At 41.5% G+C, this 144,179-nt stretch overlaps 1 protein-coding gene across 1 annotated transcript; it reads right to left on the bottom strand.

Annotated features, from left to right (window-relative positions):
* Positions 1 to 28,067: 28,067 nt before the first annotated feature.
* Positions 28,068 to 128,009, bottom strand: SLC1A3 (solute carrier family 1 member 3). Its single transcript, XM_003407993.4, has 10 exons — positions 127,907 to 128,009; positions 125,864 to 126,139; positions 95,887 to 96,024; positions 50,045 to 50,249; positions 47,259 to 47,301; positions 41,882 to 42,174; positions 37,182 to 37,415; positions 36,240 to 36,434; positions 32,946 to 33,080; positions 28,068 to 30,344 (listed from the first exon to the last, which is right to left on the bottom strand). The coding sequence occupies exons 2-10, from the start codon at positions 126,042 to 126,044 to the stop codon at positions 30,140 to 30,142; spliced, it is 1,629 nt and encodes a 542-aa protein (XP_003408041.1). The 5' UTR covers positions 126,045 to 126,139; positions 127,907 to 128,009; the 3' UTR covers positions 28,068 to 30,139.
* Positions 128,010 to 144,179: the final 16,170 nt, after the last annotated feature.

The raw sequence follows: 144,179 nt of genomic DNA, 5'->3' as shown, positions 1-144,179 counted from the left end.
AGTACTTGGAAAATAAGGCCTTGGTGATAGATATGATGCCAGAGATCACATGATAGAATTTTGCATGACCAATAACTTCCTCATTGCAAATACCTTATTTTCACCAGCATAAATGGTGACTATATATGTGGACCTCACCAGATGGAATACACAGCAATCAAATCAACTATATCTGTGGAAAGAGATGATGGAGAAACTCAATATCATCAGTCAGAACAAGGCTGGGGCTGACTGTGGAACAGACCATCAGTTGCTCATATGCAAGTTCGGGTTGAAACTGAGGAGAACTGGAACAAGTCCATGAAAGCCAAAGTATGACCTCAAGTATATCCCACCTGAATTTAGAGACCATCTCAAGAATAGATTTGATGAGTTGAATAGTAATGACCAGATGAGTTGTGGAATGACATCAAGGACATCATGCATGAAGAAAGCAAGAGGTCATTGAAAAGGCAGGAAAGAAAGACCAAAATGGATGTCAGAAGAGACTCTAAAACAGTCTTGAATGTTGAGTAGCTAAAGCAAAAAGAAGAAATGATGAAGTAAAAGAGCTGAACAGAAGATTCCGAAGGGTGGCTCGAGAAGACAAAGTAAAGTATTATAATGACTTGTGCAAAGACCTGGAGATAGAAGACCAAAAGAGAAGAACACACTTAGCATTTCTCAGGCTGAAAGAACTGAAGAAAAAATTCAAAACTTGAGATGCAGTATTGAAGGATTCTATGGGGAAAATATTAAATGCTGCGGGAAGCATCAAAAGCAGATGGAAGGAATACACAGAGTCACTATACCAAAAAGAATTGGTCAGTGTTCAACCATTTCAGGAGGTAGCATATGATCAGGAACCAATGGTACTAAAGGAAGAAGTCCAAGCTACACTAAGGCATTGGTGAAAAACAAGGCTGTAGGAATTGACAGAATACTAACTGAGATGTTTCAACAAACACATGCAGCACTGGAAGTACTCGCTCATCTATGTCAAGAAATTTGGAAGACAGCTACCTGGCCAACTGGCTGGAAGAGATCTGTATTTATGCCTATTAGCAAGAAAGGTGGTCCAACTGAATGCAGAAATTATCAAACAATATCATTAATATCACACCCAAGTAAAAGTTTGCTGAAGATCATTCAACAGTGGCTGCAGCAGTGTATCAACAGGCAACTTCCAGAAATTCAAGCTGGATTCAGAAGACAACATGGAATCAGGGACATCATTGCTGATGTCAAATGGATCCTGGCTGAAAGCAGAGAATTCCAGAAAGATGTTTGCCTGTGTTTTATTGACTATGCAAAGGCATTCGACTGTGTGGATCATAAAAAATTATGGATAATATTACAAACGATGGGAATTCCAGAACACTTAATTGTGCACATGAAAAACCTGTGCATAGATCAAGAGGCAGTTATTCAAACAGAACAAGGGGATACTGTGTGTTTTAAATTCAGAAAAGGTGTGTGTCAGGGTTGTATCCTTTCACCACACTTATTCAATTTGTATTCTGAGTAAATATTCTGAGAAGCTGGATTATATGAAGAAGAACATGGCATCAGGATTGGAGAAAGACTCCTTAACAACCTGCATTATGCAGATGACACAACTTTGCTTGGCGAAAGTGAAGAGGGCTTGAAGCACTTACTAAGGAAGGTCAAAGACCACAGCCTTCAGTATGAATTACACCTCAACATAAAGAAAACAAAAATCCTCACAACTGGACCAATAAGCAACATCATGATAAACAGAGAAAAAATTGAAGTTGCCAAGGATTTCATTTCACTTAGGTCCACAATCAACGCCCATAAAACAGCAGTAGAGAAAGCAAATGATGCATTGCATTAGGCAAATCTGCTGCAAAAGATCTCTTTAAAATGTCAAAAAGGAGAGAGATGTCACCTTGAAGACTAAGGTGTTCCTCATCCAAGCCATGGTATTCTCAATTGCCTCGTATGCATGGGAAAGCTGTACAATGAATAAGGAAGACTGAAGAAGAATTGAGGGGTGAAGAACATTGAACATACCGTGGACTGCCAAAAGAACAAACAAATCTGTCTTGGGAGAAATACAACCAGAATGCTCCTTAGAAGCAAGGGTGGTGAGACCAAGTCTCACATACTTTGGACATGTTGTCAGGAGAGACCATTCCCTGGAGAAGGACATCATGCTTGATAAAGTAGAGGGTCAGCGAAAAATGAAGACCCTCAAGGAGGTGGATTGACACAGTTAGTGCAACAACAGACTCAATTAGGACAACAATTATGAGGGCGACGCAGAACTGGGTAGTGTTTCATTCTGTTGTACATAGGGTCGCTGTGAGTTGGAACCGACTTGATGGCACCTAACAACAACAACAACATATGCCCAGAGTAGATCCCCAGTGTTTATTAGATGGATAAATCTAATGATCTGTTTTTACTTATAAAATCATGCAATATTTGATCCAGAAGGAAATTCACCATCCAAAAACATGGTACCAGCAGAAAATATAAATTGCTTCAGGGTAACACAGCAAATAGTTAACAGGGAAGGGGAGTGATGTAAGAGGGTGAAGAAAACGTCTGTGGTTTACTCTGTATATTTCCCTATTCTTCACATCTTTTATAAGGGAATGAAATTATGTATCACAATAGGCCCACTGTATCTGCAGGTTCCACATCCATGGATTCAACCAACCTCTGACTGAAAATATTCGGGGTGGTGGGGGGAAGTTGCGAAAAGCAAAATTTGCATTTGCTGCACACTGAGCACTCTGCTGAATCCATTCAAATGAAGTGATGTGTAGCATCCCCTGCTGTAGCCTTCTGCCATTTCACAGATCCTCAGTCTCCAGCACACATTGTTTGACCATTGTTCACCTGATATCTTGTCCTTATTCCCTAAACGATACAGTATAACAACTATTTACATAGTATTAGTTACGTTATAAGTAATCTGGAGAGGTTTTAAAGTATACGGGAGGATGTGCTAGGTTATATGCATATCCTACTCCATTTTATATAAGGAATTTGAACATCTGAGGATTTTGGTATTGGTGGGGGTTCTGGAACCAATCCCCCGAAGGGATGACTGTATTTTTAAAAACACATACAATGTAGACAAAATGATTTAATGTGTCTCTTTAAGGTAGTTTAGAACAAGAAATGGCTACAGATCCAGAAAGGGTTATTTTAGCATGTTTCCGGTATACAGGCTTGATTATTTGGATTGATCTGAAGAGTAAGGACCGGATTCTTCCATAACACAGCACTTAATGTCATGATATCATGATCAGACACCAAATATTGGATTTTAATGCACCATGTTAGTCTTACCTAGTATGGGTGTTTTGTTATAAAATACACATTTATTTCAGTTTCTAACACTAACACAAGCTCCTCCCTTCTTCCTTCCTTTCTTTCTGTCTTCCCTTCCATCCTTCTACAGCAAGTGCACAACTGTGTTAGATACTGTGTGGGATGTTCCCTGGGTGGCGCAAACAGTTAAGTGCTCAGCTGATAGCCAAAATGTCGGTGGTTCGAAAGACAGCCTTTGCAATTTACTTCCAAAAGGTCACAGCCTTGAAAACCTTATGGAGCAATTCTACTCTGCACACATGGGGTTGCCATGAGTTGGAATGGACTTAAAAGCATCTAACAACAACATACTCAGCTCCTATTTTCCAGAAACTTACATATTGGCTTGGGAGATAAGACACATGAAAAAAGACAACAGATGATCTGTTAAGAAGAGATAATGCCATACGACCAACAAAGAGGAGGCAGGGCCACGAAGACGGAATAGATAGATGCTTACAGCGAGCCCTCTTACAACAAAGACCTGAAAAAACAAGTGAAACGAGTGTATTTATGACAAGCTAGGAGCCCTGAACATCAAATGCAAGGTTAGAGAACGAACTGAGGGGCAGGGGGAGAAAGAGACAGTTCAGAGGTGGAGAGGATTTACCGGACCTGAATCTCTGGGAGCCCTCAAGCACCATTCCCAGAAGTGGCTGCGGCGGGCTGGTAGTAGCATTCAGCTGCTGTTTCTTCAGGGAGAAGCAGCCAGCCACAAAGCCTACTCATACCTCTGGAACCAGAAAAGAATGGCACACTTTTGGCAAAAGCTAAGTACTTGCATATATTTTACTGTGCCCCCAGCTCCCAAGCTGGCTTCAGTGGCTGTTGATTTCCCTGACCCTGAGATAGGCCCTGTTGAGCACCTAGAGCCATCCTCCAGGCCCTAGAGAAGGAATAAATTTGAAATTGGGGGAAAAGATTATTTGCCAGGTCCTCTAACCAGGGGAGCTCAGGACCGAAGCAGCACCTGTCCAGGCATAAATGGTCTGTGGACTTTGAGTACCTTTCCCCTCTGCATGGACATGTGTGGGCATATTTCAGGGGAATAGGCCCTTTTTGGCAGACTCCAACCATTTCAGCTGTGAAGTGGAGAGGTGGGTGTTTGATGTTTGACATTGCTTTGACTATTAAACAAGGTCCTCACCTACCCACTTCAGGGCCTAAGGACTGGTAGCTCCACTCAGGTCACCCAGCCACCTGCAACAAGTATGCAGGTATCACTGGTACCTCCCAGTCCTTACAACCAAAAACATGGGGTGACCATGGTCCATCTACGGAACTCACCCACCTGTACACTCTAGGGAAGAGGGACATGCTTTCCTCAGAGACACTTGGGGGATGATTCTCAGAGACCTGCCTTGTTCAGAGTGTGATCCCCTGTTGCAACCAGATACCAGTACCTACACCAATCACCCCTACCCCTCTAAGACTGTAGGACAGAGCCTGTACCACACACTTGATGATCAGCTGCCTGGACACCTGAGCTGGATTCATACAAGAAAAGTGAATGGACTCCTAGACGGATATACCTGATAACAGCTGTAGCCATCTGGGGACAGGAGTCAGAGCTCCAAAGGCAAAAATAATCAAGCTAACTCAACCAACCTATTTGGGCATATCAAAACAAAACAAAGCAAGAAGCTATGATACAGTAAGCAAACATAAGATAAACCAATACAATAACTTATAGATGGTTTGGAGACAACAGTCAACATGAAGTCACATAAAGAAACAGACCATGATCACCTCAACAAGCTCTCAAAACAAAGAATCAAGGGATCTTCTAGATGAAAATGCCTTCCTAGAATTACCAGAGGCAGAATACAAAAGATTAATACACAGAACCCTTCAAGACATCAGGAAGGAAATGAGGCAGTACACAAAAACAAGCCAAGGAACACACAGATAAAGCAGTTGAAGAAATTAAAAAGGTTATTCAGGAGCATAACGAAAAATTTAATAAGCTGGAAGAATCCACAGACAGACAGTAATCAGAAATTCAGAAGATTAACAATAAAATTATAGAAGTAGACAATTCAATAGAAAGTCAGAGGAGCAGAACTGAGCAAGTGGAAGGCAGAATTTATGAACTTGAAGATAAAGCACTTAGCACCAATATATTTCAAGAAAAATCAGATAAACGAATTTTAAAAAATGAAGAAACTTTAAGAATCATGTGGGACTCTATCAAGAGAAATAACCTGTGAGTGATTGGAGTGCCAGAACAGAGATGGATAACAGAAAATACAGAGAAAATTGTTGAAGATTTGTTGGCAGAAAACTTCCCTGATATCGTGAAAGATGAGAGGATGTCTATCCAAGATGCTCATCAGACTCCACGTAAAGTAGATTTTAAAAGAAAGTCACCAAGACATATTATAATCAAACTTGCCAAAACCAAAGAGAGAATTTTAAGAGCAGCTAGGGATAAGCAAAAAGTCACCTACAAAGGAGAGCCAGTAAGAATAAGCTCGGACTACTCGAGAGAAACCATGCAGGCAAGAAGGCAATGGGATGACTTATACAAAAAAATTGAAGGAAAAAAATTGCCAGCCAAGAATCATATATCCAGCAAAACTGTCTCTCAAATATGAAGGTGAAATTAGGACATTTCCAGATAAGCAGAAGCTTAGGGAATTCGTCAAAACCAAAACTACAAGAAATACTAAAGGGAGTTCTTTGGTTAGAAAATCAATAAGATCAGGTATCAAGATCCAAGACTAGAACACTGGGCAGAGCAATCAGATGTCAACCCAGAAAGGGAAATCACAAAAAATAAATCAAGATAAATGCTCAAAATAGGGAAACAGAGATGTTATTATGTAAAAGAAGACAACATTAAAATAATAAAGAGGGACTAAGAAATGTAGTCAGAGATCTTTCATATGGAGAGGAAGACAAGGCAATACAAAGAAAGAAAAGTTAGGTTTAAATTTAGAAAAATAGGGGTAAATAATAAGGTAATCACAAAGGAGACAAATTATCCTACACATCAAAATAAAATACAAGAAAAAAATAGAGACTTAGCAGAAACAAAATCAACAACAACGAATATGAGGAAAAGACTACATATAAAGATAACCTACTCAGCACATAAAATTAAGTGGGAAAAAGAAACTGTCAACAACACACAAAAAAAGACATCAAAATGATAACACTAAATTCATACGTATCCATAATTATGCTGAATGTGAATGGACTAAATGCACCAATGAAGAGACAGGGAGTAGCAAAATGGATTAAAAAACACGATCCGTCTATATGTTGCCTGCAAGAGACACACCTTAGACTTAGAGACACAAACAAACTAAAACTCAAAGGATGGAGAAAATATATCAAGCCATCAACAATCAAAAAAGAGCAGAAGTGGCAATATTAATTTCTGACAAAATAGACTGTAAAGTTAAATCCATCATAAAGGATAAGGAAGGACACTATATAATGATTAAAGGGACAATATATCAAGAAGATATAACCATATTAAATATTTATGCACCCAATGACATTGCTGCAAGATACATAAAACAAACTCTATCAGCATTGAAAAGTGAGATAGACGGCTCCGCAATAATAGTAGGGGACTTCAACACACCACTTTCAGTGAAGGCCAGGACATCCAGAAAGAAGCTCAATCAACCAACTCGACCTCATAGACATATACAGAACACTCCACCCAACAGCAGCCAGGTATACTTTCTTTTCTAGTGCACATTGAACATTCTCTAGAATAGACCACATATTAGGTCATAAAGGACGCCTTAGCAGAATCCAAAACATTGAAAAATTACAAAGCATAAGCCCAATATATATGTAATTAAGGTCTGAAAGAGGGGACCGATAAGAAGGTTGTGAGGTGCCACTACTGATGCAGATTACAATACAGCTGACTGTACACATGCAAATAAAACAGAACCCTATTTAACTCTCTTTTTTTTTTTTCTCATTGTTCTGACTCGTTACTTCAACATCGTCGTTCTCAAATCGTTGCTGGCACACTTTTTTCCTAGCGTTAGAATTGCAAATAGAGTCCTGCCAAGTGATTTTGCCAACAGTTCCCATTCTTTCTGCAAACAGTCGGGTGCTCAGGCTTAAGATGTAATGTGTCCACACTCACCTGTCATTTGGGAATGCTGCTGTTGGGATACAACATGTCCATGACCACATAGCCAGTAAGAGGCAGAGCCAGGAGTTTAATCAAGTCGTCTGCCCCCAGAACCTGCATGCTTAGCCAGTGCCTTTGGGAAAGGGAAGGGAAACTGACTTCTACTGAATATCTATGATGTGCCAGGCACTCCGTTAAGCACTTTCATATGCATTATTTCATTCAATCCTCATGACAATCCTCAGAAATAGCTATGATATCCTTAGTTTCTGTGAATGTGGAAAGAAATGAAAGCTCAGAGAGGTTAGGTAAGTTGCCCAAGGTCACACAGCTTGTAAGTAGTGGAGCTAGGATTTAAACCCAAGTGTCTCTGACTTCAAAGTATAGGTCCATCTCACCATTTCTGATAATATTGATAAGATCATTCAAAACATAGCAGTGGGAGATTAAAATGGTCCTTGGCAATTCAAACATTGGGAATCACAGGTCTACGCCCTCTGTTTACTGGCTTCATAGTGTTTTTGTGAGCATTACCACTTTGATATCTTCTCACCAATCCCTGTCATCTTCCTTCTTGAGTTCTCTCCTATCTCTTGGTCTTCTTTGCCTTTTACCCTTTAGCCACTTAAGAGTCTCGCCTTTTATCTCCATTAATAACTTCCCAAGTGCCTCTACAGCTCTCTCATACTGTGCTCCTTTTGGCACTATAACTTATATCAAAGTTGCTTTGTAATCTGCGTTTCTGTTTCTTTTGGTCTGCTCTGAATTTCATGAGAGAGAGAACCATGTTTTGTTTATTCATGTTGTTTCTCTCAGGCTGGCTACTGTGCTGAACATGAAGTAAAAAATAAACAATTATGCCTTGACTTGAATTCCCCTCTGGTTGTTCTTAAAAGTCACCTGAGATTTCCTCCCAGCTGTACTCCTTTTGTACCACCCCTTCCCCAGTCTCCACCCTTCACTACCAACCTACAGGGCCCCGAGCTCAGGTAACTCAGTGAATTAAGACTTTCAGCCATGACGGCAATGTTCTACATCTGCATTGTCCAACATGGTAGCTACTAGCCACGTGTGGCTACTGAGCACTTGAAATGTGGCTAGTGTGACTGAAGAATTGGATTTTAAATTTTAAGTAAAGTTAAATAATTAATTTAAATAATTTGTTTAAATGAATTGACTTAACTTATTAGCTATTTAACTTATTTTAAATGTAAATAGACACAACCATCTTGGACAGCATGGCTCTTGAGGAATACATAACAAGAAAATGCCCCCTGAAGTAATGACTTGGGGAGACATAATGACTAAAAATGAGAGGAAAGACATTGTGCTCATGGAAAACACTCTGTGCAAAACGGAACAAATGAGCTCCTCAATCTGAAGCCCAAATTAGAGAATAGACTTTTGCAAGAACTCTGTGGGAATATATTCTTGAGTTTACAGAAGTGAGGTCTGTTGGAAAGTTGTACAATTATTTCTAGGCAGCCTGCTGCCCACATCTGCTCTCACGTTGACTTGAGCAAGTCATTGTGCAATCAGTGCACTAATTGTGTAGACACAGCGTGTGGTTCATAGGGTGGCAGCTCCATTAAGGTAACATTCATGTCTATAGGGGAAGAGGGAGGAGATGCCTGAGTGCTCTCTTATTGAATTACCCTAAAAATCCCTTCAAAGACACTAAGATACTGGAAAAAATTCCTTTTTTTTCCCTCCTCTACATTTCTGCCAAATTTAATTTTCTTGTTTTCTTTTCCTGAAACTGTAGTAACTGTCAAGAATGCATTGCTGGGAGCCAAATTTGTCATTTCTTTCAGCAGTTGAAGAGCTTTGATTTTTCTTTTTAGGAGTAATGCACCTCCTCTCAGAGGACAGCTAAGTGAAAATGCACTCCCGAAACTAGATTTGCTCTGCATACTTCCTTCAATTTGTCAAAAAGACAAAAACTGGACCAGCCTCACTTTGTTGTAATGCCTGGAAATTACTTGCAATCATCTTCCACCTACTTTTCTTGTCTTTATTATCTAATATGTATAGCAGGAAAGAAGAAAATGAGCACATTTACAATGTCATGTTCTGCTTATATGTGTATTGTCAAAGCTAATTGTTTTAAGCAAGGTGTTTCTGTCTTTGACTAAAATGAGCAGTGCCTGTGAGTATCAAGGAAATGATGGTAGAGTTTCAAAAGTTGTTTTCATCACAGAGTCCTACACTTCACGTCTTCATGTGCTAACGCTGATAATCAATGCACAAGGGCTGGCTTAAGCAATGCTTAGCTTTCAAAACAGAAAGGTGAATGGCACGTTCATTAATGAAATTCCTTAATATTCCCCCTTGCTCTATCCAGTTAGAAAGAGAGATATTAGTTTGTTTGTTGTTTTGTTTTGTTTTTAAATCCCCGTTTGCAGAGAAGGAAACGAAGACCATCAATTAGCCAAGGGATTTTTACTTTCCCTACCCAACTGTGGAGTAGCCATGTTGAATATTGAACATAATTTCGATTTCTGCACCGTCTTCAAAACACATAAGGCATCTCTTCAGGGTAGCCATTTGCTCCCGACATAGACCTGATACCTGCTGCTTGTATATTCGACCTTAATAATGGATAATGAATAATCAGAAAGAGATTTTTATTGTCGTCACAAAGTAGGTCAAGTAGAGAAGGGTGAATACTACCTCCTCCTTGCCTGGCAATGTGGTCTACATTTCTGTCTTTTCCCTTCCAGATTTCTCCTTTCCTCCTTGCTGCTCAGCCTTATCATGGGCAGGTTTATCGTGACAATACTACTGTTGAGCAGCTTAAGTCCTATGTCACCCAAGACAGTCTCCTGGAACTCCTACTATGTACCAGCCCCTTTCCAGAGCTGATCTTTAATCCTCATGCCAACCTTGAGAGCAGGTGGCATTTCTATCCCACAGATGTGGAAACTGAGACATAGCAAGGTGCAGTGATGCCCATGACACAGAGGATAGAAGGTGACAGAGTTGAGCCAAGAAGTCATGTTTTTTTTGACTCTGAAGCACCAGCTGGGTTGCCCTCATATCAGAAAATAAAGTTCCCCTTCATGGAGAGAATCCCAGGTCTCATGTGGCTTCAAAATACTACCCCTTTAGGGAAGCAGAGCCCTAAGATGAAAAACACCCCTTGCAGGAGGAAATCTGGCCTAGGCTTATCCAGTAAGGGGAATTCAACATTGCTGCTCACATCCTAATCCTTGGAACCTGTGAATATGTTACATGGTAAAGGGATTTTACAGATACGATTAAGGATTTTAAGGAGATTATGTTGGATTAGCTGAGTAGGCCCTGTGGAATCACAAAGGTCTTTATAAAAGGGAAGCAGGAAGATCAGAATTAGTAGTACAAGTTGTGACAATGGAAGCAAGAGTGATGTGAGGAAAAGGCTGTGAGCCAAGGAATGTAGGTGCTCTCTAAACTGGCAAGAAAATAGATTTGCTCCTGAAGCTTTCAAAAGGAACGTAGCCCTACTAACACTTTGATTTTAGATTTCTGGCCTCCAGAACTGTAAGAGAATAAATCGTGCTGTTCTAAGCTGTCATGTATTGAATTGTGGCCCCCCAAAATATCTGTCAACTTAGCTGGGACATGATTCTTAGTATTGTGCGATTATCCAGTATTTTGTGTGATTTTCCTATATGCTGTAAATCCTATCACTATGATGAAATAAGACGGATTAGCAGCAGTTACACTGATGAGGTCTACATGATTAGGTAGTGTCTTAAGCCGATCTCTTTTGAGATATAAAAGAGAGAAGAGAGCAGAGAGACACAGGGACCTCATACCACAAAGAAAGAAGTGCCGGGAGCAGAGTGCATCCTTTGGACCTGAGGTTCCTGGGCTGAGATGCTCCCAGACCAAGGGAAGACTAATGACAAAGACCTTCCTCCAGAGCCGACAGGGAGAGAAAGCCTTCCCCTGGAGCTGGTGCCCTGAATTTGGACTTCTAGCCTACTGGACTGAGAAAGAATAAACTCTTTGGTAAAGCCATCCACTTGTGGTATTTCTGGTTATAGCAGCACTAGATAACTAAGACACAAGCCCCTAAATTTCTGGTAATCTGTTGCAGCAGTTAGAGGAAATGAAAACAGCTTATTAACAAAGCTGTCTGCTACCAAAAAGAAAACCACCTTCTAAGTGTTGAGTTAGCCTGTTATTGTGCCCATTTATTAGGGCTAATGACTACTGTACTTTTTTTTGCTCCATGTCCCAGAAGGGCCTCTTACATCAAAAGTGCAATGAAGTCTTTGATTCTTAAAATATTGTTGAATAAGTTTGTTTATGTGTACATATACATTAAAAGAAATTTTTTTTTGTAAGTATAATTGTGCATACAAATAGATACACACTCTACCAACTGGACTGCTGAAAGGTCCTGAAGGTAGAGCAAGAAGAAAATTGATCCCTGTGATTCCACAAATGAAAAATGGGTCTTGCACGGTATCATGTATCTTACACAACAGACAGAACACAATGCCAGGTGGGAAGGAGCTTACAGATGGCAGGTAACTGACAAAGGTCTTAGAGATGGAATATAAAAATGCCATAAACGCAGTGAATGCCTGATTCAGAGAAAGCATATTTCATCCAAATCAAAACCACATTTCCGCTACTGTGGTTCTCAGTCTGGGGAAGGTACTTCCCAGGGGACATTTAAAAAGGTATGAGGGCTATTTTTGGTAGTCACAGCAATGGAGATGGGAAGGTGGAAAATGGGGAGGAAAAGTGGGGGAAGTAGAAGAGTGGGGTGGGGTGGGGAACTACCAGCATTTGGTGTCTAGGGGCCAAGGATGCTGAAAGTCTGCAGCTCTCAGGAAATTCCACCTGACGAAGAACTGTCTCATAAAAATGCTAATAATGCCATACTGAGAAACACTGAAAGGGAAGCGCATCAAACAGATATTAATGCTGGCCATTTGGAATTCATTTTACAAAAAACCAAACCCAGTGCTGTCGAGTTGATTCTGACTCACAACGACACTATAGGACAGATTAGAACTGCCCCATAGAGTTTCCAAGGAGCGCCTGGTGGATTCGAACTGCCAACCCTTTGGTTAGCAGCCATAGCACTTAACCACTACTCCACCAGGGTTTCCTCATTTTACATATATGAATATATGTATTTAGAGTTGGTTCAGTGGCAGAATTCTTGCCTTCCATGTGGGAGACCTGCGTTAGATTTCTGGCCAAGGCACCTCATGAGCAGTCACCACCCATATGTCAGTGGAGGCTTGCGTGTTGCTGTGATGCTGAGAAAGTTTCAGCAGAGCTTCCAGACTAAGAGGCTGGCAATCTACTTCTGAAACTCAGTCAATGAAAACACAAAGGTGTGATCCACAGCTGATCACGGGCATGGTGCAGGGCTGGGCAGGGTTCTGTTCCATTGTGCGTGGGGTCACCATGAGTTGGGGCAACTCAATGGCAGCTAATAACAACAATATCTGTACTGCTGTTTACTCTGTGCTAGACACTGGGGATATAATGGTGAAAAATAAACACTTTTTGCCCACAAGAAGTGGGCAAAGAAGTTCAGTAGGAGACAGACCACATTCTTTCACAATAGCTGTAACACAAAGGCCAAGGGGAATGAAGGAGGATCCAGAAAAGTGTACAGAAGGACATGCTGCCTCCATTGAAGTCAGAGTCAGCAAAGAGAAGGTGGAAAGAATGGTTTAGGGGTATGGAGTTTGCCCAGACTGCTCACTTAAAAATTTTCTTCCATGACCTGTGATCTTGAGCAACTTATTTAAATTCATCCTAGTTCCTATTCCTCATCAGTAAAATGGGAGATGATAATAGTTTGTACTTCAGAGAGCTGACATGACTTGATTTTAACCATGTAAATCTCTTAGACCAATGCCTGGCAGACAGTTGCCTCTGTAAATATTAGCTATTATTTTAATGGAGTGAGTCAAACAATGACTGGAAAGAAGTAGAGATCTAGACTTTGAAGGACAGCTGGAACTTAAATAAAATGATGAAAAGGGGAAAGGAACTAATATTTTTTGAATAAGTGTTTAAAGCTTAACATCAAAGGAGTTGCTTTGAGGGTTAAATAAAATAACACCCACTGCTCATCATTGTCTCAGCTTTCAGTTGAGTCTAAATATTTTATCCAGGATCACATGAAAGGAGGTGGACCCTGGATATGTCTGACTCTAAATTCTTGTTCTTCCTTTCTGCCTCACTGAGTCCAGCTGCATAGAGAAGGGAGGTGGTCCAGGAGGGGTGTGGGAGACATGAGGAATCAATTTGGCTGGAGTCAAGGTCGGTACCTAGTTCCATGTTATCCTTAAGTTCAAGATACTGGCATGCTGGCATCTCGGTGACCACCAGATGTCAGTGCTAACAAGAAATTTTTCCTCCTGGTTCTGTTTCCAGGGCTAAGTGCCAGGGTGCACTTATTTCTTCATTTGGCAAGCAGCAGCAGTAGATAGAAGGAGCCCTGGTGGCACAATGGTTAAATGCTCGGCTGCTAACTGAAAGGTCAGTGGTTTGAACCCACCAGCCGCTCACTGGAGAAAAGACCGGGTGATCTGCTCCCATAAAGATTATGCCTAGAAAACCCTATGGGGTAGCTTCTACTCAGTCTTATAGGGTCACCATAAGTTGGAATCAACTAGCTGGCACACAACAACAACTGTTCAATAAGGCTCTCTCAGAGAAGTCGACCCTTGTCATAGAGCCCCGTGTCTAAATTCAGGAGAGTGTGGGATGATTTCAGAGAGCTCGGGCAGAAGAACATGTATCAGCAGAGACCAGAACAGAATTTGGAAAATTTGTGGTTGTAGAACTCTTGGCCCTTTGTTTAAGATACAAGTCGGAATCACTAATTCCTAAGGAACAATTTGTATTGGAAGATGAAAGTTCCTTCAGGGTTATCAGTAGTGGAAACTGAAAGGCAGTCTGAATCCTTGAAGTCCACAGAGTGAAAAAGTTATTGATTGGTTATTGGCTATTCTTCAGCAAGCTTGAAACCATAGCTTTAAACATTTTTAATCATAAAATATAATTTGCCCAGGGTGGGAGCTGTGATGTTAATTTTATGTGTCAACTTGGCGAGGCTATGTTGCTGAATCATTTAGTTAAAACACTAGTCTCATTGCTGTTATAGTTACATGTGATTAAATCAATTGGCCTCAAGGAAAGCAGATAACCTTCCATAATGTGGGTGGGCCTCAATCTATCAGCTGAAGGCCTTCAGAGCAAAAAGAGTTTCCCTAAGGTTGCATCCTGCCTCCAGACTATAAATAGACATCTTGTCAGAACACTGTCATTCTTCGTTTTCCTCATCACCTGACCTGCGTATCTTGGGATGCAAGCCTGCTGGAGTCTCCAGCTTGTCACCTGACATACACATTTGGGACTTGCCAGCCCCCACAATCATACGAGCCAATTTCTTAAAGTAAATTTCTCTATCACTGATTCTGTTTCTCTAGAGAACCCTAAGACTAGAGCCTACACACACGCACACACACACAAAATGTGATACATATAGTGCATTATTCCACGAAACTCTTTTTTATATTACTAGTATTTTTTATTGTACTTTAGATGAAGGTTTACAGAACGAACTACCTTCTCATTAAACAGTTAGTACACATATTATTTTACGACATTGGTTAATAACCCCACGGCATGTCAACACTCTCCTTCCTCTACCTTGGGTTCCCTATTACCAGCTTTCTTGTCCCCTCCACCTTCTAGTCCTTGCCCCTGGGCTGGTGTGCCCCTTTAGTCTCGTTTTGTTTTATGGGCCTGTCTAATCTTTGTCTGAAAGGTGGACCTCAAGAGTGACTTTATTACTGAGCTAAAAGGGTGTCTGGGGGCCATACTCTCTGGGTTTCTCCAGTCTCTGTCAGGCCAGTAAATCTGGTCTTTTTTTGTGAGTTAGAATTATGTTCTACATTTTTCTCCAGCTCTGTCTGGGACCCTCTAATGTGATCCCTGTCAGAGCAGTCGGTGGTGGTAGCCAGGCACCATCTAGTTGTACTGGACTCAGTCTGGTGTAGGCTGTGGTAGATGTGGTCCATCAGTCCTTTGGACTACTCTTTCCCTGTGTCTTTAGTTGCCTTCAATTTCCCTTGCTCCCAAGCGGGTGAGACCAGTGGCGTGTCATAGATGGCTGGTATTTCAGGAAACTTTTATTTCAAGTATGTCTGTGTGTGTGTTTTGGTTTGGAATTGATTTGATGGCACACAACAACAACAACAGCAACAAAACTAATTTAAAGGCCCACAGGTTGAAAAAACTGACTTTGGAGATTATTCCACAGCGTGTTTTAGATGAGCTCTTTGGTTTGCAATGCTTGACTAGAGCTAATTTACAGAGTTAGAACGGCCTATGGGGAAAAACACCTGCTTTGGATTTAGACCCGGAATGGAGTGAGAACTTTACCTTGAGTAAATTACTTATTAGCTGAATTTCGACTTCCTCATATGTGAAATAAATTGTAATAGTGTCTACTCACAGGGCTGTTGTGAGGTGCCTGGTATATAACAGGATTTCAATATATGTCTTCCCTTCTGTACTTGAAGGCTTTTATATTACATGTGTAAAAGAACTTTACAATTTAACAAAACAACGGCATTTCTGATGCAGAAGGGGGACTAAGCACTAAAACCAAACAAAAACAAAAAAGGAACACATGGCCGTCGAGTCAATTCCGACTCATAGTGACCCTATAGGACAGAGAAGAACTGCGCCAGAGGGTTTCCAAGGAACAGTGGGTGGATTCAAACTGCTGAACTTTTTGGTAAGCAGCTGAGTTCTTATCCACTGTGCCACCAGGGCTCCTAATCTTTAGGAGTAGAATCACCCTGATTGTGTAGTTTAGCCATAATCATGCCTAGAGGCAGATGCTGGACTAAGTATCTCTTAGAGTTTTGGGGAGAGGAAAACATCCAGTTTACAGTGATGTTCTTATTGGGATTCACTTGTCTGACACCCTTTTAGTACTCAAGTACTCATCACACGGATGTTATTACTTGTTTGATTGCTTTCCCTGCTAGGATCTGTGCTTGGCTGGTAAACAGTGGGTGCTCAAAATATTGTTGAATTAATGTATAATTATGAATGAATTTGGGACTGGTGGGTCAGGCATCCTATCTGGAAATTTCTGGCAGAAGAATCCTGTGAGGTGGTGAGGAAAGAGCTGGGAGGACTCATGTTTTCGTTTCCAAGGTAATAAATACTATCATTAGGAAACTGATTCACACAGAAAAGTCTTCATTTATGACCAAGCTGCTTAAACTATATAGGTATTTTCAGAGTTTTTGAGCGTGACTGCTGGCCAATCAGAAGTGACACAAAGAGCTACCATTTATTGATCGTGTGAGTGTATGTGCTGGGCCCTGAGCTAATTAATCAGTTGCCATCAAGTCAATTCTGACTCACGGCTGCCCCACGTGTGTCAGAGTAGAACTGTGCTCTATGAAGTTTTCAATGGTTGATTTTTTGGAAGTAGATTGCTAGGTGTTTCTTCCAAGGCACTTCTGGGTGGACTCATACTTCCAACCTGTCAGTTAGCAGCCAAGCTTGTTAGCCATTTGCATCAGCTAGGAATTCCCACTGACCTAATTATTACCTAATTAAATCCTCATAAAACCCCATGATCCCAATGGTGTTTCCCCAGAGGGGGAAACTTTAGGTTCAGAGAAGCCAAGTTATTGTTCAAGGACATACAGTGAATATATTAATTTCCAAGGACCATAGCAAAGTACCACAAATTGTTTGACTTATAAGAACATAAATTTTTTGTCTCACAGTTCTGGAGGTTAGTAGTCACAATTCAGGGTATCAGCAGGGCTATGCTCTCTCCAAAGACTCTAGAGGAAGACCCTTGTCTCTCTTAGCTTCTGGTAGCCCAGGAGTTCCTTGGCTTGTAGCTACAGCATAGCTCCGTCTCTACCTTTATGTTCACTCGGCCATCCTTCTTCTGTGTGTCTCTCCTTTTTTTTGAGAATACCACTCATATTGGTTTAGGACTCACCCTGCTCCAATTTGATCTGATGTTAATTGAACTGATAACATCTTCGAATACCTTATTTCCAAACAAGGTTGCATTCACAGGTACGAAGGTTAGGACTTCAACATATCTTTTGGGGGACAAAATTCAATCTATAAGAGTGAGAAAGTAAAGAGTGTCTGTTGGAACTAGGGTCTTCTGACTGTGAAGCCTATGCTCAGGCTTATCCAATCTGGGGTGACTCACTGTCTCATAGGCTCAAAGCTGGGACAAAGTGGGAACACTGATGTGCCTTTTGGAGTCTGCAACATGTGGACGAGGAAGGGTACGAGACATGTGTATGAGAAAGCTGTTTCCATTCTGCTTAGATCAGTCCCTTGATTTCTTCCAACAGGGAGCCCTAAAAGGAGACAGTATTGCCATCCTGGTCTCTGATTTCCACTTGGGCAGAAGTGAGGGGTAAATAGTGACATCTTTCCCATGTCAAGGTTTTCCTTGATCTTTTCTTAGAGAATGTCAGAAACACATTATTATTTTTAAAGCCCATTGTTATTTGAAGCCTATTCTCTATAAACTCTGGTGGTGTAGCAGTTAAGAGTTCAGCAGCTAACCAAAAGGTCGGCAGTTCGAATCCATCAGGCTCTCCTTGGAAACCCTATGGGGCAGTTCTACTCTGTCCTATAGGGTCACTATGAGTTGGCATCGACTTGAGGGCAATCGGTTTTTTTTTTTTTTTTTGGTTATTCTCTACTTTAGGAGGATTCTTACCTGAGGCAAAAATGGTGAGACTTGATCCAGGGTGTGATCCTGCTGAGCTAGAAACACGTGCATGGGTTCCTTTACAGCTTCTGAGCTTCACAACCTTTTCTCTCATGGGACACTAACATGCAGTGAAGAGGTCCAGGATGACCTGGCAGTGTGACCTGGGGCAAGTCACAACATCAAGGGAGGTAAAAGTGGAGGAAATTAAGGGAGAAAAAACCTTAGGCCAGTCATAAAAGCCCAAAGTAGTTTGAATTTCATAAATAAATAAACCTCAAAGGTGGAAATAAATAAGCACTTCTTTAGCAGGATTGGAAAATCAGTCTTTGAAAAGACACTAGAAAAATCAATGGAACGAAAGAAGACCACAGTGAAGATTTCCTTGTCACCATGACTCATTTTTTGATAGTAATAATAATACTATTGATACAACATTCTGGGGGAAAATTTGACATTATTTTCTCTTTTGCTTTTCTGATTATACTTTTTTCCCAAGCCAGCCAAGGACACTCATCTGTCTCAAGAAATTAGGATAGTTACAGCAGAAAGAAATCAATGGTATTCAGGTGCTGATCCTCAAAACAGGATCTTATTTCAAGGTATTAGACTTGAGAGTAGACACTGTGGAAAGAGAAGATTTTCTAAATGCCCTTATCTCTTTTGTTAGATTATCAAGCTTGGTGAACCAGACCACAGGGTTTTGCATGAGGGAGATCCATGCAGGGAGAGAAGTGAGTGGCAGGTAACCCATCCTTACAAGCCATGGGGTGGCTGGAAAAAGAAGGGAGGCCAAGAGCAAAGGTTTTGGCCCTCGGACAGGTGTTATGTAAGCTGAGGAGAAGCCTGTGGGCAGAGGGCTCTAACTCTTCTCCCTGATTGTCCTGGGCTGTCCTGAGCCAACATGGTCTGGTTTGCATAGATGAGCCTCCCTCTATCCCTGCACCATGGGTATTAGGTTGAGAAGCAGCAGATCTGATGGGAGCCCTGCCTAGTTGGGAGCAAGCTCTAGGGCTGAATGAAGAATATGGAGAGGATGGAAGGAAGATGAAAGACTAGGGGGATGCACAGAAAAATGCCAAGTACTTAAATAGAAAGTGGTCAAGTTACTCAACGGAGAGTATTTAAATCGACAAAGATTGGGATTACCAACCTGGAAGAAAACCAGATAATTTAGAAATACATTAAAACATCCCTTACCTCTCAAACCCCCAGTGGAATCCTATTACATCACAAAAAAAGACAGGCTCTTTACCATCTTAGTTATCTAGGGCTGCTATAACAGAAAAACCACAAGTGGGTGCCTTTAACAGAGAGAAATTTATTTCTTCATGGTAAAGTAAGCTGAAAGTCCAATTCAGGGTGTCAGCTCCAGGGGAAGGCTTTCTTTCTGTCAGCCTTCTCATCAATCTTCCCCTGGACTGGGAGCTTCTCCATGCAGGGAGCCCAGGTCCAAAGGATGTGGTCTGCTCCCAGCACTGCCTTCTTGGTGGTATGAGGTCCCCTGCCTCTCCGCTTGCTTCTCTCTTTTATATCACAACAGACTGCCTCAAGACACAATCCAATCTTGTAGACTGAGTTCTGCCTCACTAACACAACTGCCACTCATCCCTCCTCAGGATTTACAACACATAGGAAAATCACACAATACCGGGAATCATGGCCCAGCCAAATTGATACACACACTTTTTTGGGGACATAATTCAATCCATGACATTCACTGTGGTCTGCCAAGACCTTACCAGATAGCCCCTTAGCCCCTAAGTCCCTTGGCCCCTCTCTGGTTTCTGGCCTCCTTGATGTTTCTCCAATGAAGGGCACAAATGCTACCCAGGGTCTTTGCACTGGCATTTCCTTCTTCACTCTGAACCCACAGGCTTAGTCTCTCCCTCTATTTAGGATTCCCTTCATATAGCACCTCCTCAGAAAACTTCCCTGACCACCCTATTTGGGCGGTATCCTTTACCCCTCTCCAAGTCCTTATCCTGTTTTATTATTCTTTTTTTATTATGACAAACTTGGCCCTACATTATATGTTTATTTGTTTGTAGATCTACTTTCTAAAAACAAATTTTACTTTCTGTCTTTCTCACTAGAATGCAACTTTGTAAAGAGATGGACTTTTACTGTACTTAACTCTATCTGCATTGCCCATAACTATGCCTGGCACGTAGTAGGCATTCCATAAATATCTGTGAAATAAATGAAGGAAGGGACTTATTTTCTCTGCATGTTCAAGTGTTGCTGTTGTGTGCTGTCCAGTCGATTTTGACTCATGGGGAACCTGTAGGACAGAGTAGAACTGCCCCATAGGGTTTCCAAGGAGTGGCTGGTGGATTCAAACTGTTGACCTTTTGATTAGCTGCCAAGCTCTTAAGCAGTGTGCCACCAAGACTCCATTCAACTGTTAGTGTGAGCAAACTTATGATGCCATTATGATAACACCCCAAATAAGCATCATTTATTGAGCTTTTATATTTGCCAGTGACCTTACCCTTATTTCTGGATCCCTGGTGGTGCAGTGGTTAAGAGCTCAGGCTGCTAACCAAAGGGTCAGCAGTTTGAATCCACCAGCAGCATCTTGGGAACCCCATAGGGCAGTTCTACTCTGTTCCACAGGGTTGCTGTGAGTAGGAATTGACTGGATAGAAAGGTGTTTGTTTTTTTTGTTTTTACCCTGATTTCTGATTTGATCCTCAGCAATCCTAAAAAATAGAAATGATTATCATGTTAGAGATGAGGAAACTAAGTCATAGAGAGGCTGAGTAACTTGCCCAACGTCATACAGCCAATCTGCAGAGCCTGGGTGGAAACCCTGGTCTGCGAACTCCAAAGGTCCATTTAGAACCTAAACCAGTGTTTCTCAAACTTCAGAGTGCATCAGAATTCCCTGAAGGGCTTGTTAAAACAGTGTGCTGGACTCTACACTCAGAATTTCTAATTCGGTAGGTCTGGGTGGGACCTGAGATTTGCATTTCTAACAAGTTGCCAGGGGATCCTGATGCTGCTGGTTCAGGGTGTCACTGCTCTAGACACAGAATGCTTCAAGTCCCTTTTTCCTTCCAATTTTGAAACTATTTGCTGCCTCTATAGCTTCCTCTGAGTCCATCAGTAGTAAGTTTCCAGTTAAATGCTCCGTGTTCCCACGTGGCCTCCGCTGGGGTGCATCGGGCCACCTGGAGCCTAGAGAAAGACCTTTGCCACGGGGTGGCAGCAACACCCCAGGGTTTGGCTTCCTGCTTTGGACAACTCATTAGCACACCACGCCTTGGGTTCCCACGCGCTGGCCTGAGGGCTCTCCATTTCCCCTTGGCAGGGAAGAGGACGGCCAGAGAGGGCCTGACACAAGGGGGAGGTCGCTGGCACACAGAGGGGCAGTTTTGTTCTGTGGGAGACTCGAGAGGAAGCTGGGTGGTCTCCTCAGAGCATCGAATTGTGCCCTTCACAAAACCCCCACGCAGTGTGGGGCTGCTGGGAGAGCAGGCCTGACAAAAGGGTGTCAGAGGCAACTGGCAGAGACTGTGTTCCACCGCAGGCGGAGGCCTGGGCCCTTCAGTGAGGTGGCCTGGCGTATCTCATGCTGTCGGTTTCCAGGGGTGACGGCTTCCGCAAAGCCGCCCTCCCAGAAAATGTAGGTCTGTGGTCTCCTTGCGGAGTTTCGTCCTGCTCACAGCGGGCCCAGATAAGCCGGGACCCGTTCTCCACTCCCCGCAATGCAACCCCCACACCTCTTCCTCCTTCATTGAGCCAGTTTTGTTCCAAATTTCTTAAGAACTTTTCTAAGTGCCAGAACTGTGTTGAGAATTTTATATATATCGTCTATTTAATTCTCATTATACCCTCCTCGAGGAAGGCATTATATCCATTTACATGAGGAAATTAAGTTTCACTTATCATTTGCCAAGTTTATTTGACCATGAAATCCCAGTTTCATGCCCCCTTCTAATAGGTGGTAACCTGATATAAAAATTGGTTTGGAGATTGTAAGGAGCCCTGGTGTCACAGTGGTAAAGCACTCAGCTGCTAACTGAAAGGTTGGCAGTTCAAACCTTCCAGCTGCTCCATGGGAGAAAGCTGTGGCAGTCTGCTTCTGGGAAGATTACAGCCTTGGAAACCCTATGGGGCAGTTCTACTGTGTCCTATAGCGTTGCCATGAGTCAGAATTTACTTGCAGGCAGTAGGTACAGCTTGGTAGGGGATTGTGGGTTCAGTCCAATCCCCACAAGTACAGATAAGGACATTGAGTTCCAGGGAGGCTGAATGATTAAGCAAAAGTACCACAGTGCAGGACCGTGGTGGTTTAGTGGTAGAATGCTCACCTTCCACGCAGGAGACCTGAGTTCCTGGACAATGTACCTCATGCACAACCACCACCCACCTGTCAGTAGAGGGCTGCCTGTTGTTATCACGCCAAATGGGTTTCAGTAGAGCTTCCAGACTAAGGACTAGGAAGAAAGGGCTTGGTGATCTTCTTCCAAAATTCAGCCAGTGAAAGCCCTATGGAGCACAGGGGTCCGATCCACAACTGATCATGGGAATGGTGTAGGACTGGGCAGTGTTTTGTTCAGTTGTGCATAGGGTTGCCATGAGTTGGGGCCAACTGGATGGCAGCTAACAACAACAACACATGGTAACCTGATATAAAAATTGGTTTGGAGAATATGGGTTTAACCCAACCCCACAAGTGCAGATGAGGACCGAGTTCCAGGGAGGTTGAATGATTAGACCAAGGCACAACAGTCAGTTAAGGCAAGACAAGGACTAGAACCCAGTGAAGCCACATAAGAACTACTATTACCATTAAACCCATAGATTGTGTTCTTGGGTTTAGCAAGACAGATCAAGGACCCTGATGAAACTGCTCAAGAATTCAGGTATAATAGAGGGTGTTGGACGGAGACAGAGAAAAATGTAGAACAAAATTCTAACTCACACAAAAGACCAGGCCTACTGGCTTGATAGAGACTAGAGAAACCTTGAGAGTACCGCCCCCGGATGCCCTTTTTGCTCAGTAATTTAGTCACTCCTGAGGTTCACCCTTTAGCCAAAGATTAAACAGACCCATAAAACAAAAAGAGACTAAAGGGGCACACTAGCCCAGGGGCAAGGACTGGAAGGCAGGAGGGGTCAGGAAAGCTGGTAACAGGGAAGCCAACGTCAAGAAGGGAGAGTGTTGACACTTTGTGGGGTTGTTAACCAAAGTCATAAAACAGTATGTGTACTAACTGTTTAACGAAAAGCTAGTTTGTTCTGTAAACCTTTATCTAAAGTACAATTAAAAAAAAAAAAAGAATTCAGGTATAACAGGTGTGGTTGGATTCAACCCACCACTGTGTACAAGTTAGGGTTCAACCATCAATCTGAAGCTAAGTTCTACAGGTTTCAGGAAGCATGGAGCTATTTTTAGTCTAGCCACGTTAGTTTTCTGGACCCTGGTGGCTCAGAGTTCGGCTCTTAACCAAAAGGTCGGCAGTTTGAATCCACCAGCTGCGTCTTGGATACCCGATGGGGCAGTTCTACTCTGTCCTATAGGGTTGCTATGAGTGGGAACTGACTTGGTCGCAATGGGCATATTAGTTTTCTAATAACCACACTGACTTTCTTGAGTTTCTTTTCTACTTCTTTGGCTAAATGAAAGAATGCCTCCCTGAGGTAAGGTAGTGCCAAGGCAGTGAGAATTGGTGACAGTTTTCAGACTTGTGTTATTGACAAAAATCTTTGTGTGTTACATTCTCCCCAGGGCAAACCAGTCACCAGCTCATTGCACTGGGTTGTGCTGACTCCCGGAGGCTCTTTATTTTCTCCTGCAATAGCTATGCCTGGAAGCTCCTGGCTGGCTGCCTTGAGGACTTTTTACGATCCCCTGAACCTACAGAGTTGGAAAAGAAATCTGTAAGTTGTAATCTGACACCTCCTTCTAGAAGATTCACTGCGATCTTTAACATGGCCACTGATAGGCAATTGTTGGTAAAGAGTTTATAGTTTTAAGAGGCATATTTTGTCCCTCTTCCACAGTATCAATTGTACCCTGCTTTCCATATCCTTCAGCCTCGGCTTAAATAAGGGGCTTTTGTGAAAATGGTGTCCATGCATTGAGGCTAGAATTCGCTGAAGAGACTTTGAAAAATGCCTCATTCCCAATTTTATAGCAAGTGGAAAAGGATCAGTTTTGAATAGCACAATGTGAAAAAAATATGGATACTTTTCTAAAAAGGTATACCCCTAATGAAAAAAATGTGTAGTCCTCATTGGAAACCAATATGTGAATGCCAAAATTTTCAACTCTAATGGATTACAGAAAATATTTTATGTGTGTGTGTACGTGTGTATGTGTGTGTGGGGGGAGGTGGGAGTGAGAAGTCAGTGAGAGAAAGAAAGGAGAGAAAAAAACAGGGAAGAAAAGAAAAACAGATGTGAATCTTATATGTTTTAAGGATGGATAACTGAAATGCTGCTTAATTTGTCTAAGACAGTTCTGTGAGATCTTAAAGGTGATTGATCAAGATTTCTTAACTGTGGCCAAAGGATTTACAAGGACATAATGAGTGATAACATTCCCAGAACAAATAAACAGAAAATATTCCCAATCTGAACTACCTTTTTGAGGTATATTTTTGCCTGCAGGCAGACATTATAAATTAGAATGATTATTTTATAATGAGGGCCCTCCTCACACAAACTCTTTCACCTATAATACTCACTTCATAGAGGCAAGCATGAATTCTCTTGAGTTTTTCATTTTACTTGTGTGTAAGTTTAACAAATAAAAATACAGGATGCTCATACTCTATTTTGGAACATGTTGTTGTTAGTTGCTATCAAGTCGGCTCTAACTCATGGCAATCCCATATACAATGGTCCTGTTCTATCTTCATGATCGTTGACATGCTTCAGTTTATTGTTGTAGCTACCTATATATTTGGAGTGCCTTCCAACATAGGGGGCTCATTTTCCAGCACTATATCGGACAATAGTTAGTTGTGATCCATTGGGGTTTCATTGGCTAATTTTTAGAAGTAGATCCTCAGGCCTTTCTTCCTAGTCTGTCTTAGTCTGTAAGGTCCACTGAAACTTGTCACCATGGGTGGCCCTGGCAGCATTTGAAATACTGATGGTACAGCTTCCAGCATCATAGCAACATGCAAGTCACCAGAGTATGACAAACTGACAGGTGGTGGTGGTTTGGGACATACTCATACATTATTATTTAATATATTTGTACATTATTATTATTATTGGACATTATTTGTTATTTATCTGAAGTCCAAATTTAACTGAGTGTCCTGTATGTTATCTGGCAGCCCTACCCTATGTGTAGATACAGCAAATTGTGACTGTCTCAAAAGTGAAGGGTGAGATAGCACGAGGAGGGAAGACCTGCTAGAAATGTCATCATGCAGCCTTCTGAGTATACCTGCCTGCACTTGGCAAACATAAGCAATGGAATGGGAAGATGCAATTCCCCAGCAAGATGAGGAAAAAGTGGGAGGGCGGGGGGCTTGGAGGGGACAGAGGCAAGGCACAAAGGAGACAAAACATATTATTCAGAAGGAAGAGGCCCCTGGGAGACTCTATTGAAGAAGCCGAGTGACCTGTAGAACCTCTCCTTGGGGAAAAGTGGGTTACCGAAGGGATCAGTGAAATGGAGGCATTGAAGGATTTTAAACTACTCCATGGCTTTCAAGGAAGATGATCCTCCCTTTACACTGCAGATCTTGGAATTCAATACGCACTAGTCCAACTTCAAGAGGAAGTTCAGCTCCCCACTCTGGGGTTCCCCACTAAAGCAATCCCGGATGAGCTCTGGGCTCCCCCCTGGTGGCTCTGGTGGGTATTGCTCCCTCAGATCCACCTCAGGTATCTCAGCAACTTGGCTCACTTTCCGTCTTAGAAATGCTGGGCATCAGCTTCCTTCTCTCTTCCTTCCTTCATTTCTGTCTGTTTATTCATTCGGAGCCTGCCCTCCGCATGACACCTTCCAACTGCTCTGCTCCCCAGGACGAGGCCACACAGAGCTGGGCATTGTTGCCTCTGTTCTGGGACCACCCGGGTGGGAGAAAAGAGCGGCTGAGTGACAGCAGCCTCCGGTCAGTGCCCAGCTGGGCCGCGGCATGAAGGCGTGTGCTCCGACCCCCAGAAGGATCTTCTTCTCCGCTGACCTCCAGTGGGAAACAGACCCTTCCTCCAACCTTCTTCCTGACCCGTCCAATTAACAGCACTCCATTTTCAGTTTTCAGTGTGGTGTGTATGAATAAAGGCTTAGAAAAAAAAGGAGAACTTTACTGGGGAAGGGAATTTTTCAGCCTGGGCAAGGGAAGCCTGCTTGGGTTGGGGGCAGTGGTGGCCCAGGGATGAGGATGGGAAGGGGAGGGCATAAATCCCAACCTCAGAGGAGGGAATTAGAAAAAATTTAAGAATGTTTTGACTTATCAGGACTATTTAAAGATGTTAACTTGAAATATTTTATAGTTCCATTTGTGAGCAGACTTGTGGCTACTTCATGTAGGGCTTTATCCTCTAGTCACCCCTTCATCCAGTCACACCCTGACAGAACTGCCACTCCCCTAACTGTAATGGCGGCTCCATGGATTTCCAACAGCCTGGTGATGAGCTTCTCAAGTTTGCACTCTGGAGGGGACAAAATCCAGTTTAGGCTGCAGAAGGGAAGGAAACTGGTGACCGGAAGAGGAAGCATTTCCTAGCAGTGGATTGATCTTTCGTGGTACTTCCCTGAATGCTTCTCACTGTCCAGAAGGTCCCAGAGGTATGCAGATATTGGTCCTCTCAGGGTGGCCAGAGCTGGTTTGGTCCCTCAGGCCATGAGCAATTCTTTTCCCCATGTGGCCCCGAAGGAGAAATATGTATTCAAAAGTTAGGGTGCATTTATCAAGCACACCAATTTGTAAATTTTTTGGTCACAGGATCCTTTAGAGAATCTGCTGGACATTAAGGATTTCATTACCAGAAAAAGGTAAATGCACAAAACTTTTCCACAATTTCAAGGGCCTTAGGAACCCACTGAAGTCTTCATGTGGATGACCTAGGCATCCATGGACCGCACTTAGGAGCCTCTCCTGTAGGTGGATGCCACCTGCAGGTAGAGGATCAGATTAAAGGGTCTCTGGACACAACTTTAGAATGGTTAAGAGCTACAGCTGCTAACCAAAAGTCAGCAATTCAAATCTACCAGCCGTTCCTTGGAGACCCTATGGGGCAGTTCTACTCTGTCCTATCGGGTCGTTATGAGTCGGAATTGACTCAATGGCCAGGGTTGGGTTTCGGGCACAACTTCAACCTGGAGGTTCCATGATAATCTGCCACTGCCAATTCTTTATTTTTAAAAAAGTCATCACCCAGAAGTCTGAATGGAGCAGTGGCACTAGCACCATGGCCATTTCTGAAATATCCCTTGAGCTCTTATGCGGCTCTTTTCACAAATGGCAACAGTAATCATAGAGATAAATCTACCTAATTTAATGGTCAGGCTGGGATTTATATTTTTGGCAGAATCATTGGTGGCATTACACTTTTCTAATCCCAACATAGAAAATTATCAACATGATTGAATTTGTCTGAGAAATGTGAACCTGATGTGGACAAGTAAGTGCAGGTTGTTACAGCAAAGAGTTTCCTTCAACTATTTCCAGCTCTGTTCTAGGAGCTGAGCAGAGAGAGCCTACCCTTACTTCTGTTCTTGTGGCCAACTCCTCCTGCTGGGTCTAAGATTTTACCTTCTCCCTCTGCTTTGCCGTGTGGTATTCTTCCCCAGCATTGCCCTGAGCTTCATGGACAAAGAATTTACGTTCTTTTGAGGAGAAGATTAAGAACATACACAGATATAATGTAAAACTATTTCTTTTCTTTATTGAAAATACATCTACAAAGTAATGGTTCTCAGTCCACACTGGGTGCGTGTACATGCAGAGCCTGTGGTGGGCTGGTGAGAGGATCATACCTAGAGGACCTGGTTCCTTAAGAAATGGTTAGTATAAAAAAGGATCACGCTGTGTAACAGAATTAATTTGCCATGATTAATTTTGCTCTACTGGTGTCATAAAATGACAGTCACATACGTTAACTTTTGTAGTGCATTCCCCAAATAGAGCCTCAACGTTAAATGGTTACTCCACCACTGCCTAATGTTAACGTGTATACACACAAAATGCTTGGGATCTATATAGAAACATCTCTAATTGTATATCAGAGGAAGAATATCTAGATTTTCAGTCTGTTAGCATAATTAAGCCCATTCTTCACCATTTTTCGGTCAGATATTCAAATACAGCTGGTGTTGTCTAACAGCTCCCACTTGACCCCTTTGACTGGATATTCCTTAAAAAAAAAAAAAATTTTTTTTTTTTTTTTTTATTCCTTAGGGGGTAAAAATTAATCTCCTCTAAACCTGGGAGCTGCCTTGCCTGAAATTAATGCCCCTGCTGTTGTTTTTACTTGCAAGCTCATTGACAATGCCTTCATACCAATTCATCTTCTACCATTTCGCTCAGGGACACAAATGAAACACAACAAAACAACCCACTCCAGCTGAAGGTTTTGAATCATTTGGTAAGTGGAAATCCAACACAAAGAAATACCTTGTTTCTCTCATCTTACGAACTTTCGATGAAAGTAAAAAACATTTCCAAATAAGGGACCACCCAACCAGCTCATGGACCCCTGTGAAAGCACTCATTCAACTCCGTTAAAATATATAAGAAATGACCTCATGTTTTGATACACACACTTCCTTAGGGAATGATTTTGAACTGAAGAGAAAAAGTATTCCAGGTTAAAAAAAAGAAAATAACTTTTTAATTCTTTCCTAAAGACCTAGAATATTGGTGTTCTAAGATCCTCTCTTTATAATATCAACCATGCTCCATTTTTTCCTAGCTGGCTCTTTAGTGTTCCATGGTAAGACCATGAGCACCCTGCTAGTTGCTAGTCTTACATTTTCTTTTCTAAAAGTCTATTGTCAGTTGAGAAGTGGTGGGAGACCTCCTTCCCAGAGCAGTCCCTTCAGTTTAGGAAGAGTTGGAAAGAAGGGCATACTTCCCCAGTTCGGAAGAACTGGGCAGAGAGTTTCATGAATAATTCCACTCCCGGAATGGCCTCCTGCCTGCTGGCTTGCGTAACTGACATTTTGGACACGGGACCTGGTGAACCACATAGACCTCTCACCCCTAATTAGAAATGTTCACTCTCTACTAAATGTCCTTCCTGCATGTTCCGAGGAATGATACTTGGTCCTGGCTGTCCGGAGGGAAAATGAAGGGTGGCTTTTCATGATGTCACAGGGTGTTCAGGCTAAAAGAGACCATCAAGGCATCAAGGGAACTCATCCATTTTACAGACGTAGGTCCTAGAGATGAGAAGTGACTTACTGAAGGCCACACAGAAATTTCACTTTATGCCTCTTCTCATGCTGTGGTAGGTGTGCATGTATATTGTCCTGCTACTTATATAATAAGGACACAAGTCAGAAGAGAAAGGAAAAAAAAAAAAATCCCTTCTACGTCCAACTGATCACTGATTGTAGTTTATCACGTTATGTTTTAAGACTAAAACTGAATTGTGTCCTAAAGGATTTTTAAATTTTGAAGCTTGCTTCAGAAATATGTTTATGGCCTACTTTTTGTTTGACTCTTTAGCGTATAAAAAACATCACATTTACAGGACTGTGTGCCACGTCAGCTTGTAAGATCTGATCAAGAATATTTTTGATCTCGAGTATCTTATTAGGTAAGACTAACACGAAATGATTTAAGATTTTGAAGTGTGGGATAAAAGCCATACAATTTGGCTGCTGCAAAATTCTCCCTTCTTTTTGAAGTAATACTTCCAATACTGTTCAGAATAAGGGAAAGTGAGGCAAGGGGCTTACTGTAGAAAATGAGTTGTAATGGGATGGAAGCATTATAATGGTTTTCAAACACCCGGTGCTCAAGAAAGCATTTCTTTATGTTAGCCTACATCTTGGTTTCACTGTCCAAAGGCTTCTCATTTTCACTTTCTTGGGCAATCAGCTGATACGATTTCTTCATTTCATTCTCTTCAATCACTGAGTTACCCATTTCGACATCTCGGTTCTTCAGTTCATGTCGTGATAAGTGCTCAACAATTCCAGCTCCAAGGGAGTCACCGAGCACGTTGGTGGTAGTACGGAGGCGGTCCCTATGGGAAGGGCAGGAGGAAGGAAAGATAAGGCTCCCACCAGCATTATGTGATTTCAGCTTATGTTATGAGCTGGCTGGTTGAGTGTTTGGAAGCAGCTCTTAAAGTTCAATTTGGAGTAATCACCAACTGCATGATTACATAATGAACACATACCTTGATAATAAAACCAGCTGCCATGGAGTGGACTCTGTTTCATGGTGACCCTGTGTGTGTCAGAGTAGGACTGTGCTCCATAGGGTTTTCAATAGCTGATTTTTCGGAAGTAGATCACCAGGTCTTTCTTCCAAGGCATCTCTGGGTGGACTCGAACTGCCAACCTTTCGGTTAGCTTCCAACCGCATTAACAATTTGCCCCACCTAGGACCACCCTTAATAATAAAAAAATGAAACAAAACCTGTTGCCATCGAGTCAATTCCGACTCAGGGTGACTCTGGTTTGTGACTGGCTGCTAACCAAGAGGTTGCTGGTTCGAACCTACCCAGAGGCTCTGCGGAAGAAAGTCCTGGGGGTCTGCTTCCATAAAGATTACAGCCAAGAAACCCTACGGAGCAGGTCTACTCTTTAACACGCTGGGTTGCCCTTAATAAAAGCAGATATTAAATATCATAAGGATACATATATTTTTAACTTTCAGTTACTAGTCTGACTCTATTTAGAGTACCAACAGTAGGGAATGACCCTTCCCTTTCTTGATTCTCTCTCCCACAACTCGCCTTTCTTTATACCAGTGTTTCTCAAAGTGTGATCCAGAGACCCCTAAGGGTCCCTGAGATCCAAACTATTTTCATAATAATACTAAGATATTATTTGCCCCTTTCACTCTCATTTTCTCATGAATGTTTGGTGGAGTTTCGCAAAGACTACGTGTGTGATGTCACAAGGGACTGAATATAGAAGCAGCTAGGAGGCTCCAGCTATCTTGTATTGTCAGTGGACACTAGGAGATTTGCAAGAATTTTAAATGACGCCATTCTTTTCATTAAATTTTCGGTTCAGAAATGGTTATTTTTTGTAAAAATGTTATTTATGTTAACATGTAACAAATTTATTATTGTAATCTTTAAATGCATTTAAAAATGTAAAATTTCTCAGTGTTCTCTACTTTGGTAATTATTGATATATATATATATATATATATATATATCTCACATAAATACAAACTTTTTGGCTCCTCAATAATATTTAAGTGTGAAGGGGTCCTGAGATAAAAAACTTTGGGAATCATGGCTTTATACTAGAAAAGTGTTTACATGAGTTGAGTGTGGACTGTGGGCTGGACAGTGGGCTGGCTGCTTTCCATGGATCATCGCATTTAATCCCTACAGCACTACTAGGAGGTAGATGACACTACCATCCCCATTTTACAGAGCAGGAAACTAGGGCTGTTGGGAAAACTGCCCAGTGCCACACAGGGTCTAGATGCAAACACGGAACCAAGTGACTGGGAAGAGACTGTGGACCCCGTGGTCTCATCAACACCCCACCACCCCTCTCATTCAGGAACTCATTACTTAATAAGCAAGGTATGCATGGGCTTACTTGTGCTGATTTACTAATCTGTAGTGCACAGTTTCACCTGATGTGGTGAAAAACAGGTGAAATCGTGCACTACAGATAAGTAAGTCAGCACAAGTAAGCCCATGTGTACCTTGCCTGGAAACCCTGACGGTGTAGTGGTTAGGAGCTTCGGCTGCTAACCAAAATGTTGGCAGTAGGAATCCACCAGGCGCTCCGGAAACCCTATGGGGCAGTTCTATTCTGTCCTATAGAGTCACTATGATTCGGAATCAACTCGACGGCAACAGGTTTGGTTTTTTGGTTTGGTACCTTGCTTACTGGTTAATCACCCCTGCTCTCAGTCATTGTGCTCTGTGCACACATTCAGGCTCTCCGTGGTCATTAGCTCTAGTGAAGTGAACATATGTTGACTCCAGCACTGGCTATGTTCTAGGCATTTGCTTTGGAGAGCCAAGGAAGAATATTTTGGAAAGTGGAAGAAAGTGTGTGAGAGAGAGGAGGCAGAGGATGTCAACTAGAAGGACAGGGGTAGAGGGCAGAGGGATGGGTCCCAGACAGCAGGGTCTAATTCTCGGAACTTTCTCCAGAGCCCCAAACCGATTCCGCTTAATGACGCTAGCCCTTTTCCCACTGTCTGCACACTCCCACCTCTTCCTATTGGGGTCAGATGGAAACATCTTGCTGCATTATGAGAAGCACAAGGGGGAAGGGCCTGAACTGGCGTGTGAGGCCTGCCATTCCGTTCCAGACGCTGTGGGGACGTGTTGTGTGATCCAGAACCAGCCGTGCTGATTTATGTTGGCTTTGCAGTGGGTTTCCCAATTCCTGAACGGCTTTACGGAGTGGGAAGTGTAGCAGCCAGATGTGCCCTGTGGGCTGATAGGAAGTGAGTGCGCATGGTGACTGGGGGTCCGTCTCCAGATAAGGGCCAGGGAGCAGGAAATGAGGACAATTTAATGACAGCAAGCTGCCTCTCTTAGCCAAGCTCTGTTTGGCAGGCACCTCTGGCTGCCTGGTGCCCTAGAATGACAGAGGAGGCCCCGCGACAGCGTGTCAGGGTACAGTCTGTGTGTACTCACAGGAACCAGTCCACAGCAATGATGAGCGTGATGTCGTCGGTCGGCAGCCCCACAGATGTCAGCACGATGACCATGGTGACCAGGCCTGCCTGAGGAATCCCAGCAGCCCCAATACTGGCAGCTGTGGCTGTGATGCTGTTAAAGGAAGTCCCCAAACAGAAAACATTTTTACAAATCTTCCGAAGTAGACAGTATTCCCTGCAAAACACTCACCATGCCAAGAAGTGACTTGGCATTTGAACAGAAGAGGAGATGCTTTGGAAAAATTCAAATGAGATTGAAGAAAAAATCACTGAGCTAATGATCATACTAATATTTGTCAAGCACTTACTATGTGTCATCTGATACGCTAAGCATGGCTTGTCCCATTTGATCCTCACAACAACCACTATGAAGTCAGCTTTATTATTATAGCCATTTTTTTTTACATGAACAAATTGGTGGCTATATCATTTTTCACATATCTGAAAGTGTTTTGTAAAGTCTAAAATGCGATATAGTTACAATAACATGATTTATTTCTAATAGTTCACCTATCCAAGTGGAGGGTTGTAAAGATATTTGTATGATTAACATGGTCAGAAAAAACATCAAATTTATTAATTGAAAAGCAAAATGGTTTATGAACTAAGTTCTGCGGCATTACAAATATTTTTTACAGAGGCACTGTTGACTTGGTTTGCAAGGCACTTAACCTTCACTTTAGCTGAGTCTGGGATTCAGTTTGTTAAATACTTATTTCATAGGGCATTAGGAGAATGTGAAACTATTTTATAAATAGTAAAGCATTACACAAATATATAGTTTTATGAATAAAATAGTAAGTCTGTGGCAGTCTCCTTGTGGTTCTCCCATATTGCTCTTCTTCCCCAATACTAGAATCTATAGCTGTTGTACGCCCACCCAGGATGAAGACTACATTTCCCAGCCTCCCTTGGAGCTTAGACTAACTTCTGGCTAATGATAGGAGCCCTGGTGGTGCAATGGTTAGGTGCTCAGCTGCTAACCAGAAAGGTCAGCAGTTCGAACTCACCAGTGGCTCCGAGGGAGAAAAGACCTGGCGATCTGCTCCCATAAAGATTACAGCCTAGAAAACCCTCTGGGGCAGTTCTACACTGTCCCATAGGGTAGCTATGAGTTCTAATCAACTCGAGGGCACACAACAATGACAACAATGAGACATCAGTGGAAGTCACTGAACAACCTGCAGGCTGAGCCATTCCTTTTTCCTAGTAGTTACGATTTGGAGGTGGCAGTGAGCCATCCTTGACCACCCAGACGAGGATAATGCCCCAGGGGTGATGGGACCTTACACCATAGAATACCAACTAGCCTTGAGGGCTTTGTGGAGCAGAGCTGCTGCACATGAAAGAGAAATATGGAGTTAAAAATCTGTCACATGGACCTGAACCTTTTTCATTATTCAGGGCTTTTTAACCAGTGTGTCAAGGTATGCCCAAGAATAGGTGACAGGTGAGCTAAGATCCTGATCTCCCAGCCCCCAGTGTAGCTGGACAGGGCTTGGGGCTACCAGAACCCCCAGGCCAGTCACCTTGGCCATGATCAGCCTCATCTCTTTACCCCATACATCCTATAACCATCATCATTTTCCCATAATGATATATACAGAATGTACATAATATTGGCATGAAGATATAAGCCAAACGTGTAACATATTTCTAAACAACATATATAAACACAAAAAGGTGGGGGGATTGATAGAGGTTAAAAGAGACTAAAGAAGAGTCCCCAGGTGGTGCACATAGTTAAGGTTGCTAACTGGAAGGTTGGAAGTTTGAGTCCACACTGAGGTGCCTCAGAGGAGAGGCCTGGTGATGTTCCTGAAAACCAGCCACTGAAAACCCTATGAAGCACAGCTCTACTCTGACACATACGGGTCTCCATGAGTAGGAATTGGCTTGAGGGCAACTGATGGTTGGCTAAAAAAAAAAAATGCAAAGCATAAATCTGAATTTGATCTTGGTTGGCCTGGGAAGGGAGAAAAAAAAAACTATAAAAAACGCTTTTGGGATAATTGGAGAAATTGAATGTAGATTGGCTATTTGGGAAGTACTTTTAAGATTCTTACTAGTGAGGTTGTAGAGGAGAATAGTCTGAGGACATGCATGCTGAACTACGGACGGGTGACAACACACACGTGCACACACACAGAGAGAGAGAGGCAGAGGTATTGGAGAGAGAGGAGGAAAGGAGAAGCAAAAAAGGCAAAATGTTAGCAATTGCTGGATCTAGATGGGGGATGTCGTAATATTCATTTACAAACAAAAAGTTGTTGAACTAATAAAAAAAGATCTGATTTTTGATTTCTAAAATATATCAAAGTCTGGTCTAGATTGTGAGGCAGAAAGTCCTCCAGTTGCTTTTACCCTTATTGGCACATTGTATATATTGACTTTCAGTAAACAAAAAGGGGGGCTATATTCACATATGCACATGGTTGTGCAGGGGCTAGTTCTGGAAGGCTGGGAAAGAAACTGGCAAGGACCAGTGGCCACCTCAGGAGAAGGAAACTAAGAGAAGGGGGAAGGTGTGGGAAGAAAAATGATTTTTTGCTTGTTGCGAGCAGCTGAGTCAAGACACCTCAAATATAGTAATAAAAAATTCTCCACAGAAATCAAACTCTCATCCTACTTTGACCCCAGAAGAAGCCTTGTTACCTAAAAATTAACCCAAGAGAACAAGTTAATCCATTTTTTAAAGTGTAGTTTTATTTCCTAATATTATCAATAAAAGCTAACATACTTTAATACTTTTTTTAAAATGAAGTAATCTAACATGCAGCAGTGTGGACCTGGTTTCTTAAAGAGAATTATCCATACTCTATATTTTGCAGCTTTTAAAAAGAATGAGCCAGATATATTTGCAGATGGTATATTGATAAGCAAACCAATCAAGTGGCAAAGTGTATGACTCCATTAATTAAAAGAAAAAAAAAGGAGGGTATGCCTATGGATAGAAAAAATTCTTCACACACCAACCTTAACAGTGGTCACCTATGTGGAGATGGAGGTAGGAAGGGATGGGGCAGGCAAGTTTCACTTGTTACTTCATACACTTCTACATTATTAGAATTTTGTTTTTAATGAGTGTCTGTAATGATAAAAAAAAGACTAATAAAAATATCTAAACCATCAAAAACAAAAGTATTCCCCCAAACCCCAACCTCCGGTTTATGAGAGATTCCCTTCTCAGTTTCTTCACCAATCCCTGATCTCCAGTTTGTCTTTTAAAGTCGTTCTTAAGAAAATCTTGTGTAGAACTCTTTCTTCATACCTGATTGTAATAATCTGTCCAAAGTTCAGTTCGAAGTTGTTCACTTGGGCGATGAAAATGGCAGCCAAGGCCTCATAGAGGGCAGTGCCATCCATGTTAATGGTGGCCCCCACAGGGAGCACGAATCTGGTGACGCGTTTGTCCACACCAATGTTCTCCTCCAGGCACTTGAAGGTGATGGGTAGGGTGGCAGAACTGAGAACAGTGAAACAGGGAATGTCAGCTGACCTTCCTGGTAGTTCCAGCCCTGTCTGTGTGTTTGGTCTCTTGGACAGAGTTCCTTCCTCTCCCATGTCCTAAAGGGAACTGAGTCAGCACTTGGAGAAAGAGGGGAGCAGGGTTAGGAACAGTGTGTTCCCTTCATGGGGTCAACTGGCAGTTCTCCTTCTTTTGGGTTCCTCTGTAAGACATCACTTGTGATTGTCACCCATCACAATTGCCTGTGCCAAGTCACTGTGTCATTTCTCTCTCAGGCAAATGTAAACTGGAAGAGGGAGATTATAGTGGGCAGGAAAGATAGTTGATTTCCATTTTATCCCAAAAAAGTTTATATAGCTAGCCACTCCCCTGAATCCCAAGTAGGTCTGAACAGCACCACATGCCTGAAAGGTTAAAACCCAAGACAAAATGCTCCCCTCTGCCCCTCAACCTGGAGTCCCTCGGTGGTACAATCAGTTAACGGACTTGGCTGCTAACCGAAAGGTTGGTGGTTCAATCCACTCAGAGACTCTTCAGAAGAAAGGCCCGGAGATCTGCTTCTGAAAATCAGCCATTGAAAACCCTATGGAACATAGTTCTACTCTGACACACTGGGTCGCCATGAGTTGGCATTGACTTGACATCAGCTGGTTTTGTTTTTGGTAGCCCCAACCAGAAGGCTCTGATTCAAAGTAAATTCCAGATGAATTTTACTGCAAGAGTAAGTTACCTTTACATACATACCTTGAGGAGGTTCCCAGAGCTGTGATGAGTGCTTGTAGCAAGCCTCCGATAAAAACCCAAGGGTTTTTACGTGTTACCAAGAAGTAGAGAAGGGGCAGGACAATGACTGCGTGAATGAGTAAGCCGACGATGACTGTCACTGTGTACATGGCAAGCTGCCCCCCGATCACTCCCATGTCTTCCATCTCTACAATTTTCCCTGCAATCAGGAAGAGGATGCCAAGAGGGGCGTACCTGTATAGAAGCAAATGCATGGCACAATTGGAAATTGGATCTGCAAAAAGCTATTCCTACAAGTTATCGAATGATAAGAAAAGTGATAGTTGATTTCCAAACTTGTCTGACCAGGATACTACTGTTGTTGTTAGCTGCCCTCCTCTCGCACTCACGGGGGCCCCATGCACAATGGAATGTATTGCACCATCCTATGATTGGTTGCAGACTGGACCACTGTGATCCACAGGATTCTCGTTGGGAAGTAGATTCCCAGGCGTTTCTCCCCAGTGTGCCTTAATCTGGAAGCTCTGCTGAAGCCTGTTCAGGGTCCCAGCAACATACAAGCTCCACTGACGGATGAGTGGGGGTCGTACATGAGGTGCGTGGGCCAGGAATTGAACCTGGGTCTCCTGTATGGAAGGTGACAATTCTACCACTGAACCACCAATGCCTCTCCCCGACCACCAGAATATTATTAGGACTTCTAAAAATTGTGCATTTCTTTCTTTTTTTCAATATAAATTTCCGTTTGCTCACAGTTTTTCCAGGACATCGTGTTTTCTCCAAATTTGTGATAAAAGACAGATACACATACTTCTTTGTTCCTAGATAATGATCCTTTCGAAACACCTGGGTCACTTTTCTGGTCCTCAGATGCCACCCACTACCCCTGCCTCCTGCTCCCCTGCAAGTACCCTGAAATGCCGGAGCTCAGAGAACCAGCATCCCAATATTCAGAGAACCAGCATCCCAATATTCCGACTTTTAGAAGCATTTCTCACATCAGAGCCTGATTCCCAAATTAAAGCAAGATGCAAACAGTGCCATTTCAGTGTTTTAGATCTGCACTCAGCCCTGTTTTTCAAGGTCCACTTTTATTATTTTTTTCCATATCCACACACCACTTACAATGTCCAAAAAACTGAAACAAACCCACTGCCATCTAGTCTATTCTGACTCATAGCGACCCTAAAGGACAGAGTAGAACTGCACCATGGAGTTTCCAAGGAGGACCTGGCAGATTCAAACTGCCGACCTCTTGGTTAGCAGCCATAGCACTTAACCACTAAGCCACCAGGGTTTCCACTCACAATATAGCTTAATATTATTCAAATCAATTTTTGTACTTAAGTAAATCTGCTTTAAAAAGAGAAAATTTTACAGTACAGTGCAAATGGAAAGCTAACTTCACCTGCCATAAATAGCAAATGACCAGAGAATGAATTGAGCTATGAAAATTAATAATGTGCGTGTAAAAAAAAAATTTTTTTTTTTAATGTATTACCACAATCAGAGTTATAAGTGTTCTAATTAAGTTATTATTATTATTCACTGCTACTACCCCATGCAGACTCTGCCAAGAATGAGCAACTGAAATACAAAATGACTAGCACATATTGAAGTAGTCCTGTTTCCCTGGAGGACCCCCGCCCCACTCTCAACTCCCTTTGCCTGGTGTGTTCAGTAAACTACAACCAAACTCACTCTACCCAAAACAGTGAAGCCAATTGCTCTGAAGGAGAAGGGTCTGCTGGGAACACTGGAAGACTTAGTTTAAACTGAAAAATATGATGCTCCTTTTAAAAAGCCCCTTTACAACACAGGCCAGGAAATTACAGGAGTACCTGTTTTGAGAAATGTAATAACTCAATGTGGAATGTGCAGGCGAATGGACAGCTAGAAAAGCGAAATGTGAGGGTCATTCAGTGGCTTTGAATGGGCTTCTTTCATAACAGAGGTGAAAAGTGGAGACATTTTAATAAAATGAAGATAAATGTCCACTTTCAGCTCTGCCAGGATTTCAATGGCACCTTCCAATTGGGGACTCCTGTGGAGACCACATTCTGCTTGGTCTTTGTGCTCAAGTTCATATCCACCTTGTATAAACTTCTGAAAAATGGATTTCTCTGGGCTTTGGTGGCAATAAAGACAAAAGATATTTTTAATCATGTGGGTGAATGAGTGTTTTTCTTAGAAAATGGATGCCTTCCTGCCTCAGGTACCAAGGAAGAGTTTGGATTAAAAATAAAGGATAAAAGAAAAGCAGCCCCAACATGAGGCCTAAAGCCATCAAAGGGGACTCTCCCTGCTGGGGAGAATTTACTTTTCCAAGGCCCATGTTCCTTTTTGGATTTAGTCTTTTCCTTTGTCTCCTGGTCTCAACTTTATTAAAGGATGTTTTGTTATAAATCGTGGCTTGGCATTCTATCATACTTCCCATGAGTCCTTTGGGCATACAGCAGAACTGCCATTTGGCCATTTGTATTTCTTTCTAGGGCTGACATAGAATAAAAAAAAATTTTTTTTTTTTTTATAGGAGACCTCAATTTTTCTGAAGGCCTAGGGCCTCTGCGAGGCATTGGTTGTTCAGTGGTAGAATTCTCACCTTCCGCCCAGGAGACCCAGGTTTGTCCTGGCCAATGCACTTTGCGCACAGCCACCCATCTGTCACTGGAGGCTTCTGTGTTGCTATGATGCTGAACAAGTCTCAGTGGAGCTTCAAGATTAGGAAGAAAGGCCTGGTAATACACTTCTGAAAATCAGCCAATAAAACCTTATGGATCACAACAGTCTAGTTCATAACTGATCATGGGGATTGTTCAGGACCTGGCAGTATTTTGTTGTTGTTGTTGAAAATATACCCAGCAAAACATACACCAATTCAACAGTTTCTACATGTATAATTCAGTGACATTGATTACATTCTTTGAGTTGTACAATCATTCTCACCCTCCTTTTCTGAGTTGTTTCTCCTCCATTAACAAATTCACTGACCCCCTAAGGTTCCAGTCTAATCTCGTGAGTTGCTGTTGTCAGTTTAACAGCTAGTTCTTAAAAGAACATAATACTCAAGGCAGGCATTTTTTTTTTTTTAACCAGCTAAGCTAAACTATTATCTGGCTTTAAGAAGACTTCAGGGGATATTTTTGGTTTAACATTTAAAGGTTATCTCAGGGCAATAGTTTCAGGGGCTCATCTAGCTTCCATGGCTCCAGAAAGTCTGTAGTCCATGAGAATTTGAAATTCTGTTCTGCATTTTCACCCTTCTGATTAGGATTCTTCTATAGAATCTTTGATCAAAATGTTCAGTAATGGTAGCTAGGCACCATCCATTTCTTCTGGTCTCATGACAAAGAAGGTAGATGTTCATGGAGACCACACATTACAAGTCCTCCTCCTATTCCTGACTCTCCTTTTTTGTTGCTCCAGGTGAATACAGACCAATTGGTGTGCTTTGGATGGCCTCTTCTAGGCAACGTTTTATTTTAATGTGCTTAGGGTTACCATGAGTTAGTTGCTAACTCAATAGCAGCTAACAGTAGGGGCCTCTGCATTTGCTTTTCCCCAACTGTCTTGGAATAAGTACAGCCAGAATGCTTCTCAGAAGCCAGGGTGCCAAGACTTCATCTCACATACTTTGGACATATTATTAGGAGGGACCGGTCTCTGGAGAAGGACATCACACTCGGTAGAGGGTCAGTGAAAAAGAAGAAGACCCTCAATGAGATGGATTGGCACAGTGGCTACAACAATGGGCTCAAACATAGCAAGGACTGGGAGTGGGCAGTGTTTCATTCTGTTGTACACAGGGTCACTATAAGTTGGAACCAACTTGACAGCACCTAAGAACAACAACGCTGGGTTTTTTTGTTTTTTTTTTTTTAATAACAGCAACAACTGGTAATGCTTTTCTCCTGGTCTCCTGACTCAGTGGCCTTTCCACACCTTCCAAGGCAAATTTCATGCTTCCATCTCAGTCATTTTTTTTTACCACATCACCTGCTGTTTTATTTTTCTTTTTCATAGCACTTGTGCCTAATTTAAAGCATACGGTTGATTTATTTGTTTATTGTCTGTTTCTCTCCAAAGGAATGTAAGGTCCAGGACATCCTTGTATATTCTCTAGATTGCTAAATCCCCATGTGCCTGGCACTGTATGCTTGGCACATAGTAGACACTCAATAAATATTTATTGAATGAATAACTAAATAGATGTAAAATGGAAGAGTGAGGAATGGGATCCCATCAGCACTAGGGTAAAGGAGTTGATACCTTTCAAAAACAAGCCAGCAAACTTACTAAGGTAGGTTTGCAGAAGTTTTAAGACCTTTACAGGCCAAGAAACTGTTTATTGATTTCCTGTGCTTTCCAGAATAAGACCATTGCAGTTGGCCATCCTGCCCTTCAGCCTGGTGGCATCTTCCTCAATATAGAACACATGTGGATAGCAATAAACATCATGTATATACATAGCACACAGAGTTCCTGGGTGGTGCAAACTTTTAATGTGCTCAGCTGCTAACCAAAAAGTTGGAGATTTGAATCCTTTGGAAGAAAACTTGGTGATTTACTTCTGAAAAATCAGCCATTGAAAACTCTGTGGAGTATAGTTCTATTCTGACACACATGGGGTTGCCATGAGTCGGAGTCTACTCAACGGCAACTGGTTAACTGGTTTATATAGAGCAAATGGAAATACATACCACATTATCACTGCTACCAGTCTCATGATGGCTTCATTAAGAGAATCAAAGAAGTCTTTCAGGGCTTGCCCCTGCTCCTTCATGCTTCCAATCACAAAACCAAAGCACATGGAGAAGACAACCAGCCCCAGGGCGTTGACTCCATTCACAGATCCTGGAACTGGGACCAGCTCCTCTTTGATTCGTGTGAGCGTCTCCATGGCCTCTGACACGTTGTTTATCACAGCACCCACGAGCGTTTCATTGGACTGGATAGGCACTTTAAAGCTTCTCTTCTCATAGTTGGTTTTAAACTTAAAACGAAAAACCACAACAGGAATTAAAAGTGATTTTTATTTTTTGTACTCCCCTGTTGTCCAAATTTTCTACAATAATATATATTACTTTGTATTCAGAGAATAGTGTTATATAAAGCTTCTAAATCTATGTATCTATCTACCTACCTACCTATCTACATATCTATCTTGTTAGAAATCCCTACCACCTACTCAACCCAGACAGACACAAACACAGTCAAATACATATAACAGGAAAGAGATATCTGATTAGAGATGTTGAACTAAACGTACACATGTGCTTTTGCTTTCTTCTGAAGCCCCAAGAAATTACTATAATGTGATTAAAAAACAAAAACCATAAATCCAAACACTCACAATAGTCCCTTTTATTTCTTATGGGATCATACTGTGGGATCATGGAGAAGTCACTCACTATCCTTTTCCTCATATTTTGCAACTGGGAAACAGAGATAACTGTGCTGTTCAGGCTTACAGGATTATCGTGACGATCAAATTAAACAGGAATATATGAAAACATTTCGTAAACTTTAAAGCACTATGCTAACATTGGCTAGTGGTGCTCGATGACAAAGCCCGACAGGAACTAGATTTAGTTGAAGATTTCAGTGAAGATTAAAACTCCCAAAGAGTATTCAAGACATTCATGATATTATGTATTTTTTTAATTTTAATTTTATTGTGGTAAAAAACACGTAACAAAAAGTTTGCCACTTTAGCCATGTGAAGCGTGCAATTCAGCGACCTTAATTACTTTCACCGTGTTGTGCTGCCATCACCACTATCCATTTCCAAATGTTTTTCATCACCCCAAACAGAAACTTAGCACCTCTTCAGCAATACCCCCCATCCCCTCCTCCCCTCAGCCCCTGGGAACCACTAATAAACTCTGTCTCTATGCGTTTGCCTATTCTACATACATTATTTTATTTAATTGGGATCATACAATATTTGTCCCTTTGTGTCTGATTTATTTCATTCAGCATTATGTTTTCATTCATATCATAACATGTATCAGAATTTCATTTCTCCTTATGGTTGAATAATATTCCATTGTATGTATATATCACATTTTCTTTTATCCATTCATCTGCTGGTGGACACTGAGTCGTTTCCACCTTTTGACTATTGTGCATCGTGCTACAATGAACATTGTTGCACACCTATCTGTTTGAGTCCCTGCTTTCAAGTCTCTTGGGTATGTACCTAGGAGTGGAATGGCTGTTGGCGCAGTAGATAAGCACTTGGCTACTAACCAAAAGGTCAGCAGTTCAAACCCACCAGCTGCTCTGCGGAAGAAAGACATGTCAGTCTACTTCCATAAAGATTCACAACCTTGGAAACTCTAGGGGCAGTTCTACTCTGTCCTGTAGGGTCACTATGAGTCAGAATCAACTCAGTGGCAACGGATTTGGTTTTTAGTTTTTATGGTTATTCTATGTCTAACTTTTTGAGGAAACACCAAACTGTTTTCCATACTGTCTGTACCGTTCTACATTGCCACCAGCAATGGACAAGGGTTCCAATTTCTCCGTGTTCTCTCTAATGCTTGTTAGCTTCCCTTTTTTCTGATAATAGCCATCCTATCATTTTTAAGAATAGGTGCCTAATTAACATTTGATGGTGAAAACCCACTTTCCTAAGTCCATAGAGGCTTTTCTCTCCTTACTCATAAGATGGTCTTTCCCCCATCACTTCTGCATAGGTGCTCTAGACAGAAGATGTTCAGTTCACTAATGTGACCATATGAAACAGTTAAGTCCATCCCTCTATGATTTTAATTACAGCAGAAGAGTTCCTGGCTTTGATGGTGATAGTGGTAGAATATCAGAGAGAATAATAATGTATGAATGAATGTTGGCTGAATATAAGGTGACAGAGAAAAAATACATCTGTACATGAAATGCTGGATTATTTGTTTACTAATAGCAAGTGGGAGACTTTCTTGTCCATTGGGAAACAACTATTCCCAAACAAGGACACGGCCAGCTATCAATGCTATGGATACGCCCCTGAACAATCAGAGGTAATTTCAAGCAAACAAATTGGTCCCTGCCCGTCTCCTATTCCAGTCAACTCTCAAATTCCCTTCATTCCATTGTGGGGAGGGGAGGGGACGCTATGCATGTTATGGATTGTCCAGGGTGGATCTTCAGCCCTGATCAACGTTTCCTATGCTTCCAACTCTTATTTTTACTTAGACATAGTTGGTAGCTGTAGTGGGTTGAATTGTTTCGCCCTAAGAGATCTGTTCAAGTCCTAACAGTACCCAAGAATGTGACTTTATTTGGAAATAGGGTCTTCGCAGATGTAGTCAAGTTAAGATGAGGTCCTACTGGATTATGGTGAGCCCTAAATCCAATGATAGGCATCTTTATGTTGTTGTTGTGTGCTGCCAAGTTGGTTCCAACTCACAGGGATCCTATAGTACAGAGCAGAACTGCCCAATAGGTTTCCAAGGCTGTAATTCTTTATAGGAGCAGACTGACAGTTCTTTTCTCTCATGGATTCGAACCGCGGACCTTCTGGTTAACAGCCAAGTGCTTAACCATTTTACCACCAGGGCTCCTTAGGAGAGAAAGGAAAGGGAGATTTGGATACAGAGACACACACAGGGAAGAAGGCCAGGTGGAGACAGAGGCAGAGATTGGAGTGACACGGCCATAAACCAAGGATTGCCGGGAGCCACCAGAATCTAGCAAGAGGCAAGGATGGATTCTTCTCTAGAGCTTCCTTCAAGGGGAGGCATGGCCCTGCCTACAGTTTGATTTTGGACTTCCAACCCCCAGAAGTGTGAGAGAATGTCTGTTGTTTTAAGCCACCCATTGTGTGGTAATTTGATGTGCCAGAACTAGGAAACAAATAGAGTAGCCTACAGAGAAGTTGTAACCTCGTTTGCATTCTGATCTAAGCAAAAGAGATCTGGGAAGGGTACATTTGCTTTCCTTTCAAAATCCTGTAAACGCAATCCAAAGACATGAGTCAGCATTTTTCCCATGAGAAAGATCTGGGAATCAGCATTTTTGCTCTATCACCCAATGCCTCCTGACTCACTGGAATGGATCAGCCCCATGGTGCTGGGCTTGGCTAGTGGGATTGAAAGGGGTTTATTATTTATGGTCACAGATGTTTTTAAATTAAAAAGAGTCAGGTTTTTGGCTTCTTAAGCTTTTTTTTTTTTTTGGTAAACAAAAGCTACTCCTTGAATTTGTGGTTTATATGTGTAAAATCCCGCTCCCCATGAGGTCAGGGTTTTGTTTGCCTTGCAGACCCTGAGCACTGGGTTAGGGAGTTCCAATGGAGTGAAATGACACCATCTGGAGAAATACAGGAGTCCCTGAGTGGCACAACTGGTTAAGTGCTCTACTAATAACGGAAAGGTTGGTGGTTTGAATCCACCCAGAGACACCTCAGAAGAAAGCCCTGGTGATCTGATTCCAAAAGGTCGCAGCCCTATAAACCCTGTGGGGTACAGTTCTACTCGGCACACACGGGGTTTCCGTGAGTTGGAATCGACTTAGCAGCAACTTGCTTGGTTTATTGGTTTGGAGAAATGTTTGAAAACTCTAATTTTTTTTTCCCTTTTAGTACTTTGGGCAACAAAGCTTTTTCATTAAAGTGGCATTGGAAAAATTTTACTAATGTTATCCCTTAATAGTGAAATGTATTTGTATCCACAACCCAGACAGTCAAGAGTTGCTTGTCTATGGGGCTAAGCCTCCAGGCGTCTCACCACCCTGGATATATACCTTTCTAGGAAGCAGAATTAAAAAAAAAAAAAAACCCCGTTGCCAATGAGTTGATTCTGACTCTTAGTGACCCTATTGGACAGAATAGGACTACCCCATTCGAACTGCCGACATTTTGGTTAGCAGCTGTAGCTCTTCATCACTATGCCATCAGGGTTTCCAAGGAAGCAGAACGGAGTAGTAGAAAAAAAGATAGAATTTGGAGTCAACGCAATGGATTTGAATTCTGGGTCCTCCATTTACTACTTGTGAAATCTTGGGCCTGTTCCATAATCTGCCGGAGCTCTCAGATGAGTTGCCTTATCAGTGTGATACAGTTATACTCACCACATTTATATTTCTATACTCACCATGTTTATATTTATCATGTCAGATCATATAATATTAGTGCTGGACACATAGCAGGCATTCAATAAATGATGATGCCATTCCTTTCTGATGCAGCTCCCCCTTTTAGAATACATAGGAGTCCCTGGGCGGTAAAAACGGTTAACAAAAAATGCTTGGCTGCTAACCATAAAGTTAAAGGTTTGAGTCAACCCAGAGGTGCCTCAGATGAGAGGCCTGGTAACTCACTTCTGAAAAATCAGCCACTGAAAACCCATGGAGCACAGTTCTACTCTGACTCACCGTAAGTCGGAGTCGACTTGACAGCAAGTGGCTACTGGTTTTAGGATACTTAACACCTTTAGTTGTCTTTTAAATCAAACCCAGAAACCTGAAGAATCTTCCTAAAATTCTTTAAAGTAAGTTGTAAATTTATCTTACATTGGAATTTGCTTGCTGAGTGGGCTTTTGTGGGGGGACAACAGCATAGGAGGGGATGGAGGGAGGGGTCTCCTGATTACCCTTCTTAACAATAACAGACCCTAAGGGCTATTTGTATGCAAGACACACAATGTCGAGCAACTAACAAGCCCCCAGTACAAGGTAAGAAAGGAGACCTGGTGGTGTGCAGTGGTTAAGCACTCAGCTGCTAACCAAAAGGTGGCTGGTTTGAACCCACCAGCTGCTCAGTGGGAGAAAGATGTGGCAGTCTGCTTCCTCAGAGAAACAGAAAACCCTGTGAGGCAGTTCTACTCTGTCCTGTGGGGTCACTAGGAGTCAGAGTTGACTCGACGGTAATGGGTTTGGTTTTTTGGTTTTGGACAAGGAAAGAACCACTCTCTCCTCTCAAAATAACCCAGACAACCTTAGTGCTTTCCATCTGGTTGGCAAGAAGTGTTTCTTATTGCAAAGAAGGGGGAAGAAAAAGAGAGTCCTACCCTGTTTGGTGTGCTAAAGTTGCCAAAGAAGAATTTCAAGGTGAATTAGTGGCGATAGAGTATTTACCTGTTTAAAGCAGGCTTCCACCAGATTTGGAGGGAACATGTTCCTGCAAAGAAAGCAATAGGCACTTGAAAAATGTCCCAAATAATAAGTTTGCTCCTTAAACACCATTTCAATGTGTCTAAGGTAAAGACTGCACTGAGTCAATGAAATGGAAGGATTTTGGTAGATTTCATGACTTGAACTGGGACATACGGTCATCCCTAAGTGTGGCCCATATTTTTCAGGCAAGTCCCAAATTCAACTCATCTGTCCTCTTGTCAGATCATGTGATACTTGGTTCAGATATTATCTCATCAAAACTCTGCTCCTAGGGAGTATCAATGTGAGAACGGAAATGTCTTTCATCTTATGCATTCTGGTTAACTGAGATATTATTTAATTGTAGAAATTTTAGTATTTAATTTTCCATTTAGTAGGAACTGAGTGTTCTGAATCAAAATCATGGTTGAGTGTGGAATTTTGTTCTGTTCTGAATTCAAAGGCCTTCTGGGAAATGGGATATTGGCACTGAATTGTGGGAGCTTCTGAGACTGTCTGGTGACTCTTTGGGGTGATGGTGTACCATATTTGAATTTGAGGTCTATGTGGTACAGTTGGTCGCTTCCTCAGAGACTGTATCAGAGCAGTGTTTTAGTTCATTGAGGGGACAGGAGTAGAGGCACCTGCTGGTTGGTGAGTCTCTAACCAGCTGTGTGACCTTGGCCGTGTCACGGAAACCCTTTAGGTCTCAAATGACTCATCTGTTAGAGAGGAGACTGGATTAAACTATCATTAAGGCGCCATGATCGAAGATTGCAAGAGAAGAAAGTATGACCCAGGGCAGTTGAAGAGCCTAAGAGTCTATAAGCTGTGTGCTAGCAAAGTCATACTTGAAGGTTATAAACTATTGTGCCTTTCTTTCCACCACCTAGGCTACCCCGTTTCCTTTTGCTTTTCATCTATGCACTATGGGCTTGTTTCTGTAAAACTTGATAGAAACGTGCATTCAGGGGGTTCCAGGATAAATGCTGGAACCAAGGGGAATGGTGGGGAATACACTTGTCATTGGAGCAAGGTGGGGCAGAAACTCACATCCTCAAATGGGCCAACCAGCCTGGGGAAGAGCATTAATTCAAACTTCCCGAGGGTAAAGTTTATGAAAAAAAGACAAAAAGTTTTAATTAACTATATGAAGTAAATAAAAACATAGCTATTGGGTGACATTCTGGTATGGAATAATGCTATAGGGTGTCTTATTACCTTCTGATCATTGTGACTAACTCCTTAAAAGGGGCTTTCAAGAGGAGACGCTATGGGGCTGGGGTGTGCTTACATACAGATGCTGTGGCGTCTACAGTGGAAATTGAAAGTTGCTGCTGAAAAACCCTTCTGTTCCCCAAATCTCTCTTGAATCTGCCTGCCACAGACCCTTCCCTTGAGACACCATGTGCAATCAGGTCCCTAGGAGGAGTTTCCTTCAGTTGAAAGGGGAACCCTGTAGAGTAGGTTATAGTATCTAAAATTACTAGTTGTTTTGCAGGTAAATTGTAAAGAAGGAGAGGAAAGGACAGGCTCTGCGGAGCTACATGGTGGGGAACCCTAAGCAGGTGGGAAATCCAGAGGCCTGTGCTGGGATATCTTCTGTTTGCCGCTCTAGACCTGCCCTCCACCCTGCTCTCAGCCCTGGGATGCTGACCTCTGTGAGCTGTATGTAGTATGTTGATTCTCTTGCCTTTTGGCTCCTTGTTGGGGTTGTCTAGAGGGATGCACTGATAGATCACAGGTTAGGGGGAAAGAGAAGTTGATGCATATTTCTCCCAGTTTTCTCTTTGACAGGCTGTGACTTAGCAGCATCTCCCTTCCTCGAAGTTAGAGCTACAACTCCCACCCTGAGGCTCTCACCTCTGGTTACAGTCCTTCCTTGGCTCTGCTAATAGCTCCCTTCCTTTACCCCTTCAGTGCTAGGGATGGTAGCAAAATACTTGCTATTGCTGTTAGTGCCCTGGTGCCTCACTACATCTTGTACGTGCCCTTTACTCTGCTCCCACCTTTGCAAACCCTCTTCAATTATTCTTCTGAGTATGCAATCTGCTTCCTTCCAAGGCCCTGACTGATATAAGGGCAGCTGTAGAGAGAGAGCAAGCAGAAAGGTGCCAGGATCAAACTTTGGCTTACTTCACAGTTCTATGTAAGACTGACCCTATTACCAAGACTATTTCAAATACTAGATAGACTCACTTGTAATCAACGGATGGCTTATATGTAAACAATGCTAAGGAAGTTGTCCTTTCCCCTTTTATTATTGATTTGGCAAATCCCTTCTTCATAAATGTATCCAAGGAAAACCTTGGGACAGGTATGACCAGATGATCTCTAAGGTTTCTTCTGGATCTAAATTGTTGTGTATAATGGACGATGGTACAAATCACAGGTTTTAAATTAGAAGAGTCCAGTGAATAGGTCATACCTGAATAAAAATTAGCCTTGAGAAAAGTAGGTTAGGAATTATTAACATCCCAAGGTGAGCTGCAGAACTGAGAAGAGAACTGAGTGATCACATTCTGGATCTAAAAAACAGGAGTCTCAAAATCTGCATGCAGTCCTTGCTACACTTGTCTCTTTCACAAGAGATCAGAAAATAGATCCTTACACTTATTTCTGTTAGAAAGAAGTGAAGATGGGGCCTTCATTTCAAGCCTGGCAAGGCTGGTTCAGTCAGACACCTCTTCCAGGGTTTAATTAACTCCCCAAGATAAGGGGTTCAGTAATCAAAATATACCTAAAGGGTCTGGCTTGCAAGGACATACCTGATCAAGTCCAGGAAGGCGTCTGCAGCTGTCACTTGTACAATTTTGCCTTCTCTGTGCATGTTTTCCTTTGTGCCCTTCCCAGGATGGATGATGATAACAATGATTATGCCAATCACCACAGCAATGATGGTCGTAGTCATGTAATAGACTACAGCTCGCATTCCCATCTTCCCTGATGCCTTACTATCTAGGGCCGCCATTCCTGGTGAAGGCAAACAGAAGGAGATTTTCAGAAAGTCAGTCCAGGGAAATCTCCAGTGGAAGACAAAGGAATAACAGTTCCTTCTATACTCCTCTACCCTCATCTCACCCAGCAATGGGATTTGTACATGTTATGAGAACTTGGCTCCAGATTTAATTAGGGCATTGAAGAGAGTGAAGGGAAAAAGCCATAGAATGGCTTGGCATCACTTATGTCAGCAAATATGTGATCACCTCTTTTCTACTCAAAGAGTGGACTTCACATGGTCAAATAAAATCTGTTCGCTAAGGATTGGAAAGTACAAATCAAATTCTGTCCTGGGTTACTACCAGTAGTGTGTGTGTGTTCATGTAAAGATACACTTAAAAAAATACATGGCAAAATAACCTAAGCTTACTTCAAGTTCAAGCACTGAAGTGATTCAACAAATTAATTGCCATTAAATTCTTTTGAAAGGGTTCTTATCGTATATGTACTTGGGGGTCTTTTTTGACGTTTTTATGTAATTTAAGCCATTATTCCGATCACCTTCTGATCTATCTTCAATTTGCATTTAAAATAGACTTTGGGTTCTAAGGCCAAAGTCCTCAAAATAGCTTCTCTGCTGTTTTATTTCATCTCATCTAATCAAAATTTCTTAAAAAATTATTTTGGTGGGATCCTTCTCGTCCTCATACTGCCTTCCTCTACCTGGTCCTAGGTCTGGAAGGCACCATCCCATGTTAAACATCCCTCTTGCCCTCATTTTCAGGACACCTTCAAAGTCTACCTCAAGCAGGGTGTCATCCTAGGTAAGGAAGAAGACATGGATTTTATAGTTTCCCTAACACATCCTGATGCCTTCCGAGCTGAAAGACAGGAGGAAATGACATGAAATCTCCAAAAGAGCAAATTGTCTATCACAATATGGGCTCTTCTGGTCATTAGCTGTGTCCTCACTTTTCCTCACTCTTTTTCCCCCTCAATCCTACTGAACACTAAAATCCAATTATGTATAATCTAATCATAGTTAATTAGACTTTTTTTTTTTTTACTATTTGAAATCAAGTTTCTATAAATGTATTAAAAGATTATGCTGTAATTCAGTGATCGATACTAGGTTCAAATGGTGGTTGAATATTTAGGTAATTGCCCTGTTCACACAAATGTATCTAGAGTAAGTAAAGTTTTGAAAAAAATAGTCTCCATGATTGCCAGACAACTGGCTGGGTTTGCCCCCAAATCATGCAAAGCTATTAGCTTATGTAGGAATTAATGCTGTGACCGTCAATGTATAATTTCATTCGTATGTGAACCATATCATTCATAATTCTTATAATAAGCACTTCTCGAACATCTGATATGTTCCTATTTTTAACAACCTCGAAGGCAGGTTACAAAACAAGTAATGTAACCCTCCAAGGTCTTGGCTAACGAGTAGAATGGAAAGGGGACTAGAACCCAGATCTTATGCAGCTAAATTTAGCTTGCTTTCTGCCATTGAGAAAACCAAATTGCAGTTTCCACAAATTAGAAGGCCAGCTTTGGCTTTCATGCATTAACTAAACCTTTTTGTCCTTGCCCACTTGAAACCCAGTGCTAAATGCTATTACTGTGCCCCTCGTATCCATTTATTGGGATGGCGTCACTTCAACACTTCACCTACACTAAAAATGGGCTAACCCGTTCTCAGCCAGTCTCCCATTCCCCCCTTTCATTCTCAGGTCTGAATCACATCTCGTAATAGCTTGGCTTTCCCGTTTTCGAAATGATTTCTCTCAGAAGGGCCCAGTCTCTTTCCCATCATTGCCTGAGCTCGTCACCACTGAAGCCTGTAATTCTTCCGCTGCGGCTGCCGACCCGGGGAGTGGTGTGAGCACAATAGGCCGGATGTCTCTGCTAGGGGGTACCAGGCAGCAGTATTTTCTTCCTCCGGGATGCTTTCTCTCCCTCTTGCCTTCTATTCTGTAGTGCTGTGCCGTTCTCACGCCAACTCTTCTCTGACGCTCCTGCCCACTATTCCCGACCTATAGCTATTCAAAGAGAGCACTAAGTGGTCCAGGCAGCGCACTAGAAACCAAGTGGCAAACAAAGGGTAAGGCATTTATCTCCCCCCTGCTCCCACGGGGAGGGAAATGGAGAGAAAGTTATCCCAGTACCCACCCAACAGGGTATCAGCTCTAGGAAACAAAGTGTATAGTTGTTGCTATTTTTATAGTTTTAAAATGAAAGCCAGTATGGAAGTATTTTATCCATACTTTTTAATTCTGAAATAACTGAAGATTACCTTCAGAGCATTTTTAGCCATGCGTGGAGAACGAAAATCTATTCAATGAGAGGCTCACCATCCTCTGCGTATCAGCCCTTTCCTTTGAGAAGAGAACAAAGCAACAGCCACCATTGTTTCAGCCAAGGAAGGAGGTGGAGTGTCTTTATTAACCAATTTTCCACGTATGTCCTTCCCCTAAAGTGATCTCGTAGTCCCACATGGGGCTGCTTGCCTACCTCTGCCCCTGACACTCCAGTATCCTCATCCTCCCTCCTTCCAATGCCAATTACTTTCTTTTCTCAGATACAGTCCTGTGGAATGAAAAGAACCACTGGCCACAAGGCCACACACTATCATCAGGGGAATAGTATAGGTCAAAGGTGGACAACCTATTATACCCGGGGCTGGAAAGAGAATGGCCTTGGTTCTGGTGGGGATCCAGACAGTGGAGGAAGAACTCTGGAAGACAAATCCCTAGATCAGCGGGGTGCTGCTGTTCCTCTCCCTCACCCACACTCCATGACTTCCTCCTTTGCCCAACCTCATGAAATCCGAGAGAATAAACTTTACATCGGAGACGAAACACAAATGTCAGAGTGTCTGGGGCAAGGGTAAAGTACTAAATCATCTTGTAGAAAAGGGAGTTTTGGCAGGAACTGCTCTAAGTGTTTGAGAAGGGGGAAATTTGCACTGAGCCTTGTCACTTAAAAAATATGTGGAAGAAAAGGGCATTGGGACAATGGGGAGACAATGGGGAGATAGGAGTTCACTCGGGTGTGTGGGTAATGGTGAGAGTGTGTTAGAACAACCATGCATTCATCTCAATACATATTTGAGAAACACATTCCAGAGTAAGCAGTAAAGATAAGAATCTTGACTGGTGTGTTTTTCTTCATTTGATCTGGGCAGAACTAAGCCAGCCCATTCAAGACATTCTGACATCTCTAATATGAAGACAACCTGCCATCAGAAGCAAGACCCTCTTGAAATGCAAATAATTGCTATGCAAGCACTATGATGATGCCTCCAGTTCTGATGGCATCCTTTGTATATTTGCATACTTTGAGTTAACTTTTATACTGGTCCGTTGAATTTGCTCACCAAGTCCTACCTCTGGCCAATGACACATAGTCATTTAATTATATGATGACTTTATAATGTGGATATTGCTACCATTTTTATAGGTGAAGAAACAAGAGGCCCAGATAAGTTAAGTAGCTTGCCCAGTGTTGCACAGCTAATATATGGCACTGGCAGGAATTGAATTCACATCCTCAAGAGCAGCCCCTTTTCTACTATACTTCTCTTTACATGGACAACTAGGAGTCCTCCACATTTCATTTGCTTGTTATCCATACTGGCTTTCTGTAATTTTCTTGTATTTAAGGTCAATGTTGAGATGAGCCAGTGGCTTAAGGAAAACTCCGTGGAGGGATGAAATCGAAAAAAAGATCTGTCACATCCCTCAGTATTCCCTATTGTTGTTGTAAGCTGCTGTCGAGTCAGCACCTGACTCATGGAGACCCCCTGCACAACAGGATCAGACTATTGTGATCCATAGGGTTTTTGTTGGCTGGTTTTTTGAAGTAGATTGTCAGGACTTTCTTCCTCATCTGTCTTAGTCTAGAAGTTCCACTGAAACTTGTTCAGCATCATAGCAACACGCAAGGCTCCACTGATAGATGGGTGGTGACTGTATATGAGGTGCACTGGCAGAGAATTTGAACCTGGGCCTCCTGCATGGAAGGCGAGCATTCTACCAATGAACTACCACTACAATCTGCTGATCCCAGTACCCAGTGCCATCGAGTTGATTCCGACTCATAGCAACACCACCTGCTGATAAATCCATGCAAATTCTTCACCATTCCTAGGAAAACAACCCAGGGCATGTTTCACTGGGGTGTGGAAGGCCATGGATACTCACTGGCTGGGAGCACTTGAGCTTTTTTTTCCTTTCTAAAAATCAACTAGTCAATAACGAGTCATCAATCAAGACCTCAATCAGTTGTTTCTGCAAACCTATTACTACACATTCATCAATAAATTACACATCTAAAGGAGACTGAACAAAATGTGTTCTGGAAGGTGAAAGATTAAAACTTGGCTTCAAATACTGGTATACTTCAGGTAGCAGTCACTTTGAAGAGAGAGAAAAGAGAAGACATTTTCTTGAAGCAAATGGGCAATTACCTCTTTAGTTATAAAGACAGTTTTTTGGTAATCAGTGTAGCACAACAAATATGCATGGCTTTTTTGGCGGGGGGAAGGAGGAGTGTTTCATAAATACATGTATGAGACTCTAAGTTGGTATTGTAAATGAGATTTCTTTTGGTGTAATATTCGCTATGGCTTCTTCTTGAATAAATGAAATATATTATGTGTTCAGCCAGGTATTAAAGGATAATAATGTTGAGTTTCCAAGGCTCTATCATTTGCATGGATTTTATTTTGCTATCTATTGAACTTCTGAAAATCTGTGTCTTATACATTAACATGTCTCAGTATACTTCCTCCAAAAGTTGCTACGTAGTTTTTGCAAACTGAAATCTGAAGAAGAAGGCTCCTGTTATGAATTGTCTTTCCACTTATCCCCATGGTATTTCATTGTTCTTCCAAGGCCACTGGACCGAGCCATAAAGATTGGAAAAGGGGTAGTGACAACTGCTGATTGAAGGATATTGTTCTGTTTCAGTTTTATTTCATTTCAGATGTACTCCTTCTCCACAATGCACTTCTCAAACGCGCATCTAATGAAAGCCGCCTGTTCCCAACCCTCCTAGAATTTCAAGATGGGCAAACTTACAGCAAGAAAATCAAGGATGAGTTCCAATATGTACCGTATTCATCTGAATACAAGGGGATGATTTCTTTTTCCTAAGGAAAATTAAACTCTGAAAAATATACTTCATATTTACAGATCGAAAAGTGGGGTCCTGGGTCCTAAGCAGCTGCCCACTGCTGGAGCAAGCATGGGGACCTAGAAGCTCCCAGAAAAAAGGCAGTGAGGGACTGGGGAGTGGGCATGAACCAAATCAGTTTAAATGCTTTATGGAAGCAGACTGCCACATCTTTCTCCCATGGATGGGTTGGTGGGGGTTGGTGGGCTCGGTTAGCAGCCAAGTGCTTAGACATTGCACCACCAGGGCTCCTTAATACTATATTAAGTTTTCCTACACTAAAACATATTCTTCTGGTCCTTTATAGACTAGACCGTGAAAAAGTAAAGCTCTATGATTCTATAGATTCTGAAACTGAAGGCAAAGCTTTAAAACTTAGGTTAGAAATTGTTAGTAAAAATAATTGCATCATAATTTTGAATCACAATTAGTAAGTAGGCTTAGCCTCAGAGCTTAATTTAAAAGACAATATTCAAACTGCTTTAAGGCTCACTGCAAGCATTTTTAGAAGTAAATTCTTGCTTAAAAATTATGGCTAAGTGACTAAGAGTTCAGGATCCGAGGTTAGAATATCTGGGTTTTACTCCTGACTCTGGTGCTGTGTGACCTCTGTAAGCCTCAGTTCCCTCATCTGTAGAATGGGAATAATTAATGAAAGCTCCCTCACAGTTTTTTGCTGGCATTAAAGGGGCTTCTACACAGAAAACTGTAATGCTTGGCAGGTACTAAGCATTCAACAAATGTGACCTGTCATTGTTATTAAGCAGAGGAAATCATAAACAAGCTATTCACTAGGTGTTTTTTTTTTTTTTTACTTCTCTAAGCCTCTATGTCTCATCTATAAAAGAAGTTAATAATGTCTACATTGCAAGATTGTTATGAAGATTAGAGAAAATGTACATCAAAATAGGCCCTTGATAAATGATAGGATCATTCTACATCTCCCTCTACTAGCGTTTGAGTGCTAAGAGAGCAGGGCCATCTGTTTTATTCAGTGCTGTAGCCTCAGAGCCTAGACGGTCATTTATTACTGTTATTGTTGTTATGCTCCATAGAGGCCACACTTTTTTTTTATGTTTAGGTTATGCTTACTGTATTAATTACAAGTACTAAAGGTGCTTTTCTTGTAAAATTCTGACTCACCAATTCTGATTAAACCAAAAAAAAAAAAAACCAAACCCCTTGTCATTGAGTCGATTCTGACTCATAGCGACCCTATAGTGACCCTATAGGACAGAGCAGAACTGCCCCATAGAGTTTTCAAGGAGTGCCTGGTGGATTTGAACTGCCGACCTTTAGGTTAGCAGCCATAGCACTTAACCACTACGCCACCAGGGTTTCCCCAATTCTGATTAGCCTTCCCTTAATTCATTGGAAATAGTGAGGTTTAGTCTATCTTGAACGATGTTGTGGGAGAACAGTGCCAATACAAACTCAGAATTACCTGGACCTTAATTTCTAGGACCAAGAAGTCATTTACAGAGAGAAGTCCCCAGGCTGGTCTGGGTGGCCGGGAGGCTAGCATCCATCTACCACTCACCACCAGAAGCACCCCTCTTGGTTCTTCCCTCTCTCTCCTGTTATTTTCCATCCTTTGCTAATGTGTTTTACTCTTGCAGATAAGCCTATGTAAGTCATTGCTATAGTTTTGTCGACATACTAACAGAGGAACGAGTGAATAAATGGATGAATGAAAAGAATAAACAAATGCACAGAAGGAAACGGAAGAGAGAGGGGGTCTAAATGAATGCTTATTACACAAGTCATGAAACCAATTTAGTGTGTCATGACTAGTATTTTATCCATTAATGAAAGAGAATAGAATAGAAAACATCAGGGTACATCACATACGGTAAAGGTAAGTATTGTTTTGTGCAACGTTTGTTTCAGTTGTGTGTGTGTGTATGTGTGTGCCGGGTCACAGGTAAAATCTATTTATTATTGTGGGTCTGGTTAAAAAAAAAAAGTTTGTAAAACACTGGAATGTATTCCCTATTAATTAATAGCAGAGGTTTTACAAAGTAATCTTTCTATCATCTTCTCTGCCTATGACCTTGCTCTGCCCATCATACCAAGAATTGACTTCATGTCGATAGTAGACATCAAGGAAAGGAGGGCGCTGATCGCTGGATCCAGCCAGTTCATTCTAACTGAAATCCTATGGACATTGTGATGAAGCAAAAAGTTTTAGAAAAGATTCACTTCATGGAACTTTAAGCAAAAACAGCTACTTACTTTGAGCTCTTAAGTGACTCAGTGAAGAGTCAAGCCATCTCCACAAAGAGCTGAGCACAAATTTTGGGGAGTTTATAGGCAATTAAATCACAAGTATTTTTACACGGGTTTTCACCCGGCCAGACTTTCTTCCCCATTATGACATTTCAATAGCCTATAAAGCCACGAGGCTTTATGAGTTTATATAGCATGAAAATGACAAGTGACGCTTCCTTACAAATATGCAGGTTGTGATGGCATACAATTTGTCAGGCAACTTGATTTTTTAATTTGACCCTTAAAACTTGTCAACAAAAATCTTCATCGAGCTTTAGTGTTCAACAGTAAAATGAAGTGTGGAAAAACAAAAGGGAAACATTCTTTTGGAAGATTGCTAAATGGAAAAAAGTTAATGGAGCAGACAATATTATTAGTGGCAGAAAAGTCAAATAAATCATCTTTTATCCTCAGTCTGCTAGGACTACGCAATGTCTTTTTGTCCTGGCTAGAGTTGTTCTTTGAAAATGAACTTTCATACAAGGAAGAAGTGAGGGGAAACTGAAGCCCAACGTCAACCATGGTTACTTCAAATATCAAAAGAGTTTTTAGTGTCCTTTCCCCTTAACCTTTGGGGTGGAGACTGCCTCTCCTGGCTGACCAGAAGTCTTAACTGTTCAATAGAGTCTCATTAGAGCCTAACACAGACCTACAACCATTCCTGCAAGGCAGTTTGCCTGGGAACCCATGGTAGAGTCTTCCTCTCTTGCTCAGCAAGGTCACAGGAAACTCTCAGAAAGACCAGCTCTGAAATTCACTTCTCAGAGACCCACAGCTGTAGGTGTAAGACCCACTGTGAGGTGATTTAGATACCCATTTACCCTTCATGTTAGCCCATCCTTTGCTCACAGTATTGGAATGTGCCGCACAATATGCTTTCTTGAAGAGGAACCAGGGAGTAATTCATCTTCTTTATGTGTGCTAAGCAGAGCAAGAGGGAGAGGCTAGTGGGACCCACGAAGAGCTGGGGAGTAGTGATTAGTAACAGCTGACAGCCTCAGACCAAGACCCTTTCTTTGGTTACCTCATTGTAACAGCCGAGCACAAAGAAATGACTGTCCTCTTGCCAAGATTTAGAAACCCAGGACCACAGAAAATAGCAGCTAAAAGAAAATATGTGCGTTGGGCAGTGAGGGTAAGGCACTGACGGAACCCACTCTTGGTTAGACCTACCTGTAAAACCTGGCTTTGAAAGGAAACCTCTATAGTGCGGAAAGAAGTGTTTCCAACATGGTGGGCCCATCAACCAGCACCACCAGAAGCATCAACATTAATGGAGGAAGGAGAAATGGGCTGGATTCACTAACCTTAGAAAGAATGTTAGAGTGCAGCAAATTGCTTTGGTTTAATGAGAGGAAGTTCTTTGAGGGCCAGAGTTTCCCCACTCCCTGCCCCTTCCCCCCTTATCCCAAAAGAATCACGATTTACAATTAACCATTGGATGAGTAGCTTGCAATTTCCAAAATAGCCCTCTTTACTTTGGATTGTGTTTCTTGCTGAGGAAAAGACCTTTATGTTCTGGGAGAGGCGTAGCAGGGGGTGGGGGAGGGAGGAGGGAAGGGGAGCCCTCGTCCTGTCCAAGGCTCCCGTCCAAAGCGGCACCAGAGCAGACGTGGACATTCTGAGGTGCCACAAGTATGAATGGCGTCTGACTGAGGCAGCTGGTCAAGGGGGGGGCGGGGAGGGAAGGCGTTTCTGCTGAAAGCCTATTCATCTTGAAATTGGGGGGTGAGGATTCAATTTAGAGATTACCCCTGGGCCCTTGAATCGGGGGTGGAGGCACAATTTAGAGACTGCCCTTTGGCGCTCATTACCCTGGCTCTGCCTCTGCTGTTCTGGGCACCACATGGCTTTCTTAGGCAGATGATGATCGAGGCAGTGTTTCCGCGCTGGCAGAATGCTGAAAGGAACAGAATTCCACAACTGGACCTGACTTGTCCAAAGTTAATAAAAGCGTGTCTCAAGCTGTCTGCTGAACATGTCAGACTCAAGGGGTGCCCTCTCTTCCCATGGAAGGCCGGTCTTTCACAGAAGAAAAGGGACTGAAGCAAAAGCAACATATGGATGCTAGGATGCAACTTGACCTGCTCCTGCTTTCCAAAAGAACAGTTGAAGTAGGAATGTGATGTCAGGCCTTGCAGAGAGGCTGGGAAACAGTAGACATTCTCTGCGGCTGAAGGAGCCACTATAACCTGAGTGGTGGACATCTTGCCCCAACTGTGTGAGCCGCTGTGACTCATCCCTTCTTCCCTGGTATTGAAAGTTTCTGGAATCATAACCCTAGCTGGGAACTCTGAAATGGACTGAGGTTAAGTTCGTTGCTTGAAACTGAAATTAAAGTTTTAATCTTTTCTTTATGAAAGATTTATTTCTCATAAAAAGGAACAATTATAGAGCAAAACGTGTTCAACTTATCTGTTTTCTACATTAAATCAGAGATGTAGAATCTTATGTACTATATAAAAGAACACGTTTTTAAAACACTTTCGTTACCATTGGCATAAATGGTTTGCAGCTACTTTTTATGCCTCTGGACCTCATTGGAAAGGTGTTATTCCAGTTCATATGCATTTGGTGTCAAGATAGGTCCCTTTTGAAATGCGTAAAGCTCAGCAGGCCTGAGTTGGAGCCTCACTGTTGTGTAGGTTGAGCATTCTAATAGGTGATGCTTCTAGGACATGTTAGTTTTATAAATTTTTGCCTTTTTTCCCCTTTATTTCTGTGAGATAAGGCATGCAAGCATAATTAAGGCTTTTCTGTGTGAGAGTTAGGGAGCTCTGATAGGTTTGTTTTGGAAAGGCGCCTACAATAAATTATACCTCTAGTTCCCACTGGCATGCTGTCACACCACAGATTGATGGCGCCACAGTGTCACTAGTGTCATTGGCGGATTGTACTGCCAAGTCATATTTCTCAAAATCCATACTACCAACCCAATATTTAAACACACAGTCCATTAGTAAGCATGCATTCCAATACTGAACATACATGACATTAAAAAAAAAAAAAGCAACAACAACAACAAAAATGGTAACAAAAGGATTAAAAATTCAGATCTACATCTTGGCCAGTTAAGAATTAGAAAGAGTGAGCAAAATTAAGTCTTTGGGGATAGGGCTAGGGGCTAGAGGCGAGGAGGAAGCGAAAGTTGAGATAAGATAGAGAATGACATATCGGAGGTGAGAGAAAAATCAGAAAAAGAGGAGAAAAAAGGCTAAAGAGCAGAGGAACAGGGAATGGAGAAAAAGTTCCATAGGAGTTTTTTATCTCAGTCAGCACATTTCTTGGGTCATGGCCAACACACCTCTTGTTAGTTCTGATTAGTTTCTCGGCATTTGAAAAGCTCATCAATTGTTCTTATCTTTTTTAATCTATAAAGAAAGTCACACCCAGGGAGTGGGGGATTTTTCTCCCAGCTACCTGAGCCAAACAATAAGCAATATCACTTGATAGAGTGAAAAAAACTGTGCTAAGTTCTGGAACTGGTCAGCTTCTCTCAACTCTGCCTTACCAAGAGACCATTCTCTCATTGGAACAGGAGAAGCTGCATTTTTGCCCCCGGGCCCAAGGGCAACAATGGGATAGAATTATTACTGATACAGTCCACAAGTAGTGGTACAATACTTTTACTGACTTTTTCCCCCCTTTCTATAGATTGGGGGTGCTTTTGTTTTGTATATTCTGCTTTGGTTTTTTAACACCAAAATATTTTGATGTTTTTCAAGCGGTACTTAGAAATTCTCAAAAATTCTCCTAAGAAAGTTGTGGGCAGCCGCTCATGTCAAACTTCACTAATCCTGAATCAGCTTTCGTGATCTAGGAGGGTGCACAAAGAAAGGACGTGGGAGTGGCATTTGATTGATTGGTCAGAGGCTTATGTTTCATGGGATGGGTTGACAAAAATTATTCTTTAACTTAGAGCTAACACAGCTACAACTAGTGAATGGGTACCTCTGAGTAAATTATATGTAAAGAGAACTAGAAACAATGTTAAAAAATATGAGATAAAAGATTTATAACAAGGTAATGGGTGAAAAAAAAAAAGGGCTGGTAAGGTCCCCCACTGCCATCGAGTCAATTCCGACTCATAGGGACCCTATAGGACAGAGTAGAACTGCCCCACAGAGTTTCCAAGGAGCGCCTGGCACATTCGAAGTGCCGACCTCTTGGTTAACAGTCATAGCATTTAACCACTACGCCACCAGGGTTTCCAGTTGGTAAGGTAGTGAAGTGAAATTAAGGGTAACTTGCTACTTTAAAAAATGGCTGTATCAATTGCTTCCACAATTAAATTTTTTCACGTATGCATCCATTCAACATTTAAAGGACCTTCTCTGTCCTATAGAGTAGTTCCGAGTCGGAATTGATGGATGTGGTTTTGTTGTTGTTGTTGTTTTCAGTTTATTATAATAAACAAAATTTAAAAGAATATTATGAAAACAGGCCTGAACAACACGACCAAAAACAAAAGCAAGCAAACAAACAAAAAACCCACACGTAAAATTATCCAACAGAGTGATTTGGAATGAAATTGGGAGGAAAACAGAGAAATTTGGTGGTACATATTGGAGGGAATTGGTTGGAATCAACATCGACTCTAAAGCCTGCTTGACTTTGAATTCTGGTTCCCCCACTTATTAGTGTGTGACTTTGGTCAAGTTATGTAAACTTTCGGTGTCTCAGTAAGTAAGTATTTACTTCATAGAGTTGTTCTAAGTATTAAAAAAGTTAACATGTGTGATGACTTAGAAAAATATTGGGCAGATATAAGTTAGCCATGGTGATGGTGATGACTTAATTTTTTTTTTAGCTTTGAAGGGATCCTTGATATACCACAGTAAAATGTGAGAACACAGTAAGTAAAATTAGACTACACTGTATATACTGCCATGGACATTGTGACTGAGCAAAAAGCTGTAGAAAAGATTCACTTCATACCTTATTGGATGAAATCCTCCCAAAGAACCCCACAAGGTGGGCACTAACAATGATCATAATTTACACATTAGGGGGGGGAAAAAAAAACCCAAACTTATTGCCATCAAGTCGATTCCGACTCATAGGAAAGAGGGGGATTAAGTCACTTTCTCAGGGTCACGCAGCTAGCAAGGGGCATTGCTGGCATTTGAACTCGTCTTTTTGTGACTCTAGAACCCACTGTTTAGTCACTACATATACTGCCCAGGGGATTCTTTGTAAAATAAATTCCTATTTGCACTGGATTTGTATCAACTGTTGATTTGCGTTTAATCTACCTAAGGGTGGACTGTGTCAAGAATCTGTTTAAATTCATATTTGAGATGATGCCATCTATCATAATGAAAAAGGATGACTCACGTGCTGTCAGAAAAAGCACAGACGATGAGTGGCTGCTGTCAAGGCACCAGGAGCCCTGCACTAGTGTGAGCCTAACATCTCAGTGAATTGGAGAGTCATAATTAGCCAGCTTTACTCAGAAGGTGATCTACAGATGTACAGCCTAAATCAAAGAAGAAAGAAAGAAAACTCAACCTTGGATAATTACGCATTGCAAAAGCCTTAAATAATTCCTCTTGCTGTTAGCTGCATTCCAGTTGGTCCCCGACTCATGGTGACCCCGTGCACAATGGGATGGGGCCATTGTGATCCAAAGGGTTTCTTTCATTGGCTGATTTTTGGAAGTAGGTTACCAGGCCTTTCTTCCTAGTCTGTCTTTGTCTGAAAGCTCCACTGAAACTTGTTCAGCATCATAGCACCACGAAAGCCTCCACTGACAGACAGATGGGTGGTGGGTACGTGTAAGGGTACATTGGCCAGAAATCAAACCTGGGTTTCCTACATGGAAGGCATGAATTCTACCACTGGACCACCACTGGGTGATTCCTAGAAGCATGGAATGTAGAGTCGGAAGGGATTGCCAGACCACTTTGTGAGGCTGCAGACCTTTTTTTCGCTCCCTCAGGAGCGTCAGTTATCAAACTTTCCCTGAGCCCGTCCTTGACGGCACTCACAATCTCCCAGGCTAGCTCTTTATTGTCGGGCAGCTTTTGATTTAAAAAACAAATGGTGCTTAGAAAAAATTGAAATCTGGTTCCTTCTAATATTTTTCCTTTGAGATAAAATTTTGCTTCTGGATGAACCCAGAGCAAATCTGGTCTGCATTTACCAGAAGACTTTGGTCTTCTTTTCTCTGACGGACCCTCACGTATCATTATTTCCAGATCCCACCAACTTGTAACGCCTCTCACTGCCCACCAGACCACTCCCATGCTCTGGCCTGAAACTTCTTTTCTCAGCTTCATTTTCTACTGGTGCATACTGTTAATGTGCTTGGCTGCTAACTGAAAGGTTGGCGGTTTGAGTCCACCCAAAGATGCCTTGGAAGAAAGGCCTGTGATCTGCTTCCAAAAAAATCTGCCACTGAAAACCCTATGGGGCACAGTTCTGCTCTGATACACATGTGGTCACCATGAGTAGGAGCTGACTTGATGGCAACAGGTACTGGTTTATTCTTTCTGGCAACATTGACCACTCACTATTCCCTAGACGTGCCTTGAGTTTTCCTGTCTCTGCATCTTTGTTTTTAATGTTTCCTCTACCCTCATTCTCATTTCCTGTTGAAATCCGACTGGTAGTCCAGCCTGTGAATTCCCACAGTGCTTTCTTTGTGTTTCTCTGCTTTATAGTCGACTTTGTTTTGCAAAGTCATGTGTCTACCTGTCATGTCTCCATTTAAATTTTCAAGCTCTTACGGCTAGGGGCTGGCAATATTTTTTCCAATCTTTATTCCCCACAGTGGTTTGCACAGTACCTTGCCCCAAACGGGAGTCCAACAAGTATATCTTGGATTGGATTCAACACCGTCTTAGTAGCCAGCTACTCTGCTTTGTCAAAGTCTGTCCTGAAAATGCTCGGAACTAAATATATTACTCCCAACGCAGTGTGACCAATGCACAGTACAGTGAACTATTAATACTTTTAGTGAGGAAGCACACGACTATATTCTTTTTTTTTTTTTTAAGCCACCACATCCTACTGTTGGTTCACATTAAGCTTCTAGTCACATGAACGGCTGCCAAGCTCAGTCATTCCCCATCCTGTAATTGCACAATTGTCTTTTGAATCTAAAAGCAAAAATGTGCATTTACCCCCTACTCAGCTTCATATTGTTGGTTTCCATCCAGCATTGCAGCCTACTGAAGTCATTTTGAACTGTGATTCCAGGCATATGTGGTAGAAGTCATCTCTTTTAGGCTTACGCCATTTGAAAACGCAATGTAGGTGCCTCTTATGTCTTTATCTAAGTCACTGCTAGTTATATATATTGAATAGGAGAAGGCTTTTAAAAAAGCATTACCGGGTACTTCACCAGGTGTCCTTCCAAGCTGACAGGGAGCCTTAAGCATCATAGGTTCAGCCAGTCTCAAATCCCCTTCACTGTGTTAACACTTATTTTATTGTCAAAGGCGTGATGGAAGACGCAAACATTTTCAGAATAACCAAAACGAATTGTGCCAGAATTCCACAGCCAAAAAGTTATTTTAGGAAGGGAATATTTTTAAAACAGAAAAAAGATTCCATACAATTCCCAGAGCTATTACAAGACCTTCTGTGAGAATACAGCAAGCCTGACTTTATAACCTCAGGAAAGAGCTCTCTTTTCCTCAAAGAATGTCTGTGTATCAATCTAGGAAAATATAAGTTGATAAATATCATTCTCTACTGAATAGAAATATAATATCATTTTGGCAGAGATGTAAACACATCAAGGATTAATACAAACATGAATTATTCATATGCAAAAGATATAACTGAATAGAAATATAATATCATTTTGGCAGAGATGTAAACACATCAACAATTAATACAAACATGAATTATTCATATGCAAAAGATAGATAATAATCATTTTAGGCTTGGGGAAAGTTCACCGGATAAGTCATAAGTAAAACATCCTGGTTGTGCTACATTGATCGTTCAAAAGTCTATTATTTAAGAGTATATGCCTTTAATTCATCTTCACCTTCACTCCTTCCACAATGACATATCTGCTTGCGATTTTTGAGGTTATACCCCTTCAATTATAAATATATGTGATGCTCTGTATTTCTTACTATATGCACAGTAGGGACTCAATATCTATTCGTTGAATGAATAATGAATGACGGAGTCTGCAGATTCAGCGGGTGAGAATACTTGACTGACTACAGTCAACCCACAAATCCATGAGTTAGTTATGGAACATCATTCGTCGCCGTTGCTCTTCACTGCAACTGGCTCTGTGTGGGATGCAAACGTGCAAAAATTAGTTCCTACTCTCAAAGTGTTCTTTTGTTCAGGAGCAAGTCACATTCTCTCTCACCAAACAATTACAGCCTAAGGTAGTACACAATGGAATGTTAAACCATACATGATGTAAAAAGTTAAGTGGACAAGTATGGGAAAATTGTGGGAAATATTTAGCTCCTGTGGAGGAAAGGCTTACGTAGGCAGCAAAATTAAGGCAACCAATACATTTGAGCATCATACACTGACCCAGTAAAATCGAGAGGCCACATTAGGGTTTGCACGGCACAGCAGAGAGGGGGCTTTGGCGACACATAGACTTCAATTTGAATCCAGGCTCAGCTCCTTGCCAGTAGGAAGACCTTGAGAAGTTATGTATTTTCTCTGAGACCCACTTTCCTCATCTGCAAAATGGGACTAATAACAATGACCTTGCAGAAGGTATAGCAAGTATGTGTGAACAATGTCCAGCATGCCTCTTATGCTCAATAGCTGCTGGGAATTATTACAGCAGGTAAATAAAAAAAAGTTACTGGCCGATCGCAGAATAAACATATCATCGAGATTAACATTTTACGACTTTAAGGTGGAAGAGAGTAAATGGGAGCTGAACTGCAGTATCAATGTTCTCATGTATTTATTCGGCGCTCTCAGATGTAAACCACTCATTATTTAGCTAACTATCGATGGGCTAACAACGGTTAATGAGCTCAGCAGCTAACTGAAAGGTTGGTGATCCGAGTCTACCTGGAGGTCCTCAGGAGAAAGGCCTGGTGATCCACTTCAGAAAAATCAGCCACAGAAAACGCTGTAGAACACAGTTCTACTCTGACACACATGAGGCCACCATGAGGCAGAATTCACTCTATGGCAACTGGTTGAATCCCGTGCCAGACCGTCCCAGGCCCTGTAGCAGTGTCCCTAACTTGCACACATCTTAATGCTATGGGAACTTGGTTTTAGGGAATATAATCCCACAGGAAATCTGCAATCATCCTTTGAAACCAAGTCTGTTATCAAAAAGCCAAAATTAAATACCAAAAACTGAGAGTGAGTTATGGCTGAGGCCCTCCAGGTTTGGTGAGCGAGGCCAAGGAAACCAAGAGGTTCAATGATGTACAAATTGACACAACTAGTTAGTGGTGAGGCTAGAAGAGAACGGAAGTTTTACAGCCTTTTGTTAATGTAAAGCAGTTTGAAAGCTTGGCCTTAACATATCATCTCGAAACTGGCTAAGTTGATGACAGTTTCCTCAATCTTGGAAGTTCACCAGCTTTCTTAGTGAGCAGATTTTTTATTCTAAAACAGAAAATTTAGCCACTTCAGATGTTTACTCTGGGTTACCAGTAAGCAGTTTTCTCATTCAGAAACATCCATAAACTGCAGTGAGCTTGAATTAAGGAGGCAGCAAGTCAGCTGAAAGGAGGTGAGGTAACAGGCAACATGATCTTTGAAACTGACTACCAATTACTGACAAAGCCAGGTGTGGTCAATGAGAACGCCATCAGATGACCTTGGCCAAGATTGAGGAAATGATCCTCTCTGGGCAAAACCTAGATGCAAATACAAGGAGGGGCCTTATACCTGATACTCTCTGTCAAGAAAGCCAATGGAGTCTTTGAAGTCTGATATTTACAGCATTGAAGCCAAACCTAAGATGGTGGTGGTTGTTAGCTACCATCCTATCTCCTGTGACTCATGGCAAACTTATGTAAAAAGAACTGAACATTTCCTGTTCCTGCATCATCTTCATGATTGTTGGTATATCTGAGATCATTGTTGCAACTACTGTGTAGTGACTTCCAACCTAGGGGGCTCACCTTCCAGCACTATATTGAACAATATTCTGTTGTGATCTATAGGGTATTCATTGACTGATTTTTGGAAGTGGATCACCAGGTTCTTCGTCTCTGTCTTAGTCTGGAAGCTCTGCTGAAACCTGTCTACCATGTGCGGCCCTGCTGGTATTTGAAATACTGGTGGCATAGCTTCCAGCAGAAACCCTGGTGGTGTATTGGTTAAGAGCTACGGCTGCTAACCAAGAGGTCGGCAGTTCAAATCCACCAGGTGCTCCTTGGAAACTCTATGGGGCAGTACCACTCTGTCCTACAGAGTCGCTCTATGAGTTGGAATCGGCTCCATGGCAGTGAGTTTGCTTTGGTTTGGCTTAGCTTCCAGCATCACAGCAAAACACAAGCCACCATAGTACGACAAACTGACGAAGTGGCAGTAACCACTAACAGTCTAGTGCCTATAGTTCACATAAAGCATGCTCACATCCATGATCTCAGCTGAACTGACCTCAGCGTCCCACATGAGGCAAGTAGAACAAGTATTTTTTATTACTATCACTACTCTTATTTTCACTCCATAAATGAGGACCTAAATTCCCGAGTGACTTCCCCCACAGCTACAGCTAGTCTATGCTGTGGCTGGTATAGAAACTAGTCTCTTGGCTCCAAAGTTTGTATTTATAAGAACCAACCAAGTATACCAAAAACAACAACAAAAAAACCAACCCTGTTGGCTGTCAAGTCAATTCTGACTCCTATTGACCCTACAGAACAGAGTAGAAGTGCCCTATAAGGTTTGTAAGGAGTAGGTGGTAAATTCAAACTGCCAGCCGTTTGATTAGCAGCCAAGCTCTTAACCATTGTACCACCAGGGCTCCAAACGGGTATAATAAATACAAATAGATGCAGCCAGAGTGAGCACTGTCTCCCTGAATACACACTCTGTACCGCTCACTGGCCCCTCTTCAGCTTTTTAGGTGTAAACATCATATCTCTCTGCAGAGGAGGACCTGGAGTCTATGTTTAAGAGCCGTGTGGCTTCTTTCTTCAGAACCTAGCATGGCTAGCTGGAGGACGGTGTCATCACCAGGGTGTGTGGGTGGTGTGGACCGCACCAGGTGACACTGTCAGAGGGGGTGACACCAAAATGACTGTCTATAAAATTTTTGTGCAGTGTTTCAGCAGAAATGTATTATTTTTTAATAAAAATACCCCTGTAGTTAGTTACAACAACAAAAACAAGTTTCATAAACTCAGGTTACATGTATCTGTATACCTGCAAGGGTAAAACTCTATGCTAATTAACTTTTTGAACCTTCTGATGCGCTCTGGTCAGAGCTGTCATTATTACCCAATTACAATGATGCTGGGAATCACATGATTTCCTCTGTATGTGCTACAAACAGGCACTGTTGTTTTCACCATTACCTGTACAGAAAACATTACTAAGGATTCTGTATGATCTGGTATGGGAGGAGGTTCATGGAGGATGGTGACACACTGGGTAACACCAACCCTAGTAATGCCACTGTTGGAGGAGGTCAATACTGAATGAATTAACATCCTTTTTAGCTAGACCCTCACCAAGATGGATTGACACAGTGGCTGCAACGATGGGCCAAAACATAGCAAGAATTGTGAGGATGGTGCAGGACCAGTGTTTCATTTTGTTGTACACAGAGTCGTTATGAGTTGGAACCGACTCAATGGCACCTAACAACAGCAACAACAACAGCTAGATAATATAGAGTCTTGGCAGGCAGTTCAAACCAACCAGCTGCTCTGCAGGAGAAGGATGTGGCAGTCTGGTTCCTTAAAGATTTACAGTTTTGGAAACCCTAAGCAGCCGTTCTACTCTATCCTACAGGGTCACTATGAGTCGGAATTGACTCGATGGCAACGGGTTGGCTGTTGTAGCTAGACAATAGTGGCTGTGCATGACTCAGAACACAAATGCAATAAGGAAAAGAAAGGGAGTGAAGCATGAAAACGTATGGCCGATGCCGTCAGGACTGTTTAATGTGCAGCTGTGGAAGCACAGGGCTATCTACGGTTGACCAGGGAAAGAAAGGAAGCAGCTCAGTCCATGTCCTGGGTATGGGCAGCCTACGAAGGCCACAGCACATGTGAATGGTTGTGAGATAACTTTCAGATGAGTAGAAATGCAAAATATTTCAAGTATGGAGATGAGCTGTGTAAAGAAGTGAGGTGGATGGGATATCCACCCATGGGGAATCCGTAGGCTAGATACTGTGCTGTAATTGATTACTTTTGTGTGGCCGTTCTAGCCATGGTCTTGTAACTCCCACCCAGCTGATTGGGCAGGACTGCGTGATAAGGTAATTGTGACTCACCAAGGGGATGCTCAGTTTTGCCTGAAAAGATAGCCAATTCGAGAGTGGATAGAAAAGCCCACTACCACCAAGGAAGGAGAGACCAGCAGTAGAGACCCAGAAGCAGGAGATGGGGTGGTGGGCTTCCCAGCCTACAGAAAGAGAAAGCTGAGTGCCTTGGGCAGAGACTAAGGGCCAGGGAGAGGCATGTCTTGATGGAAGAACTGTATCCTGAATGTTTCTGAGCCTGAATTGTAACTCTTATTTCCCCAATAAACCCCATAATTGTCAGTATGGTATGTGAGTTCTGTGTGGCCATTGCAATGAATTATCAAACCCAGTAAAGAGTGCTATGGGAGGGACGGTTAACGTCAGAACTGGTGAAGATGGCAGAGAGAGGAGGCGTGTCTGACCTCCACCTGATGGGAATCAGCCTTGGGCTGTTGAACTTTGTTCTCTTTTCCCCTTGGGGCTTGGAGGAGGTCAGACACTACCCCCATGCCATTTTTACAGATACATAAAGATGCCCCATCATCTATAATGAAGTATTTTGAAGTATGAGGACATGCTCATTGGCTTAGCCAATTCACAGTGGATTCTCTGTATGCCCAAGCAATTTTCTGTATGCTCTTAACAGCCGCTGGAGGAGCATGGGCACCCCCTCAGAGATGGATTCTTAGTCTCCTGATGACAAACTGACAGAGTGGTATTGTTGTTAGTTGCCTTCCAGCCGGTCAATTCTGACTCATGGAGACCCCGTGCCTGGAGAGTAGAACTGCTCCATAGAATTTTTCAAGGCTGTGAACTCTCGGAAGCAGATCGCCAGGTATGTCTCCTGAAGTGCCTCTGGGTGGATTTGAATCGCCAACCTTTTGGCTAACGGTGAAGTGTTTAATTATTTGCTCTATTCAGAGACTCCAGACAGAGTGGTAGTAGCCACTCATAGTCTAGTACGTACAGTTTACGTACAGCATATAAATCATGGACACTGAATAATAAGAAAACATTACCTTTTCCTTATTTGTGGCTCACGTGACAAACATTTTATGGAGCACTTATTGTATGCTGGAGCTCTGGTGGTGCAGTGGTTAAAAGCTTGGCTGCTAACCAAAAGGCTGGCAGTTTGAATCCATCAGCCATTCCTTGGAAACCCTATGGGGCCATTCTACTCTGTCCTATAGGGTCGCTATGAGTCAGAATCAATGGCAACTCACTGGCAACGGGTTTATCGTATGCCAGGCCCAGGATCTAGAGACAGAAATAGAACCTAGCACTTGCTCTCAGAACTCAGAAGCCCGTGAGGAGCACAGCATTCTGCAAGGCAGGACAGTGTGTTCAGCAGGGCCACGTACCTCAGGTTGGGAAAGAACGGCGTGGCATAAGAGAGGGGCCCTGGAGAAGGGGACTTGAAATTGTAATAACCTATAAACTGAAGCTCTGATGAAACTTAACTTATTGTCAGGGGCAACTGGAAAAGCATATTTAGAACGAAGGAGCAATTTTAGTGCCAAATTGGATTTGCCTGTGCATGTTTAATGGATTTGACTTTGAGAGCCAAGAATTTAATAGTGGTGTTGTCACAGCCAATAAATAGGTTAGGAGAACTCGTGATGGGGAAACGCGGAGTCAGAGGTGAAGTATTTATATGAACGCTGGAACAGATCGAAGACCTAAAGGCCATTGAAATAAACCTATATTTTGACAACTGGTACTCCTCACAGTGCTGCCAAACACCTTGCATCTGTTCAAATCTATTATGAACCATTTCCTCGGGCAGAGAACGTCGAAGAATTATAAGCAGCTGCCGAGGAGTGTGCTACTAGTAGGGTGGGCTGCTTGCATGCTGCAAATTAGTGTATGAATTTATTCATTAAACTAAAATGCCATTAATGATCGTGGACATGCTGCAAAACACATGAGGAATTCAATCACAAAGCTTCTATGAGATCACAAAAACAATTTAATAAGTAAAACTTAGAAAATGCATTAAAAAGCAAACTAGAAAATCCATCTGACCTCTAGTATTTGGTTTACGTGAAGATGCACCTAATCCCTCCAGGGGAATCACCTTTCAGTGCCCTCACCCAAACCATCTCAAAGTCTACAATTTACAAGTAAGCTGTGTCTACTTCTCTAATTCAACTTTTAGGGGTATCAAATTTATTTTGTTTTTTGGAGAACTTGTGTAGGGCTCCTAAGAATTTTTCTGAGTGAAATTGTCTTCTACTGTATACTTACATCCTTGACATGCTACGGGAGGAGAAGAAAGCCATGTGATACGGCAGTGTTGGAAATACATAGCTATATTGGGTTACTTTCTTTTTACTAAACATTTTAGGTCCAGTTCTTGCTCCCTGGGTAACTCTGGGAATTCTCTGGAGGCACACAGAAGACCTGAATCTAGCTCTTTGTATCTGTAACTGTACACCTGTTATTGATACAGACGATGAAAGGAAAACACCAAACACACATTGTTCTATTTTTAAGCTGTTGTACTCAGTTCCAGGGGAGGGAAAGATGCCCTTTCTCCCCTTGAAAGTTACTAAGAGCCAGCTATTCTGCTGTAGAGTAAACTCAATTTCTAAACTTTGAAGATAGTTGATCTTAAAGTATTGAGGGAGAGAGTGTGGAGTCTATGTGTGTTTGTGTGTGTATGTGCGTGTGTGTGTGTGTGTGTGCCAGTTGAGGCCAGGTTGCCAAAGTGAATTTTTTGCTAGGATCCAGAAATGCCTGTCAGGGAAGCTAACTAGATGGCACACACACTCTCATGTCCTGGGGCAGAACCACATGTCATGGCTTCTAGTAGGCACTCCACCAAATATTAGCTGAAAGATTGAATCAGTGAATCTTTCCAGGAAAAGCACGGCAAAGCTCTCTTTGCCTGTTAAAAAAAAAAAAAAAAGCCAACTGCATAAATTGGCAGTAGGGTGCAATATTTCTCTAAGTCAAGAGGCCAGATGTTGGTTTTTCTAGTCTGATCTTGTTCAAGGGAGCTGAGTAAGTTTCAGGAGGAGCTGAGTCACCTTGGAACTTTGAACCTTCATCCCTCCTATATTAACCTCTTCTGAAAATGTTATGTGGTGCATATTACTTTTTTTTGCTCTAAAGCAGAGCCTCTCTAAGATAATTGAAGACTCTCTTTGGAATCTCAAAAAATGATTGTTGCCAGCCACTGGGGATGGAGAACTGAACAAAGTGGTTCCCACTCTCATGAAGCTTAGAGTCAGCTGGAAGAGATGGAGAACGGCAGTGAGGTTATGTAACTGCATTGCACAGGTAGGACAGGTTTCCTGAAGGAAGTAATGTCAAGGTGAGTCCTAACTGTAAGTAGGTGTTTAAGGTGAAGAAAGGGAGAGTCCAGGCAGACACTGTAGCAGGGGCACAGGGAGGAAATGGGGGAGATAAGCAGGAGCTACGCAAGCCAGGTTCAGGGGTTTGGGCTTTATTTTAAAAGCAATGTTGGTGATAAGCTCAGAGCTGAGTTTTAGGAAGATCATTCTTTTTATGACAAGAGGGTCAGAAGAGAACAAGACCCAGGGCGGGGTGGGGGACAGGAAAACCTACAAGGGAGTTGTTGCTGTAGATTAGGAGTGAGATGGTCTTGGCCTAGTCTAGGGTGGAGGCAGTGACTAGAAGTCAATAAAATTATTGAATCAACCACACTGGGAGGAGAAGCCAAAGCAGGGGCCAAGTTTCCAGTTTAGCCCCCATTTTTTACTTTTTCTTTGATTAAAAAAAATTTTTTTTAATAGTTTTCCTAATCTATCTGCCTTCTTCCCTTAATTCTTTCTTTCCTTTCTTCCTCCTTCGCTTCCTTCTTCCCTTCCTCCCTCCGTTTCTTTTTCTTTCCTTTCTAAATCTAAAATTACTAAATTCTCCTCCACATTTATGTTCTTTTTCAAGGAATAAATTTAGTCTACATGCACTGACCGTCTTCATAATAACGCACCAGTTGTATAAAATCATAGTAACTTGAATGAGACCAATGGATTCTTTGAAGGCAAGGAGGCAAGATTAGACTCACGGAGTCTTTACTGTGTTTATAAGCTTTTTTGGAGACAATTCTAGTTATGCGTCCACCTGGTGACTTATCCTGAAACTCTCTCTCCTTTGAAACAAAAGAAAGAATTTTTGTGGGTCTGAGAAAGTAGCAATTAAACTGCCAAAAATGGTCTTCTGAGGCGCCTCTGGGTGGGTTCAAACCACCAGATAATAGGTATTACAGTTATGTTTAGGAAAAAAAATCCTTTAGAGATAAGGGACTCCAATAAAAAGCAGGCTTTCCCATAGACTGTAGAGAGAAAGCCTCTATCCTGTATTGGGGAGGGCTAAGGGAAAAGGGAGAAACGGTGGACAAGTTCACCCAACATCTAATCTAGTTTCCCCATTGGCTTCAACACTAGGAATTGGATGACCCAGATAAAAATAGTAAGTTAGATTGACATTCCAGAATTCTGCTTTTACATTTATCCAGCAATGAGTTTCTGAAAGTGAAATCAATGTTCCTAAAAGTTTGGGTCAAATTTTAAATGCACTAAGGTAAAGTAACCCATGGAGCCCTAGTGTTTAAGAGCTCCAACTGCTAACCAGATGGTCAGGAGTTCGAATCCACCAGCTACTCCTTGGAAACCCTATGGGGCAGTTCTACCTTGTCCTATAGTGTCGCTATGAGTCAGAGTTGACTCAATGGCAACAGCTTTTTTTTTTTTTGGTTAAAGTAACCCATGGTGCAGCATTTTACAATTCATTGTTTTTGAAAGTTTCACACAGTGATTCTCAATTAGGAAGGCGCCTCACACTCAGTGGTGGGGGCAGGTGTTACAGAAATGAGTATCAGGGTATCAGAATAACCTTTAGGATCTTTTAAAACTATCCAAGTTTACGTGGTAACTTCTACTCCCTTCCCGACCGCCCCCCTGCCCCCATAAAAGCAAAAAGAAAACAAGAGGCTATATTAACTGCTATTACTTAGTAGAGTGGTTTAACCCTCAAGGGTGTTGGGGCTAGAAAAATTCTGAGAACCACAGATCTGGACATCTTGTTAAGGTATTTTCTCAAAGCGAGCTATACCTTGTCCTTTCAACACAGTCATGAATTGTTTTAGAACAAAGCTGTTGGAATGAAATTCCTGAAAAAGATGGAAATATCTTTCTTTCTAACAGACAAATAACAAGCTACATAAAGGCCTCTTCTTTATGTCACTTTTCAATCTTGGTTTTGTCAACCAACAAAAGATAGAATTGTGTTTTTTGGGGGGAAGCCTGAAAGTAGGAATTTAAGTCAATTGTCCATTTTTTTTTTAAATAGAGATAAAACTCTCAGAGAATCTTTTACCCACAAGCCAATCAGATAAATTCATTCAGCTGGGATCAACTTGTGACTTATAATTACACATACATAAAGAATATAATAACTGGTCTGTCCAGCTAGGACTGTTCATTACATGTATTATAAAAGTGTATATTTGTGATGTTTCTTTTGAGTGGTTTTTTTGTTTTCTTTTTCCCTATTGGGATCTTAGCAACTCTTGAACCACAGATTGCTAATGCAGTTTGGGTCATAAGAGATCAAAGTCCTGCACTTCCCTCCTTTCAGAGTTTTCACAATATACATGGTTGAAGGGAAAATAGGGGGAAGTACTATCTCTAAAGACCAGTCGCACACTGGGCCTGTTCATGCTTAAAGTCAGTTCTTTTAAGTCTCTCATGTGATGAGGCTGAGATTTTTGAATGTGGATTATCTGTGCAAATGAGTTGATATCAGTAGCTCAGTGTCACAAGAAGGCCAGGGGTTACCCTACAAGAACACTGTGATTATGAGCAAAGGCTTATCTAAACCATAAATACTTTCTGAGGGCAGTCAAAAGTTGGAAAATCAAACTCTCAAACTCTACAGAGAAGCAGATAGTATTGGGTGTGGCATTGAATGCTGAGGTTGCCCAAAGATTTGACCTATTAATTACGGGGGTAAAAATGGTGGAATTTGTGGGTTCTCATTAACTTAAGAACAGTGTCCTAATTTGCATTAATCGTCGGTAAGAAGGTTTATTGGCACAGATGCCAGTTTCTTTGTAAAGTTCTTAAGTTAAATTTTTGAAGCTAAAGTTGTTTTTCTGAGGGACACTGTCCTGTCTATAAGTGAGTTCATTGAACGTACAAACCTTTTTCATTTCCTTTCAACATTAAGACAGTGTAATCATTTTTTAAAAAAACTTAATAAGGAAAAATCACTTACCAGAATAAAACATTATTCTTTGCATATCTGTATGCTTGGTCCTCAAAAAAAAAAAAAAAAAAAAAGTGGGGTAGGCACAAACCAAATGGTAAATTTAATGCTAATTCGTGCTTTAATTAAAGCAAAATTCTAAGTGATCACGTAGAGATGCAAAATAACTTATATTAGCCCTAATCTATAATGCTACAGAAAATGATGGCTGATTCAAATAGTCGTTGTATGCCATCGAGTTGATTCCTACTCATAGCGACCCTATAGGACAGAGCTGAACTGCCCAACAGGGTTTCCAAGACCGTAATCTTTACAGAAGCAGACTGCCACTTCTTTCTCCCACTGAGCAGGGGGTGGGTTCAAACCGCCGACTTTTCGGTTAGCAGCTGAGTGCTTAACTACTGCACCACCAGGGCTCCTTATTCAAATAGTAGTGCTCCAAAATACTCACTCTAAACTCAGAACAATCAGAACCCATTTTAGCCTCCTATAAAAAACAGGATAAATTAAAAAAAAAAAAGCCATGAAGTTATTGCAATAAATATGACAAAAGAAACCGCTCTTTCAAATCCTTGTTGTGGCTGCTGCCTTTTCTCAAAAACTGCTTTCAGTTGTAAAAACAAAAGTGGATGACTAGAGTTTGAATGTTTCCTAAAGAAACGGCCCTTCAGTCAAACTTGACCAAAATCCGCATTTTTCTGGTACTGACAAAAATCACTTTTCATGATAGAATCTCTGATTCTAACTTAATTGTTAATATGTGTTCTTTGGCACGAGTGGACACATGGGGAGAATGGCAAAAATAACATGCCAAAATAAATGGACTAAATTTGCTTTAATACATTTGATCTCTCCCTCTCTCTTTTCTGAGTGAAGTCTGGAATCATTTTAAATGCCAAGGAAAATACTCCATTGAACAAACGATATATTTGAATTTGAGCATATTTTGATTGCAGATCAAAAATAAAATCATTTCGTTGTCTCGTTAGGGGGAGGGTAATTGGGAGTACGTAGCAAGATATACATAAGTTTTTATGTGAGAGACTGACTTGATTTGTAAACTTTCACTTAAAGCACAATAAAAATTATTATAAATAAATAAAAGCATTTATTTGGAAGGCTTGAGGATGCTTGGCTCCAAAGAAATTGAAGGCTGCTAAATTTGCCTTTTGTGCATGGAAAAAAAATTAAATGATTTCTTTCAAAGCCTCTTAATAGTTGCAATATGACCGGTATGTGGCTGAAAATAGAAATCAGTCACCAGTGAGTGTTTGCTGAGTACTTACAGGGCTCATAGAGTATTTAAAGAGGAAAATGATCAAATTAGACTCTTACTTGAAACCACACAAGAACAGCTACACATTTCTATACAATGCAATTAAGGAAAAAGAAATGAAAACCTAAAACTTCGTTATGCAGGATAGTGAAGCTTTCTCTGCAGCCCCAGGGTGAGTACAGGTGGGCAGAGCCTACCTCTGTTATGACTCTGGCAAATGGGTATTTTATAACATGGTGTCATATGGAATCTACATTTTATTAGAATAGATACATCTTGGCTAGTGACACTAGGACTTTGAAATGTAGATGATTTCAATGAGAAACACCTCATGGGACCAATTCAACCCCTGGCCCTTACACCCCAATAGCACAATTAACATGGGGTGAATGCAGTGTGCTTTTAAATGCCCACGGCTACCTCTGCTTCCCACAAATAGCACCATTTGTACTCCACTGAGGCGTGAATTACACGTACTCATAACATTTTTAAAAATCTTTTTCTCAAAACTATCCCTTTCAGCATTAATTGTGAGCACTATCAAAATAGAAAGTTTTCAAAGACGCAGGAACGACTTGGCGAAATTTTCTCCTCGAGAGACCACAAATATTACTTGGCAAACTGTTTTCCTTCTAATATCAAAATCCCATTTTCCCACTGGGGAGGTTAAATCCTTATCCACATGAACACACACTCAGAGCACCCCCTGCCCGACTAGCATGTATGATAAGGATCTTGCCTGCAAAGTGGAATGAAAGCATACACGTGCGGTCTGCCTTCATGTAGCTTGCACTTGGAGAGGAAACTCTGGCCCTGAATTATCAAAAGGGAATCACAGGGCTAAAGAACAAAGCAGACACACATACCAGAGTGTGGTTTTGTCCAACCACGGATAGCAGACATTACTGAACAATGTCTAACATTTAGATTTTCAAAAAAACTTGGGATATTTTGTTTGTTTTTTTGAGGTTTTTGATTTTATGCCCCTGGTGTGGATTTCCACACAGGAAAGATAATCTGAAACAGCAGTATAAATAGAGAAAAACCAACTGTTAGTGAAAAAAGGCCAGGCCTTGTTATCAAGGATACTCCACGCAATAGTCTGTCAGTGTTCTTTAGAACTGCAGTTTCCCTTGATCCGAAACTGTCTCTGGCACCAACGAAGGTTCTGAAGGAAGGCGATGCTGCCCTCATTGACATCAATGTCAAAAGACTCAACTGTCTTTAGTTTTTCCCTAACAGTTATTGTTTTGTGTCTTCAAAGAGTATTCAGTCATTTAAATTTAGCTTAAGAGAGCTTCCTGGCAGCTATCTAAGATGCATCAATGAGTCTCAACCCACCTGGATCAAAGGAGAAGAGGAACACCAAGGACACAAGGTAATTATGAGCCCAAGAGACAGAAAGGGCCACATGAACCAGAGACTACATCGGCCTGAGACCAGAAGAACTAGATGGTGCCCGGCTACAACTGATGAATGCCCTGACAGGGAACACAACAGAGAACCCCTGAGGGAGCAGGACAGCACTGGGATGCAGACCCCAAATTCTCATAAAAAGAACAGACTCACTGGTCTGACTGAGACTGGAAGGACCCCGGTGGTCATGGCCCCCAGACCTTCTGTTGGCCCAGGACAGGAGCCATTCCCGAAGCCAACTCTTCAGACATGGTTTGGACTAGACAATGGGTTGGAGAGGGATGCTGGTGAGGAGTGAGCTTCTTGGATCAGGTGGACGCTTGAGACTATGTTGGCATCTCCTGCCTGGAGGGGAGATGAGAGGGTAGAGGGGGTTAGAAGCTGGAGAAATGGGCACAAAAAGAGAGAGTGGAGGGAGGGAGCAGGCTGTCTTATTAGGGAGAGAGTAACTGGGAGTGTGTAGCAAGGTGTATATAAGTTTTTGTGTGAGAGACTGACTTGATTTGTAAACTTTCACTTAAAGCACAATAAAAATTATTTAAAAAAAAAGAGCTTCCTGGGTGTTTTCTTTAACAAACACGAAAGAATGCCTTGTAATTATGTTTCTTAATTGTAGTATGCTACTTATATATCAGTAAGAGGATGTCAACATAATCCAGCAAGGTGCTTGGACTGTAGTCTTATTTGTTGTTGTTGCTGTTGTGTACTGTCAAGTCGATTTCAACTCATGGTGACCCTATAGGACAGAGTAAAACCGCCCCATAGGGTTTCTGAGGCTGTAATCTTTATGAGAGCACATCTCCAGGTCTTTTCTCCCATGGAACCACTAGTGGGTTCGAACCGCCAACCTTGTGGTTAGCAGCTGAGTGCTTATCCATTGTGCCACCAGAGCTCCTTGTAGTCTCTTTTAGGCCTTAACAATTAACGATAATCTGTATTACAATAAACTAGCTCATCCAGTAAAAGTAAACTTTGTGCAGCCTCTGCTGGGAAATCAAGATGTGAGAGCAGCTGATTGAAACAAGCCCAAAGTTACCGAGAATGATCATTTAGAGACCCATTCCTGGCTTCACTTTGGCTTTTATTGATGGCCAAAAGGCTTCTGGAAGTCAGTCTATAAAAGTGCGGAATTCAAGATTTGAGTTTAAGGTAATTTTCAAATAAAACTTGATCCCCCCTCCTCAAAAAAGGAAACAGTAGAAATGGCATTGAATGGTAGTGGCGCTTTACATCAGGCACTGAAAAGCCTACGAGCAAAATTCTACTTTGACAAACATGGGATGCCTTGAGTCAGAGTTGGCTGGAAATTTTACGTCTTAGGTGTAAGAGGACTCTTGCTTTTACCTATGGAGACATGTGGTTTAGCTAAAACTTTTAAACCATATGTTATGTAGTTTGGGTATTCTTATGGTACATTTCACATCTCAAAAATGGCAAAATTTAAATAGTAAGCCTTTGCCTTTACTAAAATAATTGTTGAAATTCTTTAAAATGTATATGGTAAACTCATCAATTGAAACACTTTGCTACATTATATACAATATTTGTTAACTTGTCTAGTTAGTCTAGTTATAATAAATAAAAATAAAATTAATTTTAAATGTAAGGGAGGTATAATATTTTAATGTCGATTCTTTTGAAAGGGACATTCCAAATGGTTTTCTGCTTATCAGTCGTCTAACCTACCACAGATAGAGTTTTTACGCAAGGCTTTCAAAGGACATCATGCTTTCTCCCTAAGCCTGGACTTCACTTTCAGAGATGAGCGATGCAGATACTTGAGTTATCCAGCTTGTTAGTTCAGTGATCAGATATCTCCCTAAATGAGGGGTCAGAGATCAAATATCTGTCTTAGTGAGACATTCCTTCACCCCAGCTGTCTCTGTGGTTGCCCCGAGAGGTGGGTGGGGGTGAGGGTAGAGGTGGGGGAAGACACAGACTGAGAAAGGGACTTCTGAATTGCATACTCAAGTTCCCTCCGAGGAATGTGGATACTACGCTGCTGTGCTGATACAGATCTCACTGGTATGAAGTGGGTTTTATGGACTGTTTCAGTCTCCTGGTACAGCTCAATTTACCGAATGGCCTGTTGCTGAAAATTCTGTTCAGGTCTCTTACAATAGTAATGAATAATATTATTTATTGGAATTCTTTCCATTACAAGTTATAATCCTGGGTCAGTTGTTTTCAAAGCAATGTTTGCTTTCCTTGGAACTAGTTATTTCCACCATAGTTTATTATTTGAATGAAACTTTGTAACAAGCACTTAACAGTGCTTATTTATAGTAGGTATTAACCACAGTAAAGAATGCTTCTCAATGACTGTCATAACTTATGACAAGCTGTCCAGTCATCACTGTATACAGCTTAAACCCACTGCCATTGAGTTGATTCTGACTCATACTGACCCTACAGGACAGAGTAGAACTGCCCTGTAGAGTTTCCAAGGACCGCCTGGCCGATTCAAGCTGACAACCTTTTGGTAAACAGCCATAGCACTTAACCACTATGCCACCAGGGTTTCCATACAGCTTAAGAAGTCCAATCTTAATATATAAAGAGCTATTACAATTCAATAATAAAAAGATGAATAAGGGACAAGGGATCTGAATAGACATTTCTCCAAAGATGTACAAATGGCCAATATGACGTGAAGCATGCTTGATAGCATTAGTCAACAGAGAAATGCAAATAAAAAATCACAATGAGATACCATTTCATACCCACTAGCATGGTTGTAAAAAACAAACAGAAAATAACAAGTGTCTGCAGGAACGTGAAGGAGAAATTCGAACGCTCGTATACTGTTATGAGAATGTAAAATGGTGCAGCTGTTTTGGAAAACAGTGTGGCAGTTCCTCAAACGGTTAAACACAGTTACGGTATGGTCCAGTCATTCTACGTCTGTAGAATGTAATACACCTCTAAGTATAAACCCAAAGGAGAAAAATAAAAACATACGTCCACACAAAAAGTTATACATAAATGTTCATAGCGGCATTATTCATATTAGCCCTAAAGCAGAAACAATCTGAATGTCCATCACCTGACGAATGGGTAAATAAAATGTGTCATATCCATACGATGCAATAGTATTTGACAATAAAAAGAAATGAAGCACTGATATGTATTACAACATGGACGAACCTTGAAAATATGTGAAGCAAAAGAAGCCATATATATGGCAAAGGACCATATATGGTATCATTCCATTTATATAAAGTATCTAGAATAGGCAAATCTACAGAGACAGAAAGTAGATTAGTGGTTGCCTACGGCTACAGGGAAAGGGTGGGGGAGTTGAGGAGTAATGGCTAAAGGTTATGGGGTTTTCTTTTGGGGAAACAAAAATGTTCTAAAATTGATTGTGGTGCATTGGATCCACAAGTCTGTGAATATACTAAAAAGTCACTGAACTGTATACTTTAAATAGGTGAATTGTAGGTATGTGAATTATATCTTAAAGCTATTTTAAAAAATGCCACCCTGAACTAAGTAAACAAACCTAAGTCTACCAATACCAAGAAATAATTTTAGAGTCTTCATATCAATTAAAGAAATTGTCTGTTGCAGCATAGGTTTCTACCATTCTAAGGAACAAGGATTGGGGTAGCAGTGGATGGCAAAGTCTGGCATCAGGTATGTTTCTAGCAGCTGAATGTCTGATATGCATTGCTACAAGTGTGTCTCTCACATAAAGGAAACGTGCTTATGTGATGTATATAGCACTTCTCAGCACTTGACCTCACTTGGTAGTTAAGTTCATGTTCGGATGTTTATTTAATGGGAAACCATAGAGCGATTCAAGCACGTTCCTACAGAACATCTGTGTTCAGTAAGCCGAACTCAAATGCGCCCTGCTAAAATAAAGTAATGATGTCGTGTACCCAACTGAGAGAAAAAAATTTAGCAGGCTAAAATTAATTCTCTCAATTTTGAGATTTTTTCCACTGTAAATATTTCTTATGACTTTGTTGCCTATGGTTTCAGTGCTGGCAAAAAAAAAAAAAGGCTTGCAAGCTATGAAATATTATACCTAAATCAATTATACCTAAATGATATTAGAACATTTGAAATTATTGATCATGCTTAATTCAATAGCTTATAGTGTTCATAGAAATACGCTTATAGTGCTGTTTGTTCTTATATTGCCGAAGAGCCATATTTTCTCATAATGTGTTCCTACTTCATATTATAGAATTCAATATGTAAACATTTTTTAGTGTACCCAAAAAAGCATTATGAATTTTCAGTTTGGCTATCCCTAAATGTTTGAGAACTATAACAACAACGTTAATGTCTGGCTCTGAACCTATCTTTGAGTCCATGCCAAAGGAATGCTTTTCGATATATCACTACGCATAGGGTCCCAAGACTACTAAATTTTATTCTAAAATGAAAATATATGGCAAGATTCCACTATAGAAGCTATTGATATTTCCATTATTTTTTCTTAAATACTTAATGCATAGTAACTAGTATTGGGATTTTTTTTTTTCTTTTAAGGATATTTTATTTGTATGTATCCCTGTAATAAACCTTTAAGAAAATTTTGCAATGTATTTTCATGAAGTCAGCTGTAAAAGAAACTTCAGCTCTTAGCAAAAACAGCCTTGAGAACAATGCATTTAAATTACAGCTTAAATAGAAATAATCTAGTTGAGAAACCGTAAAGTACAAAACCAAAACCTGGAAAAATAGTAAAAACAAACATACAAAGCTCCGTGTGTACATACACACACTCATATATTGTGCTATAATGAAAAAGTGTGACCCCCCATATTTCACAGCATAAACATTTTATTGCTGGGGGGAAAAAAAAAAAAAACTAACCAAGCCTGTTGTTGTTGAGTTGATTCCAACTCCTGTTAAATACATATCATGCTCTAGCAGCAAGAGAGTTCTGGTAATTAATATGAAGCACTCATACAGAGCTCGAACCATATACAGAAACAGGGTCCAGAGTTTGATTAGCAAGAATTCCTTCAAGTGACTGACAATGCTTGGTGTGGAGGAAGCATAAAAGAAACAAAAAATAGGTTAAAATTATGTCAAAATATTACATCTGTCTTGTTTTTTTTAAAAGGGTTCTTTGACCCTTTTAGAGAAGGAATGAAATATATGGTATTTGCTTCAAAATAATCTAGTGGTGGTGGAGGTAGGATAATGGATGAGGGAGGGAGCCCAGGGGTATTACAGGTGAAACAAGATTGGATGTATGTCTTTTTTTTTTTTTTTCCAACAGTACTAACAAATCCTGAATAATATGGATGCCATTTTAACAGGCTAGATCTAGGAGCCCAGCAATTATCTAACTCTTCCTTACAGAAGTCTTCCTAAATGGTTAGCCAACAGCTTCTTCTGAATGGCTCAGAACTGGCCACCTTAATATAATGCCCTGTCACAGGAATCCCCCTGGGTAATTTAGGGGAAGTTTCTTCTCTTCTGAAGCCCAGATGGAAACTCAAACTGTTTAAAATCATAAATAAATACAAAAATGGCAAAGTCTATTTCCACATACGAGGAAATCCAGAAAGGAAAATCTGAAAACACCAGTGTGGCACTGGCGGTGGATATGTTGTTGGGTTAATAAACCGAGTATAATCATGGGGGAGGGCAATGGCTTCCAGCCTGGGATTTGAGATTATTGCAAGGATCTTAGTCATGAAGAAGCTGAAAGAAATGTATCTTGCTCGGTGAAATGGACTTACAGAAACATAAGACTTGGGAGCCTAGATTCTACCCAGACTCACAATTGCATGGATCGTTCCAACAGATCAATCTTACAGCAGAGAACATTGGCTCCCCAAAGTCTTTCTGCATATATCACAAAATGCCTGCCAAGCACTGAACAGAGAAGACAGGGTACCATTCTCTGGAGGCTTACAATCCATGACACTGTCACTGAAAGGCTTGTCTGGCTTCAGGTCCTTCTCTCTCTCTCTCTGTACTGACAGTAGCCTCACCATCTTTTATTTGGCTTTAAGGGAGACAGAGAAATCTTTTACAACGGAATGCAGATGATCTCATTATTTCTAGGATAAACAGTTCTCCTAGCAAGAAGTCCGTTCAAATCAGATTGGTCCATCTGTGTCAGTCTGGGGTATTTTCGTGTTTCGCTCTGTGTATTTCTCCACTGGCTTACTCATCTTTTCTTTTTTACTCATACAAATAGTATGGATTCATATATTGCTTGAATAACACAAAAGACTTTAAATAAAACTGTATGGGATTTACAGTGGCTAATAACTGGCATTTGTGAAGGCATGGGAGAAAAAAAGCATTCTTTGGGAGTGTAAAATGGCATAACCTTTTTGGAGCCCTGATAGCGCAGTGGTTAAGAGCGCAGCTGCAAACCAAAACGTCGGAGTTTAAATCCACCAGCCGCTCCTTGGAAGCCCGATGGAGCAGTTTAGCTCTGTTCTGTCCTATAAGGTTGCTGAGTCGGAATCAACTCGACAGCAATGGGTTTGGTTTTTTTTTTTTAATTTATCAACAATTTTCTGGATTTTTAAATGAACACACTTGGTGATCTAGCAATTCTGCTTTTAGTAACCAATCACACAGAAATAGTGCACAAAGGTATGTACCTAAAGAAGTTCAATGCAGTTTAATTTGAAAGAGCAAAAATAATGAAGACAACCTAACCATTAAACAGTAAGGCATATCTACATGTACTGTACTGATGTGGAAGAACATCCATGAGATATTTCTGACAAAGTAAGCATACTGCAGAACAATACACATGACTCTATTTTTGTAAACAAAATGGTATATTTGTGTGTAGGCTTTTAAAAAGGGCATGAAAGATTACTAGCTCACAGTTCGAGTAGTTATCATGTGTCAGGCAGCGTTCTAGATGTTCTACGGGCATTAATTTGTACCTTTGCAACAATCCAATGAGGTAGGTACTACTATTTATCTCCATTTCATAGATTAGGACACTAAGGCAGAGAGAGATTAAGTAGCTTGTTCAAGGTCACTGATCTGAAAAATGGCAAAGCTGGACTTCAAACTCAAGTAGTCTAATCTGAGTGCTTACCCCACTCCCAGGCACTGCTTTCTTGAACAGATCTCACAACGTTAACAGTGCTTATCTCTGGAGTGTAGCATTTTTATTTTACACACATTGATATTTACGTGTCATTTTTAATACAACATGTATTCCTTTTGAAATTAAAAAAAAAAGAGAACATTAAAAGTGGTATGCTGTGAGGCAGGATGAACTACATTCTAGGTGCTATGAAGCCACAAAGGTGTGTAAAACATGGTCCCGTTTAGTTTGGAGAATCAGACATTTGTACAAAAGTCCATCAAGAGGGAAGCAGCATGCATTGTTGATGTATGAGTAACAGTAATGATAAGTGCTTCAGGAGTCCAGTGGAGGAAGGGGAATCTCACATTCAGCTGGAGCAGGCAGGGACAGCTTTATGAAAGAGTTGAAGCTAAGATGGACTGTGAAGGAGCTCAAGGATTTTGCCAGAGCGAGGGGAACGTGGTAAGAGGAAAAATGAAGTGCTGAGGGCATTGGGGAACTGCAGGAGGGAGCCGAGGTTCTGTCGAGGAAGCAGAGACAAAAAAGCTGGTCAAATGGATTGTGAAGGCTGTAAACGGTCTTATTTGCTGCGCCAAGAATTCCGACTTTATTCTTTAGGCAATGCAAAGAATGTACCAGGTAAAGACACAGTACCTTCAAGAAGCCTTTGTGAGAAGACAAGTTAACAGCAAATGACATCATAGTGCACTAACTATTATGAGACGGAAGTGAACCTTTGACTCTGGGAGCATGTATTAGCAGGGGCCATGGGGAAGCCAGTGAAGGCTTCCTGGAAGAGGGGGTGTCTAAACTAATGAGAGCCTGAAATAAAGTGGTTTCATTGGGGGACTAGAAAACAAAGAATAATTCTAGGAGAACAGTAAAGTGGTGGTTCTGAACCCTGGGTGCACAGTAGAATCACCTAGAGAACTAAAAAGAAATATCAATCCCAAGCCTGGTTCGACCTAATTGAAGAACTCTTATCTCTGCTACTTTCCATGCAGCATAATTAATCCAACTTTCAGAATATCACTCCAGAAGTGAGAACTGCACAAGACGGTGTCTCACCCCAGAAGCATTCCTGCCCTCCTCCATCCTGTCCTTAAGCTCATACCTCCAAGTCAGAATTCATCAGGCTGCTTGCTCACCTGAAAATCATTATCATATTAACAGAAAAAAAAACCCCATCCATTCCCAACACCTCCCACCCTCAACGGACTGGAGGAGATTTTGGTAAGCAGTACAATCAAATCAATAATTAAAAAAAAAATCTTAATTTTTCTTAGATATTGTTTCACTTTAAAGGAAGCTTTTAAATAGTCTTCTTCTTTACTTTACAACTTTCATTTCTTACAACCTAAAACTTCAATCAAAACCACAGGGTAAGTTGAAGCTACTGAAATTAACAGGTAAGAATTCTCAACTCAAACAGGACCAAGCCTCTTGGAAGGTGCCATCTCACACAGAGCCTTGAGCCTGGTGCCTCTGATTTTTCAACTGAAAAATGATTCCATTTTTTACTACAAAAATCCTTCCACAAACATTCAACTCTAGGGGGATTAGCTGGCCACAGATTTAACTCCTTGGAGCCAATGGTTTGATGTAGCTGATAAAACAGTGGACCCAACTTCAGTCTTTATTTACAGGATTGGGTCCAGATCACTGTCTTTACTCAGTCATGTGACAGCAGGAGCCCTGGGTTCAATTCTGGGCAGCCCAGCCTAATAGGAACACAGAGAAATGTGGAGGAGACAACCAGGGTGATGAAGGGCAGAGAGTAGGCACATAAGAAGCCTGAGGGAATCGGGACCTTAGCCTGTGCTCGGTGCCCAAGAGACTACTAGGTGCTCTCCTGAGCACATCTGAAGAATCAGTCACCCTCTGTTGCTCCATGTGCAGGATGAGGACCAATCCAATAGGTGGACCTTACAGGAGATACACTTCAGCTCAACAATTTAAACCATCAAAGAATGGAATGTTCTAGGAGAGTCTCCAGGGGGTGCTGGAGAGGGAATTCCCACTCTTGGTACAAGGCTGAACAGTATTACCTCCAACTCAAAAACAAGCAAACAAAAAACCTGTTGCCATCCAGTTGATTCTGACTCATATTGACCCTATAGGACAGAGTAGAAGTGCCCCATAGGGCTTCCAAGATGCGGCTGGTGGATTCGAACTGTTGACCTTTTGGCTAGCAGCCAAGCTCTTAAACATTGCACCACCGGGGGCCCCCCTTCCAGCTCAGAGAGCCTCAAATCTGACTCCCCTCCTAAAAGCTGAGTGGCTCCCTTCTTAAAGGGAAAGTTTCTGCGGTTGAAACCCTGTGGAGTACCTCTTCTCTCTAAGTTCCCATCTATGAGGCCACATTCCCCGAATGGTGGTTGCTGGGAACCTCACAGGGCCCCACCTTTGGCTGTTACCGTATTTAATGGTAAAAGAGTTAAAAAATTAGGTGTGAGGAAAACACTGCAGGAAAAAAAGAATGTTCCTTCCTTCTTGCTAATAAGGATATTTCATAGCTCAGGAGCCTGAATGCTGGTGAGACAGGGGAAGAGGGACAATCACACTGCTCATTTTCTTCTTTGTTTCCCACCGGGCTCACACTTCCTGTGTCATCATAACTCTGCGATATTGCAGTTATGAATCTATCTACCAACCAGACTTTGAGCTCCTTGAGGACAGGAACCTTGTCTTCTTCATTTTGGAATCCTCAGGTCCTAGAAAAGTATCCAATACATACAAAGCCTCAACAAATGCTGTTTGCAATGGAATGGACAGATTTCAATGGAATGGACAGCTGGACTTAAATGGCTTTGTCTACATCTCACCAAAACCCAAATCCACTAAAAAAAAAAAAAAAAGGCATTTAATTACCCAGATTTCTTTCTACATGATGCAAAAAAGCCAGGTGATTTTTTTTTTTTTTTTCACCCCACAGATGAATTCTTCCCATTATATCCTATAACCCCCATCTCTAAGATGAGGGCTGCTTAGCCCTCCTTCCCAGGTGCTTGTGAACAGCCCTGGAGAAAAAATCAAGCAGGATCAGCCTGTTGCCTCCAAGTCAGCTGGGCTGGAGCTTCTTTATGGCTGGCTTGTTTACTGGCCACCTAAGTGTTGAGACTGAGACTTCGTTTGCCTGAGCTAGAGAGGATCTGTGCACAGCATGAAAGCAGCCTGTGAAATTTGCTGCCCCCAGGAATCCAGGGTGAGACACTTTGGAGCTGGGTTCCTCAGGAAAGACCAGGCAGTTGTATAATCAATGATAATATTTAGAATTGTGCAGCTGTGATAAGGGTAATCTCATCCCAGGCTGCAGGGCAGAAACCAATCCCTTGCAGTGGTGAGGAAGGAATTCTCTCTGGCTCCCATGTTGTTACTTCATGGTTTCTTTAATTTACCATTAGGAAAACGATTTCTGCAGGAATCATACACAAATGAGGTATGGAATCTGGAGGTTTAGTTATATATCCCTCAACTGAAGCTCTCTCTTCTTGCTCTAGATGTCTTGATACAACACAGACTGCTAAGGGAAAGCCCTTGTTGCCACTACTCTTATTGCCAATAAATCAATTTCGACTCATGGCAGCCCCATATGTGTCAATGTAGAACTGTGCTCCATAGGGTTTTCGGTGGCTGATGTTTTGGAAGTAGATTGCCAGTGCTTTCTTTTGAGGTGCTCTGGGTAGCCTTGAACCTCCCACCTTTTGGTTAGCCTTACTGTTTTTTATAGCTCTCATTAATTGAGTATATACTATATGCCAGGTGTAAATCCTCACAACAACCTCATGACACAGGTACCTACCTTCTGGTCACTGTTGAGTCAATTCTGGCTCATAGTGACCCTTTAGCACAGAGCAGAACTGCCTCACAGGGTTTCCAAGGCTGTAAATCTTTAGGGAAGCAGACTGCCACATCCTTCTCCCACGGAGAGGCCAGTAGCTTCCAACCACCGACCTTTCGGTTAGCAGCCAAGCATTTAACCACTGTGCCACCAGGGCTCCTTTTACAGGTACCATTATCACCCCCATTTTACAGAGAATGAAACACAGTTCCAAAGAAACTCCTCCACAAAATGTATGTGTAGGGGAAGGCAAGAAGCCTACAGTACTTTTTCTTGGACTTAAGTGCCCAGACTACTTCCAACAGGCCTCAGCTACATGCCAGAGCCACGGAGATGAATGGTTTAAAATATTAATTTTTTTCTTAAGCAATTTTGGCTCTCATATTTGCAGGCCCTTAACAAACCCCTTCACATACCCAAGAATTAAGAATTATCCACCCATTAAACAACTCATTGCCATCAAGTCAAATCCAACTCATAGTGACCCTATAGGACAGAGTAGAACTGCCCCATAGGGTTTCCAAGATTGATTCGAACTGCTGACCTTTCGGATAGCAGCTGAAGGCTTAACCTCTGCACCACCAGGGATCCAAGAATTATTCAGTTCATTTTTTTTTTCTGCTGGCTCATGTTAAATGAAATGACAAAACTTTAATTCACTCTTCTTTTTTCTGAAACGTCAGGGCCATACTTTGCGTCACAAAGTAATTGTTTTTGCTTCCATTATTCTCCAAGTTAAGAAAGTCCCTTGCTGGTGATCCTAGCTTGTTGGCTTCAACTATAGCTAAGTCCCACATTCCACTGACTTTGGTGGTCTATATATTTGAAAGGAAGTTGCCCAGGTGTTATGTGGCACACCATGGAGCTTGTCACATTGGGGTGGGGGGGGGTTGCAGGCAGGTGTTTTGTTTTTCAGTTGTTTTTGTTTGTTTCATTATAGATACAAAAAAGAATTCTTAGAGCTTTGCCAAGGACAAATGGGTTCCAAACATCTCTTGTCCTTGGAAACATTCAGGCAGAAGTGGAGAAGCTCTTGGAAGGGATACTGCAGAGATTCAAGAAGTAGAGGGATGATTGGACTAGAGTGAAGTAAATACAGCGGTTCCGGCGGTAGAGAAACCCTACCTTAGTTAACATTACATCACATCATGAGAAAGTCATTCTTTCCAATTCTCTTTCAATCCTCTGAATTAAAGGAAATGGGAAGTCTCATTTTGGTGCTTGTGTGGATTTAACACCTCTTTAACGTTTGCTGGAGTCCCTGGGTGGTGCAAACTGTTAACATTCTCAGCTGCTAACTGAAAGGTTGGAGCTTTGAGTCCTCCCAGAGATGACTTAGAAGGGAAGCCTGGAGGTAAACTTCCAAAAATTTGAAAACTCTGTGGAACACAGTTCTTACTCTGACACACATGGGGGCAGAATGGATTCAATGGCAACTAACTGGTTGGTTTAACATTTGCCAATCCCACCCTCCAACCTTTTTTTTTATTTAAACAATGGGAGTGTATAAAGCTCTTAGAACTTTTTAGAGGCAACAATATCAATCTAGAATTTCATAACATTGTAATTTATTACTTTCTCATTTTCACTTTCTGGTAAGGATTTGAGAGCACTGAAAGAAAATTATGTTGATTTAAAGAAAATTTTTAGTAAATGAGAATAGGGGTGGTACTTAATTGAAATTGAGCCCTGGTGGAACAGGGTAATAAGAGCTCAGCTGCAAAACAAGAGGTTGCCAGTTCGAATCCACCAGCCACTACTTGGAAACCCTATGGGGCAGTTCTACTCTGTCCTATAGGGTCACTATGAGTCGGAATCGACTTGACAGCAGTGGGTTTTCCTTTACTCATATTGGAAAGTTCTGAATTACTTGACTTTGGGATGGAGACGCCATGACTCTATGAAAATTAGATTTGGGATCATGTTCTTAAAATCAATCAAATTTTCTCTTTTTTGTTGGGAGTACATATGACAAGACTTACTCCTTCATAATTGGAATTAGAATGGGAATTTGCTTATATACTGTATATTGTATGATTTAAGAGGTACAGGAAAACTCTCTCCAACCTTCCCCCCATGCATCTTCTTGGAGGCTATATCTTTGTATTTGTGTACTCCTCGCGCCTAGCTCAGGGCCTGACATAGTAAGAGTTCAAGAAATGTTTGTTAATGAATGAACAAATGTTAAAAGATAAACATTCCAGTGTACCCTGCCATCAGCCCCAGATACTGCTGCTACTTTGACTGTTGCTGTTGACAACCTCTCCAACCATTTTCACTCACAATTGTGAAGGACATGAAAAAGCCCAACTCTGCACAGATTCTGTTGGTCAATGCTATGTTCCCCACTTCCAGAAAACTGGGCAGACACCAAGGATGTCACATGACGTAACTGAGGGAGGGGGGATGTGCACTTGGAATGAGAAAAGAAGAAAGCCCTAGTTTTCTAAAACGGTTCAGCAGTAAGCAAGAGATGATAGCAATGTCTATATAGTACAAACTCAAATGTAGTTTAATTATTATTCAGTGAATTTAATCAGGCTAAGCCAGTCAAGTCAACTCCTGTTTCTGGCATGAAGTATCTAGTTTGGTCGCCTATCTTGATCAAATCAATAGAAACAGGTGCCAAGTCCCTATTTTATTGTGTGGTGTGTTGGCACATTTTCTTTTTATTAAAAAAAATGAGAATAATAAAGAAAAAACAGGCACTTGAATACAAATCTAGCTATTAGACTTACTTCCAGCTTCTCTCTGGAAGCTTCTAGAATGCTAATACACTCCAACAATGTTTGGAAAGATTGGAATTTCAAATTCAGGAAGAGGAAAACATGGCTTATGGGGACCCTAGAACCACAGTTGTTTCAGGTTCAAAGACTTAGATATCTCAGTGTTTAAATGTAACATTAGTACAATTGAATGTACACTCTAAAATCTTCTAAAACAAAATGCCCAGCCCAAGAAATGCAATAAGGGTTTCATTTATTTCGATTTCTGTCTGGGCGGAACTTGGGACCTTTGAACTTAAGAGCACTAAGTCTGTCAAGTATTTTGCCATCGGGAAATGTCTTCTTTGGGAACATGACCTCTGGGTTCTTATTCTGGTGTTTCTATATGGTACAGGAAAGACCAGCACAGCTATTACACAACAGTTTATACTCAGAAGATGCGGAGAAGAGGTTTTCCAATAGCTGTTTGTTTCACGGGCAATAAACGTGGTGTTTCAGTAGCTGATTCCATGTTATTAGTCAAGCATTGGCATAGAACTGTCAACGACTGAATAAAACATATGAAACCCAGTGGCAGCCCAATAATGCCTTTCTTATAACAAATAGCATCGGCCTTCAACCTGGAGTTCCAATCTTGGTAAGCCAATAGTTGGATTGGGCTTGCAGATGGGTTTTGTTTGGCTTGCGATGTTCTTTGTTTTTTTTAATTGTCCTAACATTTAAAAATCTACAGGGTTTTTAGAAAATTTGGATTTCTGGATTCTCTTGAAAATTGAGAAGATTTGGCCTTGGTTCCCATATGGCAACAATTGGCTGGAGCTCCCGAGACTTAAATTTTTCAGTTCACAGTTGTCTCCTTTTGTCCACACTATTCTGCAGCTGGGTCAGTTGCCATTTATCATCCCACATGTCCCTGTTACTTCTCCTGCTAAAGGGAAACATTTCTCTGAATCCATGACTATCAAAGTAGGAAAACAAAAGGTAGCCTGAGATGGCAGTTTCATATGTACACGCTGCCTGCCTCCACGCTGGAGGCATTTATGTTTGCTTTTCCATTCCACAACGATGGAGCCTGACTTTGTTCCTTCTTTGGGCGACAGATTCACCAGTAACATCCCCCCATTATCCACAGGGACGGTACAATTTGTGAAGTTTCCTCTCTTCCCATCGCTGGAGATTCTTATTGAATCATTCCGGAAATTACTCTTTTGACATTAACACCTTAAAAAGATCTTTGGCAAACTATTTATGCCCCTTCAGGCTCTCTGTCTTACACAGATAAATGCTGAGAATCTCTCAGTGGTTCTAAATGGCAGCACACCCAACTTGCAATTAGCTTATATTTTAAAAGTTCATTTTACGTTGGTTGTTTGCAGCTTAGAATTCCTTTCTCTTTAACAACAATATTATAAGCAGTGACAATTCTCCCAGGTGGGCCCACACATTTATTTCTTTTTAACCACGCAAAGGGATTACATCATAGTATTCTTTCTACAAAATTATTCTTTCTCAACCAAAGCCCTTATTCCTTTGATAATGTTGATGTAGTATTAGAAAATCCCAGAAAGTCCTATTTCAAGGTAATGTCAACTGAGACTTAATACTTTCTTTAACTCTACTAATAGCGGGCTTTGACTGACCTCCTCTAAGGAGTAACACGGTAGGGTTTTCAACACAATTGTCAGAAGGCAGAAACGTCTAAATACCGGTGCCATTCTGAAAAGAGACAGCATACAGGAATCCAGAACCCCTCAGTGTGTGTCCTCAACCCAGGAAAACTGTAGGTTCTCAGTTCAGTAGGGATGGTGAAGAGGGACTCACTGATGTACTAATTAAAATGGGGAATATTGACTTTGTCCTGTAAGTGCTTTTTGCAAAGAACTTGTTTCCCCAGAAAAATGGCGGCACCTGAGTAATAAATGAGAACGTGCCCTTATGTAACAGCATTTAATATCATTTCTGTGATAGGAATTGCTGCTGTGATTATTCCTAGTTAGCCATGGACCAGGCCAGTTTCATAATCAAGTATCCCAAATCAACCTGTCTGTACGATGGTTTTATGGGCAATTCATCCTCCAATGGAACTTGTGTATATGCAATAACTTGTTTAAGGCCCTGGACAAGTGGAAGCCAGCAGAGATCTGCAAGACACAGAAAAACTCGAAATAGTTTTTGTCCACGTAATGGCTAGCTCTCTAAGGGATGCAACAGTCAGAATCTTGCTCATGATTTTTAAGTCGGACTACAAAGTTGTTACATAGAGATCTTGAAAGGAGATTGTAAGTATCCTTGAGAACTCCCTGAGGGGAAAGATGCTCAGAAGCCAGCTAACGTAGAAGCAGAGTGGTCCACCTAGGGGGAGATGGTGAGCCAAGGGTGGAAAGAGAACAAGATCGTGAATACCTTAGTACTGGGCTTCAGCTACAAACCCAGAAACCACTGTGTGGGGGGGGGGCGGGGTCTATAGTAATGCCCTTTCCAAGTCAGAGATGTGCTGTGAGGTAAGAGAAGAGTGGGCAGGAAGGAATGCGGGGTACCATTTTTCTGCAACTTCTTGGCTGCGTTTGTATTGACCAGTCACATATGCAAACGACTCTGTAACCTTTTCCCAGGCAGGAGTAAACTACCTCCCTGTCGTAGAAAAGAGAATCCTATCCTGCAAGCTTCCACTCATTGAAAATCCAAGTGTCCACTGAGGACACATCCAGATGAGAAAATTTCCCACCCCCTCCCCATTCTCCCACCATCGTAAAAGGTAACGGGGTGGGGGGCAACTGGAGAAGGAAATGAGATCATGCGGGTACACCAGAAAAAGATAAAGTGTTGGTGGCAGCAGAGTTGGTGAGTGTGTGGTGGGCATTACCTCTTGATGAGGCTTCCAAGAAGGCTCCCGCTCAAGTCCTGGTGGCTCTGAGAACAAGCATTCTTGCATCAATAGCTAATAGGCTGTCCAACCAGATGTTATCTGGGTGGGATAAGAGGGTGAGAAAACAGACCTGTTGTACGCTGTTGTCAACTACATCACTGTGGTCAGAGAAGGCTGGTTGTGTGGTGTTTAGCAGGGCACCTCTTTCATAGTGAGGCAGACCAGATTACGTGGCTGTTTAAATCCGTTTCCTCTTGTGATTGGCAAAATACGAGTTATAATCATTCATGCATTACTAAAGCCCCCTTTCCATCATTTTGAAGGGACTTTTGTTTTTTTTTTTCTAGAACAGAGCATGCATCCAGCAGAAACCTAAAGCGTTTGCTTTTTCTAAGCGATCTTTTTGCAAGAAGCACACTTAAAAACAACGTCATGTGGTACCTGTGACAAGACTGGAGATGATAAGAGGCAATACCAGCATCTGTAACATCCTCATGAGGAGTTCCCCAGGAAAAGAGAAGTACTTGACTTCCCGGTAGCTCATCTTGTATGGTCGGAGAGTAAATCCAAGGATTGTACCTGAAGGGAGGGGGAAAAAGAAAAAAAAAAAAAGAAGAAAAATTGAGTCTTTTCTGAAGCTGAAGCCACAGTCCTAGAAAAATGGACAAATATTTGGCTGGTGGTGACCCGTGTCTGACAAGAGTAAATTTATTTAAGCAGCAAATATTTGTGATGCTTTGGGAGTAGTCATTGTCTGGAAGGGTCTGGATGAATCCAAGGCTTCAAGTAGAACTTACAGAAAAAAATGTTTCTGGCTTTACAAATGAAAAATATCTTTGTCTAACTTTAACTCAGCGGAACTATTTTGACATGGGTCAGCACAGTGTTACAAAGACTGGGACATATTTAGGAGACAGATCACGTGTCCACGTGAACAAGGCCATGTGGGGAAAAAAAGGCCTTCTCATAATGCAGTTGTCTTATAACAACAGATGTTAGAACTGTTAGCATAACCACTTTAGAAACCACTTGACGTTGTCGTCAAGTTGATTCCGACTCACGGCGACCCCATGTGTTGCAGAGTAGAACTGCTCCATAAGGTTGTCTTGACTATAATCTTTATGCAAGCAGACTGCCAAGCCTTCCTTCCTTGTAGTGCAATTTAAATTTTTTTTTCCAATTAAAAGACCCCTATTCATTCACAGTGTTAATCCATTTTCTTTATCTCTTTGACTACACACAACACTTTCTTTCTCTCTCTCTCTACGTGGTCTTGACATTGCCTTGGAAACTGTACTGTACTGTACAGACTTATTCCTTGCTAGCAAGAGAAGGTTCCAAAATGAGTAGAGAGACTCTTTTGCCAGATCTTTTTCTTGAAAACTTGGGATAAAATTGGGGAAAGAAAAAGCAACTTTCCCTTTAATTTTCCTTCTGCTCCTAGAACTTTAAAACATATTTTTAAAATGTTGATTTTATATGGGCATCAAATTATGCATGATAGTTGTCAAAATGTTCAGAAATTAATAAAAGTATTAAGACATTTGATCTTTCTCCCTTTTCCTTAATTTACTTTTCTCACCCAAGAAAATTTACTTATTCCAATATTATAAATACTTCCAAAATTTTTGTCTTGGTACAATTAAAACACGTGATTTCATATTTTAAAATACATGTAAGTTGTAGGGAAAAGAAAATGCCTGGTAAGGGGTGAATTGGAAGCAAAGGCTAGAGGGGGAAAGCAAATATCAGGTAAACACAAGTTTTTCCAAAGGAGGCAGGCAGTCCTTTATGGAAATGGAACTATCCTAACTTCTTATGAAACAGGTTTCTGGAACACAAAGTTCATTTCAGTTACCACCCTAACTCCAATTCTGGGATTTCAGCAACCATGAAATATCCATTCTTTGATTAAATCTTGTGATATTCCAAAAAGAACCTGAATATGTAACTTGAAAATCCAGCTGACCCAGTTCTCAGGACCTTCAAGAAAATGTTGCTTTGCCCCCTCAATACAACAGTAACATACTCAAGAAAGAAAAGCTGATTTGAAAAATGCAGAAAAGCAAGCGGCAAAAAAACCTGCCCATATTGGTTGTACTACCCGCCCCGCCCCGCCAAAAACCTGAAATAGCTCGTGCTTATTGGAAAATTCCTAGCTGGTACAAATGGTTTGCACTCGGCTATTAAACTAAAGGTTGGAAGTTTGGATACACCCAGAGGCGCCATGGAAGAAAGGTCTGGCAATCTGTTTCTGTTACGATTACAGCCAAGAAAATCCTATGAACAGTTCTACTCTGTAACACATGGGGTCACGATGACTCGGAATCTAACTGACCAGAATTGGTTTGGTGTTGGGTTTTAATGCTTACTGTCTTCTTACTATATGTCAGGCATTATTATCAGTGCTTTACATGTGTTAGCAAATTTAATCTTCACAAAAACGCCAGGAGGTAGGTACTACTTATTTCACTATCAATTTGCTGATGGAGAAACCTTACCTTAAAACTCGCCCAAAGGGTTAGAAGCAGGCGGCATGGACACAGAAAGAGAGAGTGGAGGGAGGGAGCGCGCTGTCTCATTAGGGGGAGAGCAATTGGGAGTATGTAGGTTAGCAAGGTGTATATAAGTTTTTGTGTGAGAGACTGATTTGATTTGTAAACTTTCACTTAAAGCACAATAAATATTAAGAAAAAAAACAAACTCGCCCAAAGTCAAATAGCTACTCAAGTGGCAGAGCTTGGATTTGAAACCAGGCAGTTTGGCTCCACATCCCAGCTCCCATGCTCTTATTCACCTCACACACTTTCTGCTGCTCCTGCAGAGCAAAGACAATGATTGTTAATGCTTCAGGAAGTTTCTTTCCAGAATTTTCCCATACATAGCTAAATGTATGGAAATCTCATAGAATATACTTTTTCATATACAGTCACCATAAACATCACCTTTAGGCTTCATGATATCAGCTCCAATGATTGTATCAGAATTCATTTAATTCTTCCTCTGTTGTTAAACACAAGTTGTTTTGCATTTTTTACCTCTATGAAGAACACCGTGAGAACTTATGAAGCCTATTTTATATCGGTTGTTGTATGCCGTTGAGTCCATTCCTACTCATAGCGACCCTACAGGTTAGACTAGGGCTTCCAAAGAGTGGCAGGTGGATTCGAACTGTCGACGTTTGATTAGCAGCCTAAGCTCTTAACCACTGCACCACCAAGGCTCCATTTTATACCTAGGAATATTTTTTAGTTTAGTTTTAGAGAAAATGAACTGGTCGGTCAAAGGTTATGAACACCTCAATCCATGTTAGGGAATTGCTTTCCCAGCAAGTTGAATGAACAGCCCCGCAGGAGTTTATGCTTCCCCAGTGAATATGGTTTTTGTTGTCGTGTTGATACTGACTCAAAGAACCCTACAGGGCAGAGTAGAACTGCTCCACAGGGTTTCCTAGGCTGCAATCTTTATGGGAGCAGATCTCCAGATCTTTTCTCTTGCTGAGCCGATGGTGGGTTTGAACGGCTGACCTTGTGGTTAGCAGCTAAGCACTTAACCAGTGCACCACCAGGCCTCCTACCAGTGAATAAGAACACCTTATTTCCTATAACCAAGAGCAGAGAGTATTATCACTGAAAAAAGTGGTAAAAACAAGCTAATTTGATAAGTAATGTATATGTATTTTTTGTTTTCTTTTGTATTTACTTAATATATGTTTTTTAAACTAATTGTATTTTTGCCAAGCATCTACTTGGTCATTATAATTTCTTAAGAATTTGTGTGTGTGTTTGGTATAGGTTCTTTAGAAAATAATTACCCTTTATAATCACCATATAAAGTTTGCTTTATTTTCAGTTAAATGCAACCTTGATTTTACTGGAATTATTTGTTTTATCATCTTTATTTAAGTGCCTTTAAACATTTGTCAAGTACAACAAACATGTATACAGTAAACACAACAAACTAGTTCTGCTTATCTGGAATTTGAACATATTAAGGTGCAAGGAATCTTGTCATCGAGTCAATTTCGACTCAAAGCAAGCTCATGTGTGCAGAATAGAACTGCTGCGTAGGGTTCTCAAGGCTGTGACCTTTCAGAAGCAGATCACTGCCATGCCTGTCTTCCAAGACTCCTCTGAGTGGGTTCAGGTTGCCAACCTTTTGGCTAGTGGTTGCATACTTGTCTGCACCACCCAAGGGTGCCACTAAGGCTCCCTAGGAATCTTGTTGTTGTTGTTAGGTTCCGACTCATAGCGACCCTACGCACAACAGAACGAAACACTGCCTGGTCCTGCACCATCCTTACAATTGTTGTTATGCTTCAACTTGTTGTTGTAGCCACTGTGTCAATCCACCTCGTTGAGGGCCTTCCTTTTTTCTGCTGACCCTGTTCTTTGCAAGCATGATGTCCTTCTCCACAGATTGATCCCTCCAGACAACACGTCCAAAGTATGTAAGATGCAGTCTCGCCATCCTTACTTCTAATGAACATTCTGGTTGCACTTCTTCCAAGACAGATTTATTCATTATTTTGGCAGTCCATGGTATATTCAATATTCTTCACCAACACCACAATTCAAAGGCGTCAATTCTTCTTTGGTCTTCCTTATTTATTATCCAGCTTTCACATGCATATGATGCAATTGAAAATACCATGGCTTGGGTCAGGCGCACTTTAGTCTTCAAGGTGACATCTTTGCTTTTCGACACTTTAAAAGAGGTCCTTTGCAGCAGATTTACCCAATGCAATGCGTCGTTTAACTTCTCGACTACTGCTTCCATGGGTGTTGATTGTGGATCCAAGTAAAATGAAATCCTTAACAACTTCAGTCTTTTCTCCCTTTACTGTGATGTTGCTTATTGGTCCAGGTATGAGGATTTTTGTTTTCTTTATGTTGAGGTGCGATCCATACTGAAGACTGTGGTCTCTGATCTTCATTAGTAAGTGCTTCAAGTCCTCTTCACTTTCAGCAAGCAAGGTTGTGTCATCTGCATAACACAGGTTGTTAGTGAGTCTTCCTCCAATCCTAATGCCCCGTTCTTCTTCACAGAGTCCAGCTTCTTGGATTATTTGCTCAGCATACAGATTGAATAGGTATGGTGAAAAGATACAACCCTGACGCACACCTTTCCTGACTTTAAACCAATCAGTATCTCCTTGTTCTGTCTGAACTGCCTCTTGATCTATGTAAAGGTTCCTCATGAGCACAATTAAGTGTTCAATGATATCCCTGGTTCCACATCCTCTTCTGAAACCGGCCTGAATTTCTGGCAGTTCCCTGTTGATATGCTGCTGCAGCTGTTTTTGAATGATCTTCAGCAAAATTTTGCTTGCATGTGATATTAATTATATTGTTCTGTAATTTCCACATTTGGTTGGATCACCTGTCTTGGGAATAGGCATGAATATGGATGTCTTCCAGTCAGTTGGCCAGGAAGCTGGCTTCCATATTTCTTGGCATAGACAAGTGAGCACCTCCAGCGCTGCGTCCGTTGGCTGAAACATCTCAATTGATATTCCGTCAAATCCTGGAGCCTTGTTTTTTGCCAATGCCTTCACAGCAGCTTAGACTTCTTCCTTTAGTACCATCAATTCCTAATCATATGCTACCTCTTGAAATGGTTGAACATCGACTAATTCTTTCTGAGAGCCTTCCAACCTGGGGGGCTCATCTTCCAGCACTATATCAGACAATGTTCTGCTGCTATTCATAAGGTTTTCACTGGCTAATGCTTTTCAGAAGTAGACTGCCGGGTCCTTCTTCCTAGTCTGTCTTAGTCTGGAAGCTCGGCTGAAACTTGTCCTCCATGGGTGACCCTGCTGGCATCTGAATACCAGTGGCATAGCTTCCAGCATCACAGCAACTTCCAGCATCACAGCAACATGCATGCCCCCACAGTACAACAAACTGACAGACACATGGGGGAATTAGGAGCCTTAGATATTCCCAAATAGCAATTTAAGACCAGGCTTGGTTTTACAAGTTCATTTTAAGTTGATTATTACTGGAAATGCATTTACTCGTATACATTATTGCCAAGGGTGATTAGGATCTTGCCTAGTCCAAAAAACCTATTTAATTTATAATTTATAAATAATAGAATAGCTGATCTATGAATAATGCCCTCCTTGTTACCAGAAGCGAGGGACAAACCAGTGTAGATGAAGGAAGGGGTTATTTTTTCTAAATATGAGGTGACTTGATTCCCTCTTCCAAAGCCTAACCTGTCCCAGCACGACTCTGCCCCCCTCTGTAGAACTACACCAGCTGTATCCAGAATCCTTCTCTCCCTGGGGGCTCCACGTACCTTCTCTCCTTTTCCCACTTCAAACCCCATGTTTACTTAGTGCAACCAACTTTCATCTAGGTGTTAGGAGGGAAAGCAATCTAGTTCATTGAATGAATGCTGGGCAATGTGTAAAGTTCTTTAACTGTCCCACTGTCCAGACAGATAACTCCGAGAGTAGCAGCAAGATAGCCAAGTAACCAAAGTCTCAAGAGGTGGTAATATTTTTCTTCTGTCTCCTTCCAGTCAACAAGTCAATTTTGCTTGAGAGTGTAGTTCTACCTCAGTGGCTCTAGGCGTGTCTGTGTTTCAGTTTCTTACATTCTTCCTTGCAGAGCCCACATTTTCTAAACTCTTTTCTTTCCAGTGGGAACAGCAGAGAGGAGCCATCATTAGTTTATAACGGATAGATGGAAGTCAAATGTTTTGAAGGGAAGAGTTATTTAGAGAGACTGATAACTGCAAATACATTAGTATGCTATCTCTGGGTTTACTAAATAAGCCATTTCTCACGGAAGAGGAGATTATGTTGAGGAAGGAGAATATTATGGAGTCCTTTTTTTTTTTATTATGGGTTAAGGAGCCCTGGCGGTGCAGTGGATAAGCACTCGATTCTAACCACAAGGTTGGCAGTTAAGAACCCACCAGCTGCTCCATGGGAGAAAGATGCGACAGTCTGTTCCCATAAAGATTTACAGCCTTGGAAACCCTATGGGGCAGTTCTACCCCATCCTATAGCATCACTATGAGTTGGAATTGATTCAACGGCAATCAGTGTTTTTCGGATATTATAGATTAATGATGGTATTTAATCTTTACCACAACTTCATGAGGTAGATATTATTATGTTTATTTTAAAGAGGAATAAATTGAGGCCCAGAAGTTAGTTAACTTGCTCAATATTAGATCTAGTAAATTGACCTAGAGGATTCTAAATGAAGCCAAGTGTTCTTTCTACTACATTTATCTGCGTCTCAAACACAAACACATCCTTGTAGCCTGAGTCTGAGGAGAGCTCTCAAATGTGACTGGCTCCTGAGTGTTCAGCATCTCTAACCACTAGACTGTTTATGCCCTTGAGTAATAATCTTGAGCTGCTAAGCTCTCCCTGAGGCACCCAGCACATTCCGGAACTGTTCACAAGTCGTCTTACTTGACAACTAAGACCCACTGCCATTGAGTCAATTCTGACTTACGGTGACCCTATAGGACAGGGTTGTTGTTGTTAGGTGCCGTCGAGTCAATTTTGACTCGTAACAACCCTATGTACAACAGAACGAAACACCGCTGGGTCCTGTGCCATCCTCACAATCATTGTTATGTTTGAGCCCACTGTTGCAGCCACTGTGTCAATCCATCTCGTTGAGGGTCTCCCTCTTTTTTGCTGACCCTCTACTTTACAAAGCATGATGTCCTTTACCAGGGACTGGTCCCTCCTGATAACACGTGTGAAGTATGTGAGGAGTAGAACTGCCCCATAGAGTTTCCAAGGCTGTAAATCTTTATAGGAGAAGACTGCCACATCTTTCCCCTGAGAAGTGGCTCGTGAGTTCAAACCACTGACCCTTCGGTTAGCAACTGAATGCTTTAACCACGAAGTCACCAGGGTTCCTCTTACTTGATGAGAACCTCAGAATATGGTTATTAGTACCAGGCCACTGTTCAAAATGGTTACACCGAATCCTTTGTTCTGAAATGACCTAACTAAACTTGTATAAGTTAATAATCAAACTAGCCTGACTTTTTCCCCTTTCAATAAACACATTTTAATCCTTGAAACCCATCAGTAACAAAGATGGAACGCCATTAAATAAAAACATGCTTCAGGTTTCCCATTTTTAATAACAACAGCTAACAGTCATTGAGGGCTCAAAAAAAAAAACCAAATCCGTTGCTGTCGAGTTGATTCTAACTCATAGTGATCCTATAGAACAAAGTAGAACTGCCACATAGGGTTTTCAAGGGGCAGTTTGTGGATTCAAACTGTCAACTTTTTGATTCGCAGCCAAGCTCTTAACTAATGTGCCACCAGGGTTCCAAAAAAAAAAAAAAAATACCCATTGCCATTGAGTCGATTCCGACTCATAGCAACCCTATAAGACAGAGTAGAATTGCCCCATAGGGTTTCCAAGGAGCAGCTGGTGGATTTGAAGCACGTGCAAATCCTCATAAGCTCACTGCCTCACAAACACCAACAAGGCCAGGACTCTTATTATCCGTGCTTTTCCAAATGAAGAACCACAGTCATTGAGAGTAGGTAAACTGCAAAAACCATACAGCTAGTAAAGGTTGGAGCCACACTAGGCATAGAGAGGGGTCAAGCTACTTGCCCAAGGTCATGGTGAATGGCTGACACGACCTTGACCAAGGTCATGGTGAATGGCTGACACGACCTTCACACCCAGGCTGTCCAGCTCCATCTCCAGGTCTCCCATTAGATTGCACTCAAGGCCTCTCAATAGCTAATGTAAAGCACCTAAGTTAGTACCCAATATTTTGTCACATTTTCCTTCCATTTTGAATTAGGCTAACTAAGTCTAGAGCTTAACTTAGGGAAAAATATCATTTAATGAAGTCAACATTTAGCATTTCATTTGTTGAATGAATAAACAAAAGAGATTTTTCTTCAAATCCAGCTGTCTGCTCCAGTGGCAACATTAGAGGTAAAGCCAGCTATCAGCATCAAATCAAAAGGAAATGCTTTGAATGAGGAGACTGCTGTTTTTGGTAAGTAGTTCAGGTTTCTGATTACATCCTAGCCCAGCAGTGAAAAAAGCCTTCCCTGAAGCACGTTCCCACAGCCTGATGGACAGACTTCTCAGAGTCCTCTTGACTCTGCCCTTCCGCTCAATTAGGGGTAGCAGGGCAAAGTCGTAGGAGCCCTGTTTTGCTTTGGTAAAGCAGCCCACTGCCTCTGCAGAACTGAGCTCCATTAGTGGGCATTGATTTGAAGCACATTGATTGATGACGGCCCCAGAGCTAATAAAAAGCTTTATGGGCACCAGATCCTTTACTATTGATTGCTCTGCAAAAATAAAAATCAAGAATAGCTTTCTGATTTCAGCAGAGCTGAAAAAAACTCTGCAAAATTTGTACCTTGGTGACATAATACAATGGATAAACACCACCAAAAAAAAAAAAAAAAAATCAAGATTGCTAGCTAAGACCCCTTTAATCTGATAAAACTATTGAAAGAAAATATTTAAGGCTAAAAGAACGAGTCACAGTCGGAAGTAAAATTTGGACCAAGTTACCCACTTAAACTGTGGATAAACGTTGAGGTTTGAAACAGTAAAAATTTTAATAAAGTTCCTATTCTATCTACTAACTGCCATGAACAGATTGGCAAACCAAAGCCTTCTAAAATTATTACTCAGCATGCAGACTTCTCCAGAAAAACAAGTGGTATCCCAAAGGAGCCCTGGTGGCACAATGTTAAACACTCAGCTGCTAACAGAAAGGCTGGAGGTTTAAACTCACCTAATGGCTCCAAGGGAGAAAGACCTGGCAATTTGTTCCTGTAAAGATTAAAAATTACAGCCAAGAAAACCCTATGGGTCAGTTCTACTCTCACATGCGGTCACTATAAGTTGGAATCGACTTGATGGCACCTAACAACAACAGCAACCCAAAAGGAATCTAAAAATAATAGTGGAGTTGACACTGAGAGAAAGGCCTCACATTCTGAGGTCAGTCAAAAGAAAGCTACCGAACGCTGCAGCTCATCTAAGATGAGCAACCAGCTCATACACTTCTAGTCAGCCAGAGGATAATCAAGCTACTACCCAGGACAAGCTAGGCCCGCAAATATTTAGCCAGGAAGGGGGTCATGCTGTCCACTTGAGGTATTCAAGGTAGCTAGAGGGAAACAGCACTATCTAATATTTTGGTTTTATGTGACAAAATGCTTCCTTTTCCAAAGTTAGGATCTATTCATTCATGTAGTGAAAAAAAGATCTAGCATTACTTTGTCTCAAGGTTACAACAATCTCATGTATAGTGTAATGTAATCATAAGAGCGACATCCCGTTATCTTTGCCATATTCTGATATTTAAAAGCGAGTCACAGGTCCCACCCACACTCAAAAAGACAGCAGCATACGGTGGGTAGAGATCTAACATGCAAAGGTCTCTGACCTCCCCACCAAGCTGAGTCTAACGTACTATAGATAGACTTACAGAGAAGATGCTCAATAGATGTTTGGTGAATGAAGGATGTTGGGATTCTAGTTGGAGTCCTATCTTTAACTATTCAGGTGACCTTGTGTAAGTCCTTTAACTCTCTATGCCTCAGTTTCCTTGTTAAAATGAAGAAGGCTCCAAGATTTAAATATCACTCTCCTTTTCACCTATGGAAACCCTGGTGTTGTAATGGTTAAGTGCTACAGCTGCTAACCAAAAGGTTGGCAGTTCAAATCCACCAGGTGCTCCTTGGAAACTGTACGGGGCAGTTCTGCTCTGTCCTATAGAGTCACTAGGGGTTGGAATCGACTCGCCGGCAATGGGTTTTTTCGCTTATACAAGAGTCTTCTAACTGGTTTCCTTGCTTCTGCTCTCACCCCCTGTTGTGGACTGAATGACGTCCCCCCAGAATGTGTGTTGTAAATTCTAGCCTCTATGCCTGTGGAGCTGTGAGCCCTGGTGACACAGTGGTTAAAGTGATCGACTGCTAACTGAAAAGGTCAGTGGTTCAAAACCAGTGTCTCCACCGGAGAAAGATGTGGAAGGCTGCTTCCGTAGGGAGTTATAGCCTTGGCAACACTATGGGGTGGCTATGAGTTGGAATCGACGTGACGGGAGACTGTTTGGTTTGATTTATGCCTGTGGTGGAGCCCTCGTGGCGCAGTGGTTTAAGTGTTCAGCTGCTAAACAAAAGGTCATTGGTTCAAACATACCAGTAGCTCCTCAGGGGAAAGATGTGGCAGTCTGCTTCTGTAAAGATTACAGTCTTGGAAATCCTATAGGGCAATTCTACTCTGTCCTATAGGGTTGCTGTGAGTCAGAATTGGCTTGATGGCAATGGGTTTGGTTTTTTGGTTTTATGCCTGTAGTCATAATCCCATTTGAGAATGGGTTGTCTTTGTTAGGTTAATGAGGCAAGATTAGTGGAGGGTGTGTCTCGAGTCAAACTCTTTTGAGATATAAGACATTAAACAAGTAAAGGACAGAAGCAGAGATGCCAAGACATGGAGATCTCCAAGGAACCAGGAAACAGAAGCTGAAGAAACAAGGGTGTTCCTCCAAAGCCCACGGGGAAAGAAAGCCTTCCCATAGAGCCAGCGCTCTGAATTCAGACTTCCAGCCCCCTAAACTGTGAGAAAATAAATTTCTGTTTGTGGTGGTATTTCTGTTATAGCAGCACTAGATAACGAGGACGCCTCCCACAGCCTATTCCCGAAATTATACCCAGAGGGACCCTTTAAAACCTAAGTCAAAATGTCCTTGCTCTGCTCAAAACCCTCCACTGGCTCCCCAGCCCATGAAGAATAAAAGCCAAAGGCCATGCAATGGCCACATCTGGCCTGTTCCCCTGGTCCCACCAATCTTGGAACACACCTCTTGCTCTGCTCCCCTGGCTCACTGTTTCAATATTTGCCTCCTTGTTGTTCCTCCATGATCTACTGATCCCACTTTAGGGTCCTTGCCCAGGCTACTCCCTCTGCCTACGACTCTTCCCAGATATTCACAAGGTTCACCTCCTTTAAGACTTAATTCAAATGTCACCTTCTCAATGAAGCCTGCCCTGAACTCTTCCCCCTTAACCTGCTTTATTTGTTTCAGTTGTTCTCATCACCTTTTAAAATACAATATAATTTTCTAATTTATTATGTTTCTTGTTTATGGTTGTCTCCTCCTATTAAAATGTAGGTTCCATGAGATCAGGGGTTTTTGTCAATTTGGTTCACCAATATATATCAAGCCCCTAAAACAGTTCCTGGCACATAAAAAAAAAAAAAAAAAAACACCAAATGCATTGCTGTCGAGTTGATTATGACTCCTAGTGACCCTATAGGACAGAGTAGAACTGCCCCATAGGGTTTCCAAGGAGTGGCTAGTGGATTCAAAATGCTGACCTTTTGGTTGGCAATCGAGCTCTTAACGAGACTCAATCCTGGAACACAGTAGGTGCTTAATATATTGTTGAATTAATATACAAACAGCATGATTTAATCTCTTGTAGATAACTAGTATCTACCTATGCCTGTGCCCCAGCTGGTGTTGAGCGTGCTTCCTGAGTGGAGGAATCTTCTTGCTTTCTGCCCCTCAGTAAATCTGATTCCCCACTGTACTCCATGAGCATAGTCACCTACTCCAGGGACACATCCTCTCTTCAAAACTGTGGGGCTTCTCTGTTCTGGTCTGTGAAACTATATCTTGATTGAATGACTATTTCTCATATGCTCAGGTTTCTACATTCAAAAACTAGGAGTGATAGCTCCTGGTCCCTAATTCTATCACGAGGTAGGTTTTGGGCATGAGGGAAGAGGAGGTGCGATGCTGTAGAAAGATTATGGACTGAGAGTCAGAGATGAAGGTTCTGGGCTCGATGTTGTTAGCTGCCACGGAGTTGGCCCTGATTCATGGCAACCCTATGCACAACGGAACCATGGTTAATTGTAGACTGGACCCTCATGATCCAGGGGGTTTTCACTGGCTGATTTTTAGAAGTATACTGCTAGGCCTTTCTTCCTAGTCCATCTTAGTCTGGAAACTCTGCTGAAACTTGTTCAGCATCACAGCAACATGCAAGCCTCGGCTGACAGGGTAGTGTCTGTACATGAGATGCAGTGGTTGGGAGTCAAACTTGGGTCTCCTGCATGGAAAGTGAGAATTCTACCACTGAGCCATCAATGGTCCCATTCTGGGCCTGATACTGCCAGGAATTTATGCTGGTAGATACTTTATTTGTATGATTTACGGTTCACATCAAGCCTACAGGACTTAACATCACCATTTCATCAATGAGATGACTAAGCCCTAGAAAGAATAAGGTATTTGTCCAAGGTTACATGGCAGTTGGTGATGTAGTAGAATGAGGCTTTATACTTAGATCTGCTTGTCTCCAGAGCCCATATCTTCAAATCACATAATCTCTTTGAGCCTTTTTTTTTTTTTTGCACAGTGAGAGAGATGGATTGGAACAGGGAGTACCTAAGATCCTCTTGAACTCTCCTAGTTTCAGCTAAATGTTCTGAGTCTAAAAGGGCCATGTAAGCCAAAAGCAACGAAGTCTCAGTGCTCTACGAATTCATCTTGTACCTTCCAATCAGTTCCAGACTCCTTGATAAAGCATTCAAGGACTCAAAAATGCTTTTCAACTTGGCCATTACAGTTATTGTGACAGATATGCAATAAATAACCCTGATTATATGAGAGATCGAATAAAAGTTTCCATTTCAGGACGTGGCCAGATTGTGGTACAATTTGGATGTCGTACGCCTGTCTCAGGACAGCTTGACAAAATTGATGGACATAAAGCTCCATTTGCTTATTTTTACAAGGAGGACATGGCATAATGGTGAACCAAATTGTCCAAGGGGTCTGTCGGTCCAGACCTGGTCTTTTGTTTCAGCCCAAACTTCCAGGCATTTCCTGGTGAGAAGCGACTCTGTTTGAGGCTACCTCGGCCCTCCCCCCTCCCTTTTTCCCACATCCCTCAGAGATTTGGGCCCTGGCTTGGCTCCTTCTTTTGTCCTTCGGTATTTCCTGTCGCTGGAGGTGGGAAATACCTGCTCCAGCCTTATTCCACCAGTAGTGCCTAGATGAAGCAACCCTGGAAGAATGACCAAGTAAGTAGGGTACAAGCACAGATCCAAGGCCATAAGGCGTGTGACTCCGAATACAACTGCATCAGAAGAACTCTGGAGTTCTGTGAAGCCTGGTGCTGTCTCCCTAAAACTCTGCTAACGAGGGTTACAAGAAGTGGCCATTTGATTTAAAAATACTAGTTTAGGTCTTTTAAATGCCCAATCCTCTGCCATTAAAAAAAACTTCCATTCTAAAAACAGCAACCCAAATCATCAGAACCTCGTTTTCTTTTCTTTAAAAAAAAAAAATATATATATATATATATATAGACGAGTTAAAAAAAAATAGTGAGTATGAACTGGAAATGAAATATATTTTAAAATTTCCTATATTTTAAAATTGTGCCTTTTGCTTATATGCTCATGTACAGCAAGTGCACCCATTTCCATCTGCTGCCTCTTCAGTTCTTTCAGAGTTTCTGTTCTGCTGTCTTATACGTCTCTGTGCAGTACAAATACTAAAGCTTACCCCTATTTCCTGATTTTATGTTTTGCTCTAGAGTCTATCAGTCTTTTGCATACAGCTCTTCAGGTTATCAGCACTAGTATTCCAGGGAATTATTTAAGGACAGGTAGCAGTGTCCAAGACAGTACCTGAAAGAATCAGGGCTAGATTGGGAGCCAAAAGTCCTGGGTTCTATAGTCAGATTCCTGGCTATTTCTTATTTATAAGAGTCCTTGAAAAGTCACTCCATGTTCAGTTTCCAAACTTCTACTAAATTAGGAGTGAGATGGATAAAACCTCAAACCCTGTTCCGTCTCTATTATAGTTTGTTGTAAAGCCTGTATATGATAAGAGATGTGAAAGTCCTTCCAACAGTTCAATGTATTATAAAATAAAATCTTTGGGTATCTTATCTGAATTAAATCCATGCTTATGAAGCAGAGAGGTGGAATGCCTGCATCTACTTGACTTGATCCCGAAACTGCATATTTTCAAGTCCATTGCTTTCCTAAGTTTATCTGTCTAGCCAGCCTACACCAACTGCAAGGTCCAATCATCTTTATACCTGGAAGGCAGCAGCATGGCTAACTCTTTTACAAATCCCATAATTTGGGAAAGTATATTAGTGCAACTTCTACAGGAGACAGCTTGGCAACATTTATTAAAATTTCACATGAATATACTGTTAGATTTAGTAATTTGACTCTTAGTCATATATCGTAAGGTAAATTATACCTGAGTAATGTAAGTTTTGTGTAAGATTATTCATACTATTTTTTTATGTCTAAAGGTTGGAAACAATCTAAATGTCCATCAGTAGACAACTGGTATACATAAATTATGAGGCATCCTTACATTGCAGCCCTAGAGAGAATGAAGAGTCTCTCTATGTGCTAATAAGCAATGATATCTAAGGTGAATAAAGCAAGGTATACAGGAGACTATGTATACCATGGAGTCCCCGGGTGGTGCAAATGGTTAACGTGCTTGGCTGCTAACTGAAAGATTGGAGGTTCAAGTCCACCTCCTAGGCACCTTGAAAGAAAGACCTGGTAATCTATGTCCAAAAAAAATCAGCCATTGAAAACCCTATGGAGCACAGTTCTACCCTAACACACATGTGTCGCCATGAGTCAGGGTCAACTTGACAGCAACTACTGTGTATACGATGCTATCATTTGGGTATGAAAGGGCAAAAAAATACCTATGTATTTATTTTCATACTTATAAAATAGGTCTAAGGGCACATAAGAAATTGATAACAAGATAAACTAAACTCCTGAAGGACGGGTGGTTGGAATACCTTTCATTTGATTTCCTTTTGATTTTGGACTGTGTATATCTATTTACTGCATTAGTAAAATTACAAACTAAATAAGTAAAAGAGAAAAACGTCCACAACTTTTTCTTTCTTACATTGTACATCATTTCTGCTGATTGCTGAGATCTTCCTAAAAAGTCATTTTGGGTTGGGGCTGCTTTCTCCTCAGTCCTGCTTTCATTTGCTTCAACAACAGTTACTTAATCTAGACCACAGACAGGAAGGGAACTCACTAGTTGTGCTCAGATTTATACAGAGTGGATGCCTTTCAGACCAAATAGTTCTTTTTTTCTGGAGGCAAGGAAGTGAATCTGAAAATAAGAAATCTTGCACTCAATCATTATAAAATCATGTGCTGCTTTGACCAATTAGTCCTTGGAGTTACAAGTAGACCAAAGCTGAAAACTCACATTGTAAACCACTTGGCATAAGGCCTTGGTGGTTCAGTGGTAAAATTCTCACTTCCATGCGGGAGACCAGCTAATACACCACATGTGTAGCCACCACCCTTCTGTCACGGAGGGTTGTGTGTTGCTCTGATTCTGAACAGGTTTTGGCAGAGATTCCAGATGATGATGGAAGAGGAAGAAAGGTTTAATGATCTATCTATTTCTGAAAATCAGCCAATGAAAACCCTATGAATCACAGTGGTCTGATCCACAACCAATCATGGGAAATAGGCAGAAGCAGGCATCTTTTTGTTTCATTGTACACAGAGACCCCATGAGCTGGGGGGCAGACTTGACAGCAGCTAACAACAACAAAACCGCTCAGCAAAGGTAACAGGCTTTTTATCATCCCTCATAGTGTGTAAAGCATTGCAATAATTCATCATTTCTTCCATTTGCTTTAGCTATTCTATGTTCAAGAGCAAGTTTCAGAGTCTCTTCTGACATCCGTTTTGGTCTCTTCTTTTTTTTCTGTCTTTTTAATGAATGACCTTTTGCTTTCTTCATGTATGATATCCTTGATAACATCCCACAGCTCATCTGGTCTTCGATCATTAGTGTTCAATGTGTTAAATCTATTCTTGAGGGGGTCTCCAAATTCAGGTGGAATATACTCAGGGTCGTACTTAGGCTCTCATGGACTTGTTTTAATTTTCTTCAGCTTCAGCTTGAATTTGCATATGAGCAACTGATGGTCTGTTCTGCAGTCAGCCCCTGGCCTTGTTCTGGCTGATGATATTGAGCTTCTCCATTGTCTCCTTCCACAGATGTAGTCGATTTGATTCCTGTGTAGTCCATTTGGCGAGGTCCATGTGTATAGTTGCTGTTATGTTGTCAAAAAAAGGTTATTTGTAATGAATAAGTCAATGGTCTTGCAAAATCCTATCACACCATCTCCAGCACGTTTCTATCACCAAGGCCGTATTTTCCAACTACTGATCCTTCTTCATTTCCAACTTTTGCATTCCAGTCACCAGTAATTATCAATGCATCTTGATTGCATGTTTGACAGACTGCAGAAGTTGGTAAAAATCTTCCATTACTTCCTCTTTGGCATTGGCGGTGGGTGTGTAAATTTGAATAATAATCTTATTAACTGGTCTTCCTTGTAGGCATATGGATATTCTCCTATCACTGACAGCGTTGTACTCCAGGAAAGACATTGAAACATTCTTTTTTGACAATGAGCATGATGCCGTTCCTCTTCAATCTGTCATTCCCTGCGTAGTAGACCATACGATTGTCCTATTCCAAATGGCCAATACCAGTCCATTTCTGCTCGCAAATGCTTAGAATATCTATCTTCAAGTGTTCTATTTCATTTTTGGCAACTTCTAATTTTCCTAAATTCATACTTTATACATTCCCTTAATGGTCATTTGCAGCTCTTTCTTCTCATTTTGAGTCATGCCACATCAGCAAATGAAGGTCGCGAAAGCTTAACTCCATCCACATCATTAAGGTTGACTCTAATTTGAGGTGACTCTTCCCCAGTTGTATTCTAAGTACTTTCGAACCTGAGAGGGTTATCTTCTGGCACTATATCAGACAATGTTCTACTGCTATTCATAAAGTTTTCATTGGTCAATTTTTTTAGAGGTAGATGACCAGGTCCTTCTCAGCCTGTCTGAAGACTAGCAGCTTCACTGAAAACTGTCCACTATTAGTGACCCTGATAGTATTTGAAATACTGGCATAGCTTCTAGCACCGTAGCAACACACAAACCACCACTGGCAGACCACTGGTGTGCATCAGGATTGTATCCTTTTACCATACCTATTCAATCTGTATGCTAAGAAAATAATCTGAGAAGCTGGACTATATGAAGAAGAACACTGTATCAGGATTGAAGGAAGACTCATTAACAACGTTTGAAATGCAGGTAACACAATATTGCTGGGTGAAAGTCAAAAGGGTTTGAAGCACTTACTAATGAAGTTCAAAGACAAAAGCCTTCAGTATGGATTACACCTCAGCATAAAGGAAACAAAAATCCTCACAACTGGACCAATAAGCAATATTATGATAATCAGAGAAAAGATTGAAGTTGTCAAGGATTTTATTTTAATCCACAATCAACACCCATGGAAGAAGCAGTCAAGAAACTAAATGCCGCATTGCATTGGGCAAATCTGCTGCAAAAGACATCTTTAAAGTGTTAAAAAGCAAAGATGTCACTTTGAGGACTAAGGTGCTCCTGACCCAAGCCATGGTATTTTCAACCGCCCCATATGCATGAAAAAGCTGGATGATGAATAAAGAAGACCAAAGAAGAATTGAAGCCTTTCAGTTATGGTGTTGGCAAAGAATATTGAATATATCATGGACTGCCAGAAGAATGAACAAATCTGTCTTGGAAGAAGTACAGTCAGAAATGCTCCTTAGAAGTGAGGATGGTGAGACGTTGTCTCGTGTACTTTGGACATGTTATCAGGAGGGATCAGTTCCCAGAGAAGGATATCATCCTTGATAAAGTAAAGGGTCAGTCAAAAAAAGGAAGATGCTTAATGAGATGGATTGACACAGTGGTTGCAACAATGGGCTCAAGCACAGCAACCATTGTGAGGATGGTGCAGGATTGGCCAGTGTTTCATTTTGTTGTACATGGCGTTGCTATGAGTCAGAACCAACTCAATGGCATCTAACAACAACGTTGCAATACTAGAATTTACAAAGCTCCAGGAAGTTTATTGAATCTCAGATTTGTTTTAGATGAGTACTTTGTATGCTTTAAAAAAGCCATCTCAGAAGACAAAAAATAAAAATATGTATTAAAAGAAGATCATGGCCAGTGGAGTATTACACAACAATAAAGAACAATGATAAATCTATGAAGCATAACATGGATGAATGTGGAGGACATTATGCTGAGTGAAATAAGTCGATCATAAAAAGACAAGTATTGTATGAGACCACTACTATAAAAACACACAAAAAAGGTTAACACACAAAAAGAAACAATCTTTGATGGTTACAAGGGAGGGGAGGGATAGGAATGGAAAAACACTAAATAAACAGTAGGTAAGTGGTAACTTTGGTGAAGGGTAAGACAGTACACAATACTGAGGAAACCAGCACAACTCGTCCAAGGCAAGGTCATGGAAGCTCCGTAGACACATCCAAACTCCTTGAGGGACCTAATTGTTGGCCTGAGGGCTATGGGGATCATGGTCTCGGAGAACATCTAGCTCAACTGGCATAAGATAGTTTATAAAGAATGTTCTCCATTCTACTTTGCTGAGTAGCGTCTGGGGTCTTAAAAGCCTGTGAGCAACCATCTAAGATACTCCACTGGTCTCATCCCTATGGGAGCAAGGGAAAATGAAGAAAACTAAAGATACAAAAGAAAGATTAGTCTAAAGGACTAATGGACCACAACTACCAAGGCCTTCACCAGACTGAGTCCAGCACAACTAGATGGTGCCTGGCCACCACCACTGACTGTTCTGACAGGGATCACAAAAGAGGGTCCCAGACAGAGCTGGAGAAAAATGTAGAAGAAAATTCTAACTCATAAAAAAAGATCAGACTTACTGGCCTGACAGAGACTACAGAAACCCTGAGAGTATGGCCCCAGACACCCCTTTAGCTCAGTAATGAAGTCACTCCTGAGGTTCACCCTTCAGCCAAAGATTATTAGACAGGCCTGTAAAACTAAGTGAGACTAAAGGGGCACACCAGCCCAAGGACAAGGACTAGAAGGCGGGAGGGGACAGGAAAGCTGGTAATAAGGAACCCAAGGTCTAGAAGGGAGAGTGTTGACATGTCGGAGGGTTGTTAACCAATGTCATAAAGCAATATGTGTGCTGTTTAATGAGAAACTAGTTTGTTCTGTAAACCTTCAACTAAAGCACAGTTAAAAAAAAAAAAGTGATGATGGCATTGATGATAGGCATTCTCCTAACAGACTCATAATTCACTTCTTGATGTCTTTATCTTCACATTCATCAACCAGCTAATACTGGCATGTGACCAGTGAAACACATGTGGCCCTGAGGGCTTTTTTTTTTTGTCTTACTTGCTTTAAAGGTGGAATTTCAAGTCATGCAATGCCTTTAAATCAGGTGCCATCTTTTCAGGATGAGAGCGCAGCAATTGTCCATCCGTACTCTCATTAGGGATAAATGAGCCTCGTCTTACAAGGCTCTGAATACAAAATCTCTCACTATCACCCACTGTCTTCTCTCTAGCAGCAACAGTTGTTAGTGGCCTTGAGTCATTGTTGGAGAACTGGAGAAGTCTCTTTGGGAACAAGAAGAAAGAGTGCCTTCCCTGGAGACAGGAGCTCAGGCTTGAAATTCAAAACTTAGTGTACCTTTCAACTCGATGCTCCTAAATTTACCTTCAAATCTCTGACATATAACAGAGGAAAAAAGGAGTGCCTTTCCCCCTCTTATCTTAAACCTTCATTCAGAGTATACCTTCCTTTACCTAATTTTGGGGTTTTCATTCTTGTCCTTTTTGGTTTCAAAACCACTTGAGCAAGTCTCTTGACTGGTGATAGAAATGTGAGGAGGCTTGTCTTGGGAATAAGCTCTGAGCAATTTTGAAAGCGCTGAAGCTTGACACAGAACTCTATAATTTTTATACATGGTGAATACAGTGGCTAACCTTTGAGCCCTGAAGTGCTCTGTGTGTTCCTCATCTGATAATGCAGAGTGACAATGATACAGCTGACCTAGCTGCAGCCCAAATACTTGATGAATGATAGCATCCTAAAAAAAAAAAAAAAAAAAAATCCTAGAGCTCCATAAATAGAAAGTACTCTACCACCTGGCATGTACAACTTGGAAAGGATGGTGCTTAAACTCTGGTTGCCTCTTCCAAACAGTGCAGGCTCTTCACAATCTTGTTTATTCAGGGCAGACTAATCAGTAAGCACAGTGTGCACTGGCTTACAGTATGCAAGGTACGCACGGGCTTAATTGTGCTTACTTACTAATGTGAGATTGTGCACTACAGATTAGTAAGTAAGCACAGTCAAGCCCATGTGTACATTGTTTATTGGGTAATCCATCCCAATAACAAATACAAAAGCAAAGGCCAACAGTTTTTTCCCCTCTGATTTATGAGAGACTGGGAGTCAGAATCGACTCCATGGCAACAAGTTGGAAGAAGACCGAAGAGGAAAAATAGCTCCTGCAAGAGGTATGCTCCACTGTGTCCTCAAACACTGGTTAGGAAACATTGATCATCGGACCGAAAACCAGATACTTAAGGGCCCTCTGGTGGTGCGTAGGTTAAGCACTCAGCTGCTAACCGAAAGGTAGGTGGTTAGAACCTCCCAGGTGCTCCGAGATGTGGCAGTCTGCTTCCGTACAGATTCACCGCATTGGAAGCCCTATGGGGCAGTTCTGCTCTGTCCTATTGGGTCTCTATGAGATGGATTTGACTCAACGGCAATGGGAGACCTCAAAGTGAGAGAAAGTGGCTGGTTGTTAGACTGGATAGACTTGCTAGAATGGGTGAGGAGATCATCAATATAGGAATTTTATAGCGTCATAGACTGGAAAGGTTAAGGAAACACCTGTGCCTCCCAGTCTACATATTCTGATGCTCTAGAAGACAAAACTAGACTAAAAATTATACAATTTTGGAGTTGGAAGCAGACATTAGTCCAAACTTACTTTGCTGAGGAGGAAATGTGAGGCCCAGGGATTTGTCCAAAATCACAAAGCATGTTAACTGATGGCAGAGCCAGGTCTGTAAACCAGGACCTGTAGACTGCCAGTGCTGTCTACGCTGCATTCCAGACATTTGTAGATACTAATCGGAAGGAGGATGAACTGGCCACGGGCTTACATTGCTACAGAGAGTGTAATGGGGAAGTGTTTTGTAAACTGTAATGCCACAAAAATGGAAGGTATTATTATTGCAAGTAATTGTTCTAAACACACCCACTTATTTGATACTTACTTGAAAAAGAAGCAAATTTGAAATTGCCTACTCAGTTTTCTCAACTATCATAATTAATGAGAAGAAAACAGAGCAAAATAAAATCTAGAGATAATCTGAGGACAAAATTAAACTTTCTGCTCCCTACCTCAAAGTTCTGAGTGGCACAAACAGTCAAGCACTTTACTAATGGTCGAAAGGGTGGCCGCTGGAACCCACCCAGAGGCACCTGTAAAGACAGACCTAATGGTCTGCTTCTGAAAGGCACAGGCTTGAAAACTCCATGGAGCAATTCTGCTCTGCACACATAGGGTTGCCATGAGTCAGAATCAACTCAATAGCAGCTAACCACTTACACCAAAATGCTGGAGGAAAGGAGTAGAAACCCAGGAGGCAGAGAACCCTCAGACTGGCCCGAGTGGCGCGAACAAAGAATGCACCATTGAGTGTATTAAAACATCTATTAAAAATACTTTCTCTGCGACTTCCCATTTGCCCTTGGAAACCCTGTTAGCATCGTGGTTAAGAGCTACGACTGCTAACCAAAAGGTCAGCAGTTCGAATCCACCAGGCGCTCCTTGGAAACTATATGGGGCAGTTCTGCTCTGTCCTATAGGGTTGCTATGAGTTGGAATCAACTCGATGGCAATGAGTTTTGTTTTTTTTTTTTCCCCATTTGCTGTCCATTGAATAGTCTGTAGTGTGATAATAGCTACTTGGGGATTACTTTCTGGTTTGGCTCAGGGGCCCAGGTAGGTAAAGGGACAGATAATGACGATATCGCTTACACTGAGGCTTTCATCTCTGCCTCTCAAAGCCCTTTGAAACTATTAAGTCTCTTCCTACAATTCTCTTCGCTCTCTTCTCAAACCAGGGAAACAGAAGCCACTTCTCTTAACCCCCAAAAGAGGTGACCGTCATCTTTCCCCTGCCTCACCCCTGGGTCTCTGGCAGGTCAGACTCATGAAGTCAGTGTTTACTACTTGGTGTGGGCTAGATGCCATAACAAAGATGTCATAGAAAAGTTGAGGTACATACAGTCTCTATGGACATTTGACCTGCTGAGAACTTAAGGAAATTATTTAAGGTTACAGGGCTTTAAGTGGCAGAACCTGGTATATAAACCTAGTAGAACTGTTAAATAAACCTATTATCTTATTTTGGACATGAAGAAATGGAGGTTGCTTTCAGAAATGGGACATAAACCAGGTTGTCTGACTCCAGAACCCAGAGCTCTAATCCACTCTGTTGTATTGGCTATATTCCCGCAATAGGAGGTAGCTCCTGGGAATGTGATTGAGAAAGTGGGAGAGAGGGCCATGGGCACACACGTCAGGGATTTGTCATCCCTGGCCTTGACAAGTTTTCTGTATTTTTGCTTCTGGGGGGGGAAGAAGGTGAAACAGAAGAAAATCAGGCTCTAGTTCTTATACTCTATGCCTGGGTCGCTTCTCCAGAGTGCAGGGGCTGCAAATCCACTGCTTCCCAGCCTCAAAGGCCTAGCCCTCCCTTCCAATCCTCTGCCCTGGAACCTCTGCTGAGGGCACGACCAGGAGAGGGCCTGCCTCAGACACCACCCTTCCCCCATCTTCCGGAAGCTCACTCTCTTCTTTCCCATTTGCAGGACGTGTTAAAAGAATGATAAATCTGAACCCAGAAGTTCAGCCACCATTTTTTGGATTCCTGTTGTTCAACTTCCTTGGCCAGGGAGCCGTGGTGGCACAATGGTTAAGTGCTCCGCTGCTAACCCACCAGCAGCTCCACCGGAGAAGGACATGGTGAGCTGCTTCCCTAAAGATTACAGCCTAGAAAACTCTGTGGGGCAGTTCTACTGTCATATGGGGTCACTATGAGTTGAAAATGACTCAATGGCACCTAACAAAACAACGACCTTTCAGGCAATGTCCCTCTGTCAGAAGGTTCTGTGAACTGAGATGATACTAGTACCATGCTGTCAGATGGTGCCCACTCCACTAATAGTTGGCTAGTTTGGCCCCTCTACTACTCAGTTCAGTCCAGCAGCTGATAGTAAATCATATTGATTAACCTGTTGGTCTGAGCTAACTGACTCAGATAAAAAAAAAAAAAAATAGATAGTGCAAATGTCTGAGGCATAGAATATCACTGTGTCATTTCTGAAATACGACTGCTTTCAGGCACATAGAATCGGGCCCTAGAATTAATACTGTCACTGAAGAGTAGCTTATGCAGTGGGATAACCTGATTCACTGACCATACCTCATTCAACGTACAAAGACAGTACCTGTCCTTATTCAGTCTGGAGGTCTTAGGGGTGCCTTCCAAATCTCTATCTGTTGTGAGGCCTCTTCCGCTGTATCTCCACGACAGCAGTATTCTGGCTTTCAAACACAGCATGTCCAAAACTGAACTTACTTTCACCACCTCAATCTTTGTCCTGTATTCTACTTTTGCTGGTGGTACCATCAGCCACTCAGTCACCTGAGCCAGAAACAGGGGCATCAGCCTACAGTCTGCCCTCTCTCAACCCTCGTATTTAATCAATTACCAAGCCTCCTGAGTGACCTTCTAAAGAGCTTTCAATTCTACCTCTCCTTTTCATCCCTACTGTTGATGTTTCAGTGCAGACTCTTAGCTAATTGCTGTAATAAAACTAGAATGGGTAGTCCCTGAGGGCATAAGTGTGGTGGATAAGACTATGAGCTCAGAGTCAGAATGGAGCCAGAATGAAGAATTTGAATCCTACTCGATATGCATCAGCCATATGGTAAGTATCTGAGCTTCAGTTTCTTCATCTGTAAAATGGGGATAATAAAATACTTCCCTTCCTGGGTTGTTATGATGATTCAATGAAGTTAACATACTTATAGCTCTTAAAACATTGCTTGGCACAAAATACACACTTTGTGTTATGCTATTATTGTTAGCAATTTATTCTTGATATAAGGATAGGTAAGGAAACTGAGGCTCAGAACTGTTAAATGCCTTCCTTAGGATCATCCAGTTACTAAATAATACAGCTGGCATATATGAATCCATAATGGCACACATAGGGCTCCCAGTGCAGCTGTTAGTAAGAACTTGGACCCTCCAAAGTACCACACACAGAAAGATGCCATGTTATATAGAACACTATGCATAGTATGGAAACCCTGGTGGCGTAGTGGCTGCTAACCATAACGGTCGGCTGTTTGAATCTGCCAGGCGCTCCTCAGAAACTCTACAGGGCAGTTCTACTCTGTCCTATAGGGTCGCTATGAGTCGGAATCGACTCGATGGCACTGGGTTTGGTTTGGTTTTTTTTTTTTTTTGGATGCGTAGTATGAGCTCATTTAAAAAAAATTTTTAGACTTAATTTGCAGACTTCTCTTTTACTACCTCTGAGCCTTGTATATCCTTTTGTCACCTTACTTTTCTTCTATCTCTCTCACTATATAACTTAAGGGCAGAAAATTCCCATTGGAAGCACAGGGCGAGGCACACAACACTTAGAATTTGTTAAAATGGTAACAGCATTGGATCTTAATAAAAAAAAAATTAACTTATTTAGTGGGGAATAGATTATAATAGTAAATAACAAATAATGTAGAAAAAAATTCAAACTACAAAAGATTTTTCAGAGGAAAATAATATTCCTTCTATCCCATTCCTTAGACACCTGGCTACTATCCCAAGAAGCCATGGTGGCCAGTTCCTTTGATATTCTTTCAGAGATATTCTAGAATTGCATTGAATTTTAGTGAATTTAAATTTACTGCCGAAGGGTACAAGGTGACTGGGAAAAATGCTTTATAAAAACTTGGTTAGTACGTTTTCTTTCCTGAGAAATCACCAATTTTAAATCCATAAAAATGGCAACCTAAATTTTTTTTTTTTTTTTTTGGTGGCAAGACCAACAGCAGAGAAAGATGCTAAGGTGTTCGTAAACTCCTCCAGGTAAAGCCACTGTCTCATGCCAAACAATTCTATTTACAGATTCTCAGCCCTTGAAGTTAATCTTTCTGACCCATTTCTTCATAATTCTGTGGCCTGAGATTTCATTTTTATTGTGCGATTCGTTCCCTGGACACGGAAAGAGTCTGTATTCTGTGACGCGATCATGACAAAGGTCTTTCTCTTTCTTTTGGCCAGATGTCTGAGGTCACCCTTACACAACTTACCACAGTATGAAAAGAGAAAGTGCTTCCTGGAGGAAGAAAGACAGTAACCACTTTTCTCCTCAGTGTGGTTTTTGTCTGACAGATGTCTGCAATTGCCCTGGAAGATACTCTCTTTAATAATGCACCCACTTAAAGAGACTGAATGCTTGGTACTGCCTTTTCTCGGGTTGCTAACCTGTTCCTGTTACTTTTGTCATAGTACAGTACATTTAGACTTTGATGCTGCTTAAAAATGACATTAGAAATGGCTTTCTTAGAAAAGATACCAAATTGCACAAGTCTGTGTCTAATAGAGGAAGTGGTCCTAAAATATTTACAATTCCCTACTTTATTCTAAAGATGTAGATTCATATGTCTTTACCCCTCCCCATAATATTTTTCTAGTTCCATGTCCCTGTGTTAAATGGACATTCATTTTACTTCCAAAAGACAAAACAAAACAGACTAAATAAAAAATTCACCCCAATACATAGGTTTTTTTCCAGCCTTTTTTTACTAAGAGCAATCAAAAGCCAAGAATTTGAACTCTAATAGCAATAGTTCATCGCATCTCTTTTTTCAGGAAAATAACTATTTTTTTCCCTTTGTTAGCATCTTTACCATTTTTCCTCTCTATGCTGTAGCAAGTAAATTAAGGAGTTGATGTCCAGACATGGTATCCCTAGTATTTTGGGGGGCTGATGTTGACATGCTGAGATAAGTTAAATAGAACCTTTGTTTCCACTGGGCCCTCCATGGGAGATGCACCAAAGACAGCTGACTGGCCTCTTCCTTTTCCCCTAAATCTGTTTGCTACTAAATTGTCTGTTTGCTATTCCAAGTCTTTGGTGTAGGCTCAGTGGTCTCCCTGACTGTCAATGAACTCTTTTTAGTTGTTTCTTTGTTAGTGCCTTCTTGTTGCTTCTCAGTTTCCACCAGTAAAGGGCATCCAGCCAGTTTATCTACCCCAGCTCAGCCAACTCTTACTGAAGTTCTGAAGTTTTCACAGATCTGAGGAAAAGCTTCATTGGGTTAAGAAAAGATTCCAGAACTCCTGGAGAAATTGGACTTTTAAATTCTGGCATTCTCTTCATTCTGTTGGTGATATCATTTCTTTGTAGTAATCACTTAGGAGCTTCCGTCTCCACCGCTCTGCTTTTCATGTTCAGGCTTCATTATTTTCCATTCCTCAATTCTGCAGTTGAAATCTTTCTGTTCTAGAAAGTGACCTCTCCTGGTGGTACCACTTTGAACAGGCTTTTCTGCAACTTTTTCCAATATACTGCATATTACTGAACTCTATTATTATATATCTGGGATTGAAAAATAAATAATTCATTGTATTTATTAAATGAATGCAAGGGATGTGGCTTAATCATTTGCAGGAGAATTATAAATTTTCTGCTGAGTTTAATTGTGTAAATCAGATAGTAAAATGATAATGCTATGTGACTACATTTAGCACTGCTTGTTAATGGGTCTCCTCCAAGACAGCAGCATTTCTTCTCCTGGCACTTCTCACAAGATGGCAGCTAGTCAGCAGAGCAGAGAGACAGGGCGGCAGAGTAGTTAAGAGCATGGCCTCTGGTGCTAGACAGCCTGGGTTTGACTTCCAGCTCTAGCACTTACTAGCTGTGTGACTTTGAGCAAGTTGCTTGATCTCTCCAGGCTCTTTTCTGTAGTGTGAAGAAAAGCTTAGTAATGGTACCTACCCACTCATTTCATAGGCTTGTTGCAGACAAATTGAGCTAATACAGTGAAATCTGTGAGAGCCGGAACTCAGTGGGACTGCCTTGTTTTTCTGGGTCTTGCAAGCTTTCTGCCTTTGACAGGGTCCAGTCTTAACTATTTTTCTATCGCTGTCTATTAGTGGAAAATATTTGAGTTTCCTTCTCTCACAGGTTTCCACCTTTCGCAGGTTTTGGCTTGTGCAGGTTTTACTATATATGCAAAACATCTAGAGAGGAGCTGGAAAAGTAAGACTATATAAATGCTTGCTATATTATTATTCAGCTATTGCTTGGGTTAACAGTGACTGACCGAAAGCAAAAAATGAGGTGAGTATATTACATTTTACATTGACTTCAAGGACAATGTCATAGCACTGAAATTCTCTGAGGAATATATTCAAACCCGGTGTCATGGATTGAATTATGTCCCCCTAAAAACATGTGTATCAATTGTGCTGGGCCATGATTCCCAGTATTGTGTAATTTTCCTTTATCTTGTAAATCTTGCCTCTGTGACGTTAATGAGAGAGGATGGGCAGCAGTTGTGTTGGTGAGACAGGACTCAGCCTACAAGTTTGGATTGTGTCTTGAGGCAATCTCTTGAGACATAAAAGAAAGAAGCAGGCAGAGAGATGGAGAACCTCGTATCACCAAGAAAGCAGTGCCAGGAGCACAGCGCATACTCTGGACCTGGGGTTCCTGCGCGAAGAAACTCCTAGTCTGTGGGAGGATTGATGAGAAGGCTGACAGAGAGAGGAAGCCTTCCCCTGGAGCTGACACTCTGAATTTGGACTTTTAGCCTACTTTACTGCGAGGAGATGTTTCTCTTTGTTAAAGCCATCCACTTGTGATATTTCTGTCATAGCAGCACTAGACGACTAAGACACCGGGGAACCTATTTAAGAAAAGCAATAACTTCTCTGGGTCAAACAGGACATTTTCTCTTTGAACATCTCTAAAATTAATGAATAGTCATTAATTACCAATAATTACTAAAAGGAGCCAAAGATGTTGAAATGGGAAATATTTGAAGTCTTGCGATGACCTGGAAACCCTGGTGGCGTAGTAGTTAAGTGCTACGGCTGTTAACCAAAAGGTCGGCAGTTCGAATGCACCAGGTGCTCCTTGGAAACTCTATGGGGCAGCTCTACTCTGTCCTACAGGGTCGCTATGAGTCGGAATCGACTCGATGGCAGTGAGTACGATGACCTATACTTTCCTGATATATTTCTATTTGTTTGCAACTTAAGAATCCTTTTTTTTCTTGGGAGGGGGTATAAAGTTATAATTATATTTCTATGCTACATGAAAATTTTATATTATATGTAATTATGAATCTTAATTTTTATTAAGTCACTACCTCTTTATAGTCAATAGAGATCCTGGCAAGCTCAAAGGTTGAGATTCAAGCTACATGAATGTCTTTTTAAGGCAAACTGGTAGAAATTTAAGTTAGAGCAGTTTTTACAAATGACATTGGCTTACATGTTCATCGACCTAAGGATTTCTGTATTGGTTTGGTCAAAAATTCCAAGTAAGCTGTTTTCTTCCAGCAATCTTTTAAAGTAGGATCAATGCCACCTGCACGTAATAAACTATAACTTCAGATACCAATAAACCAAACAAAATAATAATGTTTTATTAGTACAGATTGCTGTCAACAATGCTTCAAAAAGGGTACAGTTGTTAATGGCAGGCACTGAGATGCAATGAATGAAAGAGAACTGGGTCAACAATTTTTCCAATTCACCTTTCCAGTTACTGGGTGAGAGAGTAAAAACACTTAAAAGATTCAGCCTGCCTAAATGTTGATACTTGGCTTCGAGTCAGCACCAGTTAGAATTTAATTAATATTAGGTAATGTGCATAAATTCAGAATATATGAACAGAAACTTGTGTTCTATTTTTTAAATCTGTTCACCCCCCTCCAATAAAACTATAAAAGGCTTCTGCAGAGTATCTCATTTTGAGTGTACTAATTGTATAAGTTAGTTTTAAGTGAAAGTGACGTTGTATAATCATTACATTTTGACTACAGTCTATCCCACTTTCTTCTTGTTGATATTTAACTGCTCATGCCTAATGATTAAATTATCCTTTCTTTTGTCCTTAGATGAGATTGAAAAAACATTTATTTCCCTTCTCAACACAATCGATTTGCATAACGCCTAACGATGCTTCTTTCAGATTCCCACATTGACCACACATTGCTGCAAACATGCCAACAAACTGCCACTATTAAAAAAAAAAGAAAATCTGAATTCCCACAAATCAGTCCATCTGATAATGTTGGCAGGCAGCCAGATGGCCCACAGAAACAAGATACAGTTTTGTGATTTTTGGTTTTTTTTGATCCGATGACTTACCCACAATGACAGCAGTGACAGTCAGCAGCACAAAGGCGTTCCGAAACAGGTAATTTTTAACATCCTCCTTTGTGATGTTCTGCACTTTCTTCTTGGCCAAGAGTGTGCGTTTACGAACTCCTCGCTGCAACCTCTCCATCCGTCCCCCGATCTTGGGCTCTTCTCCATTGCTTTTAGTCATATTTTACTGCTCTGTAAGTGTCTCTTCTTTGCACTTCAGTGTGTCGGAATCACCCCCAGAAAGTCAAAGCTCCTCTTTGGTGTTAGAGCACACAACTAGAACAGGAGAGAAAGAGAGGAGCGTTACAGCCTAACCAAACCCAAACCAAACCCAGTGCCGTTGAGTCAATTCCGACTCATAGCGACCCTATAGGACAGAGTAGAAATGCCCCATAGGGTTTCCAAGGAGCGCCTTGGCATATTCGAACTGCCGAACCTTTGGTTAGGAGCCATAGCATTTAACCACTACAGGGGTGAGAAATTCTCTCTGCTCCACACCAACGCAAGTTGCTGGTAAACTGCCTGATCTCAGCAGGAATCATGGACTGGAAGGTGGCAATGCCAGGTTTCAAGACTACAATGTGCATGTTTTACTGGACCACGTGTGAGAAATGTACATAAATCCAGAATATATGAACAGAAACTTGTGTTCTATTTTTTAAATTCATCCACCCCCCTCCAATAAAAAGGCTTCCCCAGAGCTGGGCCTGACTGAGTACCCCCTATGCTACCCCCAGAACCCAGCCTTGGACATGCAATGAATGTCCAATTGAACTACATGCACAGGAAGGGCTCAATAATTGCTTGATGGCTTGTTTTATATACACGGTGAAGGCATAACCATGTCAATAAAATGTATGATATTTGGCAGTTGAGGTCTTTCTATTATATAAAGTGTCTATTTTCTTAAGAAAAAGAAACCATGATAATATCAATTAATAAATATGATAAACACACATACACACAAGTGCCCTTAGGACATGGGAAATGTATTTATTTTACAGGATGATTTTTTTCATTTTTTCCACAAAATAAAGTGCTTTGGGTAAAAAAAAAAAAACAAAAAACAGAACCCATTGCCATCGAGGCAATTCCGGCTCATAGCGACCCCAGAGTGCTTTGGGTACATCTGTAAATTATCAGAAATCATAATTCCTTTTCATTTTTTATTACAAATAGAAGTACAAAGTAGCATTTGTCTTCGTGACAAATATGCTGGAGTCGTCTGAGGACTCTACCACTAACTTCGAAGTATTTTAGAATTTTGGATTTCTAGAACAAATGAAACGAATCCAACTTTCATTCCTAACATTACAGCGCCTGGTTTTTAGTTTCTTTAAAGTGCTCTTTCAAATATATCCAAGCAAATCTTTTTCCTTGGTGGAAATCAGCGGTCTGAAGGAGCCAGGGATTCCTCCAGCTGCTTTACAAGATTTCGAATCCACAGTCTCTCCCTTGATCAATCTGAGTGAAAATCAGGCGTGCCTGTGGACGTGTGTGTCTGGCAACGCCAGCAGCCAGCGTGTGCGTCCGTGGGGGGAGGTAACTGGAAACCCAGGGACTCCTCGGAAGCGTTTGGCAAATCCAAGTGTGGAAAAAAGGTCCCGTCTTAACTGTTTTGACTTTTAAGTAAAATTACAGGTTGGGGTCAGTTATAATAAGACCTCCAACTTGTTTAAGACTTCACACCAGATTAAAAGCTTAGCGAGATGTGAAGGACAGAAGGGAGAGATCAGATTTATGTGAATCTGTGATTTCCTTTACCAGTCACTTTTAAACAGATCAGCTCAGCCTTGATTCTTCTCGAAATTAACCACAATCTGCCTCCAATCCACCCTGAATTACTCAACCCCAGATTAAGAGAGGACCCGACATAACTCGACACCACATGCTGCCTACATTAAATTACTAACAGGGACTTTATCTACCAAAATGGCTAGCTTTTACTCTCGATAGTCCTCAGCTTGGGGAACAAAATAATACATTGGCAAAGAAATGGGAGGGGAAATTATACCCAGCAGCAACACAGGACTCTACACTTACCTTTGCGGGTTTCGTAACGGGTGGAAGAAACCCCGGGCAAATGACAAGGTGAATTCCCCAGCAGGTACGACGGAGTTCCTAAACGCGCTGAGCGGCAGCCTGGCTCTGACAATATGCATGTGCTCGGAAACTGCAAGCTACTATCGAGGCAACTTAAGAAAAGGGGAGGAGTCTGTGCCGGGCCAAGGGGAGGGGGGAAAATGAGAACACCACGGGAAAGGAGGGGGAGTCCCGAGGTTTCTGGAATATTGATTAATCTTGGCACGCTGCAAACATGCTTGCTGGCTTTGTTTTGCTCCTTAGACCACTTTCACGCTTAGTCAGTTCACTTTCATTAGAAATGCAAAAGCGGGTCCGGGAAGAATTGAAGAATAAAGCACACACAGACTCAGAAAAGCTGGAAGTCCTGATTAGAACGTTTCAAAGCAGACTTTTCTAAGGCTAACTTTAATGATTTCACTTTATTGCAGGTTTCCTCCCCTTAAAGAAACACGACAGCGTGTGCTCTTTTGCCTGGTTGTACGACTGTTACGAAAGAGTCCCTCTTTTTAGATCTGGGAAAATAACTGACATTTCTTGGGAAGACCCGGAACGCAATCAAGTACGGAGGGGGGAAAAAATGCTTACTCTAATTCTCTTAACTTTGCGTAAAGTTACTCAAAACACAAGATGAGACATGCCTCTATTTTAGCAATTTCAACTACATTGCAACAAATCTGATTGAGCTCAAACGGCCTGGATGCAAAAGTAAGAAACACAAAGAGATCAAGACTTTGCTAAACTATAAAGAGCATTTTAGGCCCCAAAGTACAAATGCATATGTGAAGCGTCTGCGGTTCCAACAGTTCAGCTGCTTTCAGATGCCACAATTTTTAAAAGATGCTAAGTTGTTTTGTTCTCCCCTCCACCACCACCATTTTTAGGAGTTAGAAAATTCTCATTGCCTTGAAAACACATATAACTTGCACCTCTAATTCATTTTCTTTAAAAGGAAAATAGATTTTAGAAAGAAGTTATTTTTTTTAAGCCTGGCCCACTTTCAAAACTTGCCTAGCAGATGAAGAAAAGAGTTCAATAGAAACAGAAACTCATACCAAAAATCACAGCCAGAGTTCTGTATTCTTGTTCATTAAATCTCATATTCCCCGTGCAAAACCTGCCCAACTCTTGTGTCTGTCTGCTATCCGACAAGGAAATATGTCTTTATCCCCCTTTAGCAAAGCCAGGGAGAATACCATGAAATGTCTCCTGCCAGCTTCAACTGCTCCCCATATGGCCTTTCCAACGTCTGCTGGTTGGAAAGCAATGGCGAACCATGGAAATGCTTTACGATTACAAATTAGCACGTTATAACAACTTTCTGATTTGGCATCGTTCTAAGAGTTCATTGAAAATACATACTTTTGACAGCCTCAGTCTTCAGCCATCTTTCCCTTCCTCTGATCTCCTGTGTCAGTATCTCTACCACATGGTGTAATAATTATACTCTGTCTTGTATAGTTTACCTTTTAAAATCATGCTGTGCTTTGGCTTCTCATCTTAATTGTAAGTTCTTTAACGGCAAGAACCTGCCTTATGTCTGATACATAACAAACATTAAGTAAACTTTATACATGGTTGATATAATATAAGGGCATGAAACATAATAGAGGGTCAACAAAAAACTGGAAGACCCTCCATGAGATGGATTGGCACAATGGCTGCAACAACGGGCTCAAACACAGCAACGATTATGAGGACAGCGCAGGGCCAAGCAGCATTTTGTTCTATTGTACATAAGGTCACTATGAGTTGGAAACGACTCCACGGCACTTAAAACATGATACAAAATGCTTTTCAACCTTCCGTATTTAAACAAAAACTATCTGTTTTGCTCTTGGCATCCCTGGCCTGGATGCACAGAGCAGGTCTCATTTCTCAATACCATGACTACTTTTTTTAAAAGCATTTATTTACTACATCAGCTCCCATCTGAGCCATGGGTTTAGGACTAACTTGTCCACATTCCTTGTAGAAGTGACTTGTATTTCAAAAGAACTTTAAAGAGAAATCTGATGATTTTAAATGGAGTTTCAAGCTTAGTGGCATTTCCATTTTTTATTCCTTAGGCTAAAAAAAAAAAGCGAGGGGGGAGGAGTTGCTGGAAAACCACAGTTTGACTAACATAGAGATTGGAAGGTCCTCCAACTCCCTCTTCTTGTTCCTTTTTTTCTACTTCCTAAAGCTTAGTTAAAACCATTTCATTATTTTAGTTTGCGCAGACTTTATGGGACCCCAGTTTACCCTGGAGAGGGGAAATAATTCCCCACTGGAAGTTTTGTTGGCTGTAATAAAACCCAATGAGAAAATGAGATGCAAAGAGTCTCAGTTCAGAGTTATCCGAATTACAAGGTGTTAGTCTGGGGGGAAGTAGTGGGAATTGCTTTCTTTAAGCACTACTTTCTCTTTTGGGAAGCTATGGTAATAATGCCCTGGGGGCAACCCGGGTTTTCTCAACACATTTCTACCTTTTCCCTTTACTTTATAAGTATGCCCTGTCAGCTTTAAAACATTTTTTTCCTCTTCTTAGAGACACCATAAATGAAAGATCAAGGAATTATGAACAAGTCTCTATATGTTGTATTTCATTTAAAGCGACTTGATAGTAGGGGGCACAAATCCAGGGAATCATATTAACTTTAATATTCCAGAATGGAAATATATATATATATATATATATATATATATATATATATATATATATATATATATATATATATATAACAAATACTGCTCCTTTTGAAAAATCTGCCAAGATTTTTCTTTGGACATTCTATTATTAAGTATATTGTAGGTAAATTCTTCGTTTTGGAGAAAAATGTCGCTATAACAAGAGACAGAGTTCCTGGATGGTCCAAATGGTTAACGCCCTTGACTCCTAACTGAAAGGTTGGAGGTTCCACCCAGAGGTGCCTCGGAAGAAAGGCCTGGTGTCTACTTTCAAAAAATCAGCCATTGAAAATCCTATGGAGCACAGTCCTACTCTGACACTCGTGGGGTCACCACGAGTCAGAGTCAACCTGACAACAACTAGTGCTGGTATAACAAGAAACAATTACATCCAACCCATTCTTAAATGGGACATCCTCATCAGTTAGTTTTAAGTATGAGGCATCGTTATAATAAACAAGTGCTGATCTTAACATAGCTGGAAAACATTACATTTCAGCATCTAAGATTAGGGAATTTGGATTGATTGGATTTTTTTTTTTTTAAGAAGAACCTTGATTAGAAAATCTTTTTAACATTTAATGAATATTCTCAACTTTCGTTTTGAATTTCATGAGGACGTTTTTTAATTCTTGTTCAAATAACTCATACTTTAGGATTGTAAGGAATATCAATTCTCCTCCTACAATTTGGAAATTGTAGGATGTTAAGACAATAAATAAGTCCTAACTTGATACCAAGGTGTAATAATTAAGTACTAGAGGTAGTAGCTGCAGAAGTAGCAGCAAAACAACAAAAAAAGCAGTGGTAGATTCTGGTCACTTGGAGTTTAACAGACTGGGTTTTATTTTAAACATATACAAGGACTGAAAAATCCAACTGCAGAGAGGTGAACTATAATTAACCTTCATAATATTCATCCATCCATCCATTCATTCATTCAACAAACACAGAGCAGCTACTGTGCTCCAAATACTGGTTCCTTTCTTCAAAGGAGGAAACCCTGGTAGGATAGTGGTTAAGCGCTACCGCTGCTAACCAAAAAGGTCGGAAGTTTGAATCCACCAGGCACTCCTTGGATAACTCTACTGGGCAGTTCTATTCTGTCCTATAGAGTCGCTATGAGTCAGAACTGACTCAACAGCAATGGGTTTGGTTTTGGTTTGGTTTTCTTCAAGGAGCTCGTAAACACACATCTGTAATTATTACATAGTAGTCTATGGGAGCTAGAAACCCTGGTGGTATAGTGGTTAAGAGTTCCGCTGCTAACCAAAAGGTTGGCAGTTCGAATCTACCAGGTGTTCTTTGGAAAATCTATGGGGTAGTTCTACTCTGTCCTATAGGGTTGCCAAGAGTTGGAATTGACTCCACGGCAATGGGTTTTTTTTTTTTTTTCAGTCAATGGGAGGGCGCCACAGAGTTATAGGACCTCTCTGTGTTGAGATCTGTGTACCAGTCTTCCCAGAAGATTGAGTGTTCCTTGAAGGAAGGAGCTGTGCCTGGCTCACCATTGTGTACGCGGTATCTAGCATGATGCCTGCACACAGCAGCCATAGTGTGGCGTGGCAGGGAAGGAGTAGGGGGTCTATTGATGGAGAAGTCAGCAAGGAGCACATAAAGCACTAAATTAAAGAACTTGAGCCCTGCTTCTAGGCTATGGGGAGAGGCAAGTTTTAAGCACAGAAGTGATTTTAATTTTATCTAGATACAAGTATGGATTATGCCTGAATGTAAACAAAAAGGAAAACCAACTGGACCAATAAGCAACATCGTGATAAATGGAGAAAATATTGAAGTTGTCAATGATTACATTCTACTTGGATTAACAGTCCATGTCCATTGAAACAGCAATCAAGAAATCAAATGAGGAATTGCATTGAGCAAATTTGCTGCAAAAGATCTTTTAAAAATTTAAAAAGCAAAGATGTCATTTTGATGACTAAGGTGTGCCTGACCCAAGGCATGGCCTTTTCAATAGCCTTATATGCGTGTAAAGTCTGAGCAATGAAACAGAAAGAATTGATGCATTTGAATTGTGTTATTGGCAAAGAATATTAAATATATAGCAGACTGCCAGAAGAATGAACAAATCAGCCTTAGAAGAAATACAACCAGAATGCCTCTTAGAAGTGACAATGGCGAGACTTTGTCTTGCTTACTTAGGACACTCATCAGGAATGATTAGCTGCTAGAAAAGGACGTCACACTTGGTAAAGTGAACGGCCAGTGAAGATAAGGAAAACCCTCAATGAGATAGATTGACACGGTAGCCACAACAACAAACTCAAACACATGAATGAAGATGGCGCAGAACTGGGTACATTAAAAAAAAAAGATTCCCTTGAAAAATACAGATGGTCCCACAATATTGAGGCCCTTCAGAGGACAGACAGATATTGAGTAGAGGCTGCCTCCCCTGGATGGTGGGTACTCTCCAGGTCACTTGGTCTGCCTCTTATTTATCATCACATTTCTCTAGAACGTTTTGATGTTTTGACCTGTAGTGTGGTTTAAAAGAGGAGGTCTGGGCAGGGGCAGAGAGGCCCACTGAACTGCAGCATGAAGGAGTAGCAGAGCAGAAAAACACCCTAAATAGATGCTCAAATCGTAGAACATTATATCAAGCATTTTTATCACAAGTTAGATAAGAGCTGAAGATAACGATGACTTAAAATTTTTTTCACACATTTTCACCCCGTTAAAACTAAAGATGATGTGCTTTTTAATGACAATGTCACAAGTGTTATTGTTATTAACTCTTCCACTCGTCTACCAGTTTTCTTACTGTGGTGGTTTGCATGTTGCTGTAATGCTGGAAGCTATGCCACTGGTATTTCAAATATCAGCAGGGTCACCCATGGTAGACAAGTTTCAGCGGAACTACTAGACTAAGACAGACTAGAAAGAAGAACCTGGTAATCTGCTTCTAAAAAAACAGGCAGTGAAAACCTTATGAATAGCACTGTACCAAAAAGAATTGGTTGGTGTTCAACCATTTCAGGAGGTAGCATATGATCAAGAACCAGTGACAATGAAGAAAGAAGTCCAAGCTGCACTGAAGGTATTGGTGAAAAGCAAGGCTCAAGAAATTGACAGAACACCAATTGAGAAGTTGCAACAAACAAATTCAGCCCTGGAGGCTCTCACTCTTCTATCCCAAGAAATTTGGAAGACAGCTACCTGGCCAACCAATTGAAGAGATCCATATTTGTGCCCTTTCCAAAAAAAGGTGATCCAACACAGTGCAGAAATTATCAAACAATATCGCCAATATCACACACGAGTAAAATTTTGCTGAGGATTATTCAGAAGTGGTTGCAGTGGTACATTGACAGGAACTGCTAGAAATTCAGATGAGGATTCAGATGAGGACGTGGAATGAGGGGTATCATTGCTGATGCCAGATGGATCCTGGCTGAAGGCAGAGAACACCAGGAAAGGGTTTACCTATGTTTTATCGACTACAAAAAGGCATTCGACTGTGTGGATCATAAGAAGTTATGAATAACATTATGAAGAATGGGAATTCCAGAGCACTGAATTGTGCTTGTAAAGAACCTGTATGTAGACCAAGAGGTGGTTGTTCCAACAGAACAAGGGGATAATGCATGGTTTAAAATCAGGAAAAGTGTGTGTCAGGGTGGTATCCTTTCACCATACTTATTCAGTCTGTATGCTGAGCAAGTTATCCGAAAAGCTGGACTATATGAAGAAGAACTGGGCATCAGTTTTGAAGACTGATTAACAACATGTGATACACAGATAACACAACCCTACTTACTGAAAGCAAAGAGGACTTGAAGCCTCACTATGATAAAGACCAAAGACCACAGCCTTCACTATGGATTATACCTTAACATAAAGAAAACAAAAATCCTCATAACTGGACCAACAAGCAACATAATGATAAATGGAGAAAGTATTGAAGCTGTCAAGGATTTCATTTTGCTTGGATCCACAATTAATGCTCATGGAAGCAGCAGTCAACAAATCAAAGGATGTATTGCACTGGTAAATATCCTGCAAAAGACCTCTTTAAAGCGTTAAAAAACAAAGATGTCACTATGAGGACTAAGGTGCGGCTGTCCCAAGCCTTGGTATTTTCAATCGCCTCATATGCATGTGAAAGATAGGCAATGAATAAGGGGAACTGAAGAACTGATACCTTTGAATTATGGTGTTGGTGAAGAAAATTGAATATACTTATGGACCGCCCAAAGAACGAGCAAATCTGTCTTGGAAGAAGCAACCAGAGTGCTCTGTAGAAGTGAGGATGGCAAAACTTCGTCTCACGTGCTTCGGACGTGTTATCAGGAGGGACCAGTCTCTGGAGAAGGGCATCATGTTTGGTAAAATAGAGAGTCATCGAAAAAGAGGAAGCCCCTCAACAAGATGGATTGACACAGTGGCTGCAACCATGGGCTCAAGCATAGCAACAATTGTGAGGATGGTTCAGGACCAGGCAGTGTTTTCTTCTGTTGTGCTTAGGGTTGCTGAGAGTTGGAACTGACTTGACAGTACCAAATAACAAGGACAATTGTTGTTAATTATTACTTATATTGTGAAATGGCATTTTTCCCAGTTGCACAAAAGGAGCCAAATCTCTGTAAGACCAGAGTCTAGGTTTAGTTGAGAAAGATCATGTATGTTACTTGGAATTAATGCCTTCAGCAGGTTAGCAATAATAATAGCCAATTTTTTTTAGAGGGCTTTATAGCTTTATCAGCACTTTTACACATATTATCTCAGTTAGTCTTCCTGACATCACTTTGAGGTACATTCTACTATTAAAAAACAAAAAAAAACCACTGCCGTTGAGTCGATTCTGACTTACAGCAACCCTATAGGACAGAGTAGAACTGCCGCATAGAGTTTGCAAGGAGCGCCTGGCGGATTTGAACTACCAACCTCTTGGTTAGCAGCTGTAGCACCTAACCACTACGCCACCAGGGTTTCCTATTCTATTATTACTGACCCTCTATAAGCAGATGTTGAAATGGAGTTTCTTTGGAATTAAGCAACTTGCCCAGCATTACACAACCAGTGAGTGACAAGAGTTCTTAACAATTCTTAGAACTTCGATTTTCTGTCTTTTTCCCAAAAGAAGTCCCTGTAGCTTTTATTAAAGACCAATAGGAGAGAGAATAATGAACATTGAAAGGAAGGCCCACTATGTGTATGAGCCCTGGGTGGTGCAAATTGTTTATGTGTTTGGCTACTATCTGAAAGGCTGGAGGCGTGAGTCCACCCAAGGGTGCCTCAAAAGAAAGGCCTGGCAATCTACTTCCAACAAAATCAGCCATTGAAAACCCTCTGGAGTACAATTTTACTCTGGCACATATGGGGTCACCATGAGTCAGTTTTTTTTTTTTTTTTTGGTGTTTTTACGAACTGCATACCAACAGTCTGGAAGATGGGGCAGTACTGGCAATGTTTTGTTCTGTTGTACATGGAGTCGCCATGCGTTGGAGCTGACTGAACAGCAGTTGACAACAACCACCATCTGCTGTTTGAGAAGAGTGCCTCCTTTAGAGTGTGTGTATTCTCCAGGGAAGACAACTGTAAATTTTCCCACTCTTCACATCCCTGGCAAGGTTAGAAACCTCTCCTGTGTGCTCCCAAAGCCCTGTGGACTTAAATTTCCAGAGCAATTAGAGTTCCGTGCTGTGGTTGCCCCTCTGTAGTCTGTGGGCTCTTTGAGAACAGGGCCTGTGTTGATCACTGCTGCATACATACTCAGTGACCCGTAGAGAAGTGTTCCGAAAGAGCTAAAGAGTGTGAATAAACAGACACCACACAGTCACGAACAGGAGAGACTGTATCAATCCATCTCCAACCCTAAGATCTGGGAAAAGGAGATCGGTAACGGGTGGTACAAATGAAAGTTTGGAGGTTTGAGTCCATCAGAGGCACCTCAGAAGAAAGGCCTGGCAATCTACTTCTGAAAGATCAGCCATTGAAAACCCTATGGAGCACAGCTCTGACACGCGTGGGGTGGCCATGAGCCAGTCAACTCAATGGCAACTGGTAGGTAGAACATCAAATTAAAAAAAAAAAAAGTTAATGATTTTTTTTTTTTCAATCTTGACAATATAAAATAGATCCAAGTGGGGCTGCTTTAGTTGAAGGGATGGAGGTGGGGCGGGGTCAGAGTCTACCCCAGTGTCCCTCCCCTCTCCTCTAGATAGGACTCTGAGACACCTCCTCAATCCATGGATTCCACCCACCATGGTTTGAACACAAGAAGGGATGAGGAGTTAAGCCAGCTCACGTCATAACGACTTAGCGCCCATGCTCAGGTTTAGAACTCAGGTCCCTTGACGCTTGGTCCTATTGTGTTTTCAATCATTTACCCACATGCCCCTACCTCCCAACCCAATTCTGAATGTCATCTGTAAAATGAGGCTTGACTAGATTATTTTTCTGAAGTCCCGTTCTCTTTTAACCTTCTGTGATTCCAAACCATGTCATGCCAATAACGGGCTTGTTGTATCCACTTTGGTCTATTTGGTTAGGGACACAGATTTTTGTACACGCTCAATGATTAATGGCTTTTCATTAGGTTTCCCTGCCACAAATTAAACACAAACATATAAACAGTCACCAAAAGGAGCTTATTGAAGGGCACGGATTTTATGAAGCACAGTGATGACATGAATCTTTTATAAGTGCTGGTATAGAATCATAATTACAGCAATCAAGACAGACACACATCTTTTGTAGGAGAAAAAGTAATTAAAATTTAAAAGCACACAGCTCAAAGTTGCCATCACAAAAACGACTATTATAGCAACTATTTCGCATTTGGACATTTTTTTGGCAGGAGGTCTTGGCATTGTTTATTGTGAGTCAGAAACAGGCACTGAGAAAATATGCAAATTTTTTAAGCAAGAGAAAATGCAGCTTCGAGTTGAGAAAACAGGGCGAATGGTGGAAACTGTCTGGACCTTAAACACAAATTAACCTTAGCGGATGAAATGATTTTTGGTCACTGGTTGCTGTTATAACAATGTGGGGGCGAGGTCAGAATAAAGCTAGTTTACCATTTACAGCATACGTTAGAGATTGGTGCAGTGTTCTAGGTCAAATTCCATTTTCTGCCCTGTATCTATGGACTGGTTCTAAGCCCAAAGGCCAGGGAAGAAGTCCTACTGAATGCTTAAAATTTCATTGTTCTTGGCTAGGCAGAGGAATTGCTATCGTCTCATGAGACAGTTCACCTCTGGGTCATGAAAGAGGCAAAGACCAACCTCCTTCTTGACCCAGGGCCTCCCCATGCAGGATCACACCGGCTAAAACAAAACGAACACGGGATGGCCAGTTTGCTCATGCCAATAGGCCTCAATTTTAAGAGTCTTTACTTCTACTGGGGAAACCCTTGCGGCATAGTGGTTGAGAGCTACGGCTGCTGACCTTTGGCTGCTAACTAAAAGGTCGGCAGTTTGAATCCACCAGGTGCTCCTTGGGAACTCTATGGGGCAGTTCTGCTCTATCTGATAGGGTTACTGTGAATCGGAATCGACTCAACGGCAATGGGTTTGGCAATGGGTTATTTCTCTTGGAGCTACACAAGTCCAGTGGGTTCTCCAAAATCTCTTAATATCAGTAGGTGAAACCAGGGGAGGCAACGTAGCATTGAAGAAAATACACTGAGACTGGAGTTTGGAGATCTGGGTTTGTAAGCTTGAGCAAAATATTGTGGTCCTTGTGTTTCAAGGAGTTCCTATGTGGTGAAAAAGGTTAACACACTCTGCTGCTAATCAAGGGGTTGGAAGCTCACGTCTACCCAGACACACCTCATAAGAAGTTTGGTGATCTACTTACAAAAAACATCAGCCATTACGCACCCTAGAGAGCACAGTTCTGTTCTGACACACATGGGATTGCCGTGAATCAGTCTACCCAACAGCAACTGGTTCTGGGCTTCAAATGTTTTAAAACCCTTTGTTCAAGTAAATCTCATTATGAAACGTCAACAATACGACACATCCGCTATAAGCCTGAAGTGGGAGTGGGGAGCCTAGAGCCTCTAGTCTTGTCCTTTCTCTGGCTTCCTGTTTCTCTCCCTCTCCCATGGTCAGCATTGGACCCTGAGTCAGCTCTGAGTTGCCAGGATGCAATGTGGAAATTAGACCAGGTAACACGAAGTACTCAAATTCCAAAAATAGTATTTCCATAAGCTAGAATAACCTCTGAGGAAAAGATAAAAGGCATCGAGTGGAACTCTATGAAGTCTGCATTATTAGCAATATCTCAATTAATAAACTCTGAGGAGGCATGGCTTGTTTTAACAAATTCCACTAGAGATAGGAAGTGTGGGTTCTGTGTTTCAGGCCTCAGGTCTAGGCTTGTGAGTATTGAGCACCCAAATGTGGCTAATGCAAACGGAGATGTGCCTAGACTCTCGATTTTGAAAACTAGATCCGAAAACAAAACAGAGCAAAAAAAGTAAAATACTTCATTAATAATTACATTGAGTACATGCCAGTTGAAATGATAGTATTTAGGAATTTTTTTTTTTTTAGGATACATTGGGCTAAATACAATGTATTAAGATTAATTTCACCTGTTTCTTTTTGCTTCTTTTAATGTGGCTAGTAGAAAACTTTTAAATTACATATGTGCCCCACACTGTATTTCTATTGGACAGCACTGTTATAATGTGATAGTATTCGTTATAGATGGGGGCAGTAGTGATTCAATGGTAGAATTCTCACCTTCCAGGCAGGAGACCCAGGTTCGATCCCAGGCCAGTGCACCTCATGCGTAGCCACCACCCGTCTGTCAGTGGAGGCTTACATGTTGTTATGATGCTAAACAGGTTTCAGTGGAGCTTCCAAACAAAGACAGACTAGAAGAAAGCCCCAGTGATCTACTTCCAAAAATCAGCCAATGAAAGCCCCCTGGATCTCAATGATTCAATCCCCAGCTGCTCGCGGGGATGGTGCAGGATGGGGCAGCATTTCGTTCTGTTGTGCATGGGGTTGTTATGATTGGAGGCCAAGTCTAGGGCAACTAACCACAACGAACAATCTCTTTGTAGAGGGGTCCTTGGAAGAGGAGAGAGTTGGCAGGGCTAGCAAAATCCCCTCCCCAGCCCAATCTCTCCCCATTTATTTAAATAGATTAACATGTAGTGAGAATAGTTCGGTTTCTTCACAAAGGTTTAATGCTAATGCTAATCGTAATAATAATAACAATTAAAAAAAAAATAGCTACCATTTTTTTTATGAGCCAGGTACTGTGCCAAGTGGTTTACATTTGCCTCATTTACTTGTCACAGCAACCCTCCTGTTACTACATCTTATTACTCCCAATTTACCAATGAAGGAATTGAGGTTCAGAGAGAATTAGCAACCAGCCAAGGTCACCAGCTGGTTAAGTGGTAGGACTGGGATTCTACTCCAGGCCACTTTTATTCAAAGCCTGGGCACTTAAGTGCCACATGATTGTGCTTTGCCTGGACTAACACTCCCAAGGAAAATGCTGTCCTCAAAATTCAACAAGTTTTCACTATGTGTGAAGGCACTGGAGGGAGGGTAAGATACGAAAAGAGGGTACAAAATAGATGCAGTTCTCAACGATTTCACAACGCAGTAGGGAAAACATATGCACAATTAAATATACGACAAAGCAAGACCTGGTGAGAGAGATAAAAAGTGAGATTCTCTAGACAGCCAAAAACCAAACCCGTTGCCGTTGAGTTGATTCCGACTCATAGCGACACTCTGGAGAGGAGAGAGATTAATTGCAGTTTTAGGGGGAAAGGGCAGATTTCATGGAAGAAGCAGCATTTCTCCAGGACCTCAAAAGATAAGGAAGTTTTTTTCTTACAGTTAGGAATAGCTACCACCAAGCATCTGTCAGTGTGTCTGACTATGGGGGTTTGAGTGCAGGGCTTTGGACCCGGTCATTCTGATCTGAACTTCTGCTGAGAACTTGCATTTCTAATAAGCTTCCAAAACAACAACAACAAAAAAACCCGTTGCCATCTAGTCTATTCCGACTCATAGGGACCCTACAGGACAGAGTAGAACTGCCCCATAGGGTTTCCAAGGAGCGCCTGGTGAATTCAAACTGCCAACCTTTTGGTTAGCAGCCATAGCTCTTAGCCACTAGAAGAGGGGTGGTTCTCAAAATTTATCATACATAAGAATCACCTGGGGATCTCGTTAAAATGTAGATTCTGATTCTCTGTATCTGGACTGGAATTCTCAGCAGGGGCTTGAACCAGAAAGAACTGGTTCGAAGCCTTGCTTGAGTGTTGCTGTAATGCTGGAAGCTATACCACCAGTATTTCAGACACCAGCAGGGTTGCCTATGGTGGACAGGTTTCAGCAGAGCTTCAAGACCAAGACAGACTAGGGAGAAAGGCCTGGCAATCTACACCTGAAAATTAGCCAATAAAAACCCTATAGATCACAACAGAATATTGTCCAATGTAGCGCTGGCAAATGAGCCCCCTAGGTTGGAAGGCACTCAAAATACACAGTGACCACCACAACGGACCTGAACATACCAACTAACCAGGCAGTATCTCAGTCTGTTGTACATGGGGTTTCCATGAGTTGAAGCCAACTCCACAACAACTAACAGCAACAGGAATATCTACGGAGAGACATTCCAGATGTAAGAAACAGCAATAGCAAAGACACAGAGTTTGGTGAGGGGTCTAGCAAGGAGTCCAGAACGGCTGTTTATACATGGCATAACCCGTTGCTGAGGAGTCGATTCTGACTCCTAACAAGGGGTGTGAGAAAAGACCAAAGAGATAGACAGCATACCACATTTTGGACAAGTCGAGGAGTGGGAAGTAAGGAAATAGAAAAAGCTTGGGTACATTGCTTTCTTGACAAATGCAACCCAATATATTTCTTGGGTTACAAAAGTTTTTAGGTGCAACTTCAAAGCAAAGGTAGCTTTGTTATTAATAACGCTAAAGTCTTTTCTTTCTTTCCTAGAATCTGGCATAGTAAGCAATAACACCAAACAACACCAAAATCAGCCCCAAGATCTTCCAAGAACTACCCAGTCTTCATGAGGTAAGTGTAACAAGCAAAGACACCATGGAGAGCAGTCCTTTGGTGATGAACATTCTTTCATCTTATGGGATCAAAGAATGCTCTGATCAAAAGCCTTGTCTTCCCTTCACACCATCATAGAAAGACCTGGCTTGGGGGAAATAGTTTCACCAAGGGATTACAATTGTTAACATTTATGAACAGGCAGAAAAGACTAGAAAAAGCACCTTTCACCACAGATGTAGAAAAGAGTGATTAATGTAATTAAATAATCAGTTGGAATCTCTTTTTAGATGTCTACTACGTTTTTCAAATGTAATACTTCAGACTCACCCCTCAAGCCCTTGACACAGCAGCTGGAGTCTCTTCTTTCTAAAGAGCTTCTTAAACTTGCATCCTCCCTTAACCAGATCTGAGAGGACTCTGACTTTCTACTGCTAGTTTTGCTTTCAAATTCTTTCAGAAAGTTGGAGCCACAGGATGAAGCCTATTGTTATGGAGAAGTTTAGTGATTAGATCAGGATTTGACTCTTGTTTGAAATGTGTGGGGGTGGGACTGCAAATCAGGGAAAGGCTCTCTGCTGAAGCAGCATTGAATTTACCCCACCTTAACCACCGCTTTCTGACTCATGGTGACCCTATGTGTGTGAACTGTGTTGCATAGGGTTTCCAATCACCATGAGTTGGAATCTACTGATGGCAACTGGTTAACTACTCAATGCACTAGTCATTTACCACAAACTCATCACCATAGCCGGGCACCCAGCAGATCCTGCTCCTTCTGGAATATTTACCACCTCTTATAAACAAAAAAAAAAAAAAAAATTTTTTTTATAAACAGTTCCTCTGCTACCTCTCTCATAGCAACCCTACGGGACAGAGTAAAACTACCCCCATAGAGTTTCTGAGGAAAGGCTGGTGGTGGATTCGAACTGCTGACCATAGTACTTAACCACCATACCACCAGGGTTTCCATGCCTCGGAACTGGCTGTATAGCAATGGGTTTGGTTTGGCCTGGTTAGCTACCTCTGGAGCCCTGGTGGCACAGTAGTTAAGAGTTTGGCTGCTAACCAAAAGTCAGTAGTTTCAATTCACCAGGCACTCCTTGGAAACACTGTGGGGCAGTTCTACTCTGTCCTACAGGGTTGCTATGAGTTGGAATCAACTCAACGGCAACGGGTTTGGTTTGGCTTTACTACCCCTCTGGCTTTCTTTTTATTCATCAGGAATGTCTACTCTTCCCAATTCTTATTAGAGAAGGGAAGTCTTTACAACAAACCCATAAAGCTTCACACCTAGAGCCCCCAGCTGTGCTGTTTTTTGCTTCCCTGATGGCTTTGCCCTTTTGAACTATTTTCTGGGGTCTTCTTGATCAGATCACAGTCTTTATTTGAGATATCGAGGCTGTACGGGAGAAGGTCCTTCCTTCAGGCATGTCTTGAGTCCCTGAGGACTTCCCAAAGATTTAAAAACGTGTATTGACTGCATGAATTGAAATCGCTGTGATTAGGGTGACAAGAGGGAAATAAAAAAAAAGAGAAGATAGTGGGCAAAGACACAAATAAACTTCAAAAGGATAGACAGGCTGCAGCCAAAGCTGGGATTTTATTCTCATTAGAAAGTCTTTTTAGACTAGCTGGTGAGTCCTATTGGATTGTTCTTTAAGGTTGATTCAACACTTCTGATTCCTCAGGCCTACCAGCCTCTAACCTAGAGATTATTCTGTCTTATTCTAGTGTCTCTTTTGGTCCTGAAATTCAGCTTGGGTTTTGAACAACTTTACACAAATTTGAAGACTTAGGTCTTCAAAATGTATTCTTTTTTAAGAGTGAAAAATATAAAATGTTAGTGTCCTCTCCTTGTATGCTACTTTGTTCTCCCAAACTTTATCCCACATGGAGCAGTTTATTCACCTTCATGCATCAAATATTTATTGAGCCCTTACTCTGTGCCTGGTGCTGTTTAAGGTGCTGTGGATAAAGAGGTGAACAGCTGAAACAAGGCCTTTGTTCTCATGGAGCATATGTTTTAACAGGAAGAGACGGGCCCTAAGCAAATACACGACCATTGTTTCAGGAAAGGACCCTGGATCTCATTGAGTGAGATAGGGTCGTCTGGTAGGACTTAAAGCAGAGGAGTGATGGCCTTTTTAAAGCAATGGCTGCTGCCTGGAGAATGGTTGGTAAGGTGGGAGGCTACTGGAGAAGATCCACTGATAAATGACATTGGTTGCAGCTGAATTGATTCCAGCTCGTGGAGACTCCGTGTGTTACAGAGTAGAAGTGCTCTGTGGGGTTTTCTTGCTATAATCTTTATGGAAGCAAATCTCCAGGCTTTTCTTCCATGGCACCTCTGAGTGGGTTCGAACCACAACCTTTAGGTTAGTAGTCAAATGCAAACTGTTTGGACCACCTAGTGACCTTTGACAGATCATGGTGGGTTGGACTAAGGTGATTAACCATAGAGGTAGTGAGAAGTGGTCCAATCTGGGGAAGTATTTTGAAAGAACTGAGAATCTGATGATGAATCAGATAAAGGGTGT

This window comes from Loxodonta africana, chromosome 2 (genome assembly GCF_030014295.1).
Source record: "Loxodonta africana isolate mLoxAfr1 chromosome 2, mLoxAfr1.hap2, whole genome shotgun sequence".
Lineage (NCBI taxonomy): Eukaryota > Metazoa > Chordata > Mammalia > Proboscidea > Elephantidae > Loxodonta > Loxodonta africana.
The sequence above is the reverse complement of the archived record's forward strand: the minus strand, read 5'-3'. Positions and strand labels throughout refer to the sequence as shown.

Bases quoted from the DNA above. Each gene is read 5' to 3' on its own strand.
- SLC1A3 (XM_003407993.4), bottom strand. From the start codon at position 126,044: ATGACTAAAAGCAATGGAGAAGAGCCCAAGATCGGGGGACGGATGGAG. The intron at 50,250-95,886 runs GTACCACATGAC...TGCCTTCACCAG, and splicing joins CATCTCCAGTCTTGTCACAG to GAATGGCGGCCCTAGATAGT. The intron at 37,416-41,881 runs GTATGTATTTCC...GCTTCTATACAG, and splicing joins CTGGTAGCAGTGATAATGTG to GTACGCCCCTCTTGGCATCC.